The sequence below is a fragment of the Lissotriton vulgaris genome, chromosome 2_1, assembly GCF_964263255.1.
Source record: "Lissotriton vulgaris chromosome 2_1, aLisVul1.2, whole genome shotgun sequence".
Taxonomy (NCBI): domain Eukaryota; kingdom Metazoa; phylum Chordata; class Amphibia; order Caudata; family Salamandridae; genus Lissotriton; species Lissotriton vulgaris.
The window spans coordinates 410,110,633-410,254,811 of record NC_141687.1 but is presented as its reverse complement, the minus strand read 5'-3'; positions in this window follow the sequence as shown (position 1 = coordinate 410,254,811).

The following is a 144,179-nucleotide window of genomic DNA, read 5'->3' as shown; positions in this document are numbered from 1 at the left end:
CAGTTAATGGATTGGCTCGCCCTTGTGTTTGTTGAACTCAACAACATCGTGCTTTGGAACTGATTGCCCATGAAGCTGTGCTCGCATTCATGGACGAGTAACTACATTCCTGCAGCCACAACTGATTGTAACCCAGAGCACAGGTCCCAACACCTTGTTGCATCTCGGAGGAATGGTCACATGTCCCAACACAACAGTGGAAATGTCTGCATTCGCCTGGACTCAGAATGCATGTGCGTGCACCTACGTGTGTTGACACACACCTGGTGAGGCAGTCCCATGGGTGGAGCTGCACAGCGTCATTTGGTAACATTCCTAAATCTGACATACTGCTGGAGGAAGAGTACACACATGGCAATGTAGTACTACATGTGACCTTGTTGGACCCTTTCACCAGCCTACTGTCAGCAGAGCAGACAATCAGCGCAGTCCATTGGTACAGCACTATGCAGTTCCCATGGGCTGTGAGTCGTGTTCCCTGACACAGGGCAATGAGCCATCGCCAAACATCGCATGACTCGTCCAGCAAATCAAGATGGCTGAGACCGTTGCCATCCATAATGATTGGTGTTCATTTTTGCCTCCCCATTTCTTGCACCTCGACATGTTCCTATGCTGCCTGTTAGTGTCTGAAGCCTTGGTCTGAATGTTGTGGCCCTTGTCTTGCCCGTACTGACATGCACATGCTAATAAAGTCTACGTAACTTCACTTGTGTCCAACTGTGATGAGTGTTGATTAGCATGACAAATCGTGTGCCTCAATGAGCATTGTCCGTACACAGGGTGGGACTGACTGACACATTTCACTTGGGGGGGGGGGAGTCCCTTTTGACAGCTCCACCTCTAGAAGCCAGACATTGTGGTTGGGATAGTTGCTGGTAGACCTGTGCTCTTACGTGTCTTCAGCAATTTGAGTATGGTGTCCAACTTCTTGCCATGTGGATCAATGTGATCCATCAATACAGTTTGCGTCCACACAGTTGAGTCTGAGTAGGTATGCGAAGAGATGGTCTGTTGTCACATGCGATGGGGGACACTACTTTGGGCCTGCTACCGAATTTGACATTTTTACACACAGCTCTATTTAATACATGGACGTGGGGCTACGTTGGGGGGTTACAAGATAGTTGTTCATGAGCAATGAGTCCACAGCTAATTCACACATTCACAGTCATCTAATTGGCTATGTGGGTCAGGGTCATACATGCGCATTGATGTCATTTCCCAGGGTGTACCTTTTTGTGCAATCAATGTTCCTACATTCATCCATACTTTTATACTTGATTGTACATAGACATGATACATCTGTGTGATTTGGAATGTTTTATTCACATTCTGTGGAGTGTCTAGCTGGAGCTGTACATTGCCATTCAAACCCCACATTACATGGTTGTCCAGTGGAGGGCCAACCAGAGACCTTTTGGGAATGGCAAGTTAATCGGAAGAGGAAGAGTTCACTCCACAGCCTGATTGCTGTGTCATTGGTAACCAGTGCAGATATTGCAGCCCCTGTCGGGGTACAGGTGAATGTCGCAGAGTGCTTCGGGGGACAGTGGAAGGTGTTGTTCCAGGGCATGATGCAGAGGGCTAAAGCAAGCAGGAACAATCCAAATGGCGGGGATGAATGCTGTAACCTCCTTTCTCACACAGAGTCATTACCAACCACATCTTGGTCCTCTAATATGTCTTCTGTGTCAGGTGTGTCAGGTGTGTGTGGTGGTGTTATGGCTGCCTCACTGTGTGCCACTGGCACATCAGGGAGCGGAGGTGGTATGGCTGCCTCACTGTGTCCCACTGATACATTAGTGTGCGGAGATGTTTGTGTTGAAGTTCCTACAGCAATCATCTGAGATAGGCTCTGTGGCAACAATGGCAAGATGAGGATCTGCAGGGCATGGAAGATACCAGCTACATCTCACTGGTTCTCAGCCGTGGCAGCCATTCTTCCAGCCTGCATCCACTCCATGTTCTCTATTGTCCTCCCCAGCTGTGCCAACTCTGTGCTGTCATTGCTGGAGCCTGTCAGACTAGACAGTTCTTGTATGAGAGTAATGGCTTCAGCAAGGTCAGCCAAGGATTGTTGTAGAGCATGGAACGGACTATGGGTGTCCATTAGGGACTCTAAGCGGTCCCTGATGGGACTTAAACACCCACTTATGGCATCCAGTTTGGCTGCCATGAGGTTGAAACCCACCCCCACCTGTTCAGCCAGCTCGTTCTGGCAGTCCAACACACAGCTTTGGAATGCTGTGTATTTTCCGTGAGGTGGCGGGAGCCAGCCGTGGTGGTGGGTGCTTCCTGCTGTGTGGTCTGTACTGGGGGTCGAGTCACCTCAATGCAGCTGGGCTGCCCTGCTCCTGGAGGTGGGGTGCAGAGGCTGTCCACGAGCAGTTGGAGGGTGTCTGGGCAGATGGCCAGGGGGTCCTCTTTATCATCACTGAAGAGATGTCTGATCTGCTCTGCAGGAGGTGTTGATTGTCCCAGTACAATGTGAAGGGGAGATGCAGGTTAACAGTGTGTTCCATGTATGTCTTTTTTTTATTATTATTTTTTATTGAAAGTTTATAGACATGAATGTTCCAAACAAATAATCTCATGTAAAATGACACATTCCAAAGCCATTGAGGACAAAACGATTGGCATAATTCTAAAGTGCTGAAGTTTGAAGAATACATTTTAAATACTCATTTAAAAGTATTCAACAGTGCAATCACAATACTCCTATAATAAAAAAAGATCATATTCATTTAAAGTGCAAAATGCTAAATCAAAATACATACATAAATATTCTTTTTTTTTATAATCCCAGACACACCAAGAGTTTTGGTAAAGATCATATTAAAGTAAAATGTAAAGTGATATCTAAGAATAAGTACATACAACAGTGTTCTATTCTTTTAATCCCGGGTGCAAGATGTTATCCTATGATTCAAACACACTCCAATTCTTCTCATACTTTCTCACTGCTTCCGATCTTAGTGCATATTTATTTTCAAGTTCTTGTATTTCAGACAGTTTTACTCTCCATGCATTGAAGGTAGATACTTTCTCTGTTCTCCAGAGTTGCAGAATCAAAGATCTTGCTTATAAAGCTGCAATAAATAAGCATTCCTCATGTGAAGAGATGGCAGAAGAGCAGCCCAGAACTGCAATGGGTTCATTAGGTGAGAGTTGGGGGTCTATTGTAAATCTGAGGTATTTCTCGATCTCCTCCCACAGAATCTGAATTTTTGGGCACTCCTACATAATATGCATCCAAGTGCCGTTCTCTGCACAACTAAAACATTTGTCTTCTATTTGCAGGTATATTTTATGGAGGAAGGAAGGTGTTCTATAAATCAACCATTTCGAATAATATTGCATACATTTAAAATTTGCATACATTTATTTAACTTGTTCCCGGTTGGTTTGAAAATCTGTATGTCTTCCCTTTTCTTCCATCTATCCCTAATCTTTTCATATAATAAAAGAGTTTTGTTCTCGTCAAAGATTTTAATCCAGTTACTGACCTTCCGTTGTAAGGGGCAATTAAGGGCAATTAATATGTGTTGCAGTTACTGTCGGTTCTGAGCTTATGTAATATTTCAATGTACCATAAGCCACCGTTTTTCTCCACCTTGTTTGCCTGCTATTCTATCTTTCCCCCATGTATTGTCTTTCCTTTTTTCCCTCTGACTCGGTACAGGCTTGTGCCCAGTTAACTGTGGCTTGCCCCACTTCCCAAATCGTGTATATATTCACCAAAATCTTTTAAATAAAAATCTCCTTGTCCGGCTGGACATTGGAGTAAAAGATACATAGTCTTCATTTTAAGTCTGTGCTTATCATTGTATGTTATATCTACCAAAAGCTTAGGACCTTTGTTAGCTCTAAATAAACAAATTACCCAAGGTCCCTCGCTACCTTTACGGGTCCCCTTGTTCTGTATACTAAACCAAATCTGAAAGGGCATGGGCAGGATTGAGTGATGTTCTCTGGCCTTGCGTATCTTGTAGGCCTTTCAGGCCTGTATGTTCTCTCGCTTTTCCTCCTCCTGCGGAGTGCTAGTAGATTTACCCTGAGTCGCAAGGGACCTACTGAAAAGGGGATACTGTTTACAGTTCAATACATTTTAATCTTCCCTAATTAGGTTTGATGCATCCCTTACTTCCTCACCCTCTCCTTCTTCTTCACCACCCACAACCGACACATTCAAATCAGCTGAAATATCAGATGAAGTCTCCTCTTCCTCTTCCTCCTCCAGGGATTTATCTGAGACGTTTTGACCAGCCTGTTTATTTTTCTCAGACAGTGCTGGAGCTTTTGCTTTTAAATCCATTCTTTGCTGGGCATTTCTTTTTCCTCTTTGACTCCTTTAGACCCTACTACAGACGTTGGAGGTGATTGGCCAGATTTGAGGAACTCTTTTCCTGCCCCAACTTTGTATTGTTTACTGCGCATCTTTGTTGTCTTCGAGACTGCTGACATATGTTTATTATTCTTTCACCCCAGCACCCAAGCACTCAATTAGTCAAAGAGTGGCTACAGAGTATCTGAGCGCCTTACCTTGAGGGGCGGTGAGTGTGCACCGAACAAGGAGAGTAGTGGTCAGAGAATAGATGTAAAGAGTAGATGTAGCAAATAGGACACTTCACAGTATTGACCTGGGGGTTTACAGAGATTGCCAAGGAAAGTTCAATCATTCAATACGTTTTTTTTAAAAACCTTCTTTAAATTCTTGCACTCCCCTCCTCAAACACGGCATTTAAATAACCTCAGAGCGCCCAGCGGCGTAATGAATTGGAGATAAACCTCCCCAGCACATGGGCACTTAGATGTGCAGGGAGCCTTGCTGTAGTGGCCTTAGTGCCTTCCAGACAGTACCTTAAAAATGTATATGGGCTTTATGCAGACACTGCACCTCATGCCACTTACTATAAATCCTTGACTAATTCAGACTCAGTTCAGCTTCAGGCTCCCTCGTAGGTCCGTGTCGCATTAGGTCAGCCTCTTTGCTTTTGCCCGTATTTTTTTTTGGGGGGGGGGGCAATCCTGACCTGTGTGCAGAGTGCAGAGTTCTATTTTTCAACCCCCCGCTGCCCTGCGCTTACTGCTGAGTCCCTCGCCGAGACCTTGCTGTCAGTCGCAGCGTCTTTCAGCATCTCCTGCAAGGCTGTGCCGTTCTGCTTGTCAAACAGAGCTAAGACAGGCAAGATAGTGGCTGTGACAGTGACCTACAAATAGCGGAGAGCAGCAAAAAGGGGGGCAATGCAGGCCAATGCAGGTCAATGCAGGTCTCGTATAGTGTGGCACACGAAAATGGAGACGGCGGCCATCAGTAAGCAGCTCCTCTCATGGGTGGGCGGGGCAACCAGGGGGCGCTACGGCAATGTGCGTGGGTCACGTCTGCCACATCCTCCTGTGCTTGTCGGGCCGTGTTCCATCTATGTTGACGCATTGCACATGTTTACAGACAGTTAGCATGACAAAGTACATTGTGACAGTTTTTGAGGAGCTGGCTATTTGATGGGAGACAGTGGACATTTCGACTACAAGAAGGATGTGAGATTGTACTCGTACATTATCATCTCACAGTGTTCTGCTATGGCAGATGTGATTGGCCAGTTTCTACACACAAGCTGCACCAGTTGTGCCCTCTGTCCTGTAGTGAAAGTGTTGCGCTTTGTGCCACATTGTCTTTGATGTTGTTGTGCTGTTATTGCTTTGTGTGTGCTGCATTGTGGGAGAGTCACCCCTGCAGCTCAGATTTAGCAGCCCCCTTATCACTTTGAGGCAGTGTACCATTGACTTGTGCGCTTTTATGGTGCTGAGATGTTGGCGACTTGGGTCATTTGTGCTCTTGGACGGTTTTTGTACTCTTGTGCATTGTTTGTCTGCAGATGTATTGTAGACATCAGGGGTTGTATCTGCATGTGGATGTGTCAGAGTGTGCCCTGCTACTTTGAGGTTGTGGATCGTGTCGTGCCCATATCCCCCATTTCCTCCAGTCTCCGGTCATATCGAGCTATGTCCGGACTCCCAACTCCTTGCACCGTCTCCACACTGATGACTGTGGGCACCATTTCCTCCAGCTCCTCCTGTGGCACAGGACTCCCTTCTCCAGTTGCCTCTGCTGCCTTCCTGTTGGCAGCAAGTTTCTGCTTGGTCTGGCTTTTCACATCATGCCAGCGCCTCTTGACCTCTTCCATTGACCTCGTCAACACTCTGTCTGCATCCACGTTTGTCACGATGGACTGCCATATTTCCGTTTGTGTTGCCAATGACACAGTGGAGCTGATGAACAGTTGTTGGTAGTGTTCTATCACCTCCGTGATGATGATCCGGTTTTCCTGCAGACTGAACCCTGTCTTCCTCTTCCTCTTCTTCTTGCCCTTCCCTGAACACAAGGTTTCTGGCTGGTCCTCCATAGGGCTTGTGGGGTTCAAGTTGTCCTCTGCACTCCGTTCGGGTGCATCCATGATGCTACGGAGTTTATTTTGATTTTGGTGTGCTTTTCTTTTTGTTGCTTTTATAGTGCATTTTCCCGCATGACGTGTGTGAATTGCAGGCCTTTCACTGATTTTTGTTTCTCGATTTGGGGCATCGCAACTTTTTTCGCATTCGTGTTTCGCTTTTTTCGGCATTGCGTTGATTTTAACCTGGTCATTTGGCGCTTTATCATGAGATTATAGCATGGCTCCACTGGGTTGGCAATACAACGTTAACACAGTATTATTTTGTCATTATAGACTGCGATGTGCACAGTTGCGCTAAGCTAATTTTGCGATAATTATCACAAGGTCTTGAGAATATCCCTCCTTGTTTTTGGTTTACTGTTTATGCTAAAATGGGCTTTCACCCAGAGAATTCTTGTAAGGTTGTTGTATAATATATCCAGAAGATGACACCAGTCTGTCTCTTTCAGAGGTGTGTCTTAATGTGTTAGTATTGATTACGAGGACATAAATAACACATCTATTTTAGGCCTCAGAGAAGTACAGGGAGTGTGATTAACTTTTTCAGTTGATCCGGTGATTAAGTTCATGGTTACTTCATATTCTGCTTTAAATACGGAAAAAAAGACTTGCAAAAGATGATTTAGTTGTGTAACACTTTAAGTGATATGTGAATTTTTTGCTCTGTTAATAATTTGGAAATGTGACAATATTTATCTTGTTTGTGAATATAGGGAACTGTGATTTCATGAATGTCTTGGAATGTATGCATAAGATCAGGACCCGAATACCAGTGGCCTTGTTCATGAGCAGGTGATATAAGCCCCTAATCTCTGCACCTTGGCTAAGAGATTATGTGGATTCATCATATTTTGCCCAGGTTTCAACAACTTCGAATGCTTGAGTAATGTGTGACATCCCCAAATGCTGAGGTTAGCTAAATCTATAAGCAGGCAACCAGACTTGCTACCGTGAATATCACATCAGAATTTGTATGACTATGCTGCGGTGTGTAATCATGAAAACAAGGAATCTGCTGATTTATTTGATATGATTCACATAAAGTTTATTAAAACACATTTTAAGTAACCCAATCCATTGTGTGTTAACATGGAAGAACTGGTTTCATATGCTTTATGATCTGTCTGCTTGTGTAGCATTTTTCTTCGGCCTTTCCTTAAAATAAACAGTTCATCAATAATTGTTTATGTTGATCTGTGTTTTAACTGTTCTCTGTTTAAATGGAAATTAATGTGCATAATGAATCTTCTTTAAACTTGAAACTGATATTGTCAAGTCAGTCTATTTACAATAGAAGCACTGACTATTTCATGAGACAAAAAAATAGTAAGTTAGTGATGCATCACAATTTTAAATAATGGAAAGGGTGAGAGATTATCATTATTACTCTGTGAAGGCTACACCTTCTGATTAGATCAGTGTCACTAAATCTTCACTAGCAAGTTCTCTATTTCTACAGGTGATTTTGGAGTGAAATAGAAGGAGCTTGTCAACATGGTTTGTTCATATGATTCAAATATTGTAACTTGTAGTCACAGTTAAAAGAAAATTATTGTTGGTTAATCAAAATCATAACAATACTCACTTTCATCGAAACAAATCAAAATAAAACATCACCAATTAAAATCATTAAAATATTCTGGCTAAACACATAAGTCTCAAACCAGTGCCACAGAAAGTACCCTAACATATTTTTGTTCTTCCTTGTGCATGTGATGTGTTTGCGGAAATGCTTGCATAACCATGTTTCAGGAAGTATGTGCAGTCAAACGTGGTCAAGTCATAATCTGACAGCAGTTTGTGGTTAAAAGGGAGAATCGTGTGGAGTGTGTCTCGTCCGGATGGGCGGTCACCACAATGTTCCCATAGTGATCTATGCCGAGGCCTGGTGGAAATGGGTTACATACATGCCTGCACACCTGCTTTAAACAGAACTCTCTTGATTTTTTCTCCAAAAATGGCTTTATCATAATAAGAAGGCTGGGGCAAACGACACAAAGACCACACCTACCACTATCAGCAACAGTCATTGAAAAATCAATTAAGTTTCAAAGAAAGACAGGTGCACGAGTATGAGGAAACAGCCACCACAAACCCTCTGTTAATTAAATCCCTAATTGTTAATTTAATGTCTTTTCTCAGCTCTCTGTGAGTATGTATAATAGAATGTCAAATATGTTAGATCTCCACGTGCGAAGCCACCCTGAATGGCACAAACCTTCACGTTCTTTCTCAATGGTGTAATTATGGATGGTCCATAAGATGATTACTATCCCATTCTTTATTTATTCAATCTTCATATGAAAGAAGAATTTGATTGTAGCCAAAATAAACAGCCAACACATTTCCTTCTTTGAGAATTTCTTCAGAACACATTATTCAGTTATCCTTATTCCACAAACCAATTTACCTGTTGGCATAGGTTTACCCAACAAACATATGTTTCGTACTCTTCAGCCCATGATATGGATACAGTTGGCAAATGGAATAGTGTTTTCTCTGCGTTAGCATGCCATTCTGTTTATCCTGGTTGATATCCATATCTGATGGTTTACTCAAGGCAATTCATATCCTTGAGACATTGAGAGCCCGGGCCAGACTCAAGGTTGAATGGGACAAATGGAGTGCTGAGTGCACTGTGTATGCGGCACCCAAATGTACTTTCAAGAGGGTGAGAGAGATCCCTTTGCAGGCGGGTGTTGCAAGCAATGGCACCCTCTTTCGGGGGATGTCTGTGAAATCTTTTGAACTCCCTTTCACCCATTGAGAGAACTGCCTTAAGGAGGTGCACTAACAGTGCACAACCTTTCATGGCGCAAAGTCAGTGCACCTCCCTAGGGCATGTTGCCTCTGCACCTGCATCAGTAATACAGGAATGTCCTCTAGAGAGAGGGCTGGTGCTACAGGTGTGCCAGCGCTACCAGTGTTACAGAAGGGGCTGCAAAAGCATCTGCAGACCCTTCTGCAATACCAAGGTGCCATGGGGGGGCTACGACAAAGCGCGAGCACACACCTGTGGGGAGTGGGAGGTTAGGTATGTCCTGCCTTACCAGGGTAAGTCAGGTCTGGGTTGACTAGACCTGTGCTGCATTTTCAGTAGGGGGAGGAGATTTCTTTCAAATCTGAATGGGTCTGGTCTGCTTTGGATAATGCTGTCTCCTCCTCCTGCCAGGAAGCTGCACCAGAGAGGCCAGAACTGGTTTTGGCTGGGCAAAGAGCTTCTCTGCCACAGACAACAAAGCATATTGTATTATAAAAGAGGGGTACAGACCCCAGACTTTTAGATTACTTCTGGGAATAAAGAGAAACCTTTGCCAAGGAGAATACCTTGAGAAACTGAGGAGGAGTACTGCCCCTTTGCTGTTTGCTGTCTGGGGTTGGCCTGCAGTGGCTGTTTCTGCCAAGGAAAGGACAAGGACTTTGCTGCGTGCTGTGACCCCCGCTTGAGGAAGATCTCCAATAGTTTGAAATAGAGCTTGCCTCCTGTTATGAAGTCTCTGGGACACAAAGACATCAACACTAGCTCCCCTGAACTTCCTTGCTTGGAGTTCTGACCTGCCACAGGGGGCCTGTTGCTGTATTGGACCTCTGGGGGCTGTTTTGCCACGAGGAGCTGGAAAAGTAATGCAACTTCGAGAAGCGCGACGCATCCGCACCTGTTTCTGAAGCATCGCCAAAGAAATCAATGCAGTACCTGCCGCAGCTCGAGAAATCGCGGCACACCGAATCCTGTGCACCGATTGCCAAAACCCGAGATCACTGATTTCGATGCAGGCCCTGCTGTGCGGCTGCAAGAACCAATGCAGCATGGGACTGCAGCTGCATCAGAATCCGACACATCCTCAATCCTCATGCATCGCATCTGGGCACCACGCCGGCAAGAACACCGGGGTCGCAGTAAGATACCGACACATCACAGTAAGAAACTGATGCATCACCTCCTCGCACAATAAGAAACCGATGCATCACCGCCCATGCGTGGCAGTAAAACACCAACCGATCACCTCTCCTGAAGTAAGGAACTGACGCATCACCTTTCCTGGGCGTAATGCAATGATTTTTGTTTGAATGCGCAACGCATCCCAGGTACTTTGTATGAGAAGTGTTGCATTTGCAATTTGCTTTGAACAGAACTATTTCTACCTTTTAAAGGTAAACTTTTTATTACTGTATTGTGTTTTTTTTTGTCGGTTTGGTCTTGTTTGGTTTAGATAAAGATTACTTATATTTCTAAACTGGTGTGGTGTCCTTTTACAGTGTATTCACTGTTCGTGTTCACAAATGCTTTACACTCTGCCTCTGAGATAAGCCTATATTCTCGTGCCAAGCTACCAAGGGGGTGAGCTGGGGTTATTTTGGAAGTGGATCCCCCTTACCCTGACTACGAAGGAGGATCCAAACTAGGACAAATCTGCCTACCTCTGCCAACTAGAGACCCCCATTTCTAACATTTCCCAAGGGAGAATATAATGTGCAACAGAATCTGCCACTGCTCTTCCCTCTCTTACCTTGTAATAAATGTTATTCCTATCCTTGCTTCCCACTTCACTAATTTGTAAATTGAATTATTCAGTGTGATTGACTTCTTCCTTGATGGTTACTGCATTCACCCTCCCTTTCCATCCCCTGGAGTTACCATCTGTTTAGGGCACTCTTCAATGTCAATCACAAAGTTTTGTGGCAGTGGATCTCCTTCTGCCCACAGTCCTTAGAACCAGCTGGACAATGTGTCTGTGAGGGTGACGACCGGTACGCTTGCAGCACCATGCCTGAATAGGAAATTGACCTGTGAGAGGTACTGGCACCGGAATACAGTTTAAGGAAACCTTCCAGGCGAAGGCTGCTCTGTAGGTGAATTATCTTAAACTTTAGATTTCCCCTGGTGGGAATTTAATTTGCTATAAAGTAGATGGCAGACGCGGTTAAAGTGAGAAGCTTTCTATTGCTGGCCACTCACAGGACTGCACCAACATTTGTGTCAGTGACGTATTCTCCCTCTTGGTGTGGCTCTTGTCGCCAATTAAATGTATTAGGTGAACACAGCCAAAGAGGAAACCACGAGCCAACTGGCAGCCCTGGAGCACAAACCTCCACTCCCAGCCAGTGTTCTACAATGAAGAATGTCTCACAGTATGCTCTTACAATAATCTTCAGTGCAGGTTATTAAAAGTAGTCACACAGAGAAGATCCAACGTGGACTCTGTGACCTTACAGTAAAGCAGGGGGAACAGCCTTTACGACACGGCTGTTACACCGCCGTGCCGTTACAACGCGGTCTTTTCAACGCAAGTCGTTACCACGACTTGTGCTGGAGGGCGCTGCAGGACAAGGAATTTTTTAATTTACTATCCAACACCTTCCCTACTGTACGTAGGCTGGTGTTGGAATAGTAAATTAAAAAATTCCTAAGTCCGCACCCCCTCCAACGCAAGTCGTGGTAACGACTTGCGTTGAAAAAACCGCGTTGTAACGGCACGCGTTGTAAAAGTACGCGTCGTAAAGCCGTACATCCGTAAAGCAGAAGAGACATACTCATACAATCCACAAGACTCAAGGTGCACAGCGCACACCCTCTGTACATGTCAATGGCAGCCTGTGTACAACCACTTACCCTAGCGGTCCACAAACAGCTGACTTTATATTAAAAGGCACGCAATATAGTTTGTTGCTCACAATCTAATTTTAACAACAGAGTTTCCAGTGGGTGAGACTCCATTAGAGAGGCACATACCATGGGAAAGGTCCAAATATATTAAATGAAAAAGCTGAACCCTCAGTTTTCATGGATAAGAACCCATTTTCCTTACTGAAATCATCTATTGGAAGATGTTTGTAACTATACAAGAAAGTGGCATGTGCTATACAAAAGCATAACAAAATACACTTGACATCTCAGCAGAGCACACACATAATTACATCTTGCTTAGTAATAATATTAATCTTTATTTAGCATACAAAAAATATGACCATAAAAGAAACTTCTTAAGATATACATACATCAGGCAAAGGCAGAATTCACAAGAGCAGCCCCACACACATTAAAACCAAAAGAATATACTGTCATAGTCCCCCACTGTTGCTTGATTTGCAAAGTTCATCCAACAAGTTTCAATGCAGATTAAAAATATAAAACAACAGAATACTTGACTAATACATTTGTAGCAGCAAAAACTTAGTGAAAAATAGCAAGAATTCTTATGGGCTTCAAACAACCCCTCGTGGCTCTTAATTTTAAAGCAGATCCTAAAAAATTGGAAACACCAAAGAGTGTAAAAACATGTGATGACAATTCTAAAAAAACAGTATGGCAACACGTGCCCATTTGCATCTAGGCTTTCTTAAAAGACCCTTCAGGAATACTCTTCTGGGATATGGGTAGTGCGGACAGAGGAGGACAAAAGGTAAGGTATCCTGTGGAGACCTATTGTCGCAGCCACAGGGTGCTCTATGTTCTGTGTGCACAATAAAACTAGAGGGTTCAGCCAATAAATGATTAAATAAATCTAGTTTATAACGTGTAATTGAAAATCTGTCATGTGCACTAGTTATGAGAGACAAATATGCAGCCAGATTCATGAAGCTTAATAGCGCTCGCAAAGGGCCAGATTCTCAGAATCTGGCCCTTTGCGAGCGCAATTTTTGCATTTGGGATTCATCATCCCAAATGCAAAAATCGGTAAATGCGATTTCGCTAAATTGCGAGGAATTACATTTAAGGAATCTCTATTTGAGATTCCTTAAATGCAATTCATTAACCATTTATAAATTGCGAATTCGCAATTTCGGGCCGCTATTTACCGCGAGGTCAAACCTCGTGGTAAATAGCGAAAACTTAGAAAAATGCTTTTAAATGCATTTCTCTTAGTTGCATGTTGCACACACACATGTCCTTTGGACATGTGTGTGCGCAACACCAATGTAGATTACTTTTTAGGGGTGCTACAGGGTGTCCTTTGGACACCCCTAGCACCCTTGAAATCGCATCCTTATTTGCGATTAGCAAATTACTAATCGCAAATAAGGAATAACTCCCCATTCATTCCTATGGGCCTAAAGGCCTAAAGGCCCATAGGAATGAATGGGGAGTTATTCCTTATTTGCGATTAGCAATTTGCTAATCGCAAATAAGGAATGTGTAGGAATCGCATTTTATTTTGCGATTCCTGCATGAATCCCGTTTTGCGATGTCTGTAATAGAGATTCCTTATGGCAGATGGTTCCAAGCCCTGCAATGACTTAACTAAAATGTGTTCTCTAAATGTGGGCTTGTAAAGTTCACTATCCTCACGTTGCGCCTTAACATACATATAAAACAGGCCTTTAATATGTGCCTTTAGCTGATTTCCCAACTTTTCACGGTTGGTAAAAAGATCTACGTGCCCTAGTGTGGAGTGGGTGGCCTTTCTATATTTTAACCATGGGATTTTAAGAGCGTGATCAAGGGCAAGACAGTCCTGAATAACCAGTCTGTTAAAACCTACCTCTTTGTTTGCCCAGATCTTCGCCCAACACAATAGGGGTTTAACCGCCACCATCTCAGAAATATATTTAGACCCCAATTCTTTGTGAACATTGTAAGCAGGGTTGCTGTGAGGGACTTTCAGCAAGCGCCTAAAATTTGTATTCTCTTCAATTTGTAATTTATTAACCGCCTTAAATCCGCCTTAAATCCCCAATCCTCACTACCATATTAGACTTTAGAGCAGCAGATGGATTTGTTTAACTCTAAAATCATTCCTGGTGACCAACGGCCTAATCTATGAGCAAAATTAGCTAATGCTCCTGTGGATCTTATCTGAGCAAGGTATTTCTCCTCTAATAAGTGTTTAAAATTCAGTTTTCCATCAAATAAAATGCCCAAGTATGAGAAGGCTGGTACTTTCCCTAAGATGTGTGTGCCTATTGTATAATTGTGTGACCTCCTGGACTTCTTCCCAATTTCCATTATATATGATTTGGCTAGATTAGGAAACAGATCCATCTTATTCATGAAGGTCACAAAACCGTCTATTAAAAGCTGCAAACCATTTAGGGTGCGAGCGAGAAGTACAGTGTCATTTGCATAAAGCAGAACAGGGACTGCTGTTGTACCTATCTTTGGGGTGTCTGTTTGTAGGGCCATTAGTACAGAATTAAGGCAGTTGATATATAATGTAAACAAAGACAGTGCTAATGTGCAGCCCTGTCTCACCCCGCTAGAACAGTTAAAATGGTCCCTGGTCTTCCCCTCCTGTGTTTATCTGACCACTGCTGTGGTAACTGAGTGTAGGGCCATTAAGGTGTTAATTATAGCTGGATCCACCCCGAGCTCTCCCATGAGTGACCATAGTTTGCAACAGTTCATCCTGTTAAAGGCTGAAGTGAGGTCCATAAACACTAAATACAATGCCCCTAGTTTTGCTAATGTGTATTTAGCGGTGATAAGAGAAAGATTAAGGCATTGGTCTGTAGTAGATTTACCAGGTCGGAACCCATATTTGACATCCGTTATAATTTGGTTGACCTCTGCCCATTCCGACAGCCTGTTTAAAACCCCTCGCCCCAAGACCTTCACTGACACATCAATAAGAGATATGGGACGATAGCAATGTGAACTGTCCCTGTATCCTTTCTTGAAAATGGGAAGAATAGTGGCAGTGGACCATGATGCTGGCATTACTGAAGCTACTGCCACTTAGTAGGCCACTGTAAACAATTGGAAATCCCAGTTGTTTATTGGTGGCTTGTGAAGTTGCACACTGAGCATATTTATTCCGTTTTTGAGCTGCTGAAACTTGCAGCAAGGTGTGAGCTCCATGTATACAGCTAAGAAAAATAATACTGATGTTAAGTAAATGTTTTGGTTTTTTATGGCCTTGGGCGCAGATGTGGACATTGCGGCCTGCCAGCAGTAGGCCTAGCTCGGAGGACGTAGAGGAGACTGGTTCGCCGATGCATGGACGTGCCATTTTTGAAAACGGAACGTCGGCTGGTCTTTTCTACTCAGGCCGTTGGATAGGCCGTGGCCCCGGCTCGCAGCGATGGCTTGTGGAGGAGGCCGGACCATCCCTGATCCTCAGTCACAGCTGATTCAGAGGGTGGCCCCTTGTGGACTTGGGCCAGCCCTGGGGAAGCATCCTTTGTTACTGAGTCCGTCGTGGGGTCAAAGACAGCCGAGAATAAGGCAGCAGCAGCGCCACGAATCCTGTGGTGCAGCCATGTATGTGGCCGCAGACATTGTGGAACATGCACAGATGGCTGAGAACCGTGGGAGACGATGAGGCAGAGTCGACCTGCTACCCTGATGCAGTTGCATTGAGGTGGACTGATGGCCAACAGATTGTGCTAGTGCCCGACTGGCAAGCCATCATCCCAACAAGCATGGAGGACATCTGGACATCACCAGGTTGGGGATCCCTCTAGGCCCAAGATAAATGCCCATGAGTGCAACAACACCCTGAAGGCAGGGCTGAAAGCAAGAATCCCAGCAACTGCGAGAAGATCATGCTGTGTTAATATGTAATATATATTTGTCCAACCCTAATCACTTCAACTTTTCTTAAAATGTAACCTTGAGTGAATTTGCAACTTGTTTATATGTAACTCTAACACTAGCATGTGTGTACTTACTACCATTCTTATGTAAATGTAGTGTTTATCTGTTTGTATTTTTTATGTAATTCATGCACTCTGACGTCTTTTTGTCATGTAACTGGTTCTATTGTAAAGCTCTCTGACACCTTTGGGTAAAGTTCGTGCTATATAAAAACACAAAAAATAAATAAATTGAGGTATTTAATGTTTGGCCGGATCCCCCGCACATTGCTACACATTGTACCCACATTGTCTGTGGGTGATGCCTCATGTGTCCTGCGGTCCGCACACTCCACCCGGATAGCTCTGGGTCAAACCCCATGTTCCCAAGAGCATGGATTTGACTTTTGGAACTGGAATCCAACTGGTTTCTGCCAAACGACAGCCCTGACCGTCGCAACACTACCTCAGCTCCCCCAGCATTTTACAGTCATGCATCTCCTCTCTGGCGCACAGCTTCTACATGCTTCCTATGCCATTTGAGAAACTTTCAGTCAGCCATTGGGTTTTTTGGCTTAGAGTATTCTCTTTTCATTTGTCCCAGAATGTAATCTTACTTTCTCTGGATGTAATAGGACATTTAAAATATTAAATCCCAGATGTAAAGTGGTTTTCCGAACTGACGTGCTTTCTTCCTTTTTGCAGCAACATTGGTAAGAAAGTTATCTTTTTTGTGATTCGAACCCTTTGTGAATTGGGTATACGTACAAATGCAGTACTCTGACCTAATATTCAAACCTAGAGTTCTTGCCTACCATCGGTGTGGTAGGCTATGCACATTTTATGAGATGTTGCTTCTGTTCATGTTCTCTTCATCCAGAGTGGTCCGGGCTTGGATGCTTCCAGCAACCTTAAGCCCTGGCAGATGCTGACAGCCTCCTGATGTGGCCGGTGCCCTCTCTGGTCATAGGCTCCTTCACGTGATTAAACTGTTTGAAACTCACTTGCCACCCGTCCAAACTTCCACCAAAAGCAGCCATTTTGTTTGAAATTTAGTCCGACATTTAGTCCGTCCAGAGCCAGACTGGGAACTGAAAACAGCACTGTAAATGTTCCCAGTCCAACCCCCATCCAGCGTGTAGTGTGCAAGCGCAGCGAGCGAGCGATTCCGACGACTATTAGGGGGTTTGAGAGGGTTCTCCCCACAAGAAAATTTTCGAAAAAGACTGACCAAAATAGTGAATTTTACAGCACATTTTCCATTACATATTCAATTGTATCAACTATCAAAGCACAGTAAATAGTAGATGATGACCTTAAAGAGCACCAGGTTACCTACCCAGTCATATATACCCATTGACATTCTTTCAGAGAGCACCAGAAATAGACATGAGTAGTGAATCAGAGAGAACAAAGTAAAAGTGAGACCAACAGGAGGAGCATTGTGCTCGGGGCGTCCAGGATAACTAAAATTGCTGCAGCACATGAATCATAAGGCAGTGTCCCTGCCTGCGCGGGCCGGCACCAGTGAGTGAGTAGCCCTCTAACTGCACAATGCTCCCCCCCTCATAGCTCTAATCATCAGAGGTGCAGCTTGGGCAAAGCCAGAGATAAACTGCTGCCCTGTGGTCCTTCAGAATCACTCTGTGTAAGAGTAGGAGCTGTCTATGTGAGTGACCTGTTGTTGCCTCAATGCTTTTTCCGTCTGCTTGGCCCAGAAACACCGATTCCCTTCAATCAGCCAAAATGGCATCAGTGAAGCCTTTGTGCCGAACTGAAAAGACACATATTGAGCTTTTTAGGGTCTCAAAGCCATCTTTTTGAGCAGGCAAAAAAAGGCCAACAGCACTGTGAATAGTGTGCAAGATCTATAATGTAAACCGCACAGCATCAAATGTAGTCACCAACTTGCCCTACACTTAGCTAATAAGCCTAAAGAATCCAGCCATACAGTAGGTGATGTCACAATACATATCCAAACCCCAGCGGGAACAATCAAACAAAGTACCATTCTTGCATGCTGTAATAAGGGTAAATAAGTCCATGTAGCCAAGAAGTAAATAGGTAATGGTTTATTCTGGTAGATAAGATAGTGAGAGCCCCACCAGGAGCAGCCTCCTTGCTGCTCAGCCATACTCTCAACTGGCACTCCCCAGGCATCCCAAAACTCTAGGACCTCACCACACATACCAACATTTTACAGCACATCCACGCTGGCTGAACAGCAAGGGCCATGAATCAGGAAAGATGCATTGCATTGAAGATCAGATACATCATATGCCTATTGTTGGCAATTGTTAGTGATGCAGGACTGAAAGAAAATAAAATAACTGTTAGGTTTCCCTCTACACTAGACAATTCCTTTAAGACTGGCCAATAGCTCATTCATTTATGTCATGCCACTCAGATATGTTGTATCATGTTATGTTGCTTGGTGTTTTTATATCGCAACATTTACCAGTTACTTAGCCTCATTTTATCTTTCTACATTCTTCGGGTTGCAGGTGTGATTTTGTCCCAACACAAGTTTTCTACTGACAGATTGCTGTCTGAATTTCAAATTGATGAGATAGGATGGTCTGTCCGGTGTGAGTGACGCAGTTTTGGCTGATTGAAGGGAGTTGGTGTTTCTGGACCAAGCAGAAGGAAAATGCATTGAGGAAACACCAGAGTAGTTTAAAGTGTACACATCATCATCGCTCAGTACAGATGTCGGCTCTGTGTGTCTTTTCTCCCAGACACCCCTGACAGACACCGTGACTCTTTCATGGGCCGGGGGACAAGGCATGTGATCGTCAGTCACGTCCCACTGTCAGAAGCATGGTGAGAATTGCATTTACCTCTTTTTTGGGTTGAGTGTTGGACGTACTGCTCTGTGAACTGAGAGTTGTAACAACCCGTGTGTGAGCTGATGGTTGGATAAACCCTAGTCATTATTTTGCCCCTCACACACACACACAGACTCGTTGTCAGAGACTTCATGAAACAGGCATTCTCAGTACTGCAGCAAACTGAGCTGTGCTGGAGGTTCTGTAAATGCCCCAAGAGTCAGTAATGCTACCATGCGTGAATAGCTCCTATTGTGCATATACTGCCCATTAAACATAGTCCTTAATATGGCACATAAAACGGAGAGTAATTGTATTATAATCCTTGGGAGGCCCTGTAGTCTTGAGGCATGAGACCATCTACTACAGGGGTTGTGTTGTCCCCTGGCAGGTATTTTTATTTGAGAGTTGGCAAGCTTATAAGCAAATATAAAAAAGAAAAACACTTAAAAATGGAATTCTGGTGCAAAGCGGTTCAGTAGGGGGTCTCGTAAATGTATACTGAAGCAAACAGTCAGAGCCCAACCCTAAAGGTGAAGATTATGTCCTGAGAGAGTTAACTGTGCCACTAATGATTCTGCTTCAGGGAAACTATCACTTACTGAAGGTGATGTCCCTGTAGAGCCATTATGAAATCCTTGACTTGGACGGCACACCCAAGTCCAAAAGAATCTCCCAAGGTGCCCCCACGGCCCTCCCCCCACCTCGCAGCGGGGACCTGCTGTCTCACTCTCCCTGCTGTCCCAGCAGCATGGGGTACATAGTAAATACACTTAAGTATCACATAACAGCAAACTATAGGTGGGAGAGACAGCCAGGCTAGCAACAAAACAGACAGTGTAAGGGCAAAAGAGAAATCTAAGTACACTTTGCTGCAGCTCCTCTCAACAAAAGAGTAGTGTACACATTATCATCGTTGTCGCTCATAGCCTAGAGCCAGGCCAGCGCTGAGAGTGCGGTGCCTTTAGTCACATCATGTCAACAGAACCCCCCGCCCCGCAACATAACCAAACATCCCACAAAATAACACACAAGACACCAATGTTAGTTTGGGGAAAGTTGCTGCAGGATTATTACATACAACGTCATGGCACACAACGGGGCGGGCGTATCTAGGCAAACCCCCGGTTGCACAGGCACACAACCGTCCGAAGGACTACTGGGGCACCGACACGGGTTCCCTGACCTCCCATGAGGTTCCAGGTTTTAGGCTCTGGCACCCCTATGTGCCCGCTGAAGTACAGTGCTGCACCTCTCTGCTTCCGGATCGCCCTGTAACTCCGCCACAGCCCGCCGGCGGCCACCGTCGCCATCCGGGACCCCCACCACTTCACTACCTAAATTACCCGCAACCCTTGCTCTGCAGAGCTTCTCGTAAGTCCAAGAGGAACAAGTCCAAACCGACATGTGAAAATTGAACCCCATCCACCTCAAACTAACCCTTAATCTTGTCCTGAATCATTTCATGTCTGATGAAACCCATACCCCTCTGTTGGGTGAATTTTTTCATCGCGCTGTTGATTCTTCTCCTAGACCTGTCTATTGCTTCGCAAGACTTGGCGCCCCGCCACACCCTGCGTGGCACGATTTCTGACCACCAGACTTCACATTCCCCCACTAATCGGCAGATTTCCCCCAGGTCCATTTTCATCTTCTGCAATAGTGTAGACCTTCCTAGGTTCGTGAGGTCATTACCCCCAGGTGAATGACCAAGTGCTGAGGCGGAGCCCCTACTGCTGATAGCGCTTCCCTCACTCTATGTAATAGACTGTTCCAGCGCATGCCAGGGAAACCCAACCACACACATTCTGTGTTTGAAAAACCCTGCGTCCAGTTCCTGATCGCTGCCCAATGACCCAACCTGGAGACGGTTGCATGCCCCAAGACCCACACTCGCGACCCTGTCAAAAGAAAAGACACAATTCACTTTCTTACTTTTATTGGCGTAAATTTTTCAAAACACAAATCACATTCTAGCTTTTGTAGACCTGAAGATTGCACCACAGACTAAACACTGCACACAAGTCAAGTCAAGTCAAAATTTATATAGCGCACTACATACCCAGAGGGTCTCAAGGCGCTTGAGGAAGGGGGGGAGGTTTACTTATCGAATATCCAGGTTTTAAGCTGTTTTCTGAAAGCTAGGTGGTTTTGAGTGAGGCGGAGATGGATGGGAAGGGAATTCCAGGTTTTGGCTGCTAAGTAGGAGAAGGATCTTCCCCCCATGGAGGCTTTGTGGATGCGCGGAACAGCGGCGAGGGCTTGGTTGGATGAACGCAGCTGGCGGGTGGGGGTGTAAAAGGAAAGGCGCGTGTTGAGACAATCAGGTCCAAGTTCGTAGAGGGCTTTGTGTGCGTGGGTGAGGAGACGGAACGTTATCCTTTTGTTGACGGGGAGCCAGTGCAGGTCTTTCAGGTGACCGGAAATGTGGTCTTTGCGAGGGATGTCTAGTATGAGTCTGGCTGAAGCATTTTGGATGCGTTGAAGTTTTTTCTGCAGTTTTGCGGTGGTACCGGCGTAAAGGGTGTTTCCGTAGTTCAGACGGCTTGTAATCAGTGCGTGGGTGACCGTTTTTCTTGTTTCGGTGGGGATCCACCAAAATGTTTTTTTGAGCATGCGTAGGATGTTGAAGCATGATGATGAGACGGCGTTGACTTGTCTGGTCATCGAGAGTGAGGAGTCCAGGATGATGCCCAGGTTCCGTGCGTGGTCCGTCGGTATGGGAGCTTTTCCTAGGGCCGTTGGCCACCAAGAGTCGTCACAGGCAGAAGGGGATGTACCTAAGATGAGACTTCCGTTTTGTCCCAGTTCAGTTTCAGACGGCTATGCTTCATCCACTCGGCTACTTCTTTCATCCCTTCATGTAGGTTGGTTTTGGCGGTGATTGGGTCTTTGGTGAGTGAGAGGATCAGCTGAGTGTCATCAGCGTAGGAGATGATGTTGAGGTTGTGTTGACGTGCGATGGTTGCGAGGGTGCTCATGTAGACGTTGAAGAGGGTGGGGCTGAGTGATGATCCTTGCGGGACGCTGCAGATGACTTCAGTGGCCTCTGATTTAAAAGGGGGGAGGCGGACTCTCTGAGTTCTTCCAGCGAGGAACGAGATGATCCAGTCCAATGCTTTTCCTTGAATTCCGATGTTGCTGAGGCGTTGTATCAGGGTGCTATGACAGACTGTGTCGAAGGCTGCAGAGAGGTCAAGGAGGATGAGGGCGACTGTGTCTCCGTTGTCCAGTAGTGTTCGAATGTCGTCTGTTGCTGCGATGCGGCCGGTCTCGGTGCTGTGTTTGGCTCTGAAGTCGGACAGTGAGGGGTCGAGTGATTTGTTGGATTCGAGGAAGGCGGCGAGCTGATTGTTGACGGCTTTCTCAATGACTTTGGCAGGGAATGGGAGGAGCGAGATGGGGCGGTAGTTTTTGAGTTCAGTGGGGTCAGCTGTGGGTTTCTTCAGAAGAGCGCTGAGTTCGGCGTGTTTCCAGCTTTCTGGGAATGTGGCGGAGTTGAGGGAGCAGTTGATGAAGTCTCGGAGATGGGGTGCGATAATGGAGTCTGCTTTGTTGAAGATGTGATGGGGGCATGGGTCTGTAGGGGATCCTGAGTGGATGGAGTTCATCAGGCGAATGGTGTCTTCTGTGGTGATTGGGTTCCAGTTGAAAAGGTTGTTCAGAGGCGGTACAGGTTCGGAGGTGAGTGGGGTGGACTGGTTTACGGGTTGGTTGTCAAAGCTGTTATGAATGTCGGCGATTTTGTCATGGAAGAATGAGGCGAGGGAGTCGCAGAGGAGTTGAGAGGGGGTGATGTCGTTGGAGCTGGCGGTGGGGTTGGTGAATTCTTTGATGATGTTGAAAAGTTCCTTGCTGTTGTGGTCGTTGTTGTCTAGTCGGTCTTTGAGTGCTGATTTCTTGGCTGTCGTTGGAGCTGGCGGTGGGGTTGGTGAATTCTTTGATGATGTTGAAAAGTTCCTTGCTGTTGTGGTCGTTGTTGTCTAGTCGGTCTTTGAGTGCTGATTTCTTGGCTGTCCGGATTAGTTGGTGGTGTTTGCGGGTGGCGTTTTTGAAGGCGGCTTGGGTGATAGTGTTTGGGTCTTTTTTCCAAGTTTTCTCAAGGGAGCGACAGAGCTTCTTGGATTTCCTAAGGTCATCGTTGAACCAGGGGGCGTTCTTGCTTCCTTGCTTGATTTGATGTTTTTTCAAGGGTGCTAGTTTGTCGGCCGTTTGGGTTAACCATTGTGTGAGGTTGATGGCGGCTTGGTTAGGGTTCGTTGAATAGGCAGGGGGTTTTTGAAGAAGCGATGTGGAGATCTAGTCGATGGTGATTTTGTTCCAATTTCTTCGCAAAGTTGTTTGAGGGTGGTTGTGGATCGTGGTCTTATTGTAAATGAAGTGGATGCAACTGTGGTCCGTCCAGTGGAGGGCTGTGGTGTGAGTGAAGGAGATATGCTTGCTGGAGGTGAAGATAGGGTCGAGTGTGTGTCCAGCGTAGTGTGTGGGGGTGTTAACAAGTTGTTTGAGTCCGAGATTGGCGAGATTGGCGAGATTGTCCAGAAGGGTGGTAGTGTTACTGTTGTTGCTCTTTTCCAGATGGAAATTGAGGTCTCCCAGTAGAATGTATTCTTCTGAGGGGAAGGCGTGTGGGGTGATGAAGTCAGTGATGTCTTCGCTGAATAGTGTACGGGGTCCTGGTGGTCTGTAGAGGAGGGTGCCTCTGAGTGTGGTCTTAGGGTCGGTGTGGATCTGGAAGTGAAGGTGTTCGGCGATAGCGAGGTTGACGTCTGAGCTGGTCGTGACGCGGATGGTGTTCTTATGGACGATGGCGATGCCTCCTCCTGTTTGGTTGGTGCGGTCCTTACGGATGATCTTGTAGCCGTCCGGGATGGCTATGGCGATGTCGGGAGCTGATGAGGCATTCATCCAGGTTTCTGTAAGGAAGGCGATGTCCGGAGAAACGGTGTCGAGTAGATTACAAAGGTCGATGGCGTGTTTGTGAACTGAGCGGGTGTTGAGAAGGATGCATTTAAGGTGGTTGGTGTCGGGTCTCTGTTTGGTGTTTGTGGATTTTGTGTGGGTTTTGATGCAGTTGAATTTGCAGGAGTGGCAGGTGAAGGGTCCATGGATGTGTCCCGGTGCGGCTTGGGCGCAGTTAGGGACTCGGCCGGGGTTAAGTGCTAGGAGGGTGGAGGCGGCGTATGTAATGCGGGAGGGGTGGGTGATGCGGGGGTCAGGGGGTCTGGCCCTGGGCATGGTCCAGGCGCGGACGGGCGTAGACGGGCTTACCTTTGGCGCACCTTCGGCGCGGCCGCAGCGCGTGGACGCTGTGGGTTGGGACATTGGTCATAAATGGAGAGTGGAGGGGGGCGGAGCGTGGGAGGGTCACCTGGGAGGCGGGAGCTGGGAGGAGACACGGGGCAGAAGTAAACAGCACAACAAAATGGCAGCGTAATCGAAGCACAGCCGACAGTAACACACAGATCAGCCAAAATACCGTAATGCAGGGAAGCAATAAATAAATAAGCTAACGATACCAGGCGCTATGTAATCGTCGAAGCGCTCTTAGTTGCAGGCGATGTGGGGGTGGTTAGGAGCTCAATCAGGGCAGGCGATGTGGAAGTCGGGCAGCAGAGCATCTCTGGGGTGGGCAGTGAGCGAGGGGAGCGACCGTAAAGAAGCAAGTCCAGACGGTCACAGAGGGAAAGGAGGATGGGGCTCGATAGTAATGCTAGTGTGTGAGAGGGGCAGCTGGGAGGCGGGAGCTGGGAGGAGACACGGGGCAGAAGTAAACAGCACAACAAAATGGCAGCGAAATCGAAGCACAGCCGACAGTAACACACAGATCAGCCAAAATACCGTAATGCAGGGCAGCAATTAATAAATAAGCCAATGATACCAGGCGCTATGTAATCGTCGAAGCGCTCTTAGTTGCAGGCGATGTGGGGGTGGTTAGGAGCTCAATCAGGGCAGGCGATGTGGAAGTCGGGCAGCAGAGCGTCTCTGGGGTGGGCAGTGAGCGAGGGGCGCGACCGTAAAGAAGCAAGTCCAGACGGTTATATTTACAACTGAATTGACACAGCAAATTGTGGCACCGCTGGCCGCTCATGGGCGAATGTATAGCTTGTAGCAAAGGGACTCCTAACGTCCCACTTTTTGAACACTTGCTGGTTGCATGCCCGCTTTGAAGGCCGCGGTAGCCGCCCCTATTCTGAAAGAGTGGCTAGAAAACTTCTTCTCTTGACCCAACAATCCTGCTCTGGCGAGGGGGGCGTGGCCAGCAGCATGGCCGACTAGACGTGCTTGAGAGGAGCTCCGGCCGAGCCAAACACCAATCCGACTTTACATATCCCCCACACCCTTGAAACGACACCACACGGATGTCCTGACACCCAAGTACCTGCTGCGAGCTGCTGCAGCGGTGATCCGACGCCGAATTCGCCTGGGTGCCGGGGAAGAAGACAGCTCCGGCGATCTGCCAGCGTCCATGATGGCGGCCGAGGCGCTCGGCGGTGAAATGCGCGCCCCCACACCCGGCGCCCCCCGGAGCGGGTGATCCTGGCAGACGGTGGCTCCGCGACCTGCCTGGCCGTTTGACCGGCCCGTACAGTCTCCCCGGGAAGCAGCAGCAGTCTGACCGCGGTGCCCGCCGGCCGCCTGACCCTAAGATGGCGGCCGGCGTAAATTGCGGAGACTGGTGACGGCGAGGTGCCCCCCGCGGCCCCCACCCGAGACGGGGTGCGACCGGGCCCTACGGCAGAGGCGGCGGAGGTGCAACAGGGATCGTTGCGGCGCCAGGAGCGGGACACACCACCTCACACGGCGGCCGCCTTCACCAACATGGCGGCCGCGAGGTAGGAGCACCGGGGGGACGGCGGCGCATTGGAGGGCCGCAGTGGAGTGCGAAAGCCTGCCCGACCTCGTGGTGCTGGGAAGCCCCCAAGTCTACAGGGGGGCAGAGCGGGCTGAGTGAGGACTTGCTGCCCGCCACACGTGTGCCAGCACAGGGGGTCTGGGATCTCGGGGCTCTCGGTGAGGGCTGCCTGAAGTCACCGGCGGCGGTGGCCCCCCCCCCCCTCCCAGCCGGGTAGCGAACGGATCCTGCCCAGTGGTGGTGGGGACACTGACATAACCCGCCCGAAGGACGCAGGAGGAAGGCGGCCCCCCATAAACTGCGACTGTCCCAGACGCACGACCGTTCCCGTCGCTACACGGTGGAAGAGGACAGTACGAGGAGACCCTTCCACTGGGCTGCGCAACCATGGGAAAGGGAGACGTGGTGCCCAGGAACAAGAAAAAAAATGGCCCGATGGACAACTTTGCGGCCCCGCGTCCGATGGTGGAACAGCAGTCCCTACAGCCTGGCGCCCGCAATGACACGGCCATGGTGCTGGAGGCCATACAGGCGTCTAGAACGGACATCCAAGCAACGCGAGCAGCTTTGGAAACCAAGATTGGTGAGGTAGGGTCCGAGGTAACGCTGCTGCGCCAGGACTTCAGAAACTTGGCAGAAAGGGTCACGACGGCCGAAGCGAAACTGACCGACAACGAGGAATCGATCACGTCTCTCAAGAAAGACATGGCGGAGCTGCAGGCCTCTCACCGTCAATTACTCTGGAAAGTTGATGACGCCGAAAATAGGTCAAGGCGGAACAACCTACGCTTTGTGGGCTTTAGGGAAGGACTTGAGGAAAAGAGCATGACCGCCTTCCTCCTCGACTGGCTGAAAACCATCTTTCCGACGGCGCGGTTCTCCCCGTGCTTCATCATCGAGAGGGCACATAGGGCACTCCTGGCCAGACCGCCGGAGGGTGCCCGACCGAGACCAGTGATAGCGCGGTTCCTAAACTTCGCAGATCGTGATCTGATCCTGCGTGAAGCCAGGAAGATGGGAGAGATCCGCTTTGAAAATACTACCATAATGATCTTCCCGGATTACAGCCAGGAGGTCTCGAAACAGCGCCGCTCCTTCGACGCCGTCAAGGCAAAACTGAGGTTTCTAAAGATTCAATACATGCTCCTATTCCCGGCCAAACTCAAGGTCATCTATCAGGACAAATCCGTTTTCTTTGCCAACCCGGACGATGCGTGGCAGTGGCTTGAGGAAAGACCCATCCTAAATAGCAGAGAGGCAGCGGGACGTGAGGCACAGGACAGGTTGCTGCGAGAACGACCGAGATGGGAGAGACCGAAGCCTCAGAGACGGAGAACGCAAAAGACTCAGCAGAAGACACCGGCAACACCACATAGGCCGCGGGGCGTGCAGGACGGGGGAAGGGGCAGATCGACGTCCCCAGGCGGCGCCTCGGTGGCGGGCTCGAGATTCAGTAGCCTGAGAAATGGAATCCGCTCAGAAGAAGAAGACATGGAGGAATCGGAGAGCAGAGCGTCCGGTGCAGAGGAGGAGGACAGCAGAAGTGATTCGTTGCACCCGCTGGCTAAAGAAATACAGCAGCTGGAGCAAGGCTCTACAGGTCTAGGGACTCATGTGGACACGCAAGACTCATTTTCATGAACAATGGTGCACTGAGATGGGGAAGAGATGGCGGCTCGGCGATGCAGAGCAAGCAAGTTGGCACACACCCCCCCCCTATTGTCCTTTGTGTTTTTAGTGCTGGTTATTGGTTGATTCGGGTGGGATGTGTGGGAGGGCGACAGGCCTTCTCCCGTGGATAGTTCAATCCCGTATGGGGCTGCGACTGGAAGGGGAGGGAGGTGGGGAGGGGGAGGGGGGGGCAAGCGGGATTATCTTTTACCTCATGTTGGGGTTGTTGAGGGGTTCGGGGGGGAGGGGGGGGGTTCAGCAGAGAACAGCAGGGCTGTGCCAGCCCATACCTGAGGTCTATCCTACTCGAAGGCCCCGCTTGGGGGGGACGATGCGAAGCAAGATGGCAAGTCCATTAGATATGCCACACAGCACTGACTCAGGGGTCAAGGTGCTAACATGGAACGTGAACGGCTTAGGGTCCAAAATTAAGAGAGGTCTGGTTACAGCCTACCTCAAGAGACTGGCACCTGAGATTATCCTCCTCCAGGAAACCCACCTAAAGGGGAATCACTGCGCATTCATAGCAAGGGGGCAATACACGGTACTGGCGCATGCAGGCTACACAACGGACTCCAGGGGGGTTGCGATTCTCATACATAAAGCTGTGCCATTTACGATCACACGCACCTGGCTAGACCCGCAGGGCACGTATGTGGGGGTTCAGGGGATGTGGAAAAGGCGTAGATATACGCTATTGTCAGTATACGCCCCACCCAAGTTACAGACACGCACACTAAAGGCTGTCTCCGCCATACTGCTGGACACGGCTGACACCACGCAAGTAGTGGGAGGGGACTTCAATGATGTGATGTGCGCCATGCAAGATAGATCGGGGTCACCACGCACAGGGGGACACACAACAGCCTTAGCACGGCTCATGACCACCATAGGCCTCACTGACATGTGGAGATGGCTTCACCCCACACAAGAAACATACTCATTCTACTCCGGGGCACACAAGGTCTTCTCCAGGTTAGATTATGTTTTTGTATCCCGGCAGGAGATTGCGGCGGGTGACCTAGCGGAATACAAGGCGAGAGGGATCTCCGATCACTCCCCGCTGTACGTCCACTTGGGGCGAATGAAGGGAGTCAGGAGGCCGCAATGGCGGTTGACGGCATGGGACATCCAAACGCCGGAAATACTCGGGGGTGTACGGGCGGACATTAGGGTCTACATGGCTGAGAACGAGGGTTCTGTGGAATCCGGCGCTACCCTTTGGGAGGCGATGAAACCAGTGCTCCGTGACCGCATTCAGAGTAGGCTGGGGGAGGCCAGGCGCGCACAACAGGGCAAGATAGCGAGTGAGGAGGCGAGTGTCCTGGCCCTGGAAACGGAGTACCTCCAGCAGAAGGAAGAGGTGCGCCTTAGACGGCTGCTGGACGCGCAGAGGCACTATAGGGAGTTGGCCACAGACGAAGCACGCACCCAGGCTCTGGCGACTCTCCACAGGCTATACGATGTGGGCGACAAGTCGGGTAAACTTTTGGCTTGGTTGAGCAGGAAGGAGCGAACGTTGCGCTGGGTGGATCAAGTCCAGCTGACTGGGGACAGGAGGGTGACCACTGATGAGGGTATAGCGGAAGCCTTTGCATCCTATTATGAGGACTTCTACAGGGCCAGGGACCTGGGGGACAGTGCGGACGCCCAACAATACATGGGCGACATGGAGGTGCCTACCCTGTCCACAGACGCCAGTGCCATCTTAGAGGCAGACTTAACCCTTGAGGAGTTATCGGAGGCCATAGCGGCAATGAAGCCGGGGAAGGCTCCGGGGCCGAATGGCTTCCCGGCGGAATTCTTTAAACGGACTGCGGACTTACTGCAGCGGCACATGAAGGACCTCTTTACCGACTCATACCAGTCGGGGAGCCTCCCCCCGGACCTGGACCTGGCTACCATTGTGCCAATCTACAAAGAGGGGAAACCCAGGGATATCTGCTCATCTTACCGCCCAATCTCATTGCTAAATATAGAGACAAAAATTCTGGCCACAGTCTTGGCTCGTCGCATGCAACAGGTCATAGTTGAGTTAGTGCATTTGGACCAGTCCGGCTTTCTTCCGGATAGGGCCACTAAACTGAACCTCCGTCGCACCCACAATTGGCTACAGGAGGTCTCCAAGAGAAGCGAACCCCATTGGTTCCTCTCCCTGGATGCGGAGAAGGCATTCGACGCAGTCCACTGGCCTTTCCTGATGGAGACCCTCCGAAGGTTTGGGTTTGGACCCAACTACTTAAAATGGGTACAGCTCCTCTACTCGGCCCCGAGAGCGAGAGTACGAGTCAATGGGAGGCTATCTCGCGAGTTCCCTGTCGGGCGAGGCACGCGGCAGGGCTGTCCACTGTCCCCCCTCCTATTCACACTCACCATCGAAATCCTCGCGATACGAATCAGACAGAACCGAACGGTCAAAGGGTTTACGTGGGGGGGATCAGTTGCCACACAGGAAAAAATATCCCTATATGCCGACGACGTACTACTGTTCGTGACAGACCCAGACACGACTGTCCCGGCACTATTCAGAGAGCTTGACGACTTTGGGGCGCGAGCAGGCCACAGAATAAACTGGCACAAATCAATCCTCTATGATCCACAAGGCAGGGAGAGAGGGGCCTGCTTACCAGAGTCTCTTATACATACCAAGGACGGCTTCCGATACCTGGGAGTCTTCATAACATTAGATAGGACGCGCTCCTTCACTACCAATTTATCCCGCATTATGCTGGAGGCCACGGCTGAGATGGACAGGTGGAGACAACTCCCGCTCACCTTACTGGGGCGCGCTGCACTATATAAAATGATCATCCTTCCTAAGTTCCTATACGCGCTCCAGAACGAATACTATCCATTGCCGAATAAGACCCTGGCCACAATCCACGCTGACCTGCGAGCATTCCTGTGGCTGGGGAAACAGCCGAGAGTGGCGCTCTCCACCCTGCAGCGACATCAATACAGTGGGGGGATCTCGCTCCCCAACCTAGAGGCCTACTACTGGGCGGAACATCTCGCCCCAATTAACGAAGGGCTGCACGCTGCAGCCGACCACCCCACCTACGCCTTGGAAAGGTCTAAATGGTCAGGTAAAACTATACTACACTATCTATATGGGGAAGCGGTGGGAAAGCAGTTCCTCCCTGCCACCAGAATTACGTTAACAGCCTGGAATAGGGCATCCAAAAGAATGGGCTGGGAAAAACGGCCCACTAGACAGACACCCCTCTGGTGCTGCAAATGGTTGGGAGAGCTCCGCAAGTTGAAAGGCTTTAGGCAGTGGGACGACATTGGCATTTCCACAGTGGGGGACGTGATAGCAAGGGGAGACCTGAAAACGTTCCAAGCACTTAAAGACGACTTTGGCCTGCACAACACCCAGTACTACAAATACGCTCAACTGAAACACGCATGGAGGGCACAAAACATTGCACTTTCGGACCTTCCTGAATATGCTCCATTAGAGGGTAGGCTGCTGCAGGAACAGATAGGAAGGGGGGCGGTATCCCTCACATATAAAACCTTGACCAACAACATGCTAGGGGATCTGCAGGCGCTGCGGGCTAAATGGGAGGCGGAGGTGGGAGAAATGGAGGATCTTGACTGGGAGCTAGCCCTCATGCATCCCCGGGAGGTGGCCATTAAATCGAGGCTCCGTCTTATTCAATTTAAGGTGCTGCACAGATCGTACTTTGACAGGGTGAGGCTATGTAGGATGGGCAGAGTACCTGACACGACATGCCTTAGGTGCCGCCAGCAGAGTGCGGATTTCTTCCACATAATCTGGGGTTGTGCAGTCATTCAGGACTATTGGGAGAGTGTGTTTCTGGAACTGGGGGAGGTACTGGGAGTGGATCTTCCACGGGACCCCAAATTGGCACTGCTGGGCATGACCACGGAAGTTGACCTACCCCGCCCCTTGATCATCTTTCTGGTGTTAGCACTAGTGGTGGCAAAAAGGGACATCGCACGGCGCTGGGGGGCCCCTGAAAAACCAGACTTAGAGGAATGGAGGCGTGGATTGGATATGTACATGGCAGCGGAGAGAGTGACCTATAGAGCCAGGGGTTGCCCCAAAAAGTTCCGGAGGGTTTGGGCAAAGTGGAGGCACTACCACGGACTAGAATGAGACATTGTGAACTGGTACCCTGAAGCCTATGGAACCCTAGCCTGAATAGTCTAGACGCCGGGATTGCATGCTTGATGACTGTATACCATGTGGCCAAGTTCCTATGCCAGGGACGGGTAGGACCGCTTGAGTGGGGGGGAGAGGGGACCGGGTAGGGGGCGATGGAGGGGAGAGGGTAGAGACCTGCTGTTCGATGGGATGTTTCTAGTTTATTGTTCCTTTTTTTCTTTCAATGGCTCTTTGCAAAGCAAGAGTATTAATAAGGGGTGATATGTCTAACCACACCAGAAAAGTTGCGTGCTGTCGGCTAGAGCGGAATGTTGAAGCTCTACCGAGTGCAGATCCTTTGCATGTGTGATCCTTCTAATGCAACAATAAAAAGAATTTCAAAAAAAAAAATCCTGCTCTGGCGAGGCATGCCAAAAAACAATTTGATGGACAGAATGTAGATCAATGTCTTACATTCACCCCCGTACAAGGATCTGGGCCTAAATCCATCGTTTTTTGCACTCCACACCACCCTGGGTCAGATAATGGCTTTATGCAAATCAGCTCTGACCCTGTGCCCCATGGGAACAGTCCAGTCCGAACTACAACAGCCATATCTTTCCCAGACCGGAATCAAGCATCCGAGGACCGGACCGGTTTCGAGGTAACACCTCTCATCAGCCCGGCTAGCTTGACTCCAGTGGTGTGGAGGCTCTGGGACCCACGTCTGAGCTACCCCAGTACACTCAGGGAGAAAATTACAAAAAACAATTTGATGGACAGAATGTAGATCAATGTCTTACATTCACCCCAGTACAAGGATCTGGGCCTAAATCCATCGTTTTTTGCACTCCACACCACCCTGGGTCAGATAATGGCTTTATGCAAATCAGCTCTGACCCTGTGCCCCATGGGAACAGTCCAGTCCGAACTACAACAGCCATATCTTTCCCAGACCGGAATCAAGCATCCGAGGACCGGACCGGTTTCGAGGTAACACCTCTCATCAGCCCGGCAAGCTTGACTCCAGTGGTGTGGAGGCTCTGGGACCCACGTCTGAGCTACCCCAGTACACTCAGGGAGAAAATTACAAAAAACAATTTGATGGACAGAATGTAGATCAATGTCTTACATTCACCCCAGTACAAGGATCTGGGCCTAAATCCATCGTTTTTTGCACTCCACACCACCCTGGGTCAGATAATGGCTTCATGCAAATCAGCTCTGACCCTGTGCCCCATGGGAACAGTCCAGTCCGAACTACAACAGCCATATCTTTCCCAGACCGGAATCAAGCATCCGAGGACCGGACCGGTTTCGAGGTAACACCTCTCATCAGCCCGGCTAGCTTGACTCCAGTGGTGTGAAGGCTCTGGGACCCACGTCTGAGCTACCCCAGTACACTCAGGGAGAAAATTACAAAAAACAATTTGATGGACAGAATGTAGATCAATGTCTTACATTCACCCCAGTACAAGGATCTGGGCCTAAATCCATCGTTTTTTGCACTCCACACCACCCTGGGTCAGATAATGGTTTTATGCAAATCAGCTCTGACCTTGTGCCCCATGGGAACAGTCCAGTCCGAACTACAACAGCCATATCTTTCCCAGACCGGAATCAAGCATCCGAGGACCGGACCGGTTTCGAGGTAACACCTCTCATCAGCCCGGCTAGCTTGACTCCAGTGGTGTGGAGGCTCTGGGACCCACGTCTGAGCTACCCCAGTACACTCAGGGAGAAAATTACAAAAAACAATTTGATGGACAGAATGTAGATCAATGTCTTACATTCACCCCAGTACAAGGATCTGGGCCTAAATCCATCGTTTTTTGCACTCCACACCACCCTGGGTCAGATAATGGCTTTATGCAAATCAGCTCTGACCCTGTGCCCCATGGGAACAGTCCAGTCCGAACTACAACAGCCATATCTTTCCCAGACCGGAATCAAGCATCCGAGGACCGGACCGGTTTCGAGGTAACACCTCTCATCAGCCCGGCTAGCTTGACTCCAGTGGTGTGGAGGCTCTGGGACCCACGTCTGAGCTACCCCAGTACACTCAGGGAGAAAATTACAAAAAACAATTTGATGGACAGAATGTAGATCAATGTCTTACATTCACCCCAGTACAAGGATCTGGGCCTAAATCCATCGTTTTTTGCACTCCACACCACCCTGGGTCAGATAATGGCTTTATGCACATCAGCTCTGACCCTGTGCCCCATGGGAACAGTCCATTCCGAACTACAACAGCCATATCTTTCCCAGACTGGAATCAAGTATCCGAGGACCGGACTGGTTTCGAGGTAACACCTCTCATCAGCCCGGCTAGCTTGACTCCAGTGGTGTGGAGGCTCTGGGACCCACGTCTGAGCTACCCCAGTACACTCAGGGAGAAAATTACAAAAAACAATTTGATGAACAGAATGTAGATCAATGTCTTACATTCACCCCAGTACAAGGATCTGGGCCTAAATCCATCGTTTTTTGCACTCCACACCACCCTGGGTCAGATAATGGCTTTATGCAAATCAGCTCTGACCCTGTGCCCCATGGGAACAGTCAAGTCCGAACTACAACAGCCATATCTTTCCCAGACCAGAATCAAGCATCCGAGGACCGGACCGGTTTCGAGGTAACACCTCTCATCAGCCCGGCTCGCTTGACTCCAGTGGTGTGGAGGCTCTGGGACCCACGTCTGAGCTACCCCAGTACACTCAGGGAGAAAATTACAAAAAACAATTTGATGGACAGAATGTAGATCAATGTCTTACATTCACCCCAGTACAAGGATCTGGGCCTAAATCCATCGTTTTTTGCACTCCACACCACCCTGGGTCAGATAATGGCTTTATGCAAATCAGCTCTGACCCTGTGCCCCATGGGAACAGTCCAGTCCGAACTACAACAGCCATATGTTTCCCAGACCGGAATCAAGCATCCGAGGACCAGACCGGTTTCGAGGTAACACCTCTCATCAGCCCGGCTAGCTTGACTCCAGTGGTGTGGAGGCTCTGGGACCCACGTCTGAGCTACCCCAGTACACTCAGGGAGAAAATTACAAAAAACAATTTGATGGACAGAATGTAGATCAATGTCTTACATTCACCCCAGTACAAGGATCTGGGCCTAAATCCATCGTTTTTTGCACTCCACACCACCCTGGGTCAGATAATGGTTTTATGCAAATCAGCTCTGACCTTGTGCCCCATGGGAACAGTCCAGTCCGAACTACAACAGCCATATCTTTCCCAGACCGGAATCAAGCATCCGAGGACCGGACCGGTTTCGAGGTAACACCTCTCATCAGCCCGGCTAGCTTGACTCCAGTGGTGTGGAGGCTCTGGGACCCACGTCTGAGCTACCCCAGTACACTCAGGGAGAAAATTACAAAAAACTATTTGATGGACAGAATGTAGATCAATGTCTTACATTCACCCCAGTACAAGGATCTGGGCCTAAATCCATCGTTTTTTGCACTCCACACCACCCTGGGTCAGATAATGGCTTTATGCAAATCAGCTCTGACCCTGTGCCCCATGGGAACAGTCCAGTCCGAACTACAACAGCCATATCTTTCCCAGACCGGAATCAAGCATCCGAGGACCGGACCGGTTTCGAGGTAACACCTCTCATCAGCCCGGCTAGCTTGACTCCAGTGGTGTGGAGGCTCTGGGACCCACGTCTGAGCTACCCCAGTACACTCAGGGAGAAAATTACAAAAAACTATTTGATGGACAGAATGTAGATCAATGTCTTACATTCACCCCAGTACAAGGATCTGGGCCTAAATCCATCGTTTTTTGCACTCCACACCACCCTGGGTCAGATAATGGCTTTATGCAAATCAGCTCTGACCCTGTGCCCCATGGGAACAGTCCAGTCCGAACTACAACAGCCATATCTTTCCCAGACCGGAATCAAGCATCCGAGGACCGGACCGGTTTCGAGGTAACACCTCTCATCAGCCCGGCTAGCTTGACTCCAGTGGTGTGGAGGCTCTGGGACCCACGTCTGAGCTACCCCAGTACACTCAGGGAGAAAATTACAAAAAACAATTTGATGGACAGAATGTAGATCAATGTCTTACATTCACCCCAGTACAAGGATCTGGGCCTAAATCCATCGTTTTTTGCACTCCACACCACCCTGGGTCAGATAATGGCTTTATGCACATCAACTCTGACCCTGTGCCCCATGGGAACAGTCCAGTCCGAACTACAACAGCCATATCTTTCCCAGACTGGAATCAAGCATCCGAGGACCGGACTGGTTTCGAGGTAACACCTCTCATCAGCCCGGCTAGCTTGACTCCAGTGGTGTGGAGGCTCTGGGACCCACGTCTGAGCTACCCCAGTACACTCAGGGAGAAAATTACAAAAAACAATTTGATGGACAGAATGTAGATCAATGTCTTACATTCACCCCAGTACAAGGATCTGGGCCTAAATCCATTGTTTTTTGCACTTCACACCACCCTGGGTCAGATAATGGCTTTATGCAAATCAGCTCTGACCCTGTGCCCCATGGGAACAGTCAAGTCCGAACTACAACAGCCATATCTTTCCCAGACCGGAATCAAGCATCCGAGGACCGGACCGGTTTCGAGGTAACACCTCTCATCAGCCCGGCTCGCTTGACTCCAGTGGTGTGGAGGCTCTGGGACCCACGTCTGAGCTACCCCAGTACACTCAGGGAGAAAATTACAAAAAACAATTTGATGGACAGAATGTAGATCAATGTCTTACATTCACCCCAGTACAAGGATCTGGGCCTAAATCCATCGTTTTTTGCACTCCACACCACCCTGGGTCAGATAATGGCTTCATGCAAATCAGCTCTGACCCTGTGCCCCATGGGAACAGTCCAGTCCGAACTACAACAGCCATATGTTTCCCAGACCGGAATCAAGCATCCGAGGACCAGACCGGTTTCGAGGTAACACCTCTCATCAGCCCGGCTAGCTTGACTCCAGTGGTGTGGAGGCTCTGGGACCCACGTCTGAGCTACCCCAGTACACTCAGGGAGAAAATTACAAAAAACAATTTGATGGACAGAATGTAGATCAATGTCTTACATTCACCCCAGTACAAGGATCTGGGCCTAAATCCATCGTTTTTTGCACTCCACACCACCCTGGGTCAGATAATGGCTTTATGCACATCAGCTCTGACCCTGTGCCCCATGGGAACAGTCCAGTCCGAACTACAACAGCCATATCTTTCCCAGACTGGAATCAAGCATCCGAGGACCGGACTGGTTTCGAGGTAACACCTCTCATCAGCCCGGCTAGCTTGACTCCAGTGGTATGGAGGCTCTGGGACCCACGTCTGAGCTACCCCAGTACACTCAGGGAGAAAATTACAAAAAACAATTTGATGGACAGAATGTAGATCAATGTCTTACATTCACCCCAGTACAAGGATCTGGGCCTAAATCCATCGTTTTTTGCACTCCACACCACCCTGGGTCAGATAATGGCTTTATGCAAATCAGCTCTGACCCTGTGCCCCATGGGAACAGTCCAGTCCGAACTACAACAGCCATATCTTTCCCAGACCGGAATCAAGCATCCGAGGACCGGACCGGTTTCGAGGTAACACCTCTCATCAGCCCGGCTAGCTTGACTCCAGTGGTGTGGAGGCTCTGGGACCCACGTCTGAGCTACCCCAGTACACTCAGGGAGAAAATTACAAAAAACAATTTGATGGACAGAATGTGGATCAATGTCTTACATTCACCCCAGTACAAGGATCTGGGCCTAAATCCATCGTTTTTTGCACTCCACACCACCCTGGGTCAGATAATGGCTTTATGCACATCAGCTCTGACCCTGTGCCCCATGGGAACAGTCCAGTCCGAACTACAACAGCCATATCTTTCCCAGACTGGAATCAAGCATCCGAGGACCGGACTGGTTTCGAGGTAACACCTCTCATCAGCCCGGCTAGCTTGACTCCAGTGGTGTGGAGGCTCTGGGACCCACGTCTGAGCTACCCCAGTACACTCAGGGAGAAAATTACAAAAAACAATTTGATGGACAGAATGTAGATCAATGTCTTACATTCACCCCAGTACAAGGATCTGGGCCTAAATCCATCGTTTTTTGCACTCCACACCACCCTGGGTCAGATAATGGCTTTATGCAAATCAGCTCTGACCCTGTGCCCCATGGGAACAGTCAAGTCCGAACTACAACAGCCATATCTTTCCCAGACCGGAATCAAGCATCCGAGGACCGGACCGGTTTCGAGGTAACACCTCTCATCAGCCCGGCTCGCTTGACTCCAGTGGTGTGGAGGCTCTGGGACCCACGTCTGAGCTACCCCAGTACACTCAGGGAGAAAATTACAAAAAACAATTTGATGGACAGAATGTAGATCAATGTCTTACATTCACCCCAGTACAAGGATCTGGGCCTAAATCCATCGTTTTTTGCACTCCACACCACCCTGGGTCAGATAATGGTTTTATGCAAATCAGCTCTGACCTTGTGCCCCATGGGAACAGTCCAGTCCGAACTACAACAGCCATATCTTTCCCAGACCGGAATCAAGCATCCGAGGACCGGACCGGTTTCGAGGTAACACCTCTCATCAGCCCGGCTAGCTTGACTCCAGTGGTGTGGAGGCTCTGGGACCCACGTCTGAGCTACCCCAGTACACTCAGGGAGAAAATTACAAAAAACAATTTGATGGACAGAATGTAGATCAATGTCTTACATTAACCCCAGTACAAGGATCTGGGCCTAAATCCATCGTTTTTTGCACTCCACACCACCCTGGGTCAGATAATGGCTTTATGCAAATCAGCTCTGACCCTGTGCCCCATGGGAACAGTCCAGTCCGAACTACAACAGCCATATCTTTCCCAGACCGGAATCAAGCATCCGAGGACCGGACCGGTTTCGAGGTAACACCTCTCATCAGCCCGGCTAGCTTGACTCCAGTGGTGTGGAGGCTCTGGGACCCACGTCTGAGCTACCCCAGTACACTCAGGGAGAAAATTACAAAAAACAATTTGATGGACAGAATGTAGATGAATGTCTTACATTCACCCCAGTACAAGGATCTGGGCCTAAATCCATCGTTTTTTGCACTCCACACCACCCTGGGTCAGATAATGGCTTTATGCAAATCAGCTCTGACCCTGTGCCCCATGGGAACAGTCAAGTCCGAACTACAACAGCCATATCTTTCCCAGACCGGAATCAAGCATCCGAGGACCGGACCGGTTTCGAGGTAACACCTCTCATCAGCCCGGCTCGCTTGACTCCAGTGGTGTGGAGGCTCTGGGACCCACGTCTGAGCTACCCCAGTACACTCAGGGAGAAAATTACAAAAAACAATTTGATGGACAGAATGTAGATCAATGTCTTAAATTCACCCCAGTACAAGGATCTGGGCCTAAATCCATCGTTTTTTGCACTCCACACCACCCTGGGTCAGATAATGGCTTTATGCAAATCAGCTCTGACCCTGTGCCCCATGGGAACAGTGCAGTCCGAACTACAACAGCCATATGTTTCCCAGACCGGAATCAAGCATCCGAGGACCAGACCGGTTTCGAGGTAACACCTCTCATCAGCCCGGCTAGCTTGACTCCAGTGGTGTGGAGGCTCTGGGACCCACGTCTGAGCTACCCCAGTACACTCAGGGAGAAAATTACAAAAAACAATTTGATGGACAGAATGTAGATCAATGTCTTACATTCACCCCAGTACAAGGATCTGGGCCTAAATCCATCGTTTTTTGCACTCCACACCTCCCTGGGTCAGATAATGGCTTTATGCAAATCAGCTCTGACCCTGTGCCCCATGGGAACAGTCCACTCCGAACTACAACAGCCATATCTTTCCCAGACCGGAATCAAGCATCCGAGGACCGGACCGGTTTCGAGGTAACACCTCTCATCAGCCCGGCTAGCTTGACTCCAGTGGTGTGGAGGCTCTGGGACTGGGGTGAATGTGTGACATTGATCCACATTCTGTCCATCACCTGTTTTATTTGCAATTGCCGCCATAAGTGCGCTGGGGATGCTCAGACGTGGGTCCCAGGCACTCCACACCACTGGAGTCAAGCTAGCCGGGCTGATGAGAGGTGTTACCTCGAAACCGGTCCGGTCCTCGGATGCTTGATTCCGTTCTGGGAAGGACATGGCTTTTGTAGTTCGGACTGGACTGTTCCCATGGGGCACAGGGTCAGAGCTGATTTGCATATCGCCATTGTCTAACCCAGGGTGGTGTGGAGTGCAAAAAAACAATGGATATGGGCCCAGATCCTTGGACTGGGGTGAATGTGTGACATTGATCCACATTCTGTCCATCACCTGTTTTGCTGGCGAGGCATGCCAACATGATTTTGTCCATTTGGTACTTAGTGAGTGGGCTTAGGTCTGCATGTATCAGGAGGTAACCATGTGCTGCTGGACGCTGGGTGAGGTAGGCCTGCAGGACAGGCACTAGACAATATCTACGGTCCCCGAGAGGGGCCAACACAATAACTGCCCTTTTACCTACTTGGTCTGTCTTAGACCTCCTGAGGGTGATGGTCAGGCTCTTGTCTAAACTAATGTCCACCACCCCTAGGGCTTCCCCCGAGCTGTCGCTCCTGGAGCACGCCACTATCTCGCTGCTCCGGAAAGCTCCAAAGAAGGCTAGGCAAAAGGCTGCCGCAAACAGGGACGCCTCGAACTGCGAGTGTGCCACTGCTTGATGGACATCTAGCATGGATTGTAAAGTGGGGAAGTCAAAAGGAGACCTTTTATCAGGAACCCTCGGTTCGTCCCTAGCCCAGCCCTTCAAAGCCGCCCTGATGACAAAAGACTTGGCCGGGTCCCGTACCCCTTGCAATCTAGCATCATGACTGATGGCAGCCAGGTGGCCACAGGCCCAGGAGTGAGATTTACCCTGCTTCTTAGCCCAAACAACAAAGGCCTGCACGCTGTCCTCAAGAGTCAATGCTGACAGGCCCATGTCCTCAACAGCTTTATTGAAATTTGCCAGGTGACTCCCATAGCGCCTTCTCATACCTGGGGCCAGAGATCTCTCCTCCAAAGCTCTTAACTCCTGCTCCACTCCAAGATGCACCAGAGTGCCGGTGGGAAGGGGGTCATCTCCGCTCTCGTCCGCGGGCAAGCCGCCCGGAAACGGTCCCACTGGAAACGAGAAAGAGCATCAGCTGCTACGTTTTTGACCCCCGCAATGTGCATAGCCCTGAATTCAATGTTGCAGCGCAGGCTCCTACTGGTTAGCTCTCTCAGCAGACAAAGGACCAGCGGGCAGCTGGCTGTTTGCCCGTTGATAGCCTTGACGACCGCCATGTTGTTCGACCAGAAAAGGACCTTTCTATCGGACAGTGGCCCAGGCCAGAGGTGTAGAGCAATGACAATGGGGAAAAGTTCAAGCACCGTGATATTGGCGGTGATGCCGCGCTTGCGCCAGGCGTTGGCCCATTCCTGCGCACACTAGTGTTCGCCCAGAATTGCTTCAAAGCCCTCCCTTCCTGATGCGTCCGTAAACATGCTGATTTCATGACTGTCTACCTAAGGAGACCTCCAGATCACCGTCCCATTAAAGTCAGACAAGAACTCTGCCCACATGACCAAGTCTTTCTTCAATCCAGCGGACAACTTAACAAAATGATGACGCTTGACCACCCTGGCTGTGGCCCTGGCTAATCTTTTGGCAAATACACGTCCCACTGGGATAACTCTAGATGCAAAATTGAGTTTGCCCAGTAGGCTCTGGATGACCCCTAGAGGCGCTTTCCCAGCAGATCCTGAATGTCCCGTTTCAAGTCCTGCACCTTCCCGGCAGGGAGTCTCGACATGCCCTTAACCGTGTCTAACTCGATTCCTAGGAATGTGAGAACCTGTGCCAGGCCCTCGGTCTTGCCAGGTGCCAAAGGCACTCCCAGGTGTCTAGCCAGATCCGTGAAGCACTGTTGTCCCTCACTGCATTCCATCCCTTCCAATGAATAAAAAGTCATCTAGGTAGTGGGACACAGCATTGACATCATATTCCGCTGAGAGTGCCCACTGCAGGAAGGAGCTGAAGGCCTCGAAAAAAGGCGCACGAAAGCGCGCAGTTCATGGGCATGCATTTGTCAAAAAAGAATTCCCCTCTCCACTTGAAGCCCAAGAGGTGCTGGCTCTCAGGATGCACAGGCAAAAGTCTAAAAGCTGCCTCTATGTCTCCCTTCTCCAACCATGCCCCCTTTCCTGCTCTCCTAACCAAGTCAATAGCCAAGTCTAAAGAACAGTAGGAAACAGAGCTGGAACGCTCAGCCAACCAAGAATTTACTGAGTTGCCCTCGGGGATGGAGAGATTATGGATCAGCCTAAAGGACCCCGACTCCTTTTTAAGGACCACACCCAGGGGGGATACCACAAAGTCGGGGAGGGGCGGGGATTGGAACGGGCCAGCCACCCTCCCTAAGGCCAGTTCCTTTCTTACCTTTTCGCCCACCACCTCCGGGAGGTCCCTAGCTGACTTCAAGTTCTCAGAATCCCTGCTGACCATGGGACCCAGATACAGGATTTTGAAGCCTTCGAGAAAACCTTCCGCCAAAATGGTTCTGTCCTTCACGTTGGGATAGCTCCTCAGGAGAGGCAAGAGGTTGGGGATGATTATCGGGGACGGGCCTTTGGACTGGACGGAACCCACATGCACAGGGGCCGCTGCAGGGACGGGGGCGGCATGGACGGGAAGCGGAAAAGGAAGGAGAGGAGACGAGGTGGGACTGTAGGTGGGGGGCCAGGCTGGAGAAGGGTTGTTACTTGTCTCTACTGGCAGAGCCCGCTGCAGAATCGCGCTTGTCGCATGCCGAGGCGGGATGGGAACCGCTGCACTTGCTGCAGGAGTGCGCAAATCTGCAAGCCTTACCCCACGTGCAGTTACCTCTGTTGTACAACCTACCGGTCGCGGAAGGGCCCTTTCTGTACCCCTGTCTGTGGAAGCCCCCTCCACCGCGTCCCCCTCGAAAGGGCTGCTTGAATTGCCCTTTTCTCTCCTGGTTCAGGCCCTTACCTGCCTCCACCTTCTTATCGTAAGAGCTACCTTTGTCCACAGCATCTGCCCTAACTTTGCCCATGTGCTGCATCCAAAGCCTTACTTCTATTTGGTCTCAACCTAACTCTGGACAGACAGCCATCTTTTTCCTGAACTCACAATCATATCTGTACCAACCCATGCCAGCAGTAGATTCGGCCTCCTCCGTTATGACGCTCGCATACAGGAAAAGGCCCTGTGCCTGCTCAGGAAATCGTTCAGTAATGACTGCCGCTAAAATGGAAAAAGCCTGTCTCCAGTTCTTGATTGATTTTTCAGGCCACGCCTGAAATCGAACCTTCTTATCCTCCTTTTTGCCCCCCATTTTCCTGATGTCCACCCCTTCGGCCCCAAGCATAAGGAGGGAGAAAATATCAATGAACTCCCTATGCCAGATGCCTTCCATGGGAGCCAGAGGCACCTGCCATGCAAGGGAGCACTTTCCCGACAGCAAGGGGGCCATGGTCATTAGTGCCGCCGGGGCGGGGATAGACGTGCTGGGAGGGGGTGCAGGCGCAGCAAGAAGCGCGGGCAAAGCCGGGGTGGCAGGGGGGGCAGGGGTCAGCGCTTGAGCAGGAGGCGATGATGGCACTAGACCTTGCCGAATGCCCAGAGCCACCGGGACAGCTGGGGCTGTTGGAGGGATGTTCAATGCGCTGCTGGTGCTAGCCCCACCCAGGTCCAGGAGCCCACCCCAGACTTGTATGACCACCACGTCGGCTGGGGCTTGAGCTGGTGGCGCTGGTGCCACCGGCCCAGCCCCAGAGGACCCCGCTGCTGGCCCCGCTGGAAGAATGGAAGCCCGTAGGCCAGCTCTGACCTCAGACATGAAGTCAGCAAGGGAGTTCGTGAGCTTACCCAGATCCTCACGTGTGGCAAAGTCTGAGGAGGGTGCAGCTGCTGGCGGAGGGTGGGGTGCCCTGGCCGCTGGAGGAGGTGATGCGGACGTGTGCATGATTACATTTCTGGCTAACTCGGGCGCACGGACTTTGGCGGTTGCCGGGTCCGCGGGGAAGTCCTTCACTATAGCCCTCCGCACTCACTTGCACCTGGTAGGCCCAGCTTCCTCTATTATCTCCTGTCCAGGTGCTGGAGGGGACAGGCCGACCCCGGAGTCCCCGGGATTGTTGGCATTTAACAGTTCACTTGCCCAAGCAACCCCCTTAGCCTTTATCAAGTCCATGATTGCTTTCAGCTGTGCATCATGGGAAGGTCCTAGCAAGGAGTCATCGACTTGGGACGTCTGGGTGAAAAGCAGGGGAGATCCCTGGCTGTCCATTCCGAACTTGGGCTCTTTCCTTGCAAAAGAAAGTGACTGTGAGCTGGCAACATGGACATGGTGAGTGGCCGCAGGAGAGCCCCAGGTCATGGCCCGGACCCAACACGCCACTGCTGCTATGTTCACCGCAAGCAACCCCTCCTGCTATCCTTAGATAGCCCTGAGCTCACTATACATACCTCTGAAGGAAGGTCCTGGTGCGGGGGGGGCGAGCAGAAAGAGGAAAGCGAAAGATGCGGGCACAACGTCAGTCTGAAAAGCAAGTAGATGCGTGAGAGAAGCTCATAGCCTGTATAGCGTTGAGTGCGAGACTCGAACCCGGTACCACCAGCTGCACGTGGACCGCTCCAGCCCTAAGGCTACAACCTCTCCGTGATCACCAAGAGGTCCACCCTGCCTCTACCGGCGTATGAGAGAGAGCGGGGCTAGAGGATCGAAGCGCTGGAGGCCTGCCTAATGCGACAGGCAGAGCAGGCCCCGTGTGAAATCCGTGCTGGAGTTAGAGGTAGGCAGGCCCGTCGAACCCTCCCCCTGGGAAGCACTCTCCTCCACTACGGTAAAAGGACAGCGGCTCCCAGAGAGAGGCCGACCCCGGGGCGGACCCGACCGGGCGGCTTGGCAAAGGCTGAAGGGCACGGCGGGCTTGCGAGGGATGGCCGCTGCCCACAGCAACACGGAAGAAGGTGGGGAGTTTACCCACAATCATACAATGAAACATAGCCACCTGACAGATTAACATAGCTCGGAGAAATCAGGGGTTCTACTGTAGTGTAGTTCCTAGTTTCCCACTAGGCCCTGCGCATTGGAATAACATAAACAGTAGTATCGACGTGGAACTGCGGATATTCCAGGCCTCCACTGACTATGCTAAACTTAATTGGGTTGTGTTACCAACTAGCTCAGAGGTCACTGGAAACTTTCTTCTCTGCATAGGAAGTGATCAGCTTCCTTGGCACAGACAAGAAGGGATTCAGCTTTCCAACAACCGTGCAACATGACAACTTTGCTCCTCAGATCAAGAGTCGATCTCTAGGGTCGTGTGAAACAATAGACATAGATTTCACTCAGTCAGTCTAGTGCAGTTTACTTTCACAGTATGTAGAGAATAGAGAGACGGGCGTTAGTCAATAAAGGTTAACATTTATTGAACAGTCTTTCTTCTCGTACAAGAGAAATGTATTGCCACAATTGCAATAATTGTTATTATAAAAAGTACGTACAGTAAGATAAGTATTGCGAAATAGAACTGTAAAAGCATTGATATGGTTTCTTAGCCATACAATGGTTTAAGAGTAATAAAACATATATACAGTCATATATACATTAGGCTAACATACTCAACTGGTGCTTCTAACTAAGCCTACCCCAGTGTGCCTGACCTAAGCCTAACACGTGAGAAGGGGAGCAAGGAAGTAGCTTTAAGTTAAGTTGGTTTTGCCAAGGTTTGTTTCAAGAATTCTCGTCTAAGGGTTTAGTCAACACCATACCTCTGAATAGAATGATGGAGGATTGGTATCTCCTTCAGGGGTCTCTCTCGATATCCCAGTCACCTGCGAGAGTAAACTGGAAGCGCCGGGACTGGATTTCTCTGCACGAGAAAGGCAGCGGCTTCTCTCAGCGCGTCGGGAGGAAGGAGGGGTGACAGCGTCCGCGGGCAGCTGGGCTGGATGTCTTCGCAGAGGACGGCTGCACGGCTCCTCAAGCGTACTGAACCATAGTTCGCGCTGTAGCGGCGATAATGGTAATCAGCAGCTTCACCACCACAGGATAGCAGGCTGCAGCGACAGAGTGCTAGTTTTTACCAACACAGGGTCATGCAGGCAGCTGGCATCAGCAACAGGTTCGCTCACAGCTAACAGCTCACAGCTTCGCATTGCTTAAGGCAACGTTGGTAATATTTATACCTGACAGGTGCCGGGTTTGACGCAAGTTTGCTGGACATAAGACGTCAATTAAAGATGTCACTAGGAAGTGACAGTTATCAGTTGCTCATTAGAGTTCCATTACTAATCAAAACATAGCAAGCGGGGATTTCCAGGTTTGCTGAGTTTTTATCTTGTTGAAGAACTCGGAGTGTTATCTAGGAATATCAGATAGTGACTGCTGCTCTGTCATTGCACTAATTGGTCGCAAAGGAAGTAGCAGAGAGTCATGCTGGAATGTGGCTCTGTTCGTGTGAGGCCAGAGATGACTTTTCAGAAAATCGCACTTGAACGGTTATGCCAATATAGGGAATAAATGGATTTATAGCCGAATAGGGGCATAAGGTCACAGTATCGATCAGGAACCTAGATAAGCACGCAACACCCACTCCACGTATACATGTCCATCAAAATTACTAAAACTAAGCAATTAGATGTATGTGTAACATTGCCCACCCCAAAATACATAAATGCATTCGAAATAGGCGTACTTGCAATACATGGAATTTAGGTACTGTACGTTTTTTAAAGCATAGTAATCATTCAAAAAATTATTGCATTTGAAATTAATGAACGATTATGCAAAAGCAATTACACATGAAGTATCTCTGACAGAAGAAATGCGAGATAAATCATCACATAAAAATGCATTGTAATAACATGTGTGCTAGAGGCTGGTGTTATGTTGTTATGTCTCTAGATGTGTTTAGAAATAGAAGTGTGAAGCTTCTGTTCTCTAAGAATAGTTTTTACGTTAAGCAAAGAATTATTCGTGCCAAAAAGAGAGGGTCAATATTTTAAAAAATTGTCCAATTCAAAGAAAAATAGATTTCCAAAGCACTTGGCAGTTTTTGTTGATCAAAACTGAAGGCCGAATTCAGAGTTCATGGGAACGCTGTGTGTCGGAAAGCTTCTCAAAAGTTATTGTTTCTCTATGGGTGAGAACATCGTATCAGACAGGCTCGCAAAGAATTGGTCTACAAAATCAGGTGATAGTTCAACCAAATTAGATAGCGCTGTAACTTGGCAGGTGTGAGAATGATTGCTGTCATCGAAGGCAGGACCAGCAATGCTCACAGAACGTTGTACCTGGATGATGTTGCTTTTGTCACTCGCTCCACTGTTACCACTTGGCTGTAGTACAGGAGTCTCCACGAACGCCGTCATCAGGATTGGTAGCCGCTGGGGACAACACAATGCGTGAGCCGTTATCGGACTTAGCAAAGTATCGACGTCCATTGGTACTGCTGATGGAAGTGAAAGACAGATGTCCAACACGCATTCATCGCCGCAAAGCATACACCGTAGCACAGGTAAAATGCAATTTTGCCATATCGGTCTGAATGAAAGGAACCAGGTCATGTTTAGATCTCTCAGCCTGGCCAATCCGAGGACGTTAGTTATCCTGTCCCTGTAGCGCATTGCTAGGATTGTCTCTTCCATTCCCATGGGAGCTATGTCTGAGCCGAGGCTTGCCATAACGTAGCAGGATGGTCAAAAATAGAATCCCTGCGATGAGTCCCAAAAATAGTGGTATACCACCAAAGATGGAGTGCACAAAATTAGGAAAGATTCCCAAAATTGCCTCGAAGGGTGTTAGCAGTCCCGTAAAGACTGTCTTAAATATGCCTGGGATGCTTGTTGCACTAGACATGTTAAGGAGTTGGCTAAACATTTCTACGAAATGCACGGGGCAATTTGTTGATAAAAGGTCATGGACTTCAGTAGCCGTCCTTGCGACTAGAAGATCATACGTCTCTTTAGATGACGTTATAGGCACGGTTGTCTGTAAAAGTACAGATTTCATTTTGCTTAATGTATCAATTCGTATAGAATAGAGATTCAGACGAGGCTAGAGGGGAGTCACTATGTCTGGAGGCCCGCTCGGGAACAATGCTTGCATACAACATTTGACCATGGACGTTACTTGTACTAGATAACTTTTCCCTGGCGCGAGGCCACAGCACCTGTGATCCGTTCTAAGAATGTAACTCCCGTTTGCGAGTTGCATAAAGAAGGGCTCTATCTGAGTTGCAGGTGTGACTAGCTGGTGGCATGAGAGGTTGTTTGAATTTCCATCACATGCTCCGTGTAAATTAATACCCTGACACAAAAGTATACCGCTTAGTGAGTGTTTACAGTTGTCACCACTAAGAAATACATTTTTGTCACTGTCACTATAGCAAGAATGAGTGTATGGTAATTTCCATTCGGATTTAACATATCCCTTACCCAATTGTTCATACTGGCCAGCAGGTATGTACTCAAGGCATTTATGAAATCGGAAAGTTGTTATCGGAATTGTGATAATTCCGTGTATTATCCATTCAATGACAGGACTCTCTGACATTGTCAATGGTAATCTCTCGAGTTTCTCGATGCTCAAGATTGTATAGTCTGCTCCTTTCTGTGCCAAACTGATCTGTTTATCAGTAAGGTTAAAAATGGAAAATAATGACGTTGTGTTGATTAAACGCCAAGGCACATAGCCTGAACGAAGATTTTGCAGCGTCCAGCCTAGTTCTATAATAGAGCGTAATTGAGACTGGCCATGTTGTAACATTAGCAAATCTCTGTCTATCACATCAAAGGCAGAGGATACAATATTGTCCAAAGAATATATTCTGGAAGACAGAGTCATTAACCCATTGTCTACTACAGAAAGTGATTTCTCCAAATTAATACGATCAATTTCTCGTATTTTTTCAGCAGTTTCAATTTGCTTTACTTTCCAAGCCTCGTTGTAAGCAGCATAGATACTGGTCGCTATGAAACGCTTTTGACGCTGTTTGCGTGGTCCAAGAATGAAATCGCGCAAATCAGCACCATCCTTTAGCAAAGACAAGTGTTGCTTAATTTCAGCCAGTGTGGATGTAGTTAGCCATTCTAGGCAGAGTTTCCCTACACTGTATGTTGTTATAATCCCTGGATGTTGTCTCTGGGAGTATCTAGGGTCTAATCTGGTCAGTTTTAACCCCTGTGTTCTATTCAGGAATCTATCTTGACAGCTATTTGTGTCTGTAGGCCAGATTAACCACTTTTTCCAATCAGGATGTGTTCTGTTGAAATGTAAAATTTGTGACACGTCTAACTCAATATCAGCTGTTGCATTTTCAGGTATTGGTTTTGGTATAGACGGTGTTTTAAGGTCTTTGTTCTTGGCTAGGCCAAGACAAGATGTTTGGTGTACAGTGTCATTTAAAAATAACATTTGTTCAGGTATCATGCAGGTTCTAAACAGTGCTTCTAAGCCTTGCACCTGCCAATCTTTTGTACCCCAAATCGTTTTCGTTTCAATATTATTTTTCCAATAATCAAAACCAAATGTCATCATTTTGTCATAAAATGCTTCTGAATATATCAATTTAGAATTTGTCAGCATTGTTTTCATACCTGTTTTATCTAACAGTTTGTAATAAAACGTTTCTGCATCACTTGTGTTAAACCCTGAGAAGTATTTGAATTTCTCAAAAAATGCTTTAGAACTGCTTTTAGGTGGTGTAGCACAATGTTCCCATTGATTATACATAAAAACATTTCTAGGCTGTGCAGATTTATGCAAGTAATGATCCCCATAGTGGGTGTAACAGAATAACTGCTCATAACTAGATGAACCTTGTAAATAATCATGATCTGTGAATCTAGCTGACATTACTAAATCAGACATCATGTCATTAATACTGTTAAAGTCCCAATCATCAGAGAATGTACTAGGTGTCACAAAGTCACTTAAGGAAACCTTTAGTTGATGAGGATACTTCAGGATTTCGACCGGACCATAGATCTCATAGTCTGTTTTCTCCCATACTACCCCGCCAGGTATTGGAATTGCTGTGACATTTACTGTTGACAGTTCTCTTTTCTTCACGTGGGATGATCTGTGTGGTTTCAGGACTAGGTTGATGTTCTGACTTGCTGTGTCCATTGTAATATATTTTCCTTCAATGAATTTTCCCAAACACAGTACCATGATGAGCCAAAGCAGGAGGAAAAATACACCTAGACCAAACCAGAACTCTAGCCAAGGGGAAATGAGGTAGATTTCCTTCAGTTGATGAAAGAGTTCCGTTGCTTTTTCTTTAAAAGACTTTTTTGTTTCTGGCATCACTTCGGGGTCATTTAAATCTTCAGAGAAGTTGTCGAAGTTGATGAAATAACCAGAGGCAGTTCTGTCAATTGATGGGATTGTTCTTTCAATCTGTCTCTCGGTAGCACTTTCTGATGCCACATTAGTGTAGACTGGTGTTGTTTCTTGACGAACTGTTTCAATCTGTGTTTCAAGAGGCACGAGTTCCATGGCATTATTGCATAGTCCTTCATTGTGCACTGCAGGCTGATCGAATGTGATTAGTCTTTCAGTTTGAACCTCTTGGATTGTTGCAAGTTTGGGTATTCTGTTGTTTCTTGGGAGTCCACTGGGCCTACTGTTGATTATAGGCCACATGCTTGTGGTTTTACCAGATCGATAGACACGACTCTGTTCTCCTTTTTACCAGCAAGGGGCGGTAGCACGACTGATCTTGTTCCGGTGACTGCTAAGACAGGTACTGCTTTTCTGTAAGAAGGCCCAAATTCCTTCTTAACCGCGATCTTTTCTCTGACTAGATCCCCAATCTTTGGAATCCAGACAGGCCTTGCTGGGGCTGTTGCGGGTGGTGCCTCGTCAGTGGTATTTGGCTGTTGCTTTAACTTTATGTTGCTTAATGATTTTCTTGTTTCATTCAGTTCCTGTAAAACAGCCAAACGGTCTTTTACATCAAACTGCGTTTTTTCTTCTTGTACCACTGACATCTGACTATCGAGGTCCTGAACGTTCATTCTAATTCCGAACAATAGTTCGTATGGGCTGAAACCTTTTAGAGAATTTCTTGGCATGTTGTTAAGACTAGTCTGGACACTTATTAAATGTTTGACCCACCCAGCGCCTGAACCTAATACCTTCGCTGTTATAGATTGCTTTATATCCCGGCTTTTTCTTTCTACCACACTTGTGCGATGGACAAGAATACCGCAACCCAATTCCCATGCTGGCCATGGCCTCCTTATAAGCTCGAGAGCTGAAAGCAGGACCCTGGTCAGAATGGAACGTGGTAATTGCGCATATGCCGATATGGACTCGCAAATCTTTTATAACCGTTCTAGCGTCAGCCGAGCGCTGGGGGCCTCATTTTTTTAAATGCTTTTCGTCTTAACTGTGTACACTGGGACGCGCTTCTCTTCTTTGATTGCGCAGATAGACCGCCTTATGCTGTCTAGAAGGGATCCTGAAACTACACTGGCCTGTTCATTTCTGCGATCTCGGTTGCAGTTTTCACATTTTTGAGCAAAACATTGAATATCTATACTCATTCCTGGCCACCAGTACTCTGATTGCAATTCTTTCAGAAAGGCTTTGATTGTTTGGTGTTTCAGACCCAACCCCATGTGTGCTTCCAGTAAGAGGAAGCCCCTCCTGCTCCTGTTTGGAATTACTCTGTCCCCCACTCCAGGGATTCGAGCAAAAGGAACGGAGTTTGCATCGATTATGTATGCATAATTGAGTGGATAGTTTACGGGTAGTGCTGCACAGTCGCCTTTTACGGTCGTTTTTACTGCCAGCATTGTTTCCCCGTCTATGTACTTATCTGTACGCTTTTTTGTGGCTACGGAAGCCGGTTTAGTTGCTTCCGCGGTGGCTGTATTAGCCAATGAATTCCCTGCAACGTGAACGCCATCACGTTGAAGACTCTGTGCGTGAATCACGTGAGTCTTTTGTAGTTCTTTACTTAAAAGAGCTACCTCGTTCCAGAGCAATTTATGCTTTATTGTGGCACCTGTGTCATCTTTGTAGCCGTTTTCGATCCAACTCTGCAGTTTATTGTTGTAAGAGTTGACGCAAAAATGAGAATCGCACACGATAAGTGTGGGGAATTCGCGTTCTGCATTTTCGAGCGCCATCTTTAAAGATCTGATTTCAGTTCTTTGAACCGAACAGTTTCTTACAGATTCAGTTTTTGTTACTTTCGGTCTGAATTTACCGCACAGCCAACGACCTTTAATGATCGCACATGCTGCATCGTAGGATTTTCTCTCTACGTTGAAATGCTGTACAAAGCTATCTGTATAGATTATACAGGCATATTCTGGGAGAGGCAGGATTTCGATTGGCAGAGGATATTCTTCTTCATACTCTAAATCATTCAGTTCTTCAAATTGCGGGGCGAAATAGTATTTCACATCTTCCGCTCCTAGAGAATCTATACACTGTATCCATTTCGGATCCAGTGACACTGTAGGCAGGTTTACTGGGCTGAATAGCGCCTCGAAGGCGGATTCCGCTGTAAGGATATTAATCCGTTTGCCGTGTGCTAGTTCTCGTTCATTTGCTAATGCGATTTGCACTGCGTTCACAGTTCTTTCTGTGTGACTGAATGTTTTTTCTGCTTGTGTGTACAAGTGAGATTTAATTGAAATTGGTACCTTTACTCCCTCATTAGAGGTTAGGTACGTGAATCCGCATCTTCCTGGGATGACTCGGATTACAAGATCGATCGTGTTGTCACGTGTATCTAATTTTGTTTTTGCTAACATGTCTGTTTGCAGTGATCTCAAAATTTCTGTGTGTTTTTGAGTCCAATTGATTTGTTTTAAATCAGGTTTTATTAGTTCGTAGAGAGGTTTAACCCTCTCTGCGTAATTTAGTATGTAAGTTCTTCCGAAATTCAGAAAACCTAGAATGGATTGTAAATTCTTCAGCGTTTTTGGAGCTTGGAGTACAGCGCACTTCTCTAAGAAGTTGTCCGCTAGGCTTTTCCCTTCACTTGATAATTCGTACCCTAAAAACAGTACTGTCAGATGGGCAATTCGGGACTTTTTAAAGTTGAATTTGTAACCCTCTGCAGCGAACCCAAGTATAATGGTGTTCACTCTCTTCAAGTGAGTATCCAAGTCGTCGTCTGTGAGATAAATATCATCTACGTAAGACAATGCTTCATCATCATAGATTTGTAGTAACTCTGTTACCCTAGCTGAGAATAGTCCTGGGCTGTTCTTGAACCCCTGTGGGAGTCGACAGAATTTTTTCTGTGACCCAAATGCGGAGAAAGCGGTCAAGTATCTGCTTTCTGGTGCAATGTTTTGACAAAAGAAACCATTAGAAATGTCTAATGTCGTTTTATATTTTTTCCTAACTATGTTATTCATTAGGGCTGCACTATGCGAGTTTTGTACTGCAAAAGTTTTGCAACATGTATTAAGATGTCTGTAGTCCAAAACTAGACGATATGAATTGTCTGGCTTGGAGACAGGAAACAAAGGATTGTTCATTTGAGAGGTGCATGTTTCAATCACCCCCTGGTACTCAAGTTGATCTAAGATCTCCCTGACTTGTTTTTTAGCTTCTTGCTTTATGGGATACTGCCGTTGGGCAGTTGGTTCACTTTTTAGTTGGATTTTGTGAGGCGGTGAATCCTCATCCCATCCTACATGATTTTTATACAACGCAGGTGCCTGGGCCACTGCCCATTTCCTTGCATATGTGTATTTTTTATGAATCGGAATGTGATTCGAGAAGGCAGGCATAATCACTTCTTCGCCACGAGGGCACTCCCTGACAAACTCCGGGGGCCAATCTTTTTCAGCTAACAGAATATCATAGCCTTTTGAGAGCTTATCCCAAAATAGACCCTTAATTTTCCTAGTCTTATCACCCTCTATACGCAATGTTATTTCGTATATTTTATGGGGCTCGCTAAGTCTGGCGTCGGCAGTTTCAACCTGAATGTATTCATTCGTGTCCACTGTCTCCAGATGACTCATCAAGATCTTGCGCGCTATACTGATTTCTGCTGCACTGTCCAACATTGTCAATGCCCACTCCCCGTTTTTCAACTGTGTCCTCAGTATTCTCGGCATGGTTGATTACTCTAATACTGGCTACCTTCTTTTTAGGAAATTGAGATTTCTTATTTTGAGCAGGTTCCTTGTCTTTGGACTTGGTGTGCTCTCCTGGGTCTGACCGTCCTCTTCTTTCCGAATTCTGTGGAAGAGATCGAGAGGGACGTGTATCAATACTTTGATATCTATCAGGTTTTTTTAGATTATCCCTATTTCTAAGGTTATATCTTTTCTCAGAGGGCTCCCGTTGGGGAGACTGGCGTTCTCGAGTCGGAGTTCTTTCCCTCCGTCGAGGAGACCTTCCTCTGGACTGGAAAACTTTTTCCTTGGGAGTGGATTGTTTATTTCCATCCCAGCTCTTTTTAGGAGTATTTAAATTATTTTTAATAAATAATTTTTCAGGATTTTCGAGCAGTTGGGGCTTAACTGGTTTTCCACCCAAGCTGTCTCTACCTAATTCTTCATAGCACTTTTCTATGATTTTTGCAAGCTCAACAGGATCTTTTATATCTGTTTCCCTCAACTTCTGGCGGATCGCCACAGATGCTGCTTCTCCCTTTATGTTGGCTAATAATATAGCAGTGACCTGCTTGAAGTCTTTCAGTAATTTCATACCTAGATTTAAAGCGGGTTCTGGACCGAATTCATTTTGAATCTGTTTTAGCACTTCTGGTATTACCGCCATAGACGGAACACCGTGTGTTTTTGTGTAAATGGAAGCAAAGACTGTACCCCAAGTGTCACAGTCCTCCACGTGTGGTGCGATTCCCATAGGAAGGCAGATGGTCAAGATTCTGTGTTTCTCAATAGGGGTAGTATCAGGAAATACTGCCTCTATTTGAGTGATTTTCTGGGCTAACCAGAAAGGAATTTGTTCCCGTTTTACGGGTGTTTTACCAAGACATGACTGTATGTTCTGTGGTGTAATTTTATTTGTGTTCCCCTGATGAGGGGTCAGCTGTGGTGTATTAACAGCTGGCTGGACTGTTGCAGTCCGTATTACATATTGGACTAATTGCCTATGTATTTTTATTAATGTGTTTAGCTGTGCTAACAGCTCTTCTCTAGACATTTTTGCAATGTCAGGATGTGGTGTGTAGCTGGCTAGAACCGGCCACGTGGCTCCTGGTCTACCTAGTGGACCGAGCCTAGTTATGTGATCATTGTGTTTTAGGGCGCCATTAAACCAGAGCAGGTGCTCTTGAAATTTAAGTGGAATTTCAATCTCCTTGAAAGGAGCGTACTCTTCCGGAGGTTTCTCTATTTTGTAATAGTGAAACTCTTGTGTTATAGCGTTTACCGCTGGAAAGTTTATCCATGAATAGAATACCTCTGTCTGCCGATACTCGTGAGCCTCTATTACGAAAATTACTGTACCACCTTGAGGTGTCAGTCCGTGTTCTATAAGTTTTAACGTTATAGATCTTCTTAAGTGGACCAGGATGATAATAGCATCCAGGTCTTTGTATTCAGGACCTTGCTGAGTCGCATCTGCTGCGCCCCCAGTGGTTCCGTTATTTTCTACTGACATTGTATAAATGCAGGTTTTGCAGAGTAGGTCTCCAAGGAGACAAAGATTAGATGCACAATATTTTGGAACACTGTATCCTTCAACGTTGAATAAACCAGAGCTTTACATAGGAATCTCTTCCTACTAAGGTCGGGCGGATTTTAACCTTTCACCCACTCCAGACGTCTATTGGAGTATTTACGGGAGAAAGGGGTCTGTGAAATATGCACGACTGAGTTACTCTATAAGTCTTGCGTTAGTTTATCGCCTTACCAAACGTTAGGGCGCCATGTAGTGTAGTTCCTAGTTTCCCACTAGGCCCTGCGCATTGGAATAACATAAACAGTAGTATCGACGTGGAACTGCGGATATTCCAGGCCTCCAGTGACTATGCTAAACTTAATTGGGTTGTGTTACCAACTAGCTCAGAGGTCACTGGAAACTTTCTTCTCTGCATAGGAAGTGATCAGCTTCCTTGGCACAGACAAGAAGGGATTCAGCTTTCCAACAACCGTGCAACATGACAACTTTGCTCCTCAGATCAAGAGTCGATCTCTAGGGTCGTGTGAAACAATAGACATAGATTTCACTCAGTCAGTCTAGTGCAGTTTACTTTCACAGTATGTAGAGAATAGAGAGACGGGCGTTAGTCAATAAAGGTTAACATTTATTGAACAGTCTTTCTTCTCGTACAAGAGAAATGTATTGCCACAATTGCAATAATTGTTATTATAAAAAGTACGTACAGTAAGATAAGTATTGCGAAATAGAACTGTAAAAGCATTGATATGGTTTCTTAGCCATACAATGGTTTAAGAGTAATAAAACATATATACAGTCATATATACATTAGGCTAACATACTCAACTGGTGCTTCTAACTAAGCCTACCCCAGTGTGCCTGACCTAAGCCTAACACGTGAGAAGGGGAGCAAGGAAGTAGCTTTAAGTTAAGTTGGTTTTGCCAAGGTTTGTTTCAAGAATTCTCGTCTAAGGGTTTAGTCAACACCATACCTCTGAATAGAATGATGGAGGATTGGTATCTCCTTCAGGGGTCTCTCTCGATATCCCAGTCACCTGCGAGGGTAAACTGGAAGCGCCGGGACTGGATTTCTCTGCACGAGAAAGGCAGCGGCTTCTCTCAGCGCGTCGGGAGGAAGGAGGGGTGACAGCGTCCGCGGACAGCTGGGCTGGATGTCTTCGCAGAGGACGGCTGCACGGCTCCTCAAGCGTACTGAACCATAGTTCGCGCTGTAGCGGCGATAATGGTAATCAGCAGCTTCACCACCACAGGATAGCAGGCTGCAGCGACAGAGTGCTAGTTTTTACCAACACAGGGTCATGCAGGCAGCTGGCATCAGCAACAGGTTCGCTCACAGCTAACAGCTCACAGCTTCGCATTGCTTAAGGCAACGTTGGTAATATTTATACCTGACAGGTGCCGGGTTTGACGCAAGTTTGCTGGACATAAGACGTCAATTAAAGATGTCACTAGGAAGTGACAGTTATCAGTTGCTCATTAGAGTTCCATTACTAATCAAAACATAGCAAGCGGGGATTTCCAGGTTTGCTGAGTTTTTATCTTGTTGAAGAACTCGGAGTGTTATCTAGGAATATCAGATAGTGACTGCTGCTCTGTCATTGCACTAATTGGTCGCAAAGGAAGTAGCAGAGAGTCATGCTGGAATGTGGCTCTGTTCGTGTGAGGCCAGAGATGACTTTTCAGAAAATCGCACTTGAACGGTTATGCCAATATAGGGAATAAATGGATTTATAGCCGAATAGGGGCATAAGGTCACAGTATCGATCAGGAACCTAGATAAGCACGCAACACTACACTTGAGGGCACCTCCTACTACAGCGCTTACACAAAACATTCAGCTTGCAATATATGCAAGGAAAGTAACATTACACGCAAAACTGATATTGAGACACAGCAAGTACCTAAAGGCAGTACAAAACGTGCTTTTACACGCGAAAACTGATATTGAGACACAGCAAGTACATGAAGGCAGTACAAAACGTGCATTACCACGAGTAGCAAAGAACCAATATTACAGGGTAAGCATGACCATCGCGGAAGCGCCGCCGCCAAGATGGGGCCTCGAGACAGCGTCCCCGCCGGAACTGCACCATGGGGACAAGCCAGGGCCTGCGCGCTCGTGGGCCTGGGCCGACGCGTAGGCCCAGCCGTACCTGCACGCACGCCGGCGTGAGCTCCACTCCCGATTGCCGCCCACAGCCCCCTCCCGCAAGGCTAGGCAGGTAGGAGAGCTGGGACCGCAAACCGGGGGGAAGAAAGCAATCTGTTGCCCCAATGGGGCAGGGCGAACCCCCCAAGGCTCTCGGGGTGAGCGGGTGCCGGGTAGGGAGCACCACCCACGGACATGCTCGGGACCCTGGCACGCCGACCAGATCACCGGCACAGGACTGTGGCCAGCGGGAGGCATCGCCCGGGACACCCGAGCTCTGCCTGCGCTGGCGTCCCGCAGGGGGATACGGACTGGACGGGAACGGAGAGGTAGTAGCTCGGTCGCTGCACACGACCCGCGCTGAGAGGAAGGCATAACTCGGGGCTCGGGCAGAGGCCTAAGGGCGGACCGGGGCCCACAACGGCACACACCCGGAATGGCGCCCACGCGAGCGGTCCGCAAGAGCCCAAAGCGGCCGGGCCGGCTAGGCCAGCCCAGCCTTCCCCAAGCGCGACAGCGAGGTCGGCTGGAAGGGCTCAAAGCCGACTCTACAACCCCCACCTCCACAGCGGCCCGTCGATAAGCGGGCCGCCTAGCCCAGCCTGACCTCTGAGCAGAGGGGGTAGGCGGAGAGGGGTGACAGCTTAAAGCACTCGACTCACCGCTGTTTCCCGAAAAGAGTGTCCTAGCAGAACGACGCGCGACGTCCGAAGCGGCAAAGAGGCTACTGAGATGGCGAAGGTAAGTTATATACCCCTCGCCCTGTCTGCCGCCCCGGACGTGCATCACTGGCCCACCCACCCTCCCGCCGGGACTCCGCCTGCCCGGGGAGGAGTGAATGACTAAGGTAGGGAGCAGGGGAGGCCCTCTGCGACTACGGGCCCGCCCTCCTGATGGCCACCGGGTGGCCTCGGGCAGCCACAAATCCTGTGAGGCGCCGGACCGGGGTGTGACGCTCCCTCCCCCCAGTCAACATCTGCAGGCCATGAGGTCCTCACTTCAGAGGCCGTACAAGTTGGTTTGGCCGGGGCTTCCCGTTAGTGGCCCTGAAGCAGAGTTCACCCCCCTGTGCAGGCCAGATTCGCACAGAGGCGCAAAGCAACGTATCAACCAGTGGCTCATGCCTGCGGTGGTTGCCCTGATTGAGACAGTTTAGGAGCCTTCCGGGCTGTGGAGAGGCCCTATAGACATCACCTTTGGTGCACTGTTCAGAGCCTCGGCGACCACCCATCTCACCCGCACTTGCACCTGCAGCTGGTCTGCCGGATGTGCCCACCTTGGTGACTCTCCCCCTCAGACCAAGGAAACGGGTAGCAGTATAAGGCTGCAGCACCCAGTTTGACTCACAGGGATCTTCTCTCTACCTGATGCAGTTGAGGGAGCCTGTGTGGTCAGGGCTACCCGTTGGAGGCCCTGGAGATCTAGTGCGCCCTCCCTGGACAGGCCTAGATTGCACGAAGAAGCGCGGCTTTCTATTGAACAGAGAGACAGGCTGGCTGGGGACGGCTTGCTTCTTCCACAGGGCAGGCACCCCAGGCTGCGGTGTGGCCCTGCAGGAATCGCCTTACTGCAAAGTGAATATCACCAGCTAACACCGGTAGCACCCGCACACGGGTCTGTTGTTGACTCACTGGGGAGTGTGCCTTTGAGACTCTTCTGAGCCACCACCTCGCCTCGCCCCGCCCCTGCTCACAAATCTACTGCGCTGCAGAACCGGGTCGTGCCAACCCCTTAACTTTTGCTTTTAATTTCCGGCCCAGCCGTGATGCGCCCCAGGGCTCTAACAGTGCCATGAATAAGGGATTGCAATGCATACAATTTAAACGACTGGAGGACGGACCCTGACTAGACTCACCTGCGGCCCTCTCTGGCCTCTGAGATGCCTGCCCTGCCTCCTCGCCTCACCAACAACTCCAGCCACGCACACTTTTTTTGCGCTAGCCCCCAACGCGCATGATCATCCTGACCAGACCCCACCCCCACTGTACCGTACCCGCAGCTCGTGGCGCACAGACGCGGGGCTGAGACGTCTATGCGCTGCGCGCAGCATGCAGGGGATTGTAGTTATTCATGAATCATTGTTGTGCAGCCTAAACGAAATTGGACACTGTCACGGTCACATGGACCACCAGGCCTGACACGGACGGTGCGTGTGGTACAGCAACAGCAGCATTATGCATTGCAGATTGTTGTGCTACTGACTCACGTCAGTCACGGACCAGGGTCCAAATCGGCCCCAGCAACAAAACCAGTCCCCTGTCACAAAACCGGCCCCCATCTCATCCAGCCTACCGGGGGATTTCCCGGTGCCCGGAATTACCAGTCCGGCCCTGAGTCCGTCCACTACTTTTGCTGTGCCACATTCACCCACACTCAGTCAAGTGTGATGTGCTGGTTGTTTTACACTACAGAGACTCCATCCCTGTGTCGGAGCCACTCACTGGCTGTGTCCACCCCTGGTCCATCTCCACAGGCATCAACTCTCAAGGGCTGCAATGATGTCACTAAAGTTCCAGCAGGGCGGGGGGAATACACCCCTTATTGGGGTCTTCATTTGACCTAAAACCTATGAATTGTGTGATATGAGAGCAGGGGGGTATTCAGTGCGGGTGTTTGGGGTGTCACACCCCGCTAATAATCGTATTTTCTGATGAATCTATACTACTGTTATAAAGAGAGAACACAAACCTTTTGGCAAGGTAAACTCGGGAACCACAGCGCCAATACACACACCTAATACATTGTTGTAATCCTCAGGGTGTGCAGAAAATGTAAAAAAACGTAAATTTAAAAATATAACTTTAAAAAAAAGTAGTGCCCTGATAGTAGCGCCGGCCGCGACGCTGACGGCCACCACGTAGGGCTGGCCCCAACGTACGTGATGACGAGGAGGAGCAGCAGTGAAGTGAGGAGCTCGGGGAGGAGCGGCGGCTCAGGTAAGGCTCTGGGACACGGGACGGGAGGGAGCCGGTGCGGGAGGTTGGCCCGGAACAACTGCGGTAAGGCTCAGGGGCAGCATTTCAGGCTTGCGTGCACTCCCGCCCCGGACCCCGCCCGCCACGACATTGTCCGGGACACAGACAATGTTGTGGCGGGCGGGGCCGGGGCGGGAGTGCACGCAAGCCTGAAATGCTGCCCCAGCCCCCTTCTGCCCCAGGAAATGCTGGGGCGGGCTGCTAGTAGTAGGATACAGGTGCTTTCAGTTGGATATGTTGGGTCAGATTTCACCTGGAATTTTTGCAAGCACACACTGACAAAAACAAACACACAAACTCTCATCTCTTTTGAAAGTCCTAAAATCCTCATTGTTCTCCTTTTCCACTGCCTCTTGAGACCCCGTCTTGAGCCCCTCTCAAGAGCCCTGCTTGTCGTATAATGTATTTTAACAGTATATGCCAGCATAATGGTCGGGAATTCTGAAGCTCGCAGCCTCCCCCCACCTCTCCCCCCTCCCATCCCCCCCATTTTAAAGATCAAGCTACGCTCCTGTATGCGGGTCTTCGGTTCTCTTCGGCTTTGTGGGGGGCGGTGGGGGGATTAATGTCACTCGCTCCATTGTCCTCAAGAACATTTCTAGCATGAGGTCTCACATTGCTCTGAACAGCCTATCCTCTTCATCCCTCTTTGCTAATTGTTCATGTGTAACCCTCAGAATCTGACTTCATAGGCAAAGAATATTCCCAAAAAATGCGACTTGGCATGGGGTCTGGAATCTGTAATATATGATGCAGTTTCGCTAAGGTGTCTGGAATAAGTACGGGAACGCCAACTCCTTCCAGATGCAGCTTTCATCAGGCACGAGAGAGTTAACAACAATTTCACAAGGACGCGTCATGTCTGTTCCCATATGTTCCCAGGAAGGACTAGCATGAACTGCGCCCACACATTAGAAAGAGCATTGTGTCTGAGCCTGCAGTGGAACTGGTAATAATAACGCTTGATTGGGTATATTCAAAACATCTGTTACCGCAGCAATGATGCAAACACTGATAATATACTCGTAAAAGCAGCCTCAAGGAGAAGGAAGGAGGTAATTGGCATTGTTAGCCTTACTTGGCGACACAAATATCATAAGTAATCACCCTCTGCAGAAAATAGCTACTCACACCCGCTCAAACACGTTTAGTTGCAACTGCAAATTATATGGTTTCATAATACTTTTCCCTCCCAGTAAATGTAATAAAGTTTGCCCAAGCCTTGAAAATGCTCCACGTTTGATTTCAAGTGCAGATTCTCGCACCGCAGAGGAGCCACCGTTCTCTTATATTGTCTTACATGATGGTATTTGTATAGTGTTTATGGGGCTCTGATGTGCTAATCCATGCGAGTATGTGGTTGGAAGAGTGCTGTCATTGCTTTGACCCTTTGAAGAAAGTGTATCCATGTCATGCTTGTCGACCACCGAGATTTGGGAATCATGTTGTGATCCATAGGGGTTAACAGTGTGATAAATGAGGAAGTATGAAAGATAGATGCACATTTTTAGGTCTCGCCTAACAGACAGTGCATGGTCTGTCTTCTGCAAGATGTATTGTTAGTTTACAGTGTGCTGAGAGTCCACCCATGTTTACTACTGGTTGGCTTCATTGTCACTCTCATTTCCTTGCTTCTTATTCGGCAGCTTGTATGGGTTTTCCTTCCTCTTATCATATTTGTGTCAACACTGGCCTATGAGAACGCTACTTGTGTCCTTCTACTCCTCATTTTTCAGGTGCTATTTTTTGTTTTTATATTAAATGACTATGAGCTCGCCTAACTTTTCCAGTTTTCTCCCTAGCGTGCTTCTCTTCACCACTCCGCGCTCATAGTTTCTCTCTCTGGACCAATGCACTTCTCTCCTGCCCGCTCCCATTGTTGTCTCACACATTTGCTTTTCCTCCCTCCATCCCCATATTGTTCTCTTTACTGGTTAGTTTACTTCCCTTACCCTGCCCTCATGCTGCTAGTCCCCTCCCATGTCCTCTGTGATTCCTCCCCGACCCTCACATTGTTTTTGCCACCCCCCTCACTCCACTCCACTTCATGTTGTTGTGTTTCTCCCTTTGCACTTACATTTGGATGTGTTTGATAGAGAGAAAATGACCTGCCTGACTTTTGGATTCATTTTGCTGGGGAGCAAATACTGCAGCTCCACTTCTAAAGGGACTTACAATCACAGCCTGGGTATCACAGTGGAGGAGGCCAGGCCCTCAGCTTTCTTTAATTGAAGTAGACAACTCCCCCTTTGACACATTCAGCTGTGCTCTTACCCTCCCCAGATGCTGCAGAGTGAGTGCCACAGAGGAGCGAAGTGGTCGCTCCTTCTTTCTTCTCCACAAGTTTTACATTTGAATCCAGGGACTCCACAGTTTTTCATCACACATTTTAGGTCTTGCCTATGAAATGGATTTTAGCTGTCCAGAGGCAAAAGGCTATTGTGTACCACTGTTTTACGCTATATTTATTTATTTATTTATTTATTTATTGACATTTGTAGAGCGCGGCGAATACCCGTGGGCGTCTCGGCGCTAGTTAAGGGATGGATCAGCAACTGGGGTAAAGAAGATATACAAGGCTATTGGTCAAATAACCACGTCTTTAGCTGTTTGCGGAATGTGAACAGGGAGGGACTTGCTCGGATATGTGCAGGAAGGGTGTTCCAGAGTCTAGGGGCGGCAACCAGGAAACGCCTGTCGCCCCAGGTGACTGTTCTAGTGCAAGGCACAGCCAAGAAGTTCTGAATAGAGGAACGAAGAGATCGGGTTGGGACATGATGGAGAAGATTCTGTTTGAGAAAGTGGGGACCTTGATTATTGAGTGACTTGTAAACAATACACAGCGATTTGAATTTGATACGGCTGCGTATCGGGAGCCAATGGAGATCCCTAATGATGTTTGTAACTGGTGCGAACTTGGGGATCCCAGCCAGCATTCGTGCGGCTGCATTTTGGATTGACTGCATCTTATGTGGGTGGGGAGCCTAATTGGGGGCGTGGCCCAAGTGTTTAAGTGTGAGGCTTAAAACATGTGAACTACAATCCTGTGCTTTACAAAGCATGCTGACTGCTTTGTGGTGTCTCTGTGAATGTTCTGCTATTGCATCCAGATATTTTACACAAGGAACATATGTCGAAAAACAAGTTAGATCTATTGGCTTTGTGAGTGCTTGTGAACAGGGTGATATAATTGAGTAGCTACAATGTTGTTATTAAAAATTTGAATTTGCAATTACAAATGGTATATGTATGACCATTGCTATGTGCGCACTGCAGAGAGGCCAGGATTGAATGAGCATGTAATCTGAACACTTTAATGACTCACTGACTCACACTGCCTTCAGCCTCATCTCTAGAGCTTCCATCCATGCCCCATTACGAAACCCCCCCACAACCAGAACTCACCTAGACACCAAAATACAACCCAGCTCCCATGTGTCATATAAGCATTGGAAAACCCAATAACTCCGGCTATTAGAGCCGGAACCTCTTGCCTTTGCCAATACTTAGTAAAGTACATTTCAATTACAATACAACATTTCACTACTTCAAAGAACATTTTCAAATGTTAACAAGTTGAAAATATTTAATTGTGTAAAATATGTAATGTGTATACAATAATATTTTGTAAAAACCATGAGCAAAGCCAGTGGCTCCCAAACGTCAGACCTATTTACTTCATCTATGCTTGTTATAATTTGTACTACAGAGGCAGCTGTGATTAACCCCACTGAGTACATTCTAGAAAGATACAGTGTTACTATTTTTGTAATTTCATGCTACGAAATAAAATAAATCAAATACATTTTTCTTTTTTGACATTGTTTATATTGAAAACATACGCAGGGCATAATACAATCAAATGGCATTTACATTGGGCATTATGGATTATAGCAGTTGTCAGTGACATTATGCACATCAACAAAACCAGATGCAACCTATTTGTCCCCATTGGCATATCTCTGGAGCCCCCACCCCCATCCCTCAGTCAGACTCATTCTCCCCTTCTTCCGTGGGAGGATCACACAGATAACCTCTGTATTTGTTCCAGGCACCCCATATTCTCTCCCATTTTTGGATGCACCCACGGTGCATGTAAACCACTCTCTTTGCCATCATAGCCGCATTTAAGTCCATGCACCAGTCTGTAAGTGTTGGTACCTCCCAGGACCCCCAGTTTCTGGCAATATTACGTTTGGCAAACATTGCACCCAGTGTTACCCAGTCCTGAGCAGAGTGGAAAAGATCATTCGGCTCCCATAAGTTCAGTAGGCAACACTTCGGTTCCGGGACAACCGACACTTCCACCACCTGTGACAATGTTTTCATGATTTTGGCCCAGTATGCTGCAATCTGGGGGCATTGCCATATAGTGTGAAAGAATGTTCCCACCTCTCCGCAGCCTCTAAGGCAAAAATAGTGTGTTGCCCTCCCTATGGTGTGTAGGTTGACCCTGGTGTAATATACGCAATGGAGTATCTTTAGCTGCACCAGTTGGAGACTCGAGGATATGGCTACCTCCCGTGGGGATGACAGCGCCGTCTGCCATTCCACTTCGTCAATCTTGCCCAAGTCAGTGGAGCATCTGTGCTTAAGTGTCAGTGTCGGGTCCGGAATGTTATTTATTAGTTTACGATAAGTGAATGAGGTCGTCTCTTTTGGCATGTGTTCAGTAGGTGGTCTGTCCTCTACAGGGGTGGCCTCCGGAACATCGGTGCCGGGCGGGAGAACCGAGCCCAGTGCATGACTGATTTGTATATACCGAAACCACTCGGTGGGTGCTAGCTAGTACTGGGTCCTAAGCTGCTCAAATGTTACCATTGCACCCCTCTTTCTTAAGTCCCCCACCGTGTAGATACCTATCAGGTCCCACGCCCGGAATCCCTTGCTATTACGAAGTCTTCCCAGCTGTCCTGCCGACCAGAGTGGAGTCATTTGAGTGATAGTGTCTTTGCATTTAAGACAAACCTGTGCCGCGTACCAAATGTTAATTGTGTGCGCTGTCAGTCCCATGAGGGAAGAGGATCTACCCTTATCATATAGTGCGGAGAGAACTCCTGCTTCTCCTAGCTCATGCCTGTCTGCCCGGAACACTGGTTCCGTCTGGGGCGCATGTAACCATTGGTTAATTATTTTCAATTGAGCTGCCCAGTAATAGAACTGGATATCTGGAAGGGCTATACCGCCGTCGTACCAGCCCCGAATTAACTTACCCGTTGATATTCGCGCCGGCTTACTTCCCCAGAGCAGGCCTGAGACCCCCGCCTCTATTTTTTTTAAAATATATTAGTGGAACGGGAAACATGATATTCTCCAATACATATAAAAATGGTGGGAGCGTCATCATTTTAAAAAGGGCTGCCTTGCCCAGGAGGGTCAGCGGCAGGCCATGCCAGTGTTCCACATCACGCCAAAACCGCTCAAGGGGGGGGGGGGGGGGGCATAAATTTGTAAGGAGAAAGTCATCAGACCTGGGTGTCACCCATATACCCAAATATTTAAAAGAGTCTTCCGTGATCTTAAGTGGGCAGCCCGCCGGGAGCAGTGGGGGTGGGCCTCTCAGGACGAATAAAACTGATTTGGACCAATTGATGGTATACCCCAATGCCCGATCGAAGATTTCGCAAATATTCAAAAGTACTAAAATAGAGCGTCTGGGGGAAGTCAGGTATAAGAGCACATCAACCGCATATAAGGAGATGCGGTCTTCCCATGTCGCAGTCCAATTAAGTCACCGAATCATGGGGTCTCATGGAATCCAAGCTGCCAATGGTTCCAGCGCCAGTGTAAATAGCAATGGAGACAATGGGCAGCCCTGGCGTGTACCTCGTCCCAACGGAAAGTCTCGAGAGATATGTTTATTCGCCACCACGTGTGCTAGAGGATGTGTATATAATAAGTTCACCCATGCACAGAATTTGGGGCCAAAGCCTAGATGCCGGAGGACTGCAAACAAGTAAGGCCATTCCACCATGTCAAATGCCATTCGAGCATCAAGAGAAAAGATAATTGCAGGTTCCTGAAGATATGGCATGTGCCCCAGTACTGCCTGTACCCGTCTAAGGTTAAGCGCAGTTCTTCTGTTAGGCATGAAACTGGAGTGGTCCGGTTGAATCAGGGTCTCAAAGTGCGGGGTCAGGCGGATGGTGATCAGCTTAGCAAGAATCTTAGCTTCTGCGTTAAGCAGAGATATTTTCCGGTATAAGGAACAATCATCTGGGGGTTTGCCAGGCTTTGGCACCGCCACTATCGTAGCCATTCATTGATTGCGTGGCAGCTCCCGCGCTTTCAAGCTATTTGTAAACATTGTTAGGAGATGTGGGGCAGTCAAATCAGATGTACCTTTATAAAGCTCAATGGGTATTTCATTGGGTACCACATCTTTGATGTAGGTTTGTGCCTCTTCCGTCGTCATGTGGGAGTCAGAAGCATATACTTGTTCAAAATACCCAGACAAGGCATCTACGATGTCCTCCGGAGTGGTTACTATTTCACCAGACAGAGTACGGAGCTGTGCTATCGTTCTCTGTGCTCTTTCCTTCCTGTCTATCAGCGCTAATAGCTTGCCTGCCATGTCCCCTACTTCATACACCGTGTGCCTTGGTAGCTTGTAAATGCAATTTAACTTGTTCACGATGGTGTTCTTTAATCACGCTTTGTTTAAGGCATAAGGTTTGCTTTGTAGCAGGGGAGGGATTGTCTTCATGACGGACTTGAATTTCAGACAGGTCAGCCTCTAGGGCATCTAAGTCGCCCCAAGCCGCACGTCTGTGGCCAGTTATGGAGGCGATTGCCTGCCCCGTCACCACAGTTTTATATGCTTCCCACAAAATACTAGGAGATTGCACTGAGGACACATTGTCTTGAAAGTAGTGTGTTGTGACTGTAACTATATCTTTATGGATCTTGGGGGCTTGCAAGTAGCCTGGAGAGATAGAGAAAACTCGCTTTCTCACCTTAGTATGCATTGTATAGGTCAGGGAGATGGGTGAATGGTCCGAAATGCCATGGGGATGAATCGCAGCATCTGTTAAATGGGGCAGGCTGTCAGTGGAGAGTAAGAAGTAGTCTATACGGGAGAGGCAGTTATGCACCCCTGATTGGAAAGTGAAGTGCAGTGCGTTGAGATGCCTGTACCTCCATGCGTCCGTGAGACCTAGGGCGTCAGGAAACCCCTTCATACAGGAACCACCTGCTCCACTTGTCCTGTATGGGTAGCGGTCCCTGGCGCCATCTAGTACTGTGTTAAAATCGCCTCCTAAAAGCAGCTCTCCCTCCGGTAGATTCAACAGGAATATGCTAAGCACCGGGAAGGCCACAGCTTGGAGGGCAGGGGGAATGTACACTGACACAATATTAAAATGCTTTCCCTCCCACTGACAGGATATGGCTGCAAAACGCCCCTGGTCATCTGTCCAAGTTTGTTGTACAATCAGCGGGAACTGTTTACTTACCAATATGCCCACGTTCCTAGAGCCTGAGGAAAACTCAGAATGTACCACCATTTTGTATCCCCAGTGATCCATAGCTCTGCACGCCGAACCCATCATATGCGTCTCTTGTAATAATGCCACCGCTGGTGCATTGACCTCAGATACTGCAGCACCAACCACCATTTTATCTTATCACCCAGACCATGTACATTCCAGGTAAGCAATGTTAAGGGAGACACCGGGGACGTCGAGGGCCCATCAGTACCAACTCCAGAGTGTGTCGACCTTGTCTCTACCGCCATGAGTAATGTAGTGTGTCAAACTGGCTCCAATTCCATGGGCCCATACAACTATACCATGTATACTTTTCGTTAAACATTGCCATGAACATAAAAACAGTGAAACATATAACAATTCCCATGAATCACCTTCCCCCTCCCACCCTCCTCCCTGCCTCCCTGCTCGACGGACTTACAACTACCCGCCACCCCAACAAAGCAGAATGCTTAATACCCTATCCCAGTTATTCAATGAAGGGGGTAAGAAAAAACAGCCCCTGCCCCTCTAGAGGCCATTGCACCGAGGACCTCAGTGACCCAGTGACCCTTTTGAGTGCCATCGATTAGAACTAAAGGAGAACAACCTCTCCAAGCATCTCATGGTATCATTTGAGCAGGTCACCCCCACATTTTATGTAAAAAAATACCTGAGAAGAGCAACGTAAAGTGTCTGCATTTTTATATCTTTGCATGAATCAATACAACGATACCAGAGAGGAAATTGTCCTGAGGAAGCAAGGTCCTGACGTCTCCATAGGACCACAGTGTCATTCACCTTCCGACATCTTGCCTTATTTCCAGGATCTGTGTTCATTCTTGTTCCATGTCCTCCTGTTGGTCGTTGTGCCGTGGAACGCGATGTCCATTACGGGCTGATTTTGTGGCCTTACGCCAGCCTTTCAGCCAGTCTTGTACGTCTTCAGGTGTAGAGAAGAACAACGCTTTTCCTTCAGCTTCCACTCTCAATTTGGCAGGAAACAGCATGGAGTACTTAATTTCATGCTCCGGGAGAGCCTTCTTCTCGTCGAGGAATCATCTGTGCTGCTTCCTGACTGCTGTGGTGTAGTCTGGAAAGATCGTGATGGTGGCATTATCTATCCGGATCGGAGGGGCCTTTCGGGCGGACTGTAGGATTGCATCACGGTCCCTGAAATTGAATATACGGGCCAGGATAAGTCATTGGGGAGCCCCTGGTTTCGGTCTGCCACCTGGGACCCGATGCGCCAGCTCAACTGAGAAGAAGTTGGACAGACCCCGTGGCTGGAGATGAGTTGTGACTAAGTCCTCAACAAAAAGATCCAGGGCTGGACCTCCTGTCGTCTCCGGTATGCCAATAAGGTGGATGTTGTTCCGCCTCGATCGCCATCCTGATCCTCGAGGCGGGCCGCCAGAAGTTTGTTGTCCGCCTCCAGCTGCTGTACATGTTTTTGGAGGGTGGAAGTGTCCGGAGAAAGGGTTGCTGTTGCAGTCTTGACCTCCGACACTTTCATGGACATTTTGTTAAAATCAGCGCAGATCAAAGCAAGATCGACTGCGAGAGTCCCAATTCGCGAATCCACCTTATTCAGGGTGATCATGATGTTTTGCAGGGTCACCTTCTACGTGACTCCTCCAGTTGCATCTTTGTGTTGTGCATCCCCTTGCGACTTAGTAAATGTGAATTTGTCTAGCTTTGCCTGATTGGCCCCTTTCGCTTTTCTGTTGGTCATGGTGGTTGCAGAAGGGAGGATTCCACGTAGGTCGGGGGCGACAATGATTATTGTTTGCAGCACAGACCACTATGCCACGACGGCCGGCCGAATGAGTCAGCCCCTCAATCCTCTGGGTTGCTTTAAAACTTATGGAGCCGGTATGCCACCAATCACGTGTCCTTGCAGGATACCAAACCAGAGGGCCAGTTCCGCCACCGCTCCTCACCACTGTACAGGAGATGGGTGCCCCGAGTAGATGTGGGTTGGCAGACAACAGGTCCTGAGTCCCAGTAGATTATATTAGCTCATGCCCCTTGGACAGACAGAGCAGACGATTTTCCCTCCTGAGTTGTTTATGTTAGCAGAGCAGCCCCCGGGGGCAAATTTCCATAGCAGTGTCAATGGCAGCCTTCGCTATTGTAGTAATTAGTGTCTGCGAGTGAAAAGCAGCTCACCCGCAAAGCACGGCATGCATGCTGCGACACAGCAAGGTCAATTATGCAGTCTCCCAGCAGCGGGCGGCAGCGCACGGCCTCAAAATGGCGGCAGGGGTTCTTCACCACTCTCGCCCTGACCCCCAGGAAAGCACATTCAGTCCACGCTATTGGGACAACACCGGCCCCTGCCCTCTGTCACAAGGCTGAGCCACGGAACGCCGCCACTCACTGTTTCTCAGAGGAGGGAGGGGGGGGGGAGTGCTCCGTCTGCCGCAACTTCCGCCCCTCCAGCATCCGACCCTCAGGCTGCCATCACCGGGCACTTCTACAACTGTGGGTCCCGGCTGCAGTTCACGTGTAGACCCCAGGTAGCCGCAATTCGCCGCAGCTACTGGGAATGCCGTATATTACCAGAATTGGCAGTGATCGATGCCGGTCTTTTTCCGCCACTTCCCCGTACTCCTATGGGCAGGTTGGGTCGTGGATAATCATGCGGATAGACTGGGCCCTGTATCGGGAGCTCGGAGCCTCTCTAGGCTACCCATGTTCTTCGGCTGCTAGCCATGCCCCCCAATTGAATACATTTTAGATTAAGGTGATCAAGTCAGACTTGTGAGGCTTGTTAAAAAGTTGAAAACTTGGGGCCTTATTTATAAAAACTGTTGCATCTCTGCTTGAAAACAGCGATGCAAATGTTTTCACAGCACCCTCCCTGTGACATGATTGATGCATCATATTTACTGTATGACGCATCATGTCGCAAGAAATGACAGATACATCAGTATTACTGACCTATGTCAGTGCAAAACTGAGGCATTGCTGGAGTTGTGTCGAAGGTGTGACACAACTCCAGCAATGTTCCTTTCACATGGGGTAAGCCTCATGTGAAAGGGCCTGCATCAGTCTTACCCCTGCCATTAAGCGTAAGGTGTAAGGCGTAAGATTTTAAACGGTTTTGACAAGTATCCATTCACTATAATTCTAGCTATGGGATTTCTATACATTAGATCTATTGCAATACCAAAATTCTCGCCAAGATGAGATAATTTTAAGATCTTCCGCAGGTAGGACCAGTTAATCCTATCAAAGGCTTTAGTAGCATCAACTGTTATCACTGCCAATAGTAGCTTATACGAAGTGGCTATATGTATGGCACCAATTAAACTCTATGTGAGATCATTGATTCCCCTGCCTTGCACAAACCCTTGCTGGTCTTCATGCAATAAGTACCCAACCACTCCACTAACCCTATCTACCAACATGTTTGAAAAAGTTTATAATCTGAAATGAGTAGCGAGATAGGCCTGTAGGAGTCACCGGAAGTTGGTGGTTTGTCCGGTTTTAATATCAGCGTCACTAAAGCTTCATTCCAAGATGGTGGGATCTCACTACCCTTCTCAAAAATGGCTAAAAAGTATTTAAACATTACAGGTGCCAAACAATCCTCTCATTTTTTATACAACTCGATAGGGAGACCATCAGGTCCCGCTCCTTTATTAGATTTCCCTATTCTTATAGATTTCCTTATTTCTCCTACTTTTATGGAGCTATTGATAGCTACCAATTGGATATCGGGAATTGTGCACGCTGCTGAGTTTAATTAATGAGTGATATACAGTGTCAGTAAGCACTGTGCAAGAGATGGTAAGTTGCACAGAGCGGACAATATCGCAAGGGGTGGGTGTCCCACTAAGTAGGAAGAAGCTGCACCATGTCCTATCACATGGCAGGCAGCGCAGTTCTAGTTTGAAAATAAATCAACTGCCTCTTGACCCAGGATAACTGCTGCACGCTCCTTTCTCCTAGTTATCTCTCTCCAAACCTGTCCTGCCTCTAGTAGCGTGCAAAGGGGCAGGTTTACTAAATCGTCACCCAACACTGCAGCTAGAAATGCTGCGCTGCGTGACAGGAAGGGAGCAGGAGAGCGCTATATCTACAGAGATATAGCACTCCCCTCTCCTTAGCGCCGGCGCAGGATTTGTTACTGTGCACCACGTAAACACATTTGTGTCATAGTGCAAGGGTGTGTTCAGGAGTCTAGCATAGGTTTTGTAATGGAAGGGTTCCCTTCCTTTGGAAAATACTATGCCTAGACAACTTCTAAAACGTTTCTTTTTTAAACGCCTGGTTTCACAAAGTGTTTTTTTTTTTACACAAAACCCTCTCATACATTTTTGGAAGATAAGATTTTGTATCAGAATGCATGGGTGATTGCATGGAAACAGCAATGTAACACTCTTGCTGCTAAGTAGCACAAAGCAGTCCTAAAGTCATGTTTTGTCATTTTCTGCACAAAACAAGTTTTGTGCTGGCAAACAAATAATAAATAATTTAAAAAATAATTTTGTGCTGTTTGTGTCACTTTTATGACACAAACCCAACGCAACATGTTAGTTAATCACCCCCCTTAATGTGGTACTAATGAATGCCCACTTACAAAGTCCCTTTGAAATGCTAGCAGCAGTGGCTAATTGACTGTGTAGGGTGTTCTTGTCTTGGGTGTAGGAGTCCCGCACACCTGGGAGGCATATGGAGGGATACTTTTATTTAGTTATATTTCGTCCCAGACCATCCCTGGGTCAAAGGTACTGTTTAGGACATCGGTTTTATACAGCACCATACCATCTTCCATCTGTTTCTGAGCACTTGCCACATTAATACACAAAAATACAGTAAAATGTAAAAAATGAAATCAGTCTCAATAAAAATAGTAGTGAGTGAAATCATTGTGGTGATTCCTCCTGGGTTATTAAGAAATTCTCCAAATTTATCAAGATTCATGTGGCATGCTAGCAGAAAATGACATCCTTAGAATAGGCCCATAGTCTGGCCTTTCCTAAAGGTGTTGTAGCACTAATAAACTCAACCTGACTGTGGACATAAAGTAACTAAAACTCCAAGTTCTTTGGAAATTATCACACCCACCCAGATTACAAAGGTGGGAGGTAAAGAGTTGGTGTTAGAAATTGGGGGGTTTATTATGTAGTGGTATATACCCTGTCCAAGTCGGGACCCTTCCTTCTAGTCAGGATAAGGGAGTTATACACCTAGATAACCTCTACTCACCCACTTGGTAGCTTGATACATGCAGTCAGGCTTATCTCAAAGGCAATGTGCAAAGTATTTGTAGTTAGCACACAGTAACACAGTGAAAACACTACAAATGAACACTACACTAGTTTAGAAAAATAAAGTATCTTTAACCAAACCAAACAAGACAAAAATGACAAAAATGCAACAACATAACTCAAAATATGACTTTTGAAAGGTCTCAAGCAATTTTGTCCATATAACTCAATACCATGATTTTTACACAAAGTCCTGCAAATGCATCAAAATTCACAAGGCAAAACAGCCAAAGAGGAGGAATGCATTGGAAAACACAGTGATGCGTCGGTACCCAAGTCCACGGGGAATGCGATACGTCAGTTCTGCTGCACACAGGAGAAGTGTTGCATCGAATCCGGACCGTAGGGGGAAGCGATGCTTTGAAATCCCAGACAGTTCTGGTCTGCGGGTGATGCATCGGAAAAACTTTGCACACAGTGGAGGCAAACAGGCGATGCGTCTATTTCTTCAGCCTCTGTCCCCCTGATTCTGCAATTTTTTCTGCCGCACAGTAAGGCCTGCGTCGGAGTAAGTGAGGGGAGTCTCAGACTTCGGAGACATGGTACACTGAACTCAGGATGTGTTGTTTAGTTTTGGCCACTGACAGACGCTACGTCGGAAAAACAGGCACTGGAAGGGCAATGCATCTATTTTGATATCTTCTTGATGCTTTTTGCAGCAGGAACAACTTCCAAGTGTACAGAACTGGAATTTGCACTACTAAAAGGCAAGTCAGAACTCCCATCAATGGAGTTCAAGGAGGCTGCAGGTGAAGTCTTTGTGCTCCGAGACTTAACAGGAGGCAAGCTCTAAATCAAACTCTAGACGCATCTTCTTAGGATACCAAAGTAAAGTAAAATTCCAGTCCTTTCCAATGCCCACAGACAGAAGCAGCAACTGCAGGCCAACCCAGCAAAGCACCACACAGCAAAGGAGCAGTACTCCTCCTGCCAGCTCTTCTTCTTGGCAGGGTCCTCTTAGTCTAGAAGTGTTCTACAGTCTGGGGTTTTAGGTCTAATACGTATACCCCTTTTGGCCTTTGAAGTAGGCATTCTTCAAAGTATTGCCTTTGTAGTGCATGAGCTGTTGTTCTGCCTGGTCTTGACTCCAGACACAGCATTGCAAAAAAGGCCAGGCACTGCTCTATTAAAGTGCAAGTGACAGCTCATCCCACGACTTTAGTTCAGAAAAGCCCATCTGCCTGGTGATAGGCCATCAGGATATGCAGGACACACCTGAACTCTCTTTTGTGTGACTGTCTAGAGTGAATGCATAAACAGGCTCCTCTCAGTCTAAACCAGACGTTGATTCCACAGGCAGAGGCACAAGATGGTTAAACAAGAATATGCCCATTTTCTAAAACTGCCATTTTGAAATAAACAATTTACAAACCACCTTCACTAAAAGATTTGTTTTTAAATCCTGAGCTCAGAGATCCCAAACACCATATATCTCGCTGTTTCCAATTGAAAGTTACATTTGTAAAATGTTACAAGGCAGATCCAATAATAGCCTAAGGGCGAGCTGGTCTCTGCAATAGTGAAAAACAAAATTGACCGTCTTCAACTATCAGGACATGTAAAACACACCAGTACATGTCCTACCTTTCACATACACTGCACCTTGCCCATGGTGGTACTTTGGGCTTCACTTAGGAGTGCCTTACATCTAGTAAAAGGGAAGGTTAGAACCTGCAAGTGGTTGCTCTTGCCCGGTCGACATGGCAGTTTAAAACTGCACTCACAGGCACCGCAATGGCAGGCCTGAGACAAGTTTACAGGGCTATTCATGTGGGTAGCACATGAATAGCTTCATGCCCACTGGCAGCATTTGATTTGCAAGCCCTGGGCACACATAGTGCACTTCACTAGAGACTTACAAGTAAATCAAATGTGCCAATCATGGAGAACCAAACAGAATTTCAATTTATACAGGAAGCACTTGCACTTTAGCATTGAACAGCAGTGTTAAAGAGGCTAGAGCAGGGGTCTTAAAACTGTGGAGCGCGACCCCCAGGGGGGCGTGGAGTGACGCAATGGGGGTCGCGTCTTCACAGTCATACTTCTGCCCAGGCCCAAGGGCTTTAGCCCCCCTCCTCCCTCGGCGTGTGTCTCAGCCCAGCTGCTGCTGCAGAGCAACTCGAGTTGCTGGGGGCTCCGCTGGACAGTGTCTGGAGTCATCTCCGACACGCCCAAGTTTTTCACAGGTCTTTAAAGACCATTTGCATATTTAACATGCCTTTGTAAACTGGTTACAGCTGTCTCTGACACACTGAGCCTCAGACGTGTTCTCCCAGTCCCTCTGTCTCTGACACTCTGTGCACCAGACTTTATCTCCCAGCCCCTCACTCTTCCCCAGTCTGTCTCCGACGCATGGCAACATATGAAAGATTATGGTATCATAAATTCTGTCAAAATAATGTGTGGTGATATTTAGAATTGTATGATGCAGTCATGATGCAGTGGAATTGCATCACAGGGAATGTTCTAATGTTAACCAGTATTTTGCTTGTATTGCTGATGGTTGCTGCATGAAACTTGTACTCCATTAAAGATACTTCAAGAATTTATATGAAGCTTTCTGTGTGGATTACTACATATTTTGGCGACGAGGACCTGTAAAGTTTATATCACCCAGAAAGGATCTAATTTGCTTGAGTGTCGACACCAGAAAGACTTGAACATTGTACTCAATCCAAATGCTGTGGAACCAGTTATGGTTGTTGAACAAAAGGTGAAAAATGTATCTTCTAAAGAGGTGATGAGCAATGAATGGGGAAAGATGTTAATGGAAAAACATTCACATGTCTTTTCGGATAATTTGGGTATGTTGAAGGGATTTTCTCATTGTATTATTTTGGTAAAAAATGCTAAACCGATTGTGCACAGGGTTAGGACAATACCGCATATGATGAGCGAACCACTTAGTAAAGAATTAGATAAATTGTTGGAGGCTAAGGTTATAGAACCAATTGAATCATCAGAATGATTATCTCCGATCGTCGTTGCACCGACGGAAGGGAACAACATGTGTTTATGTATTGATTTAAGAGATTTGAATCGAAACATCTGGGTGGATAGACAACCTTTATCGAATATTGGAGAAATACTAAGCAGGATGGGTGGGGGTTGTGTTTTCAGTGTCCTAGACATGTCCTCAGCCTACCATCAGGTGAACTTACATCCCGAGTCACGTCCATTAACATCATTTGTAACACCTTTGGGTGCATTTCGGTATCGTAGGATGCCATTTGGATTGGCAGCAGCTTCGGCTGTGTTCCAACGTATTATGCAGAATATATTCAAGGGAATGGAGAGAGTATTGTGTTTTCAAGATGATATAATGATTGTGGTAAAATCATTCGAGGAACATGATGAGTTGATGGAAGAAGTTTTGCGTAGAATTTCTGAGGCTGAGTTGACAATCAAAAGAGAGAAGTGTCAAATAAGATCGAGTCTGTTCAACTATTTGGGTCATCAAATTTCAGCAGAGGGCATAAGACCAAGGAGTAGTATTGTGAAAGCTGTGAGAGATGCTCCTTGTCGTATTAACAAGGAGCAATTAAAGTCCTTCTTAGGTCTTGCTGAATATTGTTCTAAGTTTGTGCCGAAATTTGCTGATTTAGTGGAACCTATGAGACTTCTTTTGAAGAAAGGGGCGGTGTTTGAATAGAATGCTAAATGTGAGGATGTGTTTGGTAAGGTAAAAAATAGTCTCTCCAATGCACCGTCATTGGGACATTTTGACTTTAAGAAAAAATCTATATTGATTACAGATGCTAGCAATGTCGGATTAAGGGCTGTGTTGTTGCAAGTGGCAGATGGTAATGAAACTATCATTGGGTTTGCTTCACGCAGATTACAGGGAGCAGAGAAATCATACTCAACTATAGAGAAAGAGGCATTGGCATGTTGTTGGGGAATGGCGCATTTTAAGTATTATCTATGGGGTTTGCCTTTTGTTGTAAAGACGGATCATAAACCTTCAGTCCATATTTTTAAAGGTGGACGGGGTTTAGATGGAAGTGTAACTCCCCGTATATCGAGGTGGTTACTATCTATCTTAGACTACAATTTTGTGGTTGAGTATGTGCGTGGCAATAGAAATGTTATTGCTGATTGTCTCTCTAGGATGCCAGTGGAAGATGATTCTTGTCTGGAAATTTTGGAAGATTTTGTTGTAAGTGTAGACTGTGAATTTGCTATTAGTCAAGATGAGTGGAAAGAAGCTGTGGAGAAGGATGAGGAATATAAGAAGGTGAGAGAATTGATTATGAATTCTTGGAACGGATCTAGCGAAGGGACTGTACATAAACAATACATGTCGGTAAAGGATGAAGTTAGTTTGCAAGGTGACAAAGTTTTAAGAAGAAATAGGATAGTTCCACCGGTTTTGTTGAGAACAAAGCTGTTGAAAATTGTACATGAAGGGCATTTAGGTAGGAGTTTAGCAAAGTGAAGATTAAGGGAATCTTATTGGTGGCCGGAGATGGACAAGAATGTGGAAGATCTGGTGCGAGATTGTCATGCTTGTAGCAATAGTGATAAGGTAAAGGCTACAAGAGAACCTCCTTTTAGATGTGTGGAACTACCTATGAAACCTTGGGGGAAATTTGCTTTGGATGTTTCGGGCCCAATTGACAAGTTGGGAAGCAATAATCGGTTTTTACTTGTATTGGGTGTTACCATAGCAAATGGTTTACTTGCACATCTATGGGGCAAGTCAGCACTGCAAATGTGATAGCATTTTTGAAAGAAGCTTTCTTGGAAGAAGGGGTGCCGAAAACTCTTGTAACTGATAATGGAGTTAAGTTAGTTTCTTCTGAAATGACTAGTTTTCTTTTTAGTCTTGGAATCAGTCATGAAAGAGTAGCTTTGTTCCGTCCGCAAGCCAATGGACTTGTGGAAAGGGTGAACAGGATTGTAATGGATTGTATTCAACTTTCTCTGGCTAATGGTTAGTCATGGAAAGATGAATTAAGGAGAATGATGTGGGCTCATAGAATTACACCTCATTCGGTGACTGGAGTTTCTCCTTTTGCGGCTTTGAAAGGTAAGGAGTCTCCGATGTGTTTGAAGGAAAAAAATCAAGTTTGGGTTGATAGGGAAAGAATGAGGTCGAGAGTTGTAGATTGTCAGTGGCGTAATAAGATGGATTTTGATAGTAGGAAAAGTGTTAAGGAATTGGTGTTTGAAGAAGGTGATTGGGTTGTTGTAAGAAAATTTGGATTTGTGAAGAAGGGAGAGAGTAAGTTTTCTCAGCGGCATAAAGTAATTTCTGTCAAGGGTTCTGTGGCTGAACTAGATGATGGCAAGAAGTGGAGTTTTGGTAATTTGTGCAAAGTATCTCATTTGTAATGTTATGTTTTTTTATATGTATTTCATTTTGTAATTATTCTCAAACAAATGTTTTCCTGTATTTCGTAGGTTGAAAATTTTCTCTAATGTTTTTTTGCGGGGGGTTTTCTTTTAGATTCCATAGGGGGGAAGATATGTTGTGATATTTAGAATTGTATGATGCAGTCATGATGCAGTAGAATTGCATCACAGGGAATGTTCTAATGTTAACCAGTATTTTGCTTGTATTGCTGATGGTTGCTGCATGAAACTTGTACTCCATTAAAGATAATTCAAGAATTTATATGAAGCTTTCTGTGTGGATTACTACAGAATGTTTGCAAGATGTGCATGATTTTGGGGAATCAGTTTGTAAGCAAAACACACAGTAAGGCTAAGAACGTGCCAACAAATATTTAAACATATCAAAAAAATCCTGCACGATCTACGCCCGATCCGCGTTGATGCCTACAGGAAAAACTGACATTAACTGAATGCTGCGCATGAGGAAATTTATGATGAAAAGAACCTTATTTCAAGTTACATTTTTATTATTGTCAAAGAAGGTGCCCGAGCAAAAATAAATCATATACCCGGATCACATATTGTGCCTTTTGTAAATATTTTGACGCATCATGCATTCTTGATATGCCACTGATTTAAATCCTAGAAAGTGTTACCGCTGTCTTTTTTCTTTACATTGTAGTACTTGTTAATATCTGGATACCATTTTTGTGTCATGTTGGCCTTGCACCTCTCCAAAGGCTAATTAAAGTTTGTAGATTTATACAGCGAGGCTTATTACCCGCGAGGGTAGCCAGTCTCTGTCTATGGGCACAGGTACATTAAGTGGTTTGACCAGAATCACAGTATGTTGCGCCAACACCAAAAATCCCCATCTCCCGAGTCGGCAACTCTGTCCGCTGCACCACAAACTCTCCCTGCTGTGAAAAACCGTGGTATTTGGATACAAAGAGACGCCATGCAGTGCCCTTCCTGGTCGCCAGCTTCAATCCTGGCAGCCTCACTTGATTGAATTTTAAGATTGCAGTGATACTTGTAAACAGGGGGGGATTGGAAGAAGCACTACAAATTCACTGTGCCTTATAGCAAGCAATTTCTTTTTTGTCATGATTTACCCCTTGCTAATAAAGACACGTGCTCTAAGCATCGATTGCCTAAATCACTGGAGCTATCCTGCCACAGTCATGACCCTAGGCCAGGTGCCTTCACCCACCAGGCTATCTTGCTGCAATCTGATTGTGTACAATTACATAAGCGCCAAGTACTATAATTAACGATCCTAACACCTTTCTCTGTTTGCAAATGTCTGATTTGCACCCTACGCACATATCTTGTATGGCGTGCTTTGCTCCTGCTCAGCACCAATAGAAATTTAAAGTGGCATTACACATGTCCATAGCGGACTCACGTTTGTGTCAAACTTTATCACTGAAAGGAAGATTTCTGCCGGCACAATGTGCTTAAGAACCCTTAAGGAACTCTAGATTGGCACTGCCATCACTGTGGACATTCAATTTGTTTAATTTCATGCCACTTGTGCATATCTCCCACGAGTATTCGTTTCCGTAGTTACTTTTCGAGCAACACCTGTCCTAATTCCGCACTGAGTTGCCACTTACCTCCTTGAGTCTGGGTGCATTCACTCTTTGGGTGGCTGTTCGTAACGCGGCACATTTGAGATCTCTGTAGTTTAGGCTGAAGGCTGTTCAAGGGCCTTTACAGTGGGCAATTTAACAATTCATGTGATTTATTTGGTCCAATACAGAGATACTTAGGTTTATATCAACTAATGAAAACTATTTATAAAGCGCGATGTTACCCCCAGTGAAAGGATGTCCAGGCGCTTAAGCTAATTAAAATTCGGAGGCCTCATCACAGCTGTTCAAATTAACAATGTTTTAAGGAACTCTCTATAAGAAAGAAAATCTGTTATCAGTCTCATGGTCAAGGTCTGCCTGTTCCTTACATTTGTATTTTACAATTACAGCTGTTGTGTGAGAATGCATTTAATGAAAAGGAATATAAAGTAGGGTTGCCAAAAGTAAAATGCCTGCCTGTATTGTTTAAAGAGCCTGCAAAGACCTCCTCTTGACACTAAATAGACATTTAAATACAAAAGAATGTATGTATTTGTTATGTGACTTTTCTGTCTTTTTACTCTTTGTCAGTCATGGATCATTGAGGCAGCCCTAGAACACACTTAAAAGTGCATTCTATTTATATTTACTGTTCGAAGTATGCACAGATAAGTGCTGAAAATACAGCTTTAGGTGACTGCTTATTTTTGTACCGACTGGGCCATCAAAATAATCTGCTGACCACCCTAACCATAGTACTGTAAGTTTGTTGCAGGATCCACATTATTTATTTCCTCCACCCTCGATCCATGCCGCAATAGTTTAACTTAGATCTTAAACCCTACACCGCTACATGCTGAGTTATTTCAAGTGTCTGGGAATGCACCCTGCATTCAGACAACTCGCACCTCATTCTCGCCCTTCACTTTCACGCTCACCCTGCACACACACTGATCACCATGCACTCACACCACTCACCCTGCACTCACAGTGATCACAATGCACTCACACTGATCTTCATGCACTCACACCATTCACCCGCTCACCCTGTACTCACAGTGATCACTCTGCACTCACAATGCACTTGTGCTGTTCACCCTATACCTCACCCTGCAGTCACACGAGTACACTACTCATCCTGCACTCATGTGACACTTCACTCCCCTGTCACCCACACAGTGTGCAGAGGGTTAATGTGCCTGCTACAAAGAACGTGTACCATGCAGATCACAGAACTGAGTGTGAGTAAACTATGAGTAGAGCTATAAAAAATGAAATGCTTGTCAGAAAAGTGCTATAGAGAGATTAGGTGCATTGTTGGTGAGTGGCAGTGAAGCAATTCATGGAGAAGGAGGAAACGGGGTGGGGCACCAAAAAAGCTGTTGCACCGAGTGCGACCAGTGTTAGGACCAGCCCTGGCTGGGAGTGTTAGTCCTCTCCAAATTTCTGGTCTAGTGACTCGCCTGCTTCTGGCTATATTATTATTTACATTTGTAGTGCGCTACTGCTACCAAAAGATGTCCTGGGGCTAATAACCATCTGGTGCCTGAAGGAAAATGAGAAACACACAGAAGGGGAACCCGCCAAATGGGGTAACCCACAGAGCATAGAGAAAGGTTTTTATATCTTCCTAAAGGATAATAGATTCTTGGTGGAGCAAAGCAAAGGAGGGTGCAAGTTCCATAACTGCGCGGCCTGCACCAAAACAGAGAGACAGACAACTCGTGCCTTCTTGAATATGGAACAATAAGCAGAGTGGCACAGGCAGAGAGGACCATATGGGTCCGACCCGTATGCTTGGTGAGGAGAGATGAGAGCGGACAGCAAGGGAGTGAGAGAATTTGATTGAAGACGTCAGGGATGAGGAGAAATGTGAATTGCCGAATAGAAGTGTGGACACACAAGAAGTGAGTGTGAGCCAAAGGTGAGGGCTTCTGGTAGAACAAAGGGGAGATGTGAAAGTTGAATGGGGGGACTGGAGAGGTCTAAGATACAAATAGACAAAAATTTGAATGGAGAGACGAGGTGAATGAGAAGTGCTGAGGGGCACGGGAGGTGACGGGACCAGAGAGGCCATGAAATAAATGCGAGAGACTGTTAGAGATGAGGCCAGTGAAAAGACAAAATGGCAAGAGGTGATTAAAGGTGAAATGAGAGGTTGAATGGGGAGAGTTCAGAAGTTGTAAAAAGGGGTGGAAGAAAATGGCCTGCATAGTGAGAGAGGGATCCAGGGTTAGGAGATGAGAGAGGGATGGAAGGGAGGGGTTGAGAGGAAAGCTGCATGGGTAAACTGCTTAACTCTGCACAAAACCGCCAGATTTTTAAGGGACCCCTGCTTCTACTGGCCAAGGGCCAAGTGAGCTTCTAATGTGGCAGCACCTATTCCTGCGGAGTGGAAAGCCCTTCTCAAAGGTTGACTAGAAATCTTTATGATGTTAATTGCTGTATTTTGGTTATAAACGGGTACTGATTGGGTGAAATCTTTCCTCAGTGTTACTGTGTGTAAAAAATGTCAACATAATGAAGCAATGCTATCCCAAAATACGCGGCATAACATCACTTACATTTTCTTCCCACACAATTTAGTCAAGCCTGTCACGTAATTTGGTCCTCACTGCCTCATAATTCTAGTAGCCCTGCCTACAGTATTAGAAATTGTTGACAGGAGGGGCCCTTAAGCCTCAAAATGTTGACAGGGGGCTCTCGACATCCAAAAGTTTGAAGACCTCTGGGCTAGAGTATCTAAACCAGCAGAAACGAAGTCCTGCCTACACTGAACAAGTATTTGCAATGCCATAGGTCTCGCATTAGGAAAGTTTGAGCTATTGGTATTGTAAATGGCAAAGTTTTTATTTATGTTTTTTTTTTTAAATACCTAAATTAATAGCTTTGTCATTTACAATGCCAATAGTTATAACTTTCGCAAATGTGATACCTATAGCATTTGTAATGCAATATGTTTTGTATTTACATGACTTAGATGTATTGATATTACAAATAACAATGGCGTTAAATTTTTTTAAATAACTAATACTTAAATAAAAGTTATTGTAATTTATAATGGCAATAGCTTAAACTTTTCTAAAGAACTTTTGTGAAATTATGTTCAGTGTATCAGAGAGCGCAATAATACGAGATCAGTGTGAGATCCTGAACACACCTGCTGCCAAGATGGATACCGCCCAGGCTCTCTGTGACTCCATCCACAAATGTGTGAGGGGGGTCTCAGTGTGGGGAGCTCTAACCAGCTGAGGACAACCAGCAACTAGTACCAGATATTCGGCCTCTCACACCATGTCCTATTCCCACAAAAACCTTACATTTAGATTTTATTCGAGGGTGGGAACGGGGGTGCTCTATCACTGTCCCCTGGGCCAACCCTCAGTCTTTTTGCTGAGAAGAATTTGGGAGGTCTTGTCCTTTTTTAAACCTTTGACAATCTAGCTCTTCACTGGGACCCCTTCTGGGGTGCCCCAGCATTTTACATAAAAGTAATGACATAACTTGGGGTTGCAACATCACTCACAGTTGTCAGAGCTTGGAGATTCCCTCCAAGTGGTTATTACAACTGCATTTGTTTATACATAATATACAACATAGCCACATTCTGTTTACACTGCTTAAGTGTCTAAGCTCTCGTTTCTGTAGCAGGATGAGAACTCAAGCTCAAACATGACAGCAAAAAGTAGGTACTTCAAAAGCAGAACATGTGGACTTCTAAAACAAGCATATCGTAGCGCATTAATAAGATACAATCCATAGTCATCTAGAAACATCCTCAAACTGAGTCTCGGCTGTCCATGCATACGAACAATTGATTCTTCCAACTCTCACATTTTGGGGCGCCTCCGGAGAAGCTTCAATAGGTTAAACTACCAACCTGCGGGCACCAATATGTAATTTTTTTAACCTCTATTAATAATTCACAACATTTTCTCCACACGCCCTTAAATATGAGGCTGATACTAACCTCGGGGCCAAGCATGACAGCAGGATCTGTGATTGTTGACATAACTTAAGCGCGTGCTGCAGTTCGCCGCCGGCCTGCGACCAGGAAGTCAGGCAGGCCGGGCGGGACAACCGGAAACAGGAAGTAGGAGGGCGGGAGCCTACCCCACCTCCCACGGAAGAGCCGCAATTGTTTGGAGCACCGGAGCAGGCAGGAGCCTACCCTGCACCCCGGTGCCGAAGAAGGGAGGAAGAGTCCTGCTGCCGGTGAGAGCCGCTGCACCAAGGAAGCCGTTGAGTGGGGCTTCGCCTTGTTGCTGGGCTGCGAGGGCGGGGGGCATGTGTGTGCGCGCGCGCGCGTGCGGCAGCGGGCTGTGTATGTGTGTGAGCGTGCGTGTGTGTATGTGTCTTGGAGTCTGTGTGTATGCGTGTGTGTGTGTGACTGTGGGGGGGGGGTTGCCTGTCTGGGTACCTGCGTGTCTGTGTAAGTGTAAGTGCATGTGCGCGTGTGTGTGCATGCATGCGCGTTAGGCTGACTTGCTGGGAGTATGGGAGGGAAGTGCACGGCGCGGCGCAGGACGGAACGTGCGCGTTCGCGCACCCAAATCTGCCTTCAAAAGCTCGTGACAGTTTCTTGTCCTCATTCCCCCGTGTCCGATAACTATAAGTCTCCGACCCTGGACGCATCCTTCGGATGCGAATTCCAGGGTAAGACCTAAAAATAAAGGAGGGAGAGGCAAAAAGACAAAGGAAACCACACCAAGGATGACAGGTCTCACAGTCGGTATTTACTACACATAGTGCATACTAATATTTAGGGATGAAGTATTTACTGAATGAGCTAACTACAATGTATTCTGGGTTTTTACTTGGAAAATGAGTAATTAAGTGTGCAATCAATCTTTTTTTGCACCAAATTCGGCATACATCAGAATTTACTGTATATTTTCCTCCTCTTAAATTTGGTAGATGTGACTTGCCTAACTGTGGCAAGGCAAATTTGGAGGAGGCCGAACATTTACACTTATTTTGCAAAATTCACACAATTACACTATTAGGCCATGTCATGTAATCACATCCCTATCATGGCAAAAAAAATAGCACAAGCAAACAGGTACAACGTGAATGACCAAAACGCATGCAGCTGCTGTTTGCATCACTCATTCTTTTTTGCTTTTAGTACAAAATGCATCCTTGCATCTGAATAGCGCACAAGGATGCATTTCTTGCTAAAATACAGCTCCAAAGGCCAGCTTTGCATTTTGCACAATTCTGTGTAATTTCATGCAATTGTTCCCAAAAAAGGTGTCAATTTCATTGATTACTCCCAGTGAGAAGGTGGTGTTGTTCGACTTAAAGATGGGGCACTTTAGAATCTGAAAGGTATGATGAAGATGGCAACTCTTGAAGGTGCTGGGGAGAACGACTGATTTAGCAGAAAGGGAGTGAGAAACTATTGCCCTCAGATATATTTTGTTATACCTAATGTCCAGCAGGTAAACACACATTTTCAACAAATAGATTCTTTTCTTTTATTTCTGTGTAATGGGGGGTGTTTCAAAGGCATCTTTTTCTGTATTGCTATGAGATCACTATCGAGTTATGTGAAAAGTTGGGGCTCTACTGATTGAATGGTAAGGAGATGCAATGCAGTGTGAGGTGCCCACATAGCTTGCTTTAGAACTTCTATTTGTTCCTCACTTCATACCTACTTGCTTCTTCATTAGTCTCATGCAGAAATCCAGGATAGTACAATCAATTAAGAACTGATCGCTTTCAGTTAATGTTTGTATAATGCTATACCTAAAGGTTATGATAGCACACGCATACACCACACATGGCTTCTTGGCACTTACTGAGAGTGGAGGAGAGGTGTTGGAACTAAGACTTCCACATGCATTTGTTTAGCACAGTGCCGCACTTTATGGGTTTTAAGAATGTTGTGCTGGTCCTGAATTAACCAAGAGGATTTAGCTCAGGAGTTCTAGAGAGCAGAGGGTTGAAGAGTGACTCCTCTGACATTGGCCCGAGATTGGTGGCCGGAAGGTGCAATCATTGCCACTACACTCAACCTTTTCAAATGTGTCCAACAATCACTGACAGTATCTGTCCTCTTTGGGACTGTATCTGTTGATGCGAATGAACAGGTAAAAGCGGCAGGAAGATGAGGGTTGACTAATAGCAAATAACTTCAATGTTATAAAGCATCGACTGCCGTGCACTGTGGACCTAAAGCACCAGTGAAGACATGGAAAAGCATGGATCATATTGCATGGGTGTGTTCTCTTTGTGCTCAGGGATTTCCCAACATCGCAATATCTTGACAGACACGCCGTTTATAGATGATGTTCACATAGCAGCATTTTTCCACTGTAAGAAATGACTTGAGCATTTGAAAGGATTTTTCCTACGCGCAGAATCAGATCACTTTATAGATTGAAGCTACAACGGTTGCAGGGTGTGCTGGGTTTGGTGTTCATATAATGAGTGTCTTGGGGTTTTATTTCCGCTGTAAAAATCATTGTGGTTCAGCGACTGTGCAGCCAGGGCGGGGAAGGGAAGAAGACAAAGGGTGTACTTTAAAGAATAAAAAACGGAATGGGAAGAAAGAAGGGCGGAACAATTGAGACGGAAAAAGCGAGAATGAACATGCAAGGGAGCCTGCCTCGGACAGGGATAAATGTGTTCAGGACAGGCCACCAGTATTCAGGAGTACCGTGAGCGACACAGCTGACTGGGACTCTTGTGGACCCTTTAAGTACAGTGCCCGCCCCCCGTGCTACCTGTGAGCCGCCCCTCCCCACGTAGGATGATCAATGTATCATTTTAGGAATGTATGCTGCCTGAGTGTGTGCATGTTTTGTTGTTTTTCTACTTATAGAATATATGAACTATGGATTTGGATCCAACTGATGATGTTTTCGGGGATTTGGGTCCTGGTGTAGGCCAGCCGACCCTTTTTGGATGACATACAGGCCGTGACGTGCACCAGAAACAGGGTGACCAACCGTCCGTAAATTTCATGGACTGCCTGTTATTTGGGCCTCTTGTCCGTTGTCCGTCAGGAAAATCTTTCACGGACGCCTTTTGTCCGTAATTCTGGGCGTTGGTGCAAGCTGTCCCCCCTGCACGCAGCCTGAGAGTTCTCTAACTCTCACTGCAGGGGGCCAGCTCGCACTGCTGTGAACTGAAAGGCCTGCAGCAGCCCCCCCACCCCCCCGCACAGATTGCCATCAACCATTATCATTCTATTAACACAAAATGATAATGGGCCCCTCTGTACAGGTACAGCATTTGCTGGACCCCCTCCTGCCAGAGGTCTTCATACAGTGAGGCGCGCCCCCTGAGGGTCTGTAACTGCATTCCCAGGGGGGTTGCCAATGCCTTAGCAAAGAAGTGTAAATGAAGACGGCCTGGAAGTCTTTATTGGCGCAATTCCAGGCGGTTTTCATTTACAGACTTGAAGTGTAAAATATACAAACCGTGCTACGGGGGCTGGGGTCCCCCCAGGCCACGAACTAGGATTGGGACTTGAGCATGGAAAAACGCGGATATCCCTTATATGTTAGATTCCCTGGCCTCTTCCTGCCCTCAGGGAGGAGATACTCCTGCACTATCAGCCGCTGAATTCCAGGATTGGATTCGGAGTGCCGCTGATCAAGTGGCCCCGGAGAAACTCACTAGACCGAATAGAGCATCTCCGTCGGCCGCTTGGTTTACTGAAGATCTTAGACTTCATCAGCAACACTGCAGGAACCTAGAAAGGCGTTGGAGGAAAGTATTCTGCCCCATAGCCAAACAAACTTATAAGGATGCCCTCACAATATATAAAAAGGCGATTATGGCCCGAAAAACGGTCTTTTTCTCGGCACAAATAGAGAATGCCACAAATTCTGCTAGAGAGCTGTTCTCTGTCGTCACGACTCTGTCCACTCCATCTACGGGACCGGGGGTCGAACCTTCACAGACCTTCTGCAATGATCTCTCCACATTCTTCACCACAAAGGTGGCTGATATATATTCCTCTTTCGAAGGGGATACCAGGACTAAACAAAGAGTCTGTAATGAGGAAAATGTAATTTCTGATCATAATTATGATCGCTTTCCCTGTTTTACACCCACCACACAAGACAATATTATCAGACTCATTTCCATCACTAAGTCTGGCTCCCCTCTGGACCCTTGTCCTCCTTCCGTGATGGCAAAACTTACTGAAGTGATCTCGCGTCCACTCATGGAAATTTGCAATACTGCATTCCAGATAGGTCAATACCCCAGTCCTTGGAAGAAGGCTGTAATCAAACCCCTTTTGAAAAAACCTTCCCTGGACCCTACAGCTGTGGCCAGTTACAGACCCATTGCGTGTCTGCCCTTTCCTGCCAAAATATGCGAATCTCTGATGAACGAACAACTCTCAGAGTTCGTCGAGGCTCACCAACTCCTCGACGAAACGCAGTTTGGTTTCAGGAAAGGGCATGGAACTGAGACCGCCTTGATAAAGGCCTCAGATGAGATCAGGGCTATTATGGACCAGGGAGGGGCGGCTGTCTTGATCCTTCTGGATTTGTCTGCTGCCTTTGACACGGTCGACCATGCTATTCTGGTCGACCGTGTCACAGCCTTGGGGATAAATGGTATGGCCAGGGACCTTATTTCATCTTTCCTGGAAAACCGTACCCAGAGAGTGAGGCTGGGAGAGTTCTACTCCCCTATCTCTGCACTCCCTTGTGGAGTCCCACAGGGCTCCTCGCTAAGTCCTATGCTATTTAACATCTACGTAGCGGACTTAGCGAGGGTAATAAAGGCCCATGGGGTACGGCTCACATCCTACGCAGACGATACCCAGCTGGTTCTGGCAATCCACAGAGATGGCCTTATCGTGGAAGCCAACTTCCAGAGAGCCATGCTCGAGGTCAGCACTTGGATGGCCTCGAACTGTCTGAGGCTTAACTCGGACAAGACCGAGATCATGACCTTCGGCAGGCTCTCTCCTGAATGATCTTCTATCTGGTGGCCTGAAAAGCTGGGCCCTCCACCTGTCCCAGTAGAAAAGGCCAGAAACCTGGGAGTGATTTTTGACAGTAAACTGTCTTTCGACCTCCACACAAACAAGGTGGTCTCTTCAGCATTCTTCATTTTGAAAAAAATTAAGAAATTATTGCCTTACCTCCCTATCTCAGCTGGGAAGACCCTGGTCTCTACCTTAGTTTTCTCAAAAATAAACTATGGGAACGCTCTCTTTTTAAACACACAGAAGCGTGTCCTAATGAAGTTGCAGTCTATTCAGAATGCGGCGGCAAGGATTCTTCTTAACATTCCTCGTCACAAGCCCACCACTCCTGCCATTCGTCATCTCCACTGGCTGAGAGTCGAGAGCCGTATCAAATTTAAGGCCCTCTGCATTGCCTATAAGGCAGTACAGGGCGTTGGACCCAGGTTCCTCACAGAAGCCTTTCAGCTGTACACCCCCAAGAGGCAACTAAGATCGGCTAACATCTGTCTCCTCTCTGTACCGCGTACAAGAACTGCCATCTGGGGAGACAGACGCTTTCTGGTGGCCACTCCAAAACTTTGGAATCTCTTGCCACTGGCTATTAAAACTGCCCTGAACCTGATGAGCTTTCGCAGGCTCTTAAAAACATGGTTGTTTAACTAGTAAGTAAATGGCTGATTTCTAGTAGCTCACAAGCGCCGAGACACCCTAGGGTATTTGTTGCGCTATAAAAAATTTCGAAAATAAATAAATGATAGTGGTGGCAGGGTCAAAGAGGTGGCTGACAAGAACAAACTATTCTGTAAGGACTTTGTTATTTCATATGTAGTTACGAAGGCAAAAAAGTAAACCACACACAATGAAATAAAAAATAAATTCAGGTTTAAAGCATTGTGTTATTCTGGCAAATCCTTTAATCTCTGGTGCCTACAAACTAATATGACCTTGTGTAATGTAATAGGTGCTCATGGCATTCTGCTTTTGTTCAGAAACTAGTGATAAATCAAGGCGTCCAAAGGTATTAATGTAAGACGTCTGATATTTATCAGAAGATACTTCTACTATGTCACACTAGTAGGTACACTGAAAAAAATTGGAAGGGTCCAGAAATATACAAATGAAAAAAAATCCAAATTGGTATAACATACATTATATTTGTGAACAGTGTGGCAAATTCAACAAATGCATATGCCAGGTTCAGTTCACCCAAATTGATTTAAGTGTTCCTGAGTGTCTGCATGAGGCTGGTGTCTCATCTCTCGCATAAGGAACAAGATTCCTCTCCGTTCAAAACAAGTTGTGCAGCCTGCAATACATTTACTCAAAACACAGCTTTGATAGAACTGGCTCTGGTCTAATACCACTGAGGTAGTTGAACCTGTGGATGAGTGTTCTCAAGTAAATTTAATCTCATCCATGCTGGTGACAAGCTCAGCTCGTCATGGAGTACAGTTGAGCTGTACTCATGACGAGCTGAGCTCGTCACGGCCGTTGGAACGTTCGCACGCGGGGCTAATTTCCCTGCGGTGCTGAACGTTCTAGAAACGGGTACGGCCATGACGAGCTCCGCTCGTCATGAGGGCAGCTCCACTGTGCCTTTTGACGAGCTCAGCTCGTCACCAGCATGGGGGCGCTGCACGCGGCCCCCTTTCCCCCTGCACAGCGGGGGGGAACACCCCGCAGCGGCGGGGTTAAGAAACTTAGAATCTGGGGTCAGTTTTTCATCATTCGCCATAGTCCTTTCCCGATGCTGCAAAAGTGCTCCATTTTCCAAAGCCTTTTGCCTTCATTTTAATAGGGACTTTTGCCGAAGTGTACACCACACCCACAGCGGGGAACGTGTCTTATTTTTGCCACTGTAAAATGCTGACTCAATAACAAAGGTTTTCCAAACATTTTCACATGTTTTAAGCATATATGAGTTTAATTTATGGTTTGCGATGGTGAGAGGTATGCGTGTTTGTTTTATTTTAGCAACTTTTGATGTCATTGAATTTATGTGAATTCCTACTCTGTGCATATGATGTGGCATGTGTGCGTGATGGTCTGTGTGTGTATGTGAGGGAGCATCTTTGTGTGATTATGTGTGATGTATGGTGACTAACCCTCCATAAATTTCATGGTCCGACCGTAATTTGGACCTCACATCTGTTGTCCGTGAGGACCCCTTTTACGGACTCCTTTTGTCCGCAAATTTGGGCATTGCAGGGAAGAGCACTGTTCCCTGCACGAAGCCTTAACTCCCTGATGGGGCCACCTTACACTCCTCCTCGGAGCACAAGAGCAGCCCCACCCGCCCATTGTCATTCTGAATGCTGGCTGATTGTCACATACAGAATGACAATGTTCCAGTCTGGGCTACAAAGCATGTGGTGGGCCTCTCCCAGGCTCTGTCTAGGGCAGGGCATTCTGTCAGACAGAAGAAATGTGCAAAAACGCCAATGTTGCCACATGAGAATCCAGCTCAACAAAAGGACATGGTCAAAGAAGTTCAAAAGAAGGGGCTGGAGTTCTTTCACAGTCTCGTCATTTTAGAACTGATGCATTTTCAATATTATATTCAAGGAATCCATGATTGCTACTTCTTTATTTTATGCAACTAACAACCATTGACAAAGCCAATAGTTCTGACTTGTTGCAGGTGTAACATTACTTGTTGTTATATATCTGGATACAATGACAGAGGAGGCAAAATACCAGTCAGGCAGCACACTATACTAAGCACAGATATTTTTAGCTTACGTGTTTTAAATCACGCCCTTAATGACACCAAACACCCCCTTTGGAGAGACCCCCCGGTATTTTCATCCCACTTAAAGCCCTGGAAACAACACAATGTCACAGTCACATCAGGGCCTATCACTGTGCATCATGCATGACCCATGAATTTCATGTTTTCAGATTTCCTATGTGCAGGGGCATAGGGAACCCTACCCCCACCCATTGATTTAGGAACTATAGTAAGGGTGAAATTCTTGATGGGCCTCTTCTGTCTGCAATTCTGCAGACAAAGGCTCAGCTCATAATTAATATGGAAAGGTGGGCGAGTGAGTAAATAAAGGGATGGGTGGATGGCTGGATAGATCAGTGAAAGAGTGAATGGCTGAATGAAAGGGTGAATGGATGGATAATGAGAGAAAGGATGCATGGATGAGTGAGTGGAATGATGGATGAGAGAAACGGTAAAAAGATGTATGTATGGGTGGAAGGGTAGATCGATGGGTAAAAGGGTGGATGGATGAGTAAAAGGATGGATGAGTGAACGGGTGGGTGATGGGTGAGTTAATGGTGGATGGGTGAGTTAATGGTGGATGGATGAGTGAAATGATGCATGATTGATAAATAAAAGGGTGAATGGCTGGACAGATGAGTGAGCGGGTGGATGTAAGGATGGATGAGGGAGTGAAATGGAGGGTAGATGGACAAATGGATGGATAGATGAGTGAAAGAGTAGATGGATGACTGATAGGGTCAATAGATGGATTCATGAGTGGATGAGTAGATGGATGGGTGGAAGGAATGATGGCTAAGTGAAAGGGTCGATGGAAAGAGAAAGGGAGGATGGATTGATGACTGAAAGGGTGAATGGGTGGAAGGATGAGTGACTGGGTGGATGGATGAGTGAATGAAAGGATGGCTGGATGAGTGAAAGGATAAAAGGCTGGATGGATGAGTGAATGGATGGGTGGAGGAGTGGATGGATGAGTGTACTGAAGGATATGGTGAATTGATCGATGGATGGATAATGGATGGATGAGTGAAAGGGTGGATCGAAGGATACATGATGAATAGGTTTGCAAATGATTGAATATGTTTGGATATGGATGGGCTAAATTAAATTCTATTGCGCGACCTCCTCTGATGTGTCTGTAAAACTTACCTATTGTCCCGAAGTTTTGTCCTGAATTTTGACCTCCTGTCCTGAATTTTTGTCCTGAATTTTGACCCTTTGTCCTGAATTTTTACACTCACTGGCCTGAATTTGCACCCATGTCAGTTGGTCACCCTAACTAGAAACGCACAGTTCATACTTAGCCTGAGGCAACCCATAGCATTAGTAGAACTACTTATTTTAATCTTATCGGGGTGACTGCCAATAAAAGGTTTTTGTTTGGGTTACACCATATATATGTTAACTGTTCCCTACAATACCTGAGAACTCCCAGAACTCTGGTTGTGTCCAGCCAAAAATATTATCATTCTGGGTAAGGGGTCCAATGATGAAGCATGCCATGACGACCCTTTAAAAAACTCAAAAAGATGCTTTCAGGCAGTCTCTGTGATACTTTGACATATTGGTCAGATGGATGTTACCAAATCTCTAGTTACCTTGTCCTGTTGTTACTAATTGTGTTTGTGGGGAGTTCACGAGGACCTTTGCCTTTTCTCTCCACATTCCCCCATTTGATGAAAGGAAAGGCCCACAGTATGGCATCATGACCGCGAAAGTATAAGGAAGGCAGATCTATCTCCATAAATATTATCAAAAATTGAAATCTTTTAAATCCCACAATGAATTTCCTTTTGCAATTTTGACTATCGTATTATATGTTGAGAGAATGTGTGGCAAATAGTGCATTATAAACACGAGGACAAACGTTATGTTGTGAGATCTAGAAGCACAGAAAATCTTATCTTCGGGGTCAATCCCCAGCAGAGATCCTCATCACCGAATCTACCATAAGCATGTTGTTGAGCCACTTTTTCATTCATCTTATTTTTTAATTTATAGATTTCATCCCAAGACCCTTCCCTAACATTTTTTCCTTGCTCTCTTACTTCGCTGGATTATTCTGTTTGTCGCCAACTCTTTATGTATATGTTATACTCACTACCTTTCCCTTGTGTCTTTTAAATTACATTCCATAGTTCTACATGCTCCACTCCCTTCTGCTCACTCCACTCACTCTTTAAGTGGGTCCTATGTCCATTCTCTCTTATTTACCCTATTCTCCACTCTCTTAGCACTCTTGCATGCTTCTCACCTCCACCTCTCTTTCACTGACTCTTCATCCATTCTCTCTCTCTGTTGGATGTGTACAAAGTTGCATTAGTGTTCCCTTCTTTTTGCCCACCTTTTAAATGTAATTATCGTTCTATCATTTTTCTTGTTCTTTTCCACTTTTTTACCCTTGTTTTCTTCCAGCTGAGAAGTCCTTAATCACTTCCTATTTTATGCTACTCTCATAACTGTGCTGCCCTGTATCACACCCTCGACCCTCATAATATCAGATACCTACAGTCTCAAATACAAACACCATGGCACACACCATTTAACACACACTAACACACCCGCACAATCCCACACATTGAGAGAAGTTGGCTTCGCCTTGGATTATACTGCAGATGTTTGTGTGCATGCATGTTTATAAATGCGTGCGTGTGCAAGCGCTCACATGAAAATAACAATCATTACTTCCAAAACCCACATATTTGGGATATGGGGTGAAGGCATAAATGCCAACATGGAAAAAAAGTTAATGTAAAGCTACTCTGCCTTAATTCATCACAAATTCACCCTTTTTTAGGAAAGTTCAAGGAGTTGATGCACCTACTACTGAAATGTTATTTGCAAAAGTATAATCCTCGTATGATAACTGATGTGGTTAATCCATTTGCTAGTGAGGTCCAAGTATTATCTGTAGGCCTAAGTTTGCATGTATGTGTGCAAGTATTGTTTCTGTTGAGTGATGCTAGCTAAAAGGCTGTGGAGCACTATACAGGGTCAAAGACAATCAAAAGATGAGAGGTAGTTGGTTTGTAGGCGGTTAATGCACTGTGATATAGCGCTCTTTATAGAGGTGTACCTCCAACTCCTTCTTAAATTAAAGCAGTGTTGAGCCAGGCCTGATGGGTATGGAGATGTTGTTCCAAATTCATAAGTGGAAAAGGGCTGCTACTTTGTTTTTCCTTATTTACACTTATTAGTCTACAGTCTGTGTCCCGGCTGAAGGTGTGCAGAGAACCACCCCAGATGGGGAGATTGTCTGCAATATAAGAAGGAGTGATGGTCAAGAATGCTTTGTAAATTGTGCAGCTGGTTTTGAAGATGGTGCAGGCCAACAAGGGAAGCCAATGGAGTTCCATAAAGAAGAGTGTGATGTGGTCATATTTCTCCAGGCCTTGGATAAGATGTATAGGATGCATTCAAGGGGTGCCAGCGTGTGGAGCCTGAATGGAAAGGGGCGACCACTCGGTCCCCCCGAACGTATGGTGGGGTGCCCCGATCCCCCGGGAAACCATTTTGGGCGGGAGGCGTGTCTCGGCTGGTATGTCCGAAGTGGCGTAGCCGGGGCGCGCCTTTTCCCGCCCAAGAGGGGTTGTCCTAGACACCTACACCGTTGGACACGCCCCGTGGGCGGTTGGAGGAGGGTCCACGCCCCCCCCGAGGAAGAATAAAAGGAGCAACAATCCAAGAAAGCATCCTCTTGTTCCTGTGCTTGGAAGCTGCACCCCCTCGTTGCACGTGTGAGCCCGAGACGGAACAAGGAGCCAATTTTGAGAGCTTGTAATTTTTGTGTTTCTCTTTCAGTGAGTCCGAAGCTTTGGATCCAGGACCTCGAATCAAATATCCGTAGACGATGCCTGGCAAGAAGGTCGGAAAGAAGGTTGGGACCGAACAAATGCTTCGCATGCTGGTAAAGGACATGGCGAACATGAAGAAGCAGATGGCGGCAATGAATGGCACGGGTAGACCGAAGAAAGTCATCGGACCAGCATTGCCGGGAGTAGTCCATGCCGGGAGAGGTAAAAGGGCCAGGAATAGGGCGGCAGGAGGGGAGGCCCCGGTGCCCGAGTCACCTCCAGCAAGCCTGGTCGGTCCGGTGGAGGCCCCAGTTCTGATCCCGAACGCGGGACAGCCGATCCCTGTAGTAGTTACACCCGTTAGCGAGGAGGATATGCCCCCCGAACTGGCCGCCCAGTTGGCGACATGGTTGGGCAAGAACAACGAGAGTGGTGGGGCACCAGGAGACACGGCCGAAGAGGCCAGGTTAATAATGAAGCAGTTGCGGCAATCGAGAGATGCTGCGAAGGCACCTTGTCCTCTTGTTTCCCCGCAGGTTCCCTCGGAAAGGCCGACGGCAAGCGTTGGAGCGGCAGCAACAACAGATACAGCTACCGGTTCGGGTAAGCAGCCGTTGCCAATGGCGGGGGTGGGATCGTTACCCTCAAGGAGGGAAAGGGTAGTGCAGCATATTCCGATGGATGTGAAAGAAAGGATCTGGTCTGATAAATATGTGAATATGTTTTCTCTGTTGACCGATCACTATGAGATAGAGCACGTTAAAAATCAGAAGGAGTTGTTACATCCGAGTGTATGGCGTGCAAAAATGGTGGGTTTCAGAGTAGATGAAACGATCGCTAATTGGGCCAGGGCCTTTGGAATGTTCACTGCAATCATGGGGGAACGTAGGCCTGAACTGTTGGCGGAATTAGCCTGTTATCAAACACGTATTATGGAATTTTATGAATCATACGAAGGCAATCAATGGATGAGTTATGATAACAAATTTCGTAAAGCCAAGGAGCACGACTCACCCCTGACGTGGGATTGTTTCGACTCCATTTCATGGCAGAAGCAGGGTATGACGAACTCGGCGAAGTCGTCTTCTTTTGGCGGGAATGGGACAGAGACTTCCCGCCATTATTCGGCGGCGCCCCTTCGGGCAGGCGCCAACGGGGATCAGCACACAAAGAATAATGGGAACTCAGGTAAAAAAGGGGTCTGTTGGAGCTTTAACAGAGGCAAGTGCACTAGGCCACAAGGGACATGCAAGTTCAGGCATGAGTGTGCAGGGTGCGGGCAGTCTTCACACCCCGAGAGTTTGTGCAGAGCCAAGAATGGTGAGACAGGAGGTAAAGGAGGAGCCAAACAGGTCTAACATCGACCGAGGGGCACCGTTACCTACTCCCGTTGACATCATGGCATTGATCCCTTGGCTGAACGAATACCCTGATCATGTCTCCGCTGGGGTGTTGCGAGATGGTTTCTCGTATGGTTTCCACATCCCGGCGGGGGATTTTCGGGGGGAAGCACAGTGTAAAAATCAACTATCTGTTCAACAAAATACGGCGGTGGTACAGGCAAAAATTGCAAAGGAGGTGACCCGAGGTCGGGTTGCGGGACCGTATGTGAATCCGCCTGTGGTTAACTTTGTTTGTTCACCGTTGGGAGTAATCCCCAAGAAGGACCCAGGTGAGTTTCGATTAATCCATAATTTATCCGCTCCTAGGGGTCTTTCGGTGAACGATGCGATTGACCCGGGAGTTTGTTCGGTGCGGTATGCATCCTTTGATGAGGCCGTCGCCATGTTGAATCGCCTGGGGCCCGGAGCGCTGATGGCTAAATCAGATATTGAGTCAGCGTTCCGGTTGCTCCCGGTACACCCACAAGATCAGCGTCTCTTAGGTTTTGTGTTTCAAGGGCGCTACTACATGGATAAATGTATGCCGATGGGTTGCTCCATCTCCTGTGCGTATTTTGAGAAGTTCAGTACTTTTTTGCAATGGGCGTTCACCAGAGCCACGGGCTTCACTCAGGTTATGCATTACCTTGATGATTTTCTGTTTCTGGGGGCAGCCGGGCGCACGGAATGTGAACAGGCTTTGAATGAATTTTGTAATCTCATGAAAAATTTTGGCGTGCCATTGGCACCAGGCAAGACAGTGGGGCCATCTACTTCACTCGAGTTTCTGGGAATTGAGCTCGATTCAGTGGAGGGGTGCTTCCGTTTACCCATGGAGAAGGTAATGAAATTTAAGGCCTCTCTTGGAATATGCCTTGGCGAGAGGAAAGTAACTCTCTATCAGTTGCAACAAACTGTGGGTCAGCTTAACTTTGCCCTTAGAGTAATACCGATGGCTCGCCCCTTTTCCCGCTCTATCGCACAAGCCATGGTGGGCCTCAAGGAAGGGCACCACCGCACAAGACTGTCAGCAGAGGTTCGCTAGGATATGCGCATATGGCTTGCATTTCTGGCGGATTTCAACGGTCGTGTCGTGTGGAACAAACCATCAGCTTCCTCTGAGGAGCTGGGGTTGTGGACCGACTCGGCAGGAAGTGTGGGCTTTGGCGCCATCTTTGGTAATCGATGGTCGGCGCAAACATGGCCAGCGTGGTGGCACGATAGTGGGCTCACAGGTAACATTGGGTTTCTTGAGCTGTTCCCCATTCTGGTAGCCTTGAAAACATGGCCAGAGGGGTTTCGTGATCACGCTGTAGTGTTCTGGTCTGATAATATGACTGTTGTGGAATGTATCAATAATCAGGCAGCACGCTGCAAGTGGATTTTGAGATTACTGAAGGAAATTGTCCTGCTATGTATGAGATTAAACGTCCACTTTAGGGCAAGACACGTGCCGGGGGTACTGAACCAGGCAGCTGATGCACTCTCTCGTTCCCATATGCAGGCCTTCCGGGGTTTTCTGCCCTCAGCAGACTTGGTGGCGGCACCATTTCCCGAAGCTCTCTGGTCTCTCGGTGCCCCGGATTACAAAACCTCGTGGGAGAGAGTCTAGCACCCAGGACAAGGAAGGCATATGAAGGAGCGTTCCATTCCTATTGGTCATTTTTAGGTCCAGCTAGGGGGGAGCATTGGGGCCAGGAGGAGTATGTCCTGAAATTTCTGGTAGCACTACATCAGGCAGGCCGATCATTGGCAACAGCCAATAGGCACAGGGCCGCCATTGCCTTTATGGCGCAGGCGCATGGCATCCAGGACCCCACATCGTCCTTTCTCGTAAAGAAGGCACTGCGTGGGTGGCAACGCCTTGAGGGCCGTAGGGAGGATGAGAGGCACCCGATAGATCTAGCGAGGTTGTCCATGTTAATGTCCGTACTCCCTGCGACTTGTTCATCTCAAACGGAGACAGTTCTGTTCCGGGCCGCTTTTGCATTAGCATTCCATGGGGCTATGCGGGTAAGCGAGCTGGTAGCGAGGAATAAGCAGGATACGAGGGGAGGTCTGTGTCGAGAACACATTCAGATAAGGGGTGACACAATGGTGGTCACAATAGCCAAGTCCAAGTCCGATCAGGGAGCCATTGGGGACAGTGTGGTAATCCAGCGGATCCCGGGGTCTCCCATGTGCCCGGTAAAATGCGTGGAGGAGTATTTAGCGCAGAGGGCGGCATCATGGGGGGGGAGCTTGCTGAGACACACCGACGCCACCCCACTGACTAGATTTCAGTTTCAGCGGGTGTTAACAATGGCAATCGCGGCAGCGGGCTTGGACCCGAGCGATTTTGGGACCCATTCCTTCCGGATAGGGGCTGCTACAGAGGCTACAGCCAGGGGTCTGAGTGTGGAGAAGGTGAAACAGTTGGGGCGTTGGTCTTCTAATTGTTACAAAAGGTATGTGCGGTTGCACATGTTGTGAAGCTAATGTCATGCACTCACGCTTCTTGTCTTCTGTTTGGTTTACAGTTTTGCGAGCAGGCTTTGCGGGGCGGACTGTGCAGTTGACCCGACACCTGGGGACCAGCGGTCAAAGATCACCGGCTGAGGGAAGAGTGGTGTGGGTCGTTGGCCACTCATACGTGAGGCGCGCCGCGGACGTATTCAAAGCAGGTGACATGATTCACGTGGCTGGGGAATACGGGTACAGGGTGACCTTCCACGGAAGGGGCGGGCTCTGTATTGACCAGTTTCGAGGTTTTATGGAGGGACTGTTAGGGTGGACAAGGTCACCGCCGTCTGTAATCATAGTGCATCTTGGGGGCAATGATTTGGTGACCATTGGTCAACGAGTACTTCTCGAGTTAATCTTATCCTCAGTAAGTTGGTTGGCGAGAAGGGTTCCGGGGTGCACGATTGCATGGTCACACATGATTCCTCGGAAGGTGTGGCAGGGGGCCCTTTCTGTGTCAGCCTTGAATCAATCGGTAAAAAAGGTTAATAACAAATTGGGTAGGTTGTTTCGTACAGGAAATTTGCATTGTGTTCCGCATGGATGTATCCGGGGGGACCATATGTATCTGGAAGACGGGGTCCATTTGTCTCGGGAGGGAAATGTCTTACTCATAGGTGACTTCATAGCTTGGTTAATAAGTTTGTGTAGCCATGACCTTTAGTAGGAGTTTTGTGGGGGGTCCGGATAGCCGGTCAACTATCTGGCCTGTGGCGGTAAGGTCATGATCGGTGAGAAGTAATTGGAAGATCCCTAGAGGTGGGGCGCCACCCATTATGGATGGGAGCGCCCGGGGGGAGGCGGCCATTGGCCCCTCACACGGGGAGGCAGTACCCTCTAAGGATGGGGCCGCCGAAAGGGAAGGCGGTCAAGGCCCCTCCCTGGGGAGGAGGGGCTACGGGCCCCTCCTGGGAATTTCCCGGGGCCAGGACATCCGCGACGGCGGATGTGGTAAGCAGTGTGGGGTGGGAGGGGGGGTCTACGCTACCTTCTAGACACCTCACACGAGTCCTCGGACGACCACCAAGATGGCGTCGAGTAAATATGGGGCCCCCGTTAAGACAGGAGAAATTGGAAGTTGGCACAGAGGTACAGTCCTCTGTGCGCCCGCCCCTCACAAGTAAGGGGGGGAGTTCTGGTATTAGGGATCTGACACCGGTTACGACCTTGCCGTTGGCCCGTAATGGTAGGATGTACAATTTGAATTTTGAGAAATGCATTTACAGGATGTTTTAGAAATCGGCTAGGAGAACCTTTGTATTAGAGATATGTTAAGGTTAGCCAATAAACATCGTAATGTGTAAATGAAATTGTACATGATATGAAACTGTTATTTTAATGTTTTTAATTTTGTTTCAGATTTTTAATAAATACGGCCGGGAGGGTAACTCCCTCCCGCCTTCCAAAAGCTCAAGAACTGTTTCCGTCTTCCCATTCTTGGGGATTGTGTTGGGAGGGGGTGACGGGTATCCCGGCCATATGGAAAGGGCCGACCACTCGGTCCCCTGAACGTATGGTGGGGTGCCCCGATCCCCCCGGGAAACCATTTTGGGCGGGAGGCGTGTCTCGGCTGGTATGCCCGAAGTGGCGTAGCCGGGGCGCGCCTTTTCCCGCCCAAGAGGGGTTGTCCTAGACACCTACACCGTTGGACACGCCCCGTGGGCGGTTGGAGGAGGGTCCACGCCCCCTCCGAGGAAGAATAAAAGGAGCAACAATCCAAGAAAGCATCCTCTTGTTCCTGTGCTTGGAAGCTGCACCCCCTCGTTGCACGTGTGAGCCCGAGACGGAACAAGGAGCCAATTTTGAGAGCTTGTAATTTTTGTGTTTCTCTTTCAGTGAGTCCGAAGCTTTGGATCCAGGACCTCGAATCGAATATCTGTAGACGATGCCTGGCAAGAAGGTCGGAAAGAAGGTTGGGACCGAACAAATGCTTCGCATGCTGGTAAAGGACATGGCGAACATGAAGAAGCAGATGGCGGCAATGAATGGCACGGGTAGACCAAAGAAAGTCATCGGACCAGCATTGCCGGGAGTAGTCCCTGCCGGGAGAGGTAAAAGGGCCAGGAATAGGGCGGCAGGAGGGGAGGCCCCGGTGCCCGAGTCCCCTCCAGCAAGCCCGGTCGGTCCGGTGGAGGCCCCAGTTCCGATCCCGAACGCGGGACAGCCGATCCCTGTAGTAGTTACACCCGTTAGCGAGGAGGATATGCCCCCCGAACTGGCCGTCCAGTTGGGGACATGGTTGGGCAAGAACACGAGAGTGGTGGGGCACCAGGAGACACGGCCGAAGAGGCCAGGTTAATAATGAAGCAGTTGCGGCAATCGAGAGATGCTGCGAAGGCACCTTGTCCTCTTGTTTCCCCGCAGGTTCCCTCGGAAAGGCCGACGGCAAGCGTTGGAGCGGCAGCAACAACAGATACAGCTACCGGTTCGGGTAAGCAGCCGTTGCCAATGGCGGGGGTGGGATCGTTACCCTCAAGGAGGGAAAGGGTGGTGCAGCATATTCCGATGGATGTGAAAGAAAGGATCTGGTCTGATAAATATGTGAATATGTTTTCTCTGTTGACCGATCACTATGAGATAGAGCACGTTAAAAATCAGAAGGAGTTGTTACATCCAAGTGTATGGCGTGCAAAAATGGCGGGTTTCAGAGTAGATGAAACGATCGCTAATTGGGCCAGGGCCTTTGGAATGTTCACTGCAATCATGGGGGAACGTAGGCCTGAACTGTTGGCGGAATTAGCCTGTTATCAAACACGTATTATGGAATTTTATGAATCATACGAAGGCAATCAATGGATGAGTTATGATAACAAATTTCGTAAAGCCAAGGAGCACGACTCATCCCTGACGTGGGATTGTTTCGACTCCATTTCATGGCAGAAGCAGGGTATGACGAACTCGGCGAAGTCGTCTTCTTTTGGCGGGAATGGGACAGAGACTTCCCGCCATTATTCGGCGGCGCCCCTTCGGGCAGGCGCCAACGGGGATCAGCACACAAAGAATAATGGGAACTCAGGTAAAAAAGGGGTCTGTTGGAGCTTTAACAGAGGCAAGTGCACTAGGCCACAAGGGACATGCAAGTTAAGGCATGAGTGTGCAGGGTGCGGGCAGTCTTCACACCCCGAGAGTTTGTGCAGAGCCAAGAATGGTGAGACAGGAGGTAGAGGAGGAGCCAAACAGGTCTAACATCGACCGAGGGGCACCGTTACCTACTCCCGTTGACATCATGGCATTGATCCCTTGGCTGAACGAATACCCTGATCATGTCTCCGCTGAGGTGTTGCGAGATGGTTTCTCGTATGGTTTCCACATCCCGGCGGGGGATTTTCGGGGGGAAGCACAGTGTAAAAATCAACTATCTGTTCAACAAAATACGGCGGTGGTACAGGCAAAAATTGCAAAGGAGGTGACCCGAGGTCGGGTTGCGGGACCGTATGTGAATCCGCCTGTGGTTAACTTTGTTTGTTCACCGTTGAGAGTAGTCCCCAAGAAGGACCCAGGTGAGTTTCGATTAATCCATAATTTATCCGCTCCTAGGGGTCTTTCGGTGAACGATGCGATTGACCCGGGAGTTTGTTCGGTGCGGTACGCATCCTTTGATGAGGCCGTCGCCATATTGAATCGCCTGGGGCCCGGAGCGCTGATGACTAAATCAGATATTGAGTCAGCGTTCCGGTTGCTCCCGGTACACCCACAAGATCAGCGTCTCTTAGGTTTTGTGTTTCAAGGGCGCTACTACATGGATAAATGTATGCCGATGGGTTGCTCCATCTCCTGTGCGTATTTTGAGAAGTTCAGTACTTTTTTGCAATGGGCGTTCACCAGAGCCACGGGCTTCACTCAGGTTATGCATTACCTTGATGATTTTCTGTTTCTGGGGGCAGCCGGGGGCACGGAATGTGAACAGGCTTTGAATGAATTTTGTAATCTCATGAAAAATTTCGGCGTGCCATTGGCACCAGGCAAGACAGTGGGGCCATCTACTTCACTCGAGTTTCTGGGAATTGAGCTCGATTCAGTGGAGGGGTGCTTCCGTTTACCCATGGAGAAGGTAATGAAATTTAAGGCCTCTCTTGGAATATGCCTTGGCGAGAGGAAAGTAACTCTCCATCAGTTGCAACAAACTGTGGGTCAGCTTAACTTTGCCCTTAGAGTAATACCGATGGCTCGCCCCTTTTCCCGCTCTATCGCACAAGCCATGGTGGGCCTCAAGGAAGGGCACCACCGCACAAGACTGTCAGCAGAGGTTCGCCAGGATATGCGCATATGGCTGGCATTTCTGGCGGATTTCAACGGTCGTGTCGTGTGGAACAAACCATCAGCTTCCTCTGAGGAGCTGGGGTTGTGGACCGACTCGGCAGGAAGTGTGGGCTTTGGCGCCATCTTTGGTAATCGATGGTCGGCACAAACATGGCCAGCGTGGTGGCACGATAGTGGGCTCACAGGTAACATTGGGTTTCTTGAGCTGTTCCCCATTCTGGTAGCCTTGAAAACATGGCCAGAGGGGTTTCGTGATCACGCTGTAGTGTTCTGGTCTGATAATATGACTGTTGTGGAATGTATCAATAATCAGGCAGCACGCTGCAAGTGGATTTTGAGATTACTGAAGGAAATTGTCCTGCTATGTATGAGATTAAACGTCCACTTTAGGGCAAGACACGTGCCGGGGGTACTGAACCAGGCAGCTGATGCACTCTCTCGTTCCCATATGCAGGCCTTCCGGGGTTTTCTGCCCTCAGCAGACTTGGTGGCGGCACCATTTCCCGAAGCTCTCTGGTCTCTCGGTGCCCCGGATTACAAAACCTCGTGGGAGAGAGTCTAGCACCCAGGACAAGGAAGGCATATGAAGGAGCGTTCCGTTCCTATTGGTCATTTTTGGGTCCAGCTAGGGGGGAGCATTGGGAGCAGGAGGAGTATGTCCTGAAATTTCTGGTAGCACTACATCAGGCAGGCCGATCATTGGCAACAGCCAATAGGCACAGGGCCGCCATTGCCTTTATGGTGCAGGCGCATGGCATCCAGGACCCCACATCGTCCTTTCTCGTAAAGAAGGCACTGCGTGGGTGGCAACGCCTTGAGGGCCGTAGGGAGGATGAGAGGCACCCGATAGATCTAGCGAGGTTGTCCATGTTAATGTCCGTATTCCCTGCGACTTGTTCATCTCAAACGGAGACAGTGCTGTTCCGGGCCGCTTTTGCATTAGCATTCCATGGGGCTATGCGGGTAAGCGAGCTGGTAGCGAGGAATAAGCAGGATACGAGGGGAGGTCTGTGTCGAGAACACATTCAGATAAGGGGTGACACAATGGTGGTCACAATAGCCAAGTCCAAGTCCGATCAGGGAGCCATCGGGGACAGTGTGGTAATCCAGCGGATCCCGGGGTCTCCCATGTGCCCGGTAAAATGCGTGGAGGAGTATTTAGCGCAGAGGGCAGCATCATGGGGGGGGGAGCTTGCTGAGACACACCGACGCCACCCCACTGACTAGATTTCAGTTTCAGCGGGTGTTAACAATGGCAATCCCGGCAGCGGGCTTGGACCCGAGCGATTTTGGGACCCATTCCTTCCGGATAGGGGCTGCTACAGAGGCTACAGCCAGGGGTCTGAGTGTGGAGAAGGTGAAACAGTTGGGGCGTTGGTCTTCTAATTGTTACAAAAGGTATGTGCGGTTGCACATGTTGTGAAGCTAATGTCATGCACTCACGCTTCTTGTCTTCTGTTTGGTTTACAGTTTTGCGAGCAGGCTTTGCGGGGCGGACTGTGCAGTTGACCCGACACCTGGGGACCAGCGGTCAAAGATCACCGGCTGAGGGAAGAGTGGTGTGGGTCGTTGGCCACTCATACGTGAGGCGCGCCGCGGACGTATTCAAAGCAGGTGACATGATTCACGTGGCTGGGGAATACGGGTACAGGGTGACCTTCCACGGAAGAGGCTGGCTCTGTATTGACCAGTTTCGAGGTTTTATGGAGGGACTGTTAGGGCGGACGAGGTCACCGCCGTCTGTAATCATAGTGCATCTTGGGGGAAATGATTTGGTGACCATTGGTCGACGAGTACTTCTCGAGTTAATCTTATCCTCAGTAAGTTGGTTGGCGAGAAGGGTTCCGGGGTGCACGATTGCATGGTCACACATGATTCCTCGGAAGGTGTGGCGGGGGGCCCTTTCTGTGTCAGCCTTGAATCAATCGGTAAAAAAGGTTAATAACAAATTGGGTAGGTTGTTTCGTACAGGAAATCTGCATTGTGTTCCGCATGGATGTATCCGGGGGGACCATATGTATCTGGAAGACGGGGTCCATTTGTCCCGGGAGGGAAATGTCTTACTCATAGGTGACTTCATAGCTTGGTTAATAAGTTTGTGTAGCCATGACCTTTAGTAGGAGTTTTGTGGGGGGTCCGGATAGCCGGTCAACTATCCGGCCTGTGGCGGTAAGGTCATGATCGGTGAGCAGTAATTGGAAGATCCCTAGAGGTGGGGCGCCACCCATTATGGATGGGAGCGCCCGGGGGGAGGCGGCCATTGGCCCCTCACACGGGGAGGCGGTACCCTCTAAGGATGGGGCCGCCGAAAGGGAAGGCGGTCAAGGCCCCTCCCTGGGGAGGACGGGCTACGGGCCCCTCCTGGGAATTTCCCGGGGCCAGGACATCCGCGACGGCGGATGTGGTAAGCAGTGTGGGGTGGGAGGGGGGTCTACGCTACCTTCTAGACACCTCACACGAGTCCTCGGACGACCACCAAGATGGCGTCGAGTAAATATGGGGCCCCCGTTAAGACAAGGGAAATTGGAAGTTGGCATAGAGGTACAGTCCTCTGTGCGCCCGCCCCTCACAAGTAAGGGGGGGAGTTCTGGTATTAGGGATCTGACACCGGTTACGACCTTGCCGTTGGCCCGTAATGTTAGGATGTACAATTTGAATTTTGAGAAATGCATTTACAGGATGTTTTAGAAATCGGCTAGGAGAACCTTTGTATTAGAGATATGTTAAGGTTAGCCAATAAACATCGTAATGTGTAAATGAAATTGTACATGATATGAAACAGTTTTTTTAATTTTTTTAATTTTGTTTCATATTTTTAATAAATACGGCCGGGAGGGTAACTCCAAAAGCTCAAGAACTGTTTCCGTCTTCCCATTCTTGGGGATTGTGTTGGGAGGGGGTGACGGGTATCCCGGCCATATGGAAAGGGGCGACCACTCGGTCCCCCCGAACGTATGGTGGGGTGCCCCGATCCCCCCGGGAAACCATTTTGGGCGGGAGGCGTGTCTCGGCGGGTATGCCCGAAGTGGCGTAGCCGGGGCGCGCCTTTTCCCGCCCAAGAGGGGTTGTCCTAGACACCTACACCGTTGGACACGCCCCGTGGGCGGTTGGAGGAGGGTCCACGCCCCCCGAGGAAGAATAAAAGGAGCAACAATCCAAGAAAGCATCCTCTTGTTCCTGTGCTTGGAAGCTGCACCCCCTCGTTGCACGTGTGAGCCCGAGACGGAACAAGGAGCCAATTTTGACCCACCCACCAGCCCCTGATGGCAGCGATTTGTATTGCAATAAAGTTGATTAACGAGGATATTATCTCTTTTCAGGTTGTTTCAAATAAAGTTGGATTGTTTTTTTTTTGATGTGACAATAAAATGGTTATTCTGTTTAGGCGAAATATTGCAGCTGAATTGAAAGAGCAGTAATGGCATAGTTAGAAGTTGATGCTAAAATGTCCATTGTAACTGTTTATTCCGTCCTCATTAGGTTAAAAAACTGTCGTATTTATTTTTGGTCGGGCGGTAAGGTCATGATCGGTGAGCAGTAATTGGAAGATCCCTAGAGGTGGGGCGCCACCCATTATGGATGGGAGCGCCCGGGGGGAGGCGGCCATTGGCCCCTCACACGGGGAGGCGGTACCCTCTAAGGATGGGGCCGCCGAAAGGGAAGGCGGTCAAGGCCCCTCCCTGGGGAGGAGGGGCTATGGGCCCCTCCTGGGAATTTCCCGGGGCCAGGACATCCGCGACGGCGGATGTGGTAAGCAGTGTGGGGTGGGAGGGGGGTCTACGCTACCTTCTAGACACCTCACACGAGTCCTCGGACGACCACCAAGATGGCGTCGAGTAAATATGGGGCCCCCGTTAAGACAAGGGAAATTGGAAGTTGGCACAGAGGTACAGTCCTCTGTGCGCCCGCCCCTCACAAGTAAGGGGGGGAGTTCTGGTATTAGGGATCTGACACCGGTTACGACCTTGCCGTTGGCCCGTAATGTTAGGATGTACAATTTGAATTTTGAGAAATGCATTTACAGGATGTTTTAGAAATCGGCTAGGAGAACCTTTGTATTAGAGATATGTTAAGGTTAGCCAATAAACATCGTAATGTGTAAATGAAATTGTACATGATATGAAACTGTTATTTTAATGTTTTTAATTTTGTTTCATATTTTTAATAAATACGGCCGGGAGGGTAACTCCCTCCCGCCTTCCAAAAGCTCAAGAACTGTTTCCGTCTTCCCATTCTTGGGGATTGTGTTGGGAGGGGGTGACGGCTATCCCGGCCATAAGACCATGTGCAGGGCATTATCACCATCCAGATGTAAGAGTATGAGGGCTTGAACAGCAGTTCTGAAGTCACTTTCTGGAAGAAATGGTTCCACTTTCTTTTGAAAAGAAAGCTGTACCAGGCTGCCCTTGTTTCCAAGTAATAAGGCATTCAGTGAAAATTGAGGGTCGAAGCACTCAAAGTTCATGTCAGTGACCCAGGTTTGTACTGTCTTTTGTTTGTTGTTATTGACAAATAATAGAAATTCAGTCTTAGTTGGGTTAAGCTTCGGAGAGGCACTAGACACCCAGTTTGGGATGATGTGCAGGCATTGCTTGAGGCAATGGATGCCTGAAGCAAAGGAGACTTGCAAGTAGTGCTGTATATTAACTGCATATTGGTGAATTTTCATTCTTTTTTCTGAGAGCAGAGTACCAGGCACATCCATGTAGCGGCTGAAGATGACATGGGACAGTTTAGGACTCTGGTGGCCTCCCAGGTGATAGGGATTTTTAATATGGTGTTGTTTGGAAAGGCAGGAGTTGAACCAAGGGAATGACACTGCCAATGAATCTAATTCAAGACTCCAGGGTGCATAGAAGGGTGAGATTTTTTGACAGGCAGATGGGAGGTCCAGCAATATAAGGAGGCAGGGGTCCTCTTTATCTGTGGCCTGGAGAGCATTATCTGTAGCATGATCTGCAGCCAGACTGATACTTGTACAGGAAATTGTTAGCCTCAATTGTCTTGGATTTAACATTGACAATGTGGATTAGGCGAGAGAAAGCATCCCCAGAGCAACTCGTTACACATTTTATTCAGTTCTCTAATGCCTTGTAGCTGGGGTTGCACTGTTTAAGGCCCATACAGATCTTAGCATTTTTTTTCCAGTTATTCCTATAATAGATACTTAAATCCTGAGTGTTTAGATTCTTAATTACCTCAGGTATTCCGATCAAATATATATCAGTCCGCCCTCTGCACGGAGTCACACAAACAGCCAAAATACATGTAACACCTGCTCATGCTCACCTCTCCTTTTAGGCACCATTCTCCCATTAGCAGTCATGCTGTATATACAATAATTGAATGGCAGCTGTATAAGTTCCAGTGATTTCTATTAATTTCCACCTCAATCACACAGTATGCTATAATTACACCTATTAATAGACACATTAGTAACTTCCCCCTCCCATCCAGCCTCTTACCTCATGCTCAGGGTGCCAAACACAGAGGCAAGTCACACAGGAAAGTGATGCCTTCCAAGATGGATACCTCAATGCAGCATTCAGTCAAAGGCAAACACTCTGAAGGACCCGAATGTTGGAAAGTGACCTCCATATCGTGAGTGGAGGCGCTTTGCATTTCAGGGCTTGTAACTTCACTTTCTAATTTGACCACTGGGTCTAAAGAAGCCAGCGTAGAAAGTGCTTTTGGGAAAAATCAAGGAACGACATATGACCACTTCTCAGCAAAAGGCACCCAATCTACTCCCGTTTCAATGCTTAGGTTGTAACACTTCAAAATAAGCCCAATTTTTTTTTTGTGGGAATAAGTCTTAAACATTGATGAGTGCGTGGAGGGCAGAGAAGACTTTTGCTGCTAGTAGGCCATATTTCATGGGGACACACAACAGCTTTGAGCGGAATACTGAATATGAAATGTTAATTGTGTCTCAGCTCATAAACACATATGGATGGATACATATTCATCGCTCAAAATGTCTTCACCTACTGGGAGCACAGAAAAATAAGGTACACTGCGCCTCAGCGGTGAGGGCATTTCTGAAGCTGATATCAGGGTCGGACTGAGACAGAGAATGGGCCCGGCAACCAAAGTAGAAGTGCCCCCTCCCACCCCCCACTCCCATGAACTATATAGCTAAAAAATGTGACCCATGTTTGTCAACTTGGATAGTTTTGAACTTGTAAAAACATACAATACCGTACAAGTGTTTCGTACGGTATGGAAGCCTGCATGCATTTGTGCTTGCTGCAGACTATGTTTGTGTTAATATCAAGGAAATCAGCAGTGTAAACCGGCCCAGCAGACGATACAAAACAGGCCCACAAATAGTCAAAAATACGGCCCATTGACTGACCTATGAGACCAGTCTTAGGTGAGTTGTTTTTTTGGGGGACGAAGTAGAGGTTTTAGCCACCAAATCCGTAGCCCTGACTGATTGCCCTAAGGGCCAATCCGACGCTGCTAGATGTTGGCAGAGCCTTCCCACCTCTCCTCAAACAATTTCACTTTTTTATTATGAAAAATACCTTTAATAGGTTTACCGCTGGCGCGCTACCCTAAACTCACAGAGAGTTCAAGAGATTTCCCTTGAAACGTGAAGCAATTAGTGCCTCACTAATAGCTAAGTTCTTCTCACACTGTAGAGTTCACCTCCCGTGGAAGGTTACCTGACAGAATCAGAACGTTCTGGAAAGACCAAACCCTGCTTAGCAGCGAGGTAAGCAAATCACGCAGCTAATTGCTGTAATGTAGTGGTAATCGCAAACAACACCGTGTTTTTTTTACTGCCTGTCTTCATCGACCGATTTTAATTAGATTAGCATTTACGTGGATAAAGACAAGCTTTACATGTTTTCCGAAACGGCTAATAAGGTGAGCAGTGTGCGCTACATATAATTGGCGTTAGTGAAATTAAAGGCAATTATTTTGCAGATTTACGGGAACATGAAAGGTTGCCGATATAGCCCCGGTTCAGGGAACAGAGTGGCTCCAAATCAGCTGGCGTTCACCAGCCAGGGGCCAGGGCCGGACTGGGAACTAAAACCGGACCCGGAGAAGTGTTCCGCCGCCCCCCTCTTCCCCCGGGAGGTTGTGGCTGCCGCTGAGCTCTTTGCCGATGCCGGTTTTCGGCCTATTTTGGTACAGGGACGATTTTGCAGCTATGCTACATAAACGGCCCTGTAACAAAAGCGGCCCCCAGGGGCCCAAACCGGCCCCCACCCTTGCGGCGCATAGGGGGATTGCCGGCGCCCGCAAAGCCAGTCCTGGCCTGCCAGGGGCGCATGCCAGCAAGCCGCAAATAGGTGCTAACAAAAAATAACTTTTCAAACCCCTTTGTTTGGCTATTGTTCAGATTGGAACAGTTAAACTGTTTACATATGTCGGTTCCTAAACTTTCATGCTACCTTAGCTATATTTCTTTTAGTTTTTTTGTCGATTTTTTATTTATGTGCTACAATTAAAATTGAATGTTTTTCAAAGATGGCGCCTTTAGACAATCCTCCAGAGAGATGGATTTAAAATGTGTCGATAATTACAAACTTGAATTTTTTCTTTGCCACTTTATACTCTGTACTATATTATGATTATTTTTTTGTTTTCTCTGTGTAAAGTTTTGGATTTTGCTATATAAAATGAAGTGATGTTTATTTGTTTTATGCTCAATAAGCATACCCTTTTGAAACCTAAAATGGGTTGATAGTCTCAAAAGAGGGTTCTTAAGCAATGATCGCAGCTACCCTGCTAAAGCATAGTGCAGGTATGTCAATATTCGTCATGGAGGCCAGGTTTTGACCAATCACTATACCCAAGTCAGTGTTGAAATAATAGCAGATCATATTATAGTAGCCGGGGAGGAGCCTCGTCCCACTGTTTAAAGGCAGTGCAGAAGAAAAAGAAAATGATAATGACGAAATGTGTTATTATAATTTTCTTTTTCTCTGGTGTGGGGGGGGGGGGCGGTGGCTGGCCAGAGCATGGGCCAGGGGAGGAGAGGTTTGCCCACTCAAAGTGCGCATGAATGTGTGACCGGTCGTCCGGTTGTCTTGGGCCGGCTAAACATTCATGCGCACTTTGCATGTTCCCCACCAGGCTGTATTACACAGCCTGGTGGGGAACATGCACAGGCTCCCTGTCCCTGCCTGAGCGCCGAACCACGACGCTCAGACCAATCACACCGCTTCAATGCAGCGTTGTCATTGGCTTAGGGGACCCAATCACAAAGCTGCATTGCTGCATTGTCATTGGCTTAGGGAGTCTGGGAGCCCGGTGCTTCCCCTGCGACAAGGAGAGGCTGCAGAGATGCGACGGCTGGCGGCGCGAGTAGCAGGTATATTTTTTATTTTTTCTATATTTTTTTATTTTCTAGCCACCACCTCCCCATCCCCGCCACTGTTCCCTACCAGCCGTCACTCTATAGCAAAATGAGCTTCGAGCCATCTTATTGAAAATAAGTAATACATGATCTTAGGTATGCTAATTTCATCGCCAACCCTACTGTCATCCCTTTCATACATGTCTATTTCCATCTAAAAAATGCTTAAGACACTACAGACTAATTCTACTACATTCTTCACACAATAACACACCACATCTCTTGAAGCAGCACTTATTACTGCACCCTCTTTTATAACACATGACACTTCCGTATTAAACCCTACCCTATACTCCCTCTTTGCCATATCCCATCTCACCCCCTCAGGTACACATTGCCAGACCACATTCGGTGGGCCCCTGTACAAAATGAGGCTAATGGGCCTTAACTGTAGTGATTTTGTTTGTTTGCCTCTGGTGTCCTGGGGCCCGTGCTGTCGTGTTCTGCAAATCATGCCAAGGACACACTTTAGCACTTGGCCCACAGGACTGCAAAGACAGGTAGTCAAAGGCTTCTCAGGGAGATAATGAGGGCAAGAGCCCAGAACTCAACAGTCTACCACAGATTCAATATGTATTGTCCAACCCAGTGCTTGTCTTTTAAGTAAAAAGAAATGTACTCAAACAGCATGAAATAATACTATGCAGCGCAATTAGGAGAACACGAAGCAAGGTTGTAATCCTGTTTGCGATCTTCCGTGAGGTGCTATCCGCTTTCTGTACCTTACCACCACTGATGGAATTTCCTGGCATCTATATTCCTGGTGTTTAACACAAGTCAAGGCACTGATAAGGCACAGGTGCAGTTCACTCAAAATAAACCCACAGAGTAGTTGAACATAAAAATTCAGATCACTTTCACCACTTTGAATTAAACTAATAAACATCTCAAGTTTGAATAGCGGAGACATATTTGCTTCCTCAGTCTCTTATCCCACTCACTATCAAGGCCCTGTGGTTACCTGCATTCGGTCACTGCAACTCTGGTCGTGCAGGATAGCCCCACTGAGAAAAGATATCTACTTATAATAAAAACAGTGTAAATAGATGTGTCATCCTTCAGTATCCTTAAAGGGAAAGGATGTGTAACGTAACTGGTACTCAGGCAAAGTGCTCCAATACCTGTCAGTTCAGTTCGAGCTATATAAAACCACCCCAAAAAAAGGCATCCATGTGCCTTCTGCTGCCAGAACATCTACATAATAGATGGATTCATTTCTCTCTAGGATTTTTATAGGGTGCACAAAAAACAGGACATGAGATAGTCCTTCAGTAGCTGATAAGGAGCACAAAGTGCAGCCAGTTGTGGGAGCTTCATTCCTGCCAGCATTCCAGGATGAAATGAATGTTCCAATTTCCAGTTTGTCTTAGCGAAATTGTAAGTATAGGGACTAATGGGCATATTTACAAGAGTTTATCGCCATAGGAAGGTCCATTTTTATGACGTTCCTTTGGTGATAAACCCTTCACCCTATTTACAAGGTGGTTCTAAGCCACTTAATGTGACATAACGCCGCCTTGTGAATAAGGCCCCCTTTCACGCCGCACTTAGCTGTCTTGTGTTGGGCGTTCCGCTGCAATACACTTGCTTTTTAACACTGCCCCCAATTTACAAGGGTTGTATAAATATGTGGCAATGCAAAATTAAGACCAAACAAAACCTGGTCTTAACATGGTGAAATGATGAGAAATGATTCTTTTTTCTTCGTTTTTGCTTTTTCTATGTGTGCTGGATTTTGCAGCACACATAGAAACAGCAAATCACCATGAATGATTTCTTATGTGCAGGAAGGTGTCCCTACCTTCACATAAACAATCATTAAAAAAATATGATTTTCAACTTCTTTGTGTGCTGCACAATGCAGCACACATTGGAGTTACAAATCACCATTAGTGATTGTTTAAGTGCAGGAAGGGACAACTACCTGCACATAAACAATCATTCCCTCATCACAGGCACCCAAACACTATGGTGCAAGGGTGCCTGCATTGGCGTTAGGCAGCTGAACTAGGGAAAATGCAAGGGTATCATTGTAATGCCTGCGATTTCAGAATGGCAAAGCACGGTGTTAGCAATTTTGGTTTAACGCTGTGCTCTGCCATTCTCTTGTACATATGCAGCTAAGCTTATTGCCTCAACTGGATGTCTTAAAATACTTCGACTTCATATGCCAAAACTGTTGCTAATTATTCGGTATTTGCAAATGAAATCCTGGTCTTCAATGTAACGTTCCCATTGGGGGTCCTGCAATCACAGTAGGTGACACAACTGTACCTTGTCTCGCTTTTCTGTAGCACAAACCATCTACTCCCTGGTTTTCAGCACGCCACACTCTCCGATTTGAATGCATCAATGCGCTGCCACACCCTGAATTGAAAGTACAGGGCTTCATTTATGAGGCCCCCTGCGCCGCTGGAGAGTCACTTTTTGTGACGTTCTATGGCGCAGGAGCCTGCTCCATATTTACAAGGCAGCACTGAGCCATTTTTTTGGCGTAATGCATCATCATATATATTGTTCCCTTTAACACAGTTTTTTGCGTTAAAGGGGCATGCAATGGGTGTTGCTGCGGGTGTTCCCAGCAAAATCTATGGCTTTTTGACAATGGTCAGATTTAGGAGGAATCGTAAGGGAGGCTCAACGAGGAGAAATATCTTTATTTCTCCTCATTTTTCCTTTTTCTGTGTGTGCTGCATTCTGCGCACTCATAGAAAGATGAAACAGCATCTTGCAATTGTTTTTGTGCAGGAAGGTTTCCCTTCCTTCAAAAAAAAAATCATCCCTGCAACCGCAGGCAACCCTAAACTATGGTGCAAAAGTGCCTGCATTGGCGCACTGCAGCCCATTGAGCACCAGCGCAGGGGAAAAGGACAGGAATGCACCATGTCAGGTAGATATGGTGCATTCCTGCCCTTTTCTGTTGCCATAGGGCAGCGCTGCAGAAAGGCCTGTGGCACTGCCCTAAAGCAAAACCTCATAAATGAAGCCCACAAATTTTAATCAACATGTGTTATATCCTTTTTTTAAATCATCTCGTTTAAGTTTGAAATTAGATTGTGATATTAGTATGTTTTCTAGGCACCTGCTTTACCGCACAAAATAAAAAATAAAAATATATGGCTGAGTGAGGCTCTCCCTGGCATTCTGATTTGTGTCCATTTTCTTTCTTCCCCCCTGCTTTTTAACTCCTCTCTGTCTTTTCTACCCTCACCTCTAGCTCTGTTTCCTTCACCTGCGCCTATGCTCCCACCGTGGCTGTTACAACAAAACCAAGGAAACTAGTAAAAGGGGCAGAAGCATCAGCACCTGCCCTGGGCCCCCATACCTCCCCCCCGACCCCCTGGAGAAATGCCCTCTGAGGTAAGGGGGCAGTCTATTTACATCTGCCTCCCGCCATCTATGAGTTACTCTCCACTCTGCGTGAGGGATTGGTGGAGTCTTCCAAGTGAAGCGCGAGCGCCTCAGTGAAGCTAAATCCATCCAGGAATTATCATTGGATCTGTTTATTCCAACATCCGTCAATTACTCTTCACAGCCAAGAGAGAAATCAACCAGCGATTGCACACAAGTACTCTCATTAGATACCATAAAGTCCAGAGAATACCCAAGGATTGCGAATTCCCCTTAAATCTACTTTATGTAAAAACAATCTTCGCTTCACTGAAAAATGGTATTCAATTTTAAATAAATGTTTGCTCCATCTAATTCTCTTAATTATTGAGGAACTTTCCTAATTACTGGAAGAACTAGACAGTGAAGCTACTCAGCTGAAACAAGAACTAAGCAGCAAGTTAACGTCTGAAGAATGGAACAAAACATTAGAAGACATAATTTCTCAATTAGATGGATATATGAAAGAAATCAACGAAAGAAAATTGAGAAAGTTTAAAAGAGACACAGAGGACTACAAATTAGGTGAGGTATACAATTGGGCCAAAATATATGCTGCTAGAAGACAACAACGACCTTACAACAATAGATCAACAGAAGGCGAATCTTCCTCATCCGAAGATTCATCTCGAAAAGGGTTTCAGCGAGGGACAAAATGGCAGATTCCTCCACAAACAGAGATTCAACCCACGACCTCCAACATAGGACAAACGACACAGGTTCCTTTTTTTTAGGACAAGGCCCCGACCAAACCATCGATCCAGGAGGACCCAGTTCAAAAGACATGCAACAACCGGTGGCGAAATTGACAAGGAGTAACAAAACTTAGTGATTAATATTTCGAACACAGAAATAAGTGCCATTCAAATGAAAACATTACAACAGGGCACCTCATTTGTCCCAACTTACCAATCTAACAAATTGGAGACACAGATCTGTTTCCACAAATTTATGAGATTACTCAGACTCAGGCACTTTTTTGAGAACATATGTGAACATCAATCTCGTGAAAATTCAGGTACCCTCGGGGACTTATTACCAAAGAGCACGTTTCTGGCACCAGTTAGCCACAAGATATTAGATACTTTTGAAATCATGGTTCAAAGGGATTTGCACACCATCTTCCAAGATCACAGACATCATAAATCTGACTTGTCCAATCAAGAACGCCAGGCCCACGCCCAGCTGGCAGCTAATGAACAAATCACAATTTGCAAGGTAGATAAGGGAGGTGCTCTAATTATACTAGACACCACCTTTTACACAGAAAATATATTGGCGCAACTGAGTGATACATTATTGTATATGGAAGTCAACTCTGATCCTACGGTGGAATTCAAAGACGTTTCGCAAACTCTGATTGACAAAGCAGAACATTTGGGAGTTATCACAGAACAAGACAAAAAATTCTTGGTTAAAGACCATCCTCAAATTCCATACCTATACATGGTGCCTAAAATCCATAAGCATGCTTCCAAACCGCCTTTTCGACCTATAGTGAGTATCCATGAACCGATTGGCATCTACATCGACAAACACTTACAACCCAGTGTAAAAAGTATGCCGAGTTACATTCAAGATACTACAGACTTTTTGAGAAAAATCAATAACATTGAGATAGAACCTAAACAACACACTTACTTGTGTACCATCGGCGTAAGTGCGTTATATACCTCTATTCCCCACAACCTGAGGTTACAAGCGATGGAAGCAGCTCTGTTAAATAGTGACAAACCTCAAGATCTACAAGTCTTCCTCATGGAAATGATGCAGTTCACTCTCCATTATAGTTATTTTATATGCCTAGACAAATTCTTTATCCAACTCTCGGGAGTAGCCATGGGCAATTGCGCCGCTCCGGCGTATGCAAATCTTTTTATGCACCAATATGAAGTTGATCACATTCTTTCGAATCCTGAATGGCAAGAACACCTTAGCCCTTACCATCAATACATTGATGATATATTCCTAGTATGGAAAGGTTCAGAAATCAAACTCCTGACCGCTATCAACAGTCTCAACAAAGTGAATGAGAGGATACAATTCACGCATACCATCAGCCAGTCCCAGATCGCTTTTCTAGATGTTAACATCAGCATTTCAGAAAACAGGTTAAAGACTTCAATTTACACTAAGGCTACAGACCGCAACAACTACTTACACTTTAGAAGCTTTCATCAAATGAGTTTGAAGAAACATTTGCCATATTCGCAACATTTGAGAGTTGAAAGAATCGCATTGACAGAAGAATCATTCAAAGAAGATTGTTCGAAGATAAGAAACAAATTTAACCAAAGAGGTTATCCACACATTATTACCCTATTGACAGAAAAAAGAGTGAAAACCAAAGATCGATCAAAACTACTGGCAGTTAAAACACAAGCACAGACTACAGATACACGATCTGTATTTGTCTCAAAATATTCTGTTCAAAGCACCAAAATCAAACAATCCATCAGAAAACACAGACAGCTGTTACCATTGGAGTCAGATTTCAATAACATTTTCAAAAGTTTCCCCATATTCGCTTATCAACGTTCTAACAACATCCAACAATTATTGAAACAACGCAAAAGCATTGCGAAAGTCACATATAAGGGGACATTACCCTGCCACAACTGTTTCATCTGCAACAGTATTATCAAAGGTACTATATCACAACACCCCACCCAGGGGACCCCTATCAAACTCAGAGTGAATGCCACATGCGATACCACAAATGTGGTATACCTACTGAAATGCCCTTGTGGCCTACAATGGTAACTACACAAAATATCAAGTTAAAAATATCGACTTACATAAATATCGACTTCAAAATATAGAATGGAGAAAATATCGAATGGACAGAATATAGTCAACAAAAATATCGAATTTAAGGTAAGTAATTTAATAGCGATTTTTATAAATATAGAAAGTCAAAATATCGAAGTATATAATATAGGTATTAAAATATATTGAATTTTTAATAATATCACATTTTTTAAACTGTTTTGTATGTTAGTATATGTGTGAAAAGAGTATTTTTTTGTAATTTATTTTACGCACTGAATTTTATGTTATTTCATTTTTACGTAATTTAATTCTGTAGCGGGTTGTGGGTTTATAGGGGAATAGGATGGGAAGTAATTTAATTATATTAAATTAAATATTAATTTTTAGAAATGATTAATTATTTTTAATTTAATTTTGCGTTTTAGTTCTGTAGCATGTTGTGGGTTTTTAGGGGAATAGGGTGGGAAGTAATTTAATTGTAATTAATTAAATATTTTTATTTATTTATTGGTATTTATTTTAAATTAATTGGTAATTAATTTTTAATTGGTAATTATTACATTTTTAATTGGTAATTAATTTTTATTAATTGATTGATTGATAATTATGTGAATTTTATTACTTTATTTTCCGTAGTGGGTTGTGGGATATAGGGGAATAGGGTGGGAAGTTACTTAATTGTAACTAATTAAATATTTTTATTTATTTATTGGTATTTATTTTCAATTAATTGGTAATACATTTTTAATTGTTAATTAATACATTTTTCATTGGTAATTAATTTGGATTAATAGGTAATGAATTTTAATAATTAATATTTATTTGTATTTTTAATTGATTAATTATTATACTATATTAAATTGGTAATTACTTTTAATTAATTTTATATTGGTATTGATATGTAATTTATTTTTATTAATATATTAAATATTTACTTTCCCTACTGTTGAGCTCACTAGAGTGGGGATAGTAATTTTTACCGCTACGCTATCCAACGCTTTCCCTACTGTTGCACTCTCTGGAATGGGAATAGTAATTTTTACCCTCCCACTATCTAATGCTTTCCCTACTGTTGCACTTTCTAGAGTGGGATTAGTAATGTTTACCCCTAGGTTATCCAACGCTTTCCCTGCTGTTGCACTCTCTGGAGTGGGAATAGTCATTTTTACCCCTACGCTATCCAACGCTTTCCCTACTGTTGCACTCTCTGGAGTGGGAATAGTAATTTTTACCCTCCCGCTATCCAATGCTTTCCCTACGGTTGCACTCTCTGGAGTGGGAATAGTAATTTTTACCCCTAAGCTATCCGAACGCTTTCCCTACTGTTGCACTCACTGGAGTGGGAATAGTAATTTTTACCCCTACGCTATCCAATGCATTCCCTACTGTTGTACTCTCTGGAGTGGGAATAGTAATTTTTACCCCTACGCTATCCAACGCTTTCCCTACTGTTGCACTCTCTGGAGTGGGAATAGTAATTTTTACCCCTACGCTATCCAACGCTTTCCCTACTGTTGCACTCTCTGGAGTGGGAAAAGTCATTTTTACCCCTACGCTATCCAACGCTTTCCCTACTGTTGCACTCACTGGAGTGGGAATAGTCATTTTTATTCCTACGCTATCCAACACTTTCCCTACTGTTGCTCTCACTGGAGTGGTAATAGTAAATTTTACTCTCCCGCTATCCTACGGTAAAAATATTGTACGTTTTTTATTAATATTATGTTAATATATATATATGTTTTAAAAAATAAAATTGTATGTTTTTTTATAACTTAAAATAATTATTTTATAATTTTAAGGTTATTTAAGTATTTTTAAGTATGTTTTAGTTCATTATTTTTAATATTTCATTAATTTTAAATTACTTTTAAGACATTTTTAAAAATGTGGTATTTTGACTAACTATAATTTTTTTTAACGATATTTTTGATTCGATATTTTTGTACTTACCTGTTTGCAGATAGGAATTTGATATTTTTGTATTCGATATTTTATCTCGATATGTTTGTAAGTCTATATTTTTGAAATCGATATTATGTCAGTAATCCGCCTACCATATGTGGGGAAGACAGAGCGGAAAATTAAAACCAGACTCACAGAACACTGCAGTAACATTCGCACGAAAAATCTTAAATTAGTGTGGCAGCACATTTTATAAGCCATGCTCACAACGTTATCCTAATATGGTTCATGATATTAGAGGTTGTTAACTACAAAGAAGGAAGAGATAACAAAAAGTTTCTATTACAGCGAGAACTGTACTAGAGGCACAGACTGAATGCCCTTCATCCGAAAGGGCTTAATGAGAGTCTGGAATATAGCTGTTATTTATAAGTTAGCTTGTACATTTCTGGGGTTTCCACCCTGGTATGATTTCCCTCTGTCCCTGTGTCCCTAATTGACCTATTTCAGAGCTTATTTCTAATGGGTTACACATTTTCCCTCAACATAGATACCAGAGGGTTTCACAACCACTCAATAGCAGACATTATGTCACACGTCTTAACCTTATTTTCACTCAGTTTGCTGGTTTGCGGTACGTGTTTACTCGTATTTCTTCACTTCGCACTTTTTCACTCGTACGCGTCTTTCAGTTTTTCACAATTTTTTCGCATTGTTATTTTGCTTGAACTTCATTTCCTTTGGTCACTTGCTTTTTATTCAGGTTACAAGTGATTCCATATTCCCAATCTTTATTAAGTACATTCACATACACAGCGCGACATTCCCTAGCAACGCGGGAACAGTCCTCTTTCTATCACCATGATTTTCAACATGTAATAATGGCCCGTGTCTTCCGGGAGTTTACTAAGAAAATACTGACTTCACCTGCTGGTCGTTCTTTTGCATCACGGTATTTCCTAAACCCTTTCCCGCTAAGGTAAGCGCCATATCATTGGTGACTTTCACATTACTAGCACTTGCTGCATGTTTCGTTACCCACATAGGCACCCGGTCACTTTTCGGCAAATAGCGCACACAGATACTGATATAGACTTTCTAAGGACTACCTAGTGATTTGAGCGCTATCATCTAGCGCTCCTGGCTTACTGGGTTTGCATGAATAACGGTTTTAACTCGGGTAGGGCACACGTTTTATAACCCGGTTTCTTTCACACCCATCTGAAATGTTTTCCTTTCTATTCTCTAATACATTTCTCAGCCACTGAGAGCTGCTTCACTTTTATCTCAGTTTTGTACACTTTACATTTTCTTTTCAATCCCACCACGATTCCCAAATTTTTTATTGTTCCACATTTATCCCATCACATTTAATCAGCTCAGATTTTGATGTTTTCCCTCCTGGGTCAGCAACATATACATCTTGGGCCTCATTTATGAGGCCCCTTGCACCATCGGAACTTCACTTTTCATGAAGTTCCGTGGCGCAGAAGCCAGTGTGGTATTTATCAGGCAGCAGTACGCCAGTTTTTGTGGCGTACTGCTGCCTGATAAATATCAGTCCCTTTAACGCAGTGTACTGCGTTAAAGGGGCGTGCAATGGGTGTTGCTGGGGGCGTTCCCAGCAACATCCATGGCCTTTTGACACTGCCCCAGATTTACGAGAAATCGTAACTCTGAAGCAGTGCCAAAAGCTTACGCCTCCCCAGGGGAGGCGTAAGGGAGGCGCAACAGGGAGACATGTTTTTATTTCTCCTCGTATTTCCTTTTTCTATGTGTGCTGCATTCTACAGCACACATAGAAAGAGGAAAAGCCTCTTGTGATTATTATTGTACAGAAAGGTTTCCCTTCCTGTACAAAAATAATCTTCCCCGCAACGCAGGCACCCTTGCACCATTGTGCAAGGGTGCCTGTGCTGGCGCAGGCAGCCCATTGTGCGCCGGCGGAGGGGAAAAGGACAGGAATGCGCCGTATCTTATAGGCTTGGTAGTTTGGTTTGTCCTGTTCCCATGATACACTGGGCCAGGGACAGACTCATTTGCATATAGCCAGGTTCTGAGCTGGGATGGTGCAGTGAGCTAAAAAATGGTGTTGGATTAAGCCCTGATCTCTTGACTGGGTGAGAGTATTCTGCTTAATTCAGAATCTCTGTCCATCACCACCCCCTGTTGTTTAATTATTTTGTCCACCATAAGCGTGGAAGGGTATACTCAGACGTGAGTCCCTAGCTCATTGCACCATCAGGATTCAAGCAAGCCGGGCCGAAGACGGCTGAAATGCCAGAAACCGGTCCCCGGTAGCTTGTTTCCTTCCCAGTGAAAGAATTGGCTTGGTAGTTTGGTTTGTCCTGTTCCCATGATACACTGGGCCAGGGACAGACTAATTTGCATATAGCCAGGTTCTGAGCTGGGATGGTGCAGTGAGCTAAAAAACGGTGTTGGATTAAGCCCTGATTCCTGACTGGGTGAGAGTATTCTGCTTAATTCAGAATCTCTGTCCATCACCACCCCCTGTTGTTTAAGTATCTTATAGATACGGCGCATTTCTGCCCTTTTCTTTTGCCGTAGGGAAGCGCAGCAGGAAGTCCTGCTGCGCTTCCCTACGGCAAAAAGTCATAAATGAGGCCCCTTTTGTTTAGCTTGTTCCTTGTAGAATATTTCCCCTGAAGAAGAGCTGCAGCTCGAAATGCATCGGGGACGCATTATTCAATAAATATCAGCAATTAATATGGATAATTGACCTGCATTGATGTCTTATAACCGATTGATTCAACTATGGATGGTTTATCATATGACGTAATATGATCGAATTACAGACCGAATTAAAGTTGCCATCAACTTGAAAAAGAGAAATTGCTACATTTGTTTTTTTCTCTTCATTGAAAGTTAGCGACCACGTCGCTCTAAGGAGTGCTCGAGACCCACCTTACACGGCGTAAGTTTTTCCTAGGTACTATTAAATGTAGCACCTCTCGGCGCAGGAGGTGAACATCCCGAGCACCCTAAATCACGGACAATTCGTATCACTGACTTAATTTTGAATACAATGGGAGTGCAGCGGTTCCTATTCCTTTATCACTATAGTGCTGCATTCTGCACACACATAGAAAGAGGAAAAAGCATCTTGCAATTGTCTTTGTGCAGGAAGGTTTCCCTTCCTTCACAAAAATAATCATCCCTGCAACCGCAGGCAACCCTGAACTATGGTGCAAAAGTGCCTGCAGGAATGCACCATATCTGATGGATATGGTGCATTCCTGCCCTTTTCTGTTGCCATAGGCCAGCGCTGCAGGAAGGCCTGTGGCACTGCCCTAAAGCAAAATCTCATAAATGAGGCCCACAATATTTATTCAACATGTGTTATATCCGTTTTTAAAATCATCAAGTTTAAGTTTGAAATTAGATTGTGATATTAGTATGTTTTCTAGGCACCTGCTTTACCGCACAAAATAAAAAATAAAAATATATGGCTGAGGGAGGCTCTCCCTTGCATTCTGATTTGTGTCCATTTACTTTCAATCCCCCTGCTTTTGAGCTCCTCTCTGTCTTTGCTACCCTCACCTCTAGCTCTGTTTGCTTCACCTGCGCCTATGCTCCCACCGTGGCTGTTACAACAAAACCAAGGAAACTAGTGAAAGTGGCAGAGGCACCAGCACCTGCCCTGGGCCCCCATACCTCCCCCTCGACCCCCCGGAAAAATGCCCTCTGAGGTAAGGGGGCAGTCTGTTTGCGTCTGCCTCCCGCCATCTATGAGACACTCTCTCTGCCTCTCGTCATCTATGAGACACTCTCCGCTCTGCGTGAGGGATTGGTGGAGGCTTCCAAGTGAAGCGCGAGCGCCTCTGTGAAGCTAAATCCATCCAGGAATTATCATTGCTCTCTCTGCCCGATCACATAAAGGAGTCCTTCCTGAACGGCATCGTTCGTTGATGGCGCTCTACTGCCCTCTTGTGGTTAGTATTTGAACAAACTAGTAAAAGTGAAATTCAAAGGCAATAATTAATCAAGGGGCTTGCTATATTCTTCCACTGTTAAGGGCTCTGTCTTACTCCTTACTTTTTGACAGTGGTTGCAGGTGGCGTGACCAGGACTTTTTTTTCTTCATGAGAGAAAAAGTGCAAAAGGTGGAAAAGGAGTTAAAGGAGGAAGTACGATATAGTAATACAGCGAAAAGGGGAGAAAGCCGAGATGGAAAAGAACATGCAGGAGAAATACAGAGATGGGAAGTGTGTGATGCTGGAGAGCAATGGGGTACAATCAGAGCCATGGGGTGGAATCAAGACTAGGCAGCCTTGGTATTCAGCAACTGTGGCATTTGGCAGCAGCTTCCTAAGAAAAAGTTTGGGTCTTTGTAATAATATACAGGCATATTATCAAGCCCGCGAGAAATGCGTTAGCGACTTTTTAAAGTCGCTAACGCATTTTTTTTCACATTGCACTATTATCAATATGTCTCTAACCTGAGTTAGAGACGTTTTCTTGACGTTATCTATCGCCCTGCGCTGGGGGCGATAGATAACGCTAATGGGATGCAGGGTGGACATTCCCACGTCCAACCACATGTAAAATGTGGTTGGAGGTGTTAACACACTATTATCAAGGTAGGCGTTGGGAGAAGGAGACCTGCGATAAACGAGTTTATCGCAGGTCTCCCAACGCCTGCTTTGATCAGGTGTTAGGCATAGATAACATGGGGGTGTGGATCATAAAGCTGAATCCACCCCCCCATATTATCAAGGCACACATTAGCGCATGAAAACAACGCTTGTTTTCATGTGCTAATGTTCCATATCGCTGAATATCGCTGGATTTCATTTTGCCTACGTGATGCGCATTGATAATTACGCGCTATCACGGCGAAAAAATCCAGCGATAGCCGGCGATATGGAAATATGTGATGTGCGTATTTTAAAGCACATCTTGTTAATATGCCCCAAAATTTCTTTTAACAAATAAAGCTCTGCTCTTACTGATTTAGGGCTAGGTACAGGGGTGTCTGGAGAATGAGTTTATATGCATTTTCATATTGTTTGAAGGGTGGCATGGGCTTAAGAAACATCTGCAAGAAGGATACACTTAAGTTGGCGGCTGTGTTTCTGCACATGCTATGGCAACATTGCAGAGCTCTCGAAGTGTCCAACTTCCATGCAGGAGTACCCCTTCTTGTCTAGGCTCTTTTGTTTGCATTCTGGCATTTGAGTTCCTGTTGCTCCCTCACTTGGTGAGGATAGAATTGTGGAAAGGGCAGACACATAGCTTTTCTAAAGTGTGTAGTAGTAGAATTTTTTTCCAGGATCACTAATTTTGTCCTGACGGACACATTACCGCACTAGGGGGTATATTCACAAGAACGTGTGATAACTACCGCAAGAGTAGCATAACGCAACTTTCAACATCGCAGCCTATTGCGGGAAAACAATCCAGTGACAACCTGGAATTCACAACATGGCGGTAGCATTAAATAGTTTGCCGAAACCGCGGCCAATGTCCTCAATACAACCACTTCGACGCAGATAAAAAAACAAACCCCAATGTGAAAAAACCTGCGATGGGCTAAAGCGCGATAAGAAAACAGTGACAACCAGTGCGAGGGGAGCAATACTCATGCGCAATGCAGGAATAAGCACAAGGATCCATGGGGCCCTGGTGAGAACACAGATGTTGTGCAACACACAACATGCATCAATCATCTTGCACACAATGTCTGTACAGGAGCTTCCCATCCAGGTACATGAAACGTAACTTCAACACGCCAAATCTGAGTTCAACAATGCCCCTGGTGCGTATGTGGGCTGCATTGTACTGCCTTTGGGCGGATGTGGCCGGGTCTCAGAGGGGTGTCATCATCCAAGGGCAGAGTGCATATCCTTGATCACCTGTGACAGTGCAGGGAGAAAAGAGTCAATACTTGGTTCGGCAGGATGTCATGGCAGGTCCACCAATCCAGTGACGCCTGTGCTGGCTGTGTGTGGGGTGAGTGTAAGTCAGCCCTCAGGGAGTAGCTGATGCTGGCTACTGCACCAACAGTCATCATGCACTCTGAAATGCAATGTGTCAGAACTACAATGGGGGATGACATGAGTCACACAGGGTTAGTGGCCCCGGATGCACAGCGGCCATCATGGGCCCACCGCCACGGGCCGCTGACTTGCGGGAGACCGGGGTAGGGTCATGAGTGCAGAGCAGTGCCTCAAAATGTGTTATCATTATAATAATGGGGTAACCCTAGAGGTACTGGACCTGGGTAATTAGTAATATAAACAAACAATGGTCCAAGACCCAATTTTGTTGAAAGCGAAAGATCAAGATTTTAGTAGTTCAAGGTATGTATAAAATAAATTCACAGACCTAAACACAATTAATGAAAAACAAAAGAATAGGCAACAGCAACAACCTCAGACTCTTTTCATAGCATTTAATGCATTTTCTGAAACAAGATTCAATCTACAGTTATTTTACATTTTATATACAGTGCCCCGTATCTAGAGCGTGCAGTAAAGGAAAAGAAGGTGTTGAAAGGGCGTGATCGTGAAAAGGTGAAAAGGAGAGGTTTCACACAGAGTATACAAAAAAAAAATTCTATATTATTCAAGGAAACACCAGTCAAAAAAGAACTGGAACAGTGGAACCTGGCCACTTAAGTGAATAAATATGTAGTCCTTCTAGTTATTCAAGAGACATCAGATGAGTCAATGTCTGCACTGGGGGGGAATAACATTAGTGGTCCAGGTATTAATGGATGTCTTACATTTTATATACAGTGCCCCGTATCTAGAGCGTGCAGTAAAGGAAAAGAAGGTGTTGAAAGGGCGTGATCGTGAAAAGGTGAAAAGGAGAGGTTCCACACAGAGTATACAAAAAAAAAAATTCTATATTATTCAAGGAAACACCAGTCAAAAAAGAACTGGAACAGTGGAACCTGGCCACTTAAGTGAATAAATATGTAGTCCTTCTAGTTATTCAAGAGACATCAGATGAGTCAATGTCTGCACTGGGGGGGAATAACATTAGTGGTCCAGGTATTAATGGATGTCGACGTTTCGACTCGTCTTGCGGCCTTCCGGTTAGTTATGCCTGGGCCATGCGAGTCTTCCTCAGGACAGGTGCAACGGGGCAAGGGATCAGGCAGATGACCCTATGGAAAATACAAATAACCATGAGGGTTGGGGCTGTTGCCTATTTAATTTAAAACTATGGGAAGGGGTCAAATTAGCTTACCCTTCACAGAATGAGGTAGGCGTAATGTCTTCCAAGGTAACTTGGTCCAAATCATTCAAATAGGAGTATTGAGCAGATCCACTGAAAGAATCAATGAGGAACCTATGTTTTACAATAATGTATACTTAGTGGAATTGATAACAGGATAAATAATGTAAAATTATTACCTTGTTCTGTGCGTAGGGGGTTCCTATCAAGATACTGAGACCATATAACACTATATGTCTCCTGAAACACAATCCATAGTCTATTGTGCTGCTTAGAGAAATCTTCACGTTTTAAGTTTGCCTGAAATATTAAGGGCCAAGCTGTGGTAAGTATCAGCACAATAGTGTACCCTAAATACTTAGAGAAATGGCCAAAAGAGGAGACAAAGGAGCCATTTACCTTGATTGGGCAGCTTGTCAATGCTGAAATTGAAGGAAATTTCCTCGCCGATCGAGAAACTTTAACCGGCAACTAAAGGCAAAGAAACAAGGATGAGTCCCCCTATCTGAATAGGTCCGCGTGAATGTTCCTCGAGTAGTCCGGTTTACTCACATTATCAGGACAGACAGGGTGCTGCAAAGTAGACCCGCGTCGGTAACCCCTGGACAGAGTAGACTAACACCGGGTTTGGTGACTCTGTTGTAGCGCGTTCACGGAGTAGAACGCGACGACGGACTAACCGATACCCAACCACTTCCGGGTCGGAAAGGGCGAGAAAGGACCCTTCGCCCAGGTCGTTATTGCAATAAAAAACCTTCAGAGGACATTAAAAAGGAAAACGGCAACCAAGGCCCTTATAATACTCCGCGCTATAAATTCTAGTGCGACCAATTACGCAAAAATGTCGTGCCGGACATTACGGCGATATATGTTCGAAATTGATAGTAAATATCATTTATAACATGCTTAGTACATGGACAGTCGGTATGGTGGACATAGGCCAATTCTAAGTACATTGGTCCTAGGAGAATCAGTGTAAGAGTGAAGGACCGTGGCGGCCATTTTGAGTAGGGGAGACTGAGATCAAACCCCAATGGTCCTCATGATACACAGATTAAAAAACATATTTACACATGACAAAAGAGAACAGGTAATATTTACAAGTTACATACATACAGCGCATGTTAGACATATTGAAAGTCAGTCATATTGAATATACAAAATATGAATGTCATAACTGATTAACACTTAGAACAAAAGGGAAGGGTGATGGTTAGAGGATTCCCACTTGTCTATTAATCTCCTCCAATTCATTCAGCCCTTTGTGTGCCGTATCAAGGAGATGTATCCAACGGCATTCCCTCCTGCTTAGGATACTTTGTACATCACCTCCTCGTGGGTTAGCTTGTACTTTTTCCACAACCCACCATTTGATACTCTCCGGGGGGTGCGAAAAAGTAGTGAAATGATGTACCAGTGGAGCCCCTGCTGTTTTGCAACGTATCCGGCTTACATGCTGGAGGATCCTACACTTGACTCTTTGGATGGTTTGACCCACATACATAAAGCCACAGGGGCAAAGGATGGCATAAATCACCCCTGTGGTATTACAGTTGCTGTGAACTTTTAGTGAATGTGTTTGGTCGTTATGTGTAAAAGTGGTGCATTCCACGGACATGGGGCAGGCTTTACAATTCCCGCATTTCTTATGCCCGATTACCGGTGGTAAACCCCAAAGTGTGGTTTGAGAAGGTGCAGATGGTGTTGGGAGGAGTGATTTTACGAGGTGATCTCTGATGCTTTTCCCTTTTCTAAAAGCATGTAAGGGGGTCGAAAGTCCCCCTACCTCATCCTGTACCAAATGCCAATGTCGGTTGATGGCTTTTTTTATCTGGTTGCTTTTTGTGTTGTACGTAGTAACGCAGACTAGCCTTTCCTCGTTCTTATCCTTCTCTTGTGTCATGAGCAATTGGTCCCTGTGATTATGCCAGGCATACTACTTTTTCGCACCCCCCGGAGAGTATCAAATGGTGGGTTGTGGAAAAAGTACAAGCTAACCCACGAGGAGGTGATGTACAAAGTATCCTAAGCAGGAGGGAATGCCGTTGGATACATCTCCTTGATACGGCACACAAAGGGCTGAATGAATTGGAGGAGATTAATAGACAAGTGGGAATCCTCTAACCATCACCCTTCCCTTTTGTTCTAAGTGTTAATCAGTTATGACATTCATATTTTGTATATTCAATATGACTGACTTTCAATATGTCTATCATGCGCTGTATGTATGTAACTTGTAAATATTGCCTGTTCTCTTTTGTCATGTGTAAATATGTTTTTTAATCTGTGTATCATGAGGACCATTGGGGTTTGATCTCAGTCTCCCCTACTCAAAATGGCCGCCACGGTCCTTAACTCTTACAGTGATTCTCCTAGGACCAATGTACTTAGAATTGGCCTATGTCCACCATACCGACTGTCCATGTACTAAGCATGTTATAAATGATATTTACTATCAATTTCGAACATATATCGCCGTAATGTCCGGCACGACATTTTTGCGTAATTGGTCGCACTAGAATTTATAGCGCTGAGTATTATAAGGGCCTTGGTTGCCCTTTTCCTTTTTAATGTCCTCTGAAGGTTTTTTATTGCAATAACGACCTGGGCGAAGGGTCCTTTCTCGCCCTTTCCGACCCGGAAGTGGTTGGGTATCGGTTAGTCCGTCGTCGCGTTCTACTCCGTGAACGCGCTACAACAGAGTCACCAAACCCGGTGTTAGTCTACTCTGTCCAGGGGTTACCGACGCGGGTCTACTTTGCAGCACCCTGTCTGTCCTGATAATGTGAGTAAACCGGACTACTCGAGGAACATTCACGCGGACCTATTCAGATAGGGGGACTCATCCTTGTTTCTTTGCCTTTAGTTGCTGGTTAAAGTTTCTCGATCGGCGAGGAAATTTCCTTCAATTTCAGCATTGACAAGCTGCCCAATCAAGGTAAATGGCTCCTTTGTCTCCTCTTTTGGCCATTTCTCTAAGTATTTAGGGTACACTATTGTGCTGATACTTACCACAGCTTGGTCCTTAATATTTCAGGCAAACTTAAAACGTGAAGATTTCTCTAAGCAGCACAATTGACTATGGATTGTGTTTCAGGAGACATATAGTGTTATATGGTCTCAGTATCTTGATAGGAACCCCCTACGCACAGAACAAGGTAATAATTTTACATTATTTATCCTGTTATCAATTCCACTAAGTATACATTATTGTAAAACATAGGTTCCTCATTGATTCTTTCAGTGGATCTGCTCAATACTCCTATTTGAATGATTTGGACCAAGTTACCTTGGAAGACATTACGCCTACCTCATTCTGTGAAGGGTAAGCTAATTTGACCCCTTCCCATAGTTTTAAATTAAATAGGCAACAGCCCCAACCCTCATGGTTATTTGTATTTTCCATAGGGTCATCTGCCTGATCCCTTGCCCCGTTGCACCTGTCCTGAGGAAGACTCGCATGGCCCAGGCATAACTAACCGGAAGGCCGCAAGACGAGTCGAAACGTCGACATCCATTAATACCTGGACCACTAATGTTATTCCCCCCCAGTGCAGACATTGACTCATCTGATGTCTCTTGAATAACTAGAAGGACTACATATTTATTCACTTAAGTGGCCAGGTTCCACTGTTCCAGTTCTTTTTTGACTGGTGTTTCCTTGAATAATATAGAAAGTTTTTTTTTGTATACTCTGTGTGAAACCTCTCCTTTTCACCTTTTCACGATCACGCCCTTTCAACACCTTCTTTTCCTTTACTGCACGCTCTAGATACGGGGCACTGTATATAAAATGTAAGACATCCATTAATACCTGGACCACTAATGTTATTCCCCCCCAGTGCAGACATTGACTCATCTGATGTCTCTTGAATAACTGGAAGGACTACATATTTATTCACTTAAGTGGCCAGGTTCCACTGTTCCAGTTCTTTTTTGACTGGTGTTTCCTTGAATAATATAGAATTTTTTTTTTGTATACTCTGTGTGAAACCTCTCCTTTTCACCTTTTCACGATCACGCCCTTTCAACACCTTCTTTTCCTTTACTGCACGCTCTAGATACGGGGCACTGTATATAAAATGTAAAATAACTGTAGATTGAATCTTGTTTCAGAAAATGCATTAAATGCTATGAAAAGAGTCTGAGGTTGTTGCTGTTGCCTATTCTTTTGTTTTTCATTAATTGTGTTTAGGTCTGTGAATTTATTTTATACATACCTTGAACTACTAAAATCTTGATCTTTCGCTTTCAACAAAATTGGGTCTTGGACCATTGTTTGTTTATATTACTAATTACCCAGGTCCAGTACCTCTAGGGTTACCCCATTATTATAATGGTTACCTTGTGCAGTTCGTCTGCGAGGGTTGTTTGTCTTATTTAATTTGTGTATTACTGTGTTGATGATGTCGTCCTTTCTATAGTCAATGAAATTGATTTGTACAGGAATATATTGTTCATAGAATGTCTGAAAAAGAGACTTTATCTTATAGTGAGGACTATATAGATAAACTCTTATTAGAAGAGGGCAGCGGGACCTTTCTCACTGACCCCTCGACTACTAATGATTTAACACTAAATGAGAAGATCACTAAACTGGAACGTTTGTAAAAGAAGCTAATACGTACGAGGTTGCATGGGCATACACTAGCCAAATATCTAAGATCAAATGTCATCCCAATCGGACTTCAAGTCCGGAATGAACCTGCCATCTTCCTAGAAAACCCGAAGTTCAAGGAAGGCTTCAGTTTTATATCCAATACGTGCTCAAGACACTGGATGGTCTTGGGCATAGAAACAGCAGTAGCTGAAGTAGAGAGGCTGACTAGGGAGATAGCAACACTAAGAAAAGAAATTATTGATGACAAAGCTTTGGTTAATGCGAAGGAAGCACTAGAGAGGTTAGAAAAGACCATTAGGGAGTTTGACATATATACACAAGGAACCAAACTAGAGAAAGTAGCCAAGGACAATAAGGCCTACGATAAAAAAGTGTCATACTCCTACCTAGAGGAGGGTTACTACACACAGGACCACAGAGGCGGTTTCTCCAGCAGGGGCCGTGGAGGATACAGACGCTACAATACTTTTTCAGGCTCATCGGCAAGCAGTGGCTCAGACAACGATCAAGAACGTCCCAGTACAAGTGCAGGGGCTTCGGCCCAAAATTTCCAAGACCAACAGCCTTTTTTAGGCGAGGATCAATGGTGGGGACCACGCGGCAGAGGCCGTCCCTGGGGACGACCCAGGGGAACACGGGGTGGAACTTGGAACAGAGGGACAGGCAGGGGCAAGAAACCATTCCAGCCGGACTCCCACGGCGAGATCAGGACGAGACGCCAGCATTACAGATGGTAGTCCACAGACCTGAAAATCCGGTTATAAATCTGTCCAATCATTTACTAACACAAGAGGAACAGGATGTGCTCTCTAAAGGGCTTTCCTTTGTCCCTACGTCCATGCCCAACGACTTTAATCTAAAAATTGAGCTTCAGCAATTTTTTAGAAAGGTGCGTTTGAAACACTACTTTCAGAAAGTCCCCCCCAATCCTACTTTTTCAGCTAGTGGATTGAGACCTCCCTCCAAATTTAACCCGTCATCTCACATGGTTAACAGTAAGATCCTGGCTTATGAACAGGTGGTTACGCGAGATGTAGAACAGATTCTGAACACTAGGCAGTATGTGCCTTATAACATGAGCAAACAAGAGAAATTGGCCCTCCATGGTCTGAAAGACAACACGACTATTGTAGTGAAGCCCGCCGACAAGGGGGGGGGCTATTGTTATTCAAAGTGTCGAAAAATATAAATCTGAAATTTTATCCCAACTACAGGTTGAGGGTAATTACAAACTCCTCAAAAAAGACCCGACCAAGACCATTTGTCAAATAGTGAACACCGTGACCAGCCTTGCACTTCAGGAAGGAATTATCACCAAACACGAATTCGAATACCTTAATAACAAACATCCACGTATGCCTACCATTTACACACTCCCTAAAGTGCACAAACGCCTGGAAGATCCACCGGGGAGACCCATCATTGCAGGATGTGGCTCAGTTTTGGAGCCACTGTGTAAATATATAGATATATTCTTAAAACCCATAGCAATCTCCACCCCCACCTATCTGAGGGACACCACGGCAACCATACAGTTGGTGGATGGACTCCAATATGATCCGGAGGTTAGCCTGCTTGCAACCATGGACATCACTGCCCTTTACACTAACATCCCGCAACTGGCTGCTCTAGAATGTATAGAAGCAGTTCTGAACCACAGGCCAGCCCCACACAGGGTTCCTACGGAGTTTATCCTTAGACTCCTGAATATAGCTATGACCCAAAATTTCTTTACATTTCAGGGTAAATTTTATATACAAACGAAGGGCGTGGCTATGGGGGCAAGTTTTGCCCCTAACCTAGCTATCATTTTTATGAATGAGTATGAACAGACGTTTGTGTTGAACCAAAAAAAAACCTTTCGAGACCGAATCCAACTTTGGGCCAGGTACATCGATGATGTCCTCCTAATTTGGAACGGTTGCCAATCATCGTTGAATGACTTCCATGACTGGCTTAACCAACAACTGGCGGACATTCAATTTACCCTAGAATGTGATAAACATATGATTAGTTTTCTGGACATACAAATCAAATCAGAACAAGGATACTTGTATACTACTCTCTTCAGGAAGAGCAGTGAACGTAACACACTACTTAGGTACTCAAGTCACCACCCTCGGAACCTCAGGGACAACCTTCCCTTTGGGCAGTTCCTGAGGCTCCGAAGGAATTGTACTAAGAAGGAAGATTTCTTCGATGAGTCTTCTCTCTTGATTGCCAGACTCAGTGAGAGAGGCTACCCCATCCGCCTACTCAAAAGGGCACGGAAACGAGCCTGGCATAATCACAGGGACCAATTGCTCATGACACAAGAGAAGGATAAGAACGAGGAAAGGCTAGTCTGCGTTACTACGTACAACACAAAAAGCAACCAGATAAAAAAAGCCATCAACCGACATTGGCATTTGGTACAGGATGAGGTAGGGGTACTTTCGACCCCCTTACATGCTTTTAGAAAAGGGAAAAGCATCAGAGATCACCTCGTAAAATCACTCCTCCCAACACCATCTGCACCTTCTCAAACCACACTTTGGGGTTTACCACCGGTAATCGGGCATAAGAAATGCGGGAATTGTAAAGCCTGCCCCATGTCCGTGGAATGCACCACTTTTACACATAACGACCAAACACATTCACTAAAAGTTCACAGCAACTGTAATACCACAGGGGTGATTTATGCCATCCTTTGCCCCTGTGGCTTTATGTATGTGGGTCAAACCATCCAAAGAGTCAAGTGTAGGATCCTCCAGCATGTAAGCCGGATACGTTGCAAAACAGCAGGGGCTCCACTGGTACATCATTTCACTACTTTTTCGCACCCCCCGGAGAGTATCAAATGGTGGGTTGTGGAAAAAGTACAAGCTAACCCACGAGGAGGTGATGTACAAAGTATCCTAAGCAGGAGGGAATACCGTTGGATACATCTCCTTGATACGGCACACAAAGGGCTGAATGAATTGGAGGAGATTAATAGACAAGTGGGAATCCTCTAACCATCACCCTTCCCTTTTGTTCTACGTGTTAATCAGTTATAACATTCATATTTTGTATATTCAATATGACTGACTTTCAATATGTCTATCATGCGCTGTATGTATGTAACTTGTAAATATTGCCTGTTCTCTTTTGTCATGTGTAAATATGTTTTTTAATCTGTGTATCATGAGGACCATTGGGGTTTGATCTCAGTCTCCCCTACTCAAAATGGCCGCCACGGTCCTTCACTCTTACACTGATTCTCCTAGGACCAATGTACTTAGAATTGGCCTATGTCCACCATACCGACTGTCCATGTACTAAGCATGTTATAAATGATATTCACTATCAATTTCGAACATATATCGCCGTAATGTCCGGCACAACATTTTTGCGTAATTGGTCGCACTAGAATTTATAGCGCTGAGTATTATAAGGGCCTTGGTTGCCCTTTTCCTTTTTAATGTCCTCTGAAGGTATTTTATTGCAATAACGACCTGGGCGAAGGGTCCTTTCTCGCCCTTTCCGACCCGGAAGTGGTTGGGTATCGGTTAGTCCGTCGTCGCGTTCTACTCCGTGAACGCGCTACAACAGAGTCACCAAACCCGGTGTTAGTCTACTCTGTCCAGGGGTTACCGACGCGGGTCTACTTTGCAGCACCCTGTCTGTCCTGATAATGTGAGTAAACCGGACTACTCGAGGAACATTCACGCGGACCTATTCAGATAGGGGGACTCATCCTTGTTTCTTTGCCTTTAGTTGCCGGTTAAAGTTTCTCGATCGGCGAGGAAATTTCCTTCAATTTCAGCATTGACAAGCTGCCCAATCAAGGTAAATGGCTCCTTTGTCTCCTCTTTTGGCCATTTCTCTAAGTATTTAGGGTACACTATTGTGCTGATACTTACCACAGCTTGGTCCTTAATATTTCAGGCAAACTTAAAACGTGAAGATTTCTCTAAGCAGCACAATTGACTATGGATTGTGTTTCAGGAGACATATAGTGTTATATGGTCTCAGTATCTTGATAGGAACCCCCTACGCACAGAACAAGGTAATAATTTTACATTATTTATCCTGTTATCAATTCCACTAAGTATACATTATTGTAAAACATAGGTTCATCATTGATTCTTTCAGTGGATCTGCTCAATACTCCTATTTGAATGATTTGGACCAAGTTACCTTGGAAGACATTACGCCTACCTCATTCTGTGAAGGGTAAGCTAATTTGACCCCTTCCCATAGTTTTAAATTAAATAGGCAACAGCCCCAACCCTCATGGTTATTTGTATTTTCCATAGGGTCATCTGCCTGATCCCTTGCCCCGTTGCACCTGTCCTGAGGAAGACTCGCATGGCCCAGGCATAACTAACCGGAAGGCCGCAAGACGAGTCGAAACGTCGACATCCATTAATACCTGGACCACTAATGTTATTCCCCCCCAGTGCAGACATTGACTCATCTGATGTCTCTTGAATAACTAGAAGGACTACATATTTATTCACTTAAGTGGCCAGGTTCCACTGTTCCAGTTCTTTTTTGACTGGTGTTTCCTTGAATAATATAGAAAATTTTTTTTTGTATACTCTGTGTGAAACCTCTCCTTTTCACCTTTTCACGATCACGCCCTTTCAACACCTTCTTTTCCTTTACTGCACGCTCTAGATACGGGGCACTGTATATAAAATGTAAAATAACTGTAGATTGAATCTTGTTTCAGAAAATGCATTAAATGCTATGAAAAGAGTCTGAGGTTGTTGCTGTTGCCTATTCTTTTGTTTTTCATTAATTGTGTTTAGGTCTGTGAATTTATTTTATACATACCTTGAACTACTAAAATCTTGATCTTTCGCTTTCAACAAAATTGGGTCTTGGACCATTATTTGTTTATATTTCAAAATGTGTTATGGCTGCATTCTGCACCTCCACACGTTCAGCTGCTGTGTGGCTGTGGTGCCATGATGACATGTCTGTATTGGGTGCAGGGGTAGCCCAGGATGACCATGGAGTGGTGTGGTGGTGTCAGTAGGTGGGCGTGTAGTTTGACATGTTGAATGTGGTTTGGTCACATGTGCATCCCCACAGTTGTGCTTTGTGCATTGGAGGCTCTGGGATGTGTAGTGTGTTGATTTGGTACTTACCAACAAGCAGTCCCATTCCATATGTGCCATCCTGGAAGCGCTGGTTGATGATGGACTGTCGGAAGATGAAGGAATCATGCACACTGCCTGGATATTTGGCAACAACATTGGTGAAGAGTCCCCTGTGGTCCACCATTGTCTGCACATTAATGGCATGCATGTGCTTACTGTTGCGGTAGTGTGTGCAGTATCCGCAGGGAGCACAAGTGGGACATGTGTGCAGTCGATTGCCCCCAAGACAGGCGGGAATACGGCAATGGCGTAGAAGCCTTGCTTTGTCTCCAGCTGTTCCTGGGCAGTGTTGGGGAAGTGAAGGTACTGGAGTATGAAGCTGAGGATGGCATCCAGGACAGGTGTGATGGACTTTGATAGGAATGGCTATGAGACACCTTTTGATCTTCCTCCTCCGACTCTGGCAGTTGTTGTCCCTCGGTTTTAAGCATGGGTGTGCAATATTAGTGTAAGTTTCTATGGCATGATTCAATGAAATCTTGAAGCATTTAGGATAAATTGCATCAAAGACAAATGAGGCATTTTGCTCTATTGTTTTGCTTTAAGTGCATTTTTGTCTGTTCACATTGTTCCGATGTTACCACAACATGATTTTTTTACCCAACAGATCCCCAACTACACCATAGGGTGTAATGATGAAATTTCACTTAAAAAGTGGCATGCAAAATAACAGAAATTAAGCGAATCATGCGAGTGTAATTGAAATTTTGACCAAGCCTAATTTTAACTGCATCTAGTGAAAATAATGATCCATGAAGAGAATGAGGATGAGATGAGTATATAGCCTTATGCTAAGTAAATGCAAGAGTCAATTTCCCAAATTAAAATAAACCGGCAGAGTGGTGTTTTTCTATGTTGAACACATCTGAAAGTGCACTGACGCGTGACGTGGAAGTCTGTTTTGCCTGGCTGTTAATTGATTAGTTACCTCTGCCCATATTTTAAAATTGTTGCATGATGAATCTACATCCCGTACACAGATTTTATTTATGTATGGCATTTTATGTATTGCTACAGGCCACAGCAGTGGTATTTCCAAGCTTCACAAAGGAGCAGGCAAAATAGGATTAGGGCACAGGAGGGGTGTGGGAAAGCGATAAGAGACATGTGGTATTGTAGTGGTCCGTTCTGCTGCACAGGTGGAAGAGTTAAGTATACTATGGTGAAGGAGGACTATTTGAGCAAATGAATGGCTAGAGGTGAAGGTGGTGAGCACGGTATAAAGGATAGAGATTAAGGGCCTGATTTAGATCTTGGCGGACAGGTTTCTCCATCACAACAGTGACGGGTATCCCGTCAGCCGAAATGCAAATCCCATAGGATACAATATTTTTTATATTTCGGTGGATGGGATATCCGTCGCCATTGTGATGGAGAACCCATCCGCCAAGATCTAAATCAGGCCCTGAGTATTTTAAGCAAGAAATATTTATGAGGGAAGGATACTACAGTCTGCAACAAGTATCATAAGTGATGGATGAATTTCTGAAGAATCTGAACTGAATATAAAGTTTAATGGTGGGATTAGAAAGCGTCTGCAATTATTTTAAAAGGTGGATTAACATGGAGAAGGAATGTGAACAGGGTATTGCTACAAATAGTGGAGCAGGTGTAGTAGCACTGGGGCCCAGGGGTGTGAGGGGCTCTCTGGACATCAATTATGGCTGTCATTTACTACTAAACTTTGGGTTGGGGAGCACTTTGCTTGGTTGCATGAAGGCTCATGGCACTCTTGCTATGTCAGTGGATACAAAGAAGAGATGATGTCACAATATAACCAATTGTCGCCATGATACAGCAAAGTTACCTTTTTGTTTAAAGCAGGGCAGGGTTGCTAGCCAAATGATCGCTCCCAGTTTATTGTGTAACTTTGGAAATCTGGCACATGAATGGTGTGACTAGGTAAAGTTTGGAGTTTAGGAAAAAAATATATAGGCCCTTATCAAAAGGGGACGCTCAATTCCAATGGGGCCAGTAACAGCATTTACTTGCCCTGTTGAATTATGAGATTTGCAGGAACACCGTGGATCTCTCAATGTCCACCTACAGTTTTGACTGATAAAAGCAGATTAAATCTCTGTATGAAAGTCCATCTCAAATTGAGGAACCCAGAATGACTGGTTCCCCCCGTAATTTCCCATTTCTTAATGGACTCTAAGGGGCTATGGACAGCTCGAGCAACGGTAGCGATGTGAGCACCACCGCAACTGTGGTCCAACCGCCCTATTATGAGTTTGATGGTTGGACCAGCAAAGGACTGCTGCATCCGCCAGGGATCCCAGATCCTCAGCAGTGGCTTTGTGGTCTGAGGCCCAAAATATGCTTGGCAGTGCCACTGCAGTCTTGCAAAGCATAATAAAGGTTTTCTCATTGCCACTAAGCATGGGTGAATTTTGCGAATTCGCAATCCGCGAATTTGCGGATTTACGAATTCCCGATCTGCAAAATTCGCGAATTTGCGGATTTTTGTTTTTTTGCGTATTCGCGGGGTTTTTTGCGTGTTTGCTGGGTTTTTTGCGTGTTCGCGGGGCTTTTTGCGTCTTCGCGAGCCGCTTGCATAGCGAAGTTACCCATGCAGTCGTTTATGGGAGAGGGAAAGATAGATAGATAGATAGATAGATAGATAGATAGATAGATAGATAGATAGATAGATATAGAAAGAGAGGGAAAGAGAGAGGGAGAGAGAGAACGAGAGAAAGAAAGAGAGGCCGGATCTCTGAAGGGCCAGATTCCTGAGTTGCCCCTACAGAACATACAGCTTTTTATTTTTAGCAAAATGCATATGAAAATTGTGCTGTAAAGGTCTCTTTTAGTTTAACCCCTCCTGACAACTCAAAATGGGTGTATTTGCCATCCTCTCCCTTCTTCCTGTTTTTTATATCTGTAAGTGCTTCCTGATGAGGTTTAATTCCTTGGACAGGTGCCTCGTTGCCTACTTGTAACTATTCTCTGACCCTGCTTCAAGGGTCAGAGCAGGGTCAGAGAATAGTTGCAAGTAGGCAACGAGGCGCCAGGAAGCAATTAGCAGCAGGTGTCCAAGTTGAAGATAATTTGTTTGTAACCCTTTTGTAAAAGGTTACAAAGAAATTAGGTTCAACTTTTGCACCTGCTGCTGTAACCCTTGCTTGGCTGAAAATTCGTCCCCGCTGATTCGCGGATTTTACCGCAATTTCGCGAGATTCGCGGATCGCGAAATTGCGGAAAATCCGCAAATTCGCCCACGAAATGGATTTTACGCCCACCCTTAATTGCCACTATTTTCATGACGTTGAGCCTACCATGAAAAGCGTGGTGGTGAGGAAACTAAGGTTGCCTCAGGGCCAGGGGATGCATGCAGAGGGTCACATGGAGTACCTTCCTGTGTGCATGAACCCCCAGTTCCTGCATGGCATGGACTTGACAGTCCATGCTATGCAGTAACTTGCTTTGGCATTCCCATTGCGGTGCTTTCCTAAAGCTCACCACCTGGGACCGCCACACCACAACCCGCCAGACCCGGAAAAAACTCCAAATATGGCAAATGAGTTTGGCAGTGTGGGATCGAGGCACTGGCGTGGCGGCCTGCTTCCACACCGCCTAACTTGTAACCAGCCCTAAGTGTCCAACTGCTAATGGGCTAGGTTTTTCCCTCCCATGTTGTTATGGGTACCCCCAGTATTGGTAAAATCCGGGGGTGGGAAACCTCAAGCCCATTTATTAGGTCACTAATAATGAGGCTAAGCCTCATGAGAGACAAGGAGACAAAAGAGATTTGAGGGCATAGGCACAGTTTGGCGAGTGAGCAATATTCACTTTATCTTTCTTTGCCATCACTGCCTCTTCCCCTCCCCATCATTGCACTTTTTCCCCATCCTCCACATTCTTCTCCCTGGTTTACCTTTGTATTGTGCTTTTGCCTCTTAACTGAGTTCCATTCGTGTTTACTCTTTAACCCAGTTGCATTAAGAGCCTGCAGGAAAACACTTCGGAACTGGGGCTCAACTCTTTATTACATTCTTTGCATTACAGAGTATCTCACTGTGGCTACTTCAGCTTTACTCATTAATCAGAAACAACCAATCGAATATGTATCCCCCTCATTTTTTAGAGTTTGGCCAGAGAGGCCGGGGCAAGAGACGGGGAGGGAACCAAGTTCGTTGGCAAACACCAGAGGCAGTGGGAGACAACACACGCAGCAAGACGCAGGAACAGAGAGCGGGTCCCAGCAATGTACAAGTTTAGTCACTAATTTATCAAGCAGAATCCTAACTCCGGATGAGCAATCGATTTTGGAGAAAGGGTTAGGCTTTATACCAACACCACGTCTAGATCGTTTCAAACTGTTTTGTGAACTCAGTGAGTTTTTTAGAAAATTGCGGTTGAAAGCTTTCTTTGAGAATCGAGAAACGATGGAAAACAAACCCTCTAACAGTGATACCAACTTTAGAAACAGATCAACTTTTACCCCCCCGGCACATCTGGTTCCGGCAGGCATAATTGCCATCGCACAAGCGGTGCTCCGGGAAGTGGAAACATTGAGGATTCGACACCTTTCAAAAATTTAACAGCTGCCCAATATAAAGCCATAGAGTCCTTAAAAAATGACCCTAATATTGTAATTGAAAGCGCCGACAAAGGCGGAGGTATCGTCATACAGGACACTGCTGCATATGATGCTGAATGCAGACGCCTCCTTAGTGACACAAGAAGTTGCACAATGTTGAATGAGGATCCATCATCATCACTGAGGGATGAGATAGTAGAACTGGTGATGACCGCTGAGCGAGATGACTACATCAGCAAACACGAAGCTGATTTCCTAACAAATTCTGAAGGAAAAGTTCCTTATTTCTACTGTCTACCGAAAACTCATAAGAACCGGTCTCCACCCCCTGGTAGACCGATTGTTTCAGGTATTGGGTCTCTTTTAGAACCCCTTTCGAAATATTGTGATTTTTTCTTTAAGCCCTTGATTCAGTCAACAAGCACCTATATAAAGGATACCGATGCTTTTGACAGTTAAACTACCTGATGAATCGTGTTTTCTTGTCTCGCTAGACATAGAAAGCCTTTACACGTGTATTCCCCAGGATGCTACTTTGAAGGTTCTTGCAGACGCTCTGGACCAAACTACTTGGGAATATAACACTTCTAAAACGTTTGTCATTGAGTGTGCTACTCTGGCTTAAAACGTAATTATTTCCAGTACCAAAACCAGATCTACTTGCAAAAGAGTGGTACTTCTATGGGCAGTACTTTTGCCCCCAGCATTGCTGGGCTGTACGTCTACAATTTTGAGAAAACCCATATTTTGTGTAACACCAACCCTTACACTCTCAATGTTATCCTGTGGCAGAGGTACATTGATGATGTGTTGCTAATATGGAAGGGCACAGAGGAGAGCCTTTTGGCCTTCTTTGATTGGGTCAATACCTGTGACCCACATTTGAGGTTTACTCACCAGCACAGCCGAGAAAGCATCGAGTTTTTAGATGTGACGATCACCAACATTGGTGATCATTTGACCACTAAGACGTTTCATAAACCCACTCGCAAGAATAATCTTTACGAGTTTTCATCCGCGCCCCTTGCGGGAATATTGACCTTTCGGACAGTACCTACGTCTTCGTAGGAACTGTAGTAACATCACCGATTTCAAGAAACAATCTAGGAACCGAATCACACTCTCTGAGTCAGCACATTCTACAAACTGGACCTGAAAAAGTATTCAATCATGATCTGAATGAATCAAAGTTGCTGGTGATCAACTAGGGGACCCATGATATCAAGACCCAAAGTTCCCAAGCCATCTCAGGACAAGGAATGGGTGACAAGGGAGGAATAACTATCCTCTGAGTCTTATCAGAATTAAGACAAGCGTTGTAATATAATGTAATGTAATTCTGTACTTGTAAAGTGCAACTGTCACTCCGCGAGGTGTATCCTGGCGCTGTCGGATTGGAGGTGAGAGTAGGCCTTAAAGAAACTAAATGAGAGAGAGACATAGTTTGTCTGGGGCAATGAATACCCAAGTCTTCAGGGCTTTCCTAAAAATAACTTGTTACACTGTCTCACCACTCTCTCCCCCTCAAGATCCAACCCAGGCCACCAATACATTTCTGTCACCCTCTTATAGCTCTTGACAATTCCCAGATGACCATGGTGGCACAAGTTAATCAATTTTACTCTTACCCCATATGGAGGACTCATTTTTTCACCATGTAAAACACTTTCCCCAAGCAAGAATACTTCCTCCCGCACCTCCCAAAAATGCCTTAACTCTTCACTTAAGGATTTTTTCTCAGGCCACCCATGCACAACAAACGTTCTGACTTTGGTTAATGCCTCGTATTTGGTGAATGAGTCAATCCATTCCTTAATGTCTACAGGTTCACTCCCAAAATGAATTTCAATCGTAGCTACACACAAATCATCCCAAGACTCTGGTGCATCTTTTAGAGGCAAGGTCAATCTGATAAGGCAATCGGCCACTTGGTTCTTCACTCCAGGTATGTCATTAACAGAATACCTGTTATCAAGTAAACATACAGACTTCCAAGCAATACTTGGTGTGGCTTTGGTTAACCATTCAGTAGATAAAAGTTTGAGAAGTGGTTTATGATCACACCTTATTTCTACCTGAAGACCCCATATAAAACCTCTGAAGTGCTCTAATCCCCACACAACCACTCTCTATTCCGGCCCAGAGAAGACCTGGCTTGGCAGTTCAGGCTGGACTGTTCCCATGAGGCACAGGGTCAAGACTGATTTGCAAATGGCTGGGTCCGAACTGGGGTGGCAAAGTGAACCGAAGAACGATTATGAATTCAACCCAGATTTGTGACTGGGGGTGAGTGGCTGACAAGTTTCAGTGTTCCGCCCATCATCTCCTTGTGTTTTCTTTGTTTGCCCTACATTGGCAGAGTATCCCCTGGCCTGAGTCCCTTGCTCAGTTTGCCACTGGATTTAAGCTAGCCTGGCTGATGAGGCGTGTTACCCTGAAACCGGTCCCTGGATGCTTGTTTCCCGTCCAGGGAAGACCTGGCTTGGCAGTTCGGGCTGAACTGTTCCCATATGGCACAGGGTCAAGACTATTTTCCATAGGGTTGTGAAGTGAGCTAAAAAACGATGATGGATTCAACCCAGATCTGTGATTCGGGGTCAGTGTCTGAAAAGTTTCAGCACTCCATCCATCATGTTCTTGTGTTTGCTTTGTTTGCCCTAAGTTGGTAAGGTATGTCCAGAAGTGGGTCCCTTGTTCACTTTGCCACTGGATTCAA